This window comes from Sarcophilus harrisii, chromosome 2 (assembly GCF_902635505.1).
Source record: "Sarcophilus harrisii chromosome 2, mSarHar1.11, whole genome shotgun sequence".
Classification (NCBI taxonomy): Eukaryota; Metazoa; Chordata; class Mammalia; order Dasyuromorphia; family Dasyuridae; genus Sarcophilus; species Sarcophilus harrisii.
The window spans coordinates 504,654,703-504,798,881 of NC_045427.1; positions in this window are offsets into that span (position 1 = coordinate 504,654,703).

A 144,179-nucleotide genomic window follows, 5' to 3' on the forward strand; every position below is an offset into this window, starting at 1 on the left:
TTTTCATTACTTCCCGAGTCAACATTTTTGGATAGACTTAATCATTAGAAGGTGATTAGGTATTTTTACATGTGAGTTATCTTTGTCCTTGTGTCTTCACTCTCCACCACTTAAATAATTCATTCAGCAAATAGAAGATATTCCACCATCCACTCATGAAAATCAGTCTCATTAATTTAAATCCAGACCTATTTTAGTTTCCCAATTAAATTATAAAATCTCTGAAGGGAGGGACATTTTATTAACTAATGAAGGAAGAACAGTTTATTATCTTTATTTCAAGAAGATATAACCATTCAAACTGAACAGTGTGATGGCATTAAAAAATCCAGTTTTTTCCCCCCTACATTGGAAGACTCAGATTTTTACTGAGCCCTTTAAAGGTGTAAAAAATTCTGAATTTATATAAAATACAGATATTAGTTAAATGGAGTTCCAGTACAGTATTGGGCTGTGTGTGTGTGTGTGTGTGTGTGTGTGTATGTGTGTGTGTGTGTGTGTGTGTGTGTGTGTGTGTGTAACAGAGTTTGGAGATTTGTTTGCAAGTGATGAAGGGTAAAGACAAAATTAGATATTTTTTCATTGGGAGACCCCAAATGCCAATATAGGATTACAAGATGATATATTTAAGAGTTGGAAGAACTTCAGAGGCCATCTTGACCAACTTCTTTATTTTTAGATGAGGAAACCATTGCCCAAGGTCATATGGGTAACAAGTGACAAAGTGAAGATGGAGGACCTCTTTATCTAAATCTAGTATTATTTCTACTATATCACTTGGCTGGTTTATATAGAAAATAATTAATCTTAGTATCATGAATAATAGTCACTTTCTTCCCTTCTTTTACCATAAATTTTAAGGAGATTTGATCTGCTAGCTTCTTTAAGTTGATCATCTGTTCGAAACATTTTTTAGAGTCCTCTATGAGGATGGGCCGTTGTCATGGTTCCAGTTTAGAGATTTGGGGAACAGCCAAATTGTGACAATGACTATGAGTGAGGGTTGGTAAAAATGCAATGGATTGAATTCAATTTTGGTAGGTCTAATGGTTTTGGAATAGGACTGGATCTGGATATTACTAGTATAGAGAACCCATTAAGTGAGAAAATGCCTTCTCCCAATATTCATTTCTTGCAATTCAAAGTTTTAGAGAGCTATCTACAGAACCAACAGATTAAGTGAGTTGCACAGCTATGTCAGAAATGGGACTCAAACCAGTATCTTCCTAATTTTGAGGCTGGCTCTATATTCACTTTAGTGCTTTAGCTGTTGCTATCTGGATGAAGGCCTAATAATGCTATTTAAAGACTGAGCTAAAGCTCCTTTCTGTCTCTCATCTGTTTCATAAGAGGATGGTGAAATCTTTGAAGATCCTGATGGCAAGTTATTACAGTAATCCAAAGTATGTCATGCAAAAGACATAAGAAACCAGCCTTATTTCACACTGTTCCTACAAGGGCATAGTTTTTCATTGTGAAAGCTGAACCAGAAGGAGCTTGCTCAATTCTCTTGAGAGAATTAATGGGAAAGGAGGATGTTGGCCAGGGGCCAAGTACCATGGCTATACCCAAGTGATTGAAGATTAGGGCAATGTTTGTATTGGGATTCAGAGTCAGTCTTTCTCAGTTTGTGTACAAATATGCAAACAAGAGCCATGACCACGTCTAATCAATGGTTAATGCTAAGTGCAGGAATATGTATGGGAGAAAGAAATCCACTCTATGACAGAGAGGGAGGGGGTGAGAATTGATAGCATCATTAAATTATTGATGAGATTGACACTCTATCTAATTTAATATGATCACAAATGATTGGGTATTATGCATACAGTAAATGTGGGGGTTTTTCTTTTGTAATTTAACAGTGTGTGTAAACTATGGATAGGACATCTCAAAAAGTCTACTCAGATAGATTTTTCTGGAATATTTATAGTTTACTGTAAAGAGAAAAAATTATCTAGCATTGTTAAACGTCGAAAGCATAGCATCATTTCTCCCCTTAGATAATCATAGCATTAATAAGGGTGTGTGTGTAAGCAATTCAGTTCAGTTTAACAAATCTTTATTAAGTGTCTGTTATGTGTTAGTCCTATGTGCCCTATGAAGTAGGTAGGTGGAGGGGGTACTATGCTGAGTTCAAGTTGATTTAGGTTCAACTCTCAGCTTAAAAAAACCCACTACTTCTGTATTCCTCAAGCACCTTCCTTGGACCTATCTACTAAGTTATAGATGGAATGCAAACTGCAGTAGTGGAGAGAGTTTCCATACTGAAATACAGGTAAAATTATTTCTGTGTTGGTGAAATCACAAATCAAGCTTAGATTTGAGCATTTATGAAGCATTGTGCTAAATCTCTGGCATATAGAGACAATCAAATCTAGCCCTCAGGGAGTTTATAATGTTTGCTAAATAGAAGACTACAAATCCTCTTCACAAAGAGCAACTAACTAACCATCCAATGAAATAATCAACCAAACAATAACATAACATTGGGTACATAGGCTGAGGCTTTTTTCCACTAAAGGTGATTAAAACATCCCCAGGTAAGGCACTGTTACAAATTCTCAGGCAAAGATTTTTTCCCTTCAACTTTATCCTCAGAGCTAATAGCTCTTGCTTTGGACATCATTTCCCATTTCCCATGCCTCTCCAAAACGTTATAAAATATATTATGGAGGGAAAGAGCAAGGAGACAACCTTATGAACACTTTTCAGAAACAAGTATTTCAGAAATATTTTCTAAGTGATAATTGTATCTTCCAAGGAAAGGTAATGTAGTAGAAAAACACTATTAGGACTAGGATGTAGGAGAATTGAGTTAAAGACCTAACTCAGTTACTGACTAATTTTGTGAAACTGGTTATCACTTAATGAAGTGTCATAGTAAGTAGAGTGCTTGTCTAGGAATCAAGAATTGTTTGAATCTTGCATCATATACTTATCAGTTGTGTGGTCCTGGGCAAGTACTTAACCTTTCAATGCTTCAGTTTCCTTATCTGTAAAATGGGAATAATAATAGTATTTGTCTCATGGAGTTGTTATGAGGATAAAATGAGATAGATACAAGCAAAAGTTATTTTTAAACCTTAAAATGTTGTATAAATGCTAACAACTTTTTTTTAGTATTATTTATAATAATCTTTCAGGACCTTAATTTTATCATCTCTAAAATGAGATAGTTTAACTTAGTCATCTATAAGGTCCCTTTTCAGTTCCTAACCCTACTGTTATATGAAAAGATGATGCCAGATGACATATGTACTTGTATAGATGTTGTATAATGAAGAACGAAAGATTTGGAGCCAGGAGAGACCTAGGTTCAAATCCTGTTTCTGACAGTAGCTATAGGACCATAGGAAAAGATACATAGCCAGTCTGAATCTCAGTTCCTTCATCTGTTAAAAGGGCATAGTAACACCTGTTAGCATCTATGGGGGGAAGATTGTGAGGACCAAATGGTATAATAATACCTCACATAGTGTCTTGTGATTTGCAAAGCAATTTAAAAACATTATCTTACTTTATGCTCATAAGAACTTCAGGTAGACCAAAATAGGGGTCATTTATACATTCATTTTACAAAAGATGAAAACTGAGAATGAAACGGTAAGTTAAGAGCTTGCCCTGTGTAATAATTGTCTGAGATAGGATTTGAACCTAGTTTTTGTACCCTGTCATGTATTTAAAGAACTTTGCAAATCTTGAAGCACTTTATCATAATCATTCCCATTGATCCAGAGGATGGAATGTCCTTCCTCATTGGCACTTTCATTTGATTTGGAGCTTTGCTAAAGCTAATAGAACCTGGATTGGGATGACAAGTGAGCTGATAAAAGACTTTTCTTACCTGAAAATTCTCTAAATCAGTGACTTTCTTAGGAGATTCTTTATCTATTGCCAGTGAATCATTGTTTCAAGTTCTGTTCTAACATAAGATATTTCCACTGCAGACTATCCTTGTATGTTTTATCAGGCCTTACAACCTTTAAACGATGCATGTGGAAGGGAAAAAAATCACAAGAGGGACAAGAAGTCAAGAAATTGAGACCTTTATGAGTTGGTTGTTAGAACCCTTCCATTAGAACGTTTTACATGAGGAAAGCAGGAATAATGAAGTTCCAGAAATTGTATCCTAAGAGCATTGAGACAGAAAACTTGTCCATAACAATTTTTTAAATGTTCAGTTGATACAGCTTTGCCCTCCTTGTGCAGAATAATCATTGGTCCCATGAATGATTAATACAATATTAGAACCAGAGGGGTTCTACTTTAGAGGGAAACTTGATGAGATAACAGATTAATAAATTTAGAGTTGGAAAGGACCAGAGTGCATAATTTAGTTAGTGTCTGAGACTGGATTTGAATTCATGGTCTTCATGACTCCAGGCTCTGTCCACTGTGTTGCCTAACTGCCTCCTAGACAGATATCATCCAAGTTGTAGGAAGTACCCCTGGCTCACCAGGAGCTTCTTCTTGCATTCACATAGACTGAGGATCAGTCCTGGCTGAGATCTGACTCCAAATAAAGGACATTGGACTTCATTCACACTTTGGCCCATTCTGTCTCTGTCAGGGGTTATTCCCAGAAAGCCTCATTAAACGAGGTGGTTTGTTTCTTGTCTAAAGTCTCTCCCAAAAGATTTAAAACAGATATCTCACTTGGAAAAGTTACTCAGTATACAAAATAATAGAAATCTATTATAAGGATCTATTTATTTTTTCTAACAAATGCCTAAAATACAGAAGACTCATGGATACCCAATGACAAATACTTATATCACTCATATTATTCATATTATTCTCTCCCAGGAGGTAAGAAAAATTCCCGGGAGAATTGTGGGACTGCTGGACAGATTTCATTTTCGCCTCAGTCATCACTTACTTACAGCAGCTTACACAAGTTTTATATCTTCTGGCCAGCCATAAAAATCTCTTGGTGGTGGTCATTTCTTCTGAAAAAGATGGTGTTATGGGAAGCACTTCATTCTGAGCATTCAGCTCCTGGATCTTACAATGACTTCAAATTTCTTGAACTCAGGGGGTAAACCTGAAGAAAACCATTTCTCAGGATCCCTATTTGGTCATCCATGCTCAGGGAAAGAAACACAAAACAGAAGAAACAGGAATTTGAGATCCAGTTTTAGAATCACCTAGACATACACTTATTGCCATGTATGTACAGCCTTCAGAACTGTTGCTGGGGATTGGTGTGGAGGGATAAATACCCTTGTCACTCACTAGAAGTCTAAGGGAGAGTTAGCAGAGTTTTGAATCTTCAAAAGAGTGGGAGAGTCACAGTAATTTTCTTTCTCCTTTTAAGCTTACCAGTGGGTGACTTTTCTTGATTCAACTGGCAATCCACTTTGGGATGGGGATCATGGGGATAAATAATGGATTGCTGTATCATCTCAAACATAAATCCTTCAATGCTTAACTAGAATTGCTTAACCAGAACATTTGTCTCTTCTCACAGAGCCAGAGTGTGCATACCCAGCTCCATAGGAGGTGTCCCATTCCAGTAGATCAGGGACTTCGTCAACTTTTTCCTTAGTTACATATTTGCAGTCCCCAGAAAATCATCTGCCACGTTTGACCAGATATTTGGTTTTGGAAAATTCTATGGGGACTTCAGGAAGCTCAAGTTTTTTCCTCTCAAGTTCCTTCTTGCAATGCCTTGCACCAGAGTCCCAACAAAGCTTATTTGTCAGAGTTCTTAATTTTCTCATATATAGATAAAAGGTAGTAACAGTTAGTATCTGAACTCAAGTCCTCTGTCTCCAAATTTAGCTGTGTTACCATACTTCACAGGCAGAAACCCCTCTGAAGCTCCTTTCCCTGCCAGGGAGTCTATGATTTTATTTACTATCTACTTTATACCCTTCATTTACAGATGAGAAAACTGAGACCCAAGGGGTAAAGACCTCGCCAAAGTCATACAGCTGGTTAGTAGCAGAATCAGAGCTAGAACATAATCTCCCAGCCATCTAGTCTGTGATCCCTCTACTATATAACCCAGAGGATCAAATAAAATCATGTTTGTAAAGTGCTTAGCATAGTTTCTGGTACATAGCAATTGCTTAGTAAATTCTTGTTCCCCTCTTCTTTCTCTTATTGGGAAGCAAAGTGATACAGTGGAAATCATGTTGGATTTGGAGTCAAGGGACTTGGGTTTGAACATAACCTTGGGTATGACTTCATCTCTTTGGGCATTGGTTTGGTTTTTTGTAAAATGAGGGAGTTGTTTCAGATGGTCTTCAAGGTCTCTTCCAGTTCTGAGTCTATGCGCTTCCACCCTACCTCCAGTATCACTGCACTTACCCTTCTTTACATGGGAAAGGAGGGAGGAAACTCATGATGGCTTTAGGGTTGGCCAATACTTTTGGTTTGAGTGAGAATCTCTTGTAATGTATTGCTTTTTCTTGCTCTAGGGGAAAAAAGTAGGTGGAGGCTAAGACATTGGCAACACTTTTTCTGGAATCTGGAGTATTGACTATAAGAGATGTTTTACCATAAGAGTTAATAGGCCTCAACTAAGAGAACAAATATGAAAGCTCTTTGAAAATTATATTATTACATGTAGATGATTTAGTTGGAGTTTAGTATTTTTTGTTTGGGGGGATTGTGGGCTCACCCCCATTTTGTGCTTGGCACATAGTAAGCACTTAATAAATGTTTATTGACTGATCAAGAGGAGGGATTGAATAGACAAGGCAGAATGAATCTCTAATCCTTTGTGCTCTTGCTCTTCCTACATTTTCTTTTCCAACCTCATCTCTGACCCATTGTGTTGTACTTCTGTTTACTTTCAGAGGGTCTTTGGTAATTTCCCTCTGAGGCTTCTATGCCTAGGATTTAGCCTATTAGGGGTTGATAGTACCCCTTCCTTCCAACTTCTTTATGTTTTTTAAAATATATTTTAAGTTAGCTACAAACTGTTTCATGTTTGCCAGTGTATCTGCAGCATCATGTACAGTATCTGGAATACAGTAGATGCTTAATAAATGCTGGTTGATTGAAAATAACTTAGAATGTGGGGGCAGCTGGGTGGCAAAGTGGATAGAGGGACAAGTCTGGAATAACAAAGACTTTTTGAAATCTGGAAATGGTCTGAGACACTTACTGGCTATATGATCAAGTCACAATTGTTTCTGTCAGTTTTCTTATATGTAAAATGAGCCAGAGAAGAAAATGGCAAACTGTTCTAGTATTTTTGCCAAGAAAACTCCAAAAAGGGCACAAAGAATCAGACACAATGACAGAATGACAATAAATTACACTACAAACCCTTAAGGGTAGGAATTCTTTCTTTTCTTTTTTGCATTAAAATTATTTTATTTTTAATTTATAGAATAAAGCTAACATTTCTATAAAATAGTACAATAAAAATGATTGCACATGAAAGTGCAAACTTGTTACACACAACTTGAATATACAACAAAATTATCATATAAATTTCATTTTTCCTTTTTTTCTTTCTTCCCACCCCAGAGATGGCTACCACTAGACACCAACATATATATATATATATATATATATATGTACATATGTAAAATTCTTCTGTACATACTTGTATTTATTGGTTCTTTTTCTGGATCTAGATAGTGTTTTTAATTTTTGTTTTTGTTCCACTGTATTTAACATAGTGCCTGGCACATGGTAAGTGCTTAATAAATACTTGTTATTTGATTGGTTGATTTATTGATATTCCAGCTTTGCCTTAAGAGGGGCATATTTCATCAGCATCCAGAATATAGGAACCTATGGCAGATAGGAGAAATATGATACTAGAAGCTCTGTTCTCTCTTTCTCTCTCTGTCTTTGCCTCTCTCTGTCTCTCTGTCTTTTTCTGTCTTCATGTCTCTGTCTCCCTATTGTTGTTTGTCTCTGTCTCTCTGTCTGTTTGTCTGTTTCTCTGTCTCTGTCTCTATCTTGGTCATCTATGCTCTCTTCCTCTCTCTGTCTCTCTCTGTCTCTCTCTGACTGTCCCTCTTCCTTCTTCCCTTCTTCCCTCCTTTTCTCCCTCTCTCTGTCCCTCTCCCTTCCTTGCTCTCTCTCTCCCTCTGCTCTTTGTCTCTCTGTCTCTGTCTGTCTGTCTGTCTGTCTCTGTCTCTTTGTCTCTCTCTCTTTGTCTCTATGTGTCTGTCTCTGTCTGTCTGTCTGTCTCTGTCTCTCTGTCTCTGTCTCTTTCTCTTTCTGTCTCTGTCTCTCTCTCTCTCTTTCTCTGTCTGTCTGTCTGTCTCTATGTGTCTGTCTCTGTCTGTCTCTGTCTCTCTCTCTCTGTCTCTGTCTCTTGTCTCTCTCTCTGTCTCTGTCTCTCTGTCTCTTTCTCTCTGTCTCTTTCTCTCCTTCCCTTTCTTCCTCTCTGTCTGTCTTTGTTCACATGTGTCTCATTTGATCCTAACTTGCCTGTTTCTTTATGGAACCTCCCCCTGTGAAGTCTATCTTGCCCTTCCAGTTGTGGTGTTCACATATAATGATTCCCTTCCCCCTGTTAAAGAGTGACCGAGGAAGCTCCCAGTGTCCTTGGACGCCCTTCCCACAGCCTCCTTCCCCACACAGGGCGGGAGGGGAGCAGCAGAGGGAGGACGAGGAGGGGATTGGGTTCGCTGTCTGTGCCAACGCAGCCGGGTGAGTCCGGGACACCGTGAAATCCTCCTTCCTGAGTGAAAGTGGTGGTTTTGCCGAGGACCAGGGCCGGGAGAGCACTTCCGTCAGGCCACTACCGTTCCCCAGTGCACTTAGGAGCTTCTAATATGGCCAGCCTGAACCTTTCGCATCAATCAAGTCTTTTAAAATCCATGTGGAGGTAAAAACCCACCTTCCTTACCCCCGCCATTTGTTTTCTGGGTAATGAAGCCATCAGCCACTTAACTGAAGCCACTCGAGGAAAGTTTCAGAGGACTCGCGTCTTTACTCCTTCCCTCTGCCCCTGACCTTCTGGGATCTCTCTGTTCGGCAAACCTGAGCCCCCAGCCCTGGCTCCAACAAAGAAACGTAGCCCTGCGCGGCTGGTGTCACCTTGCGAGCCGAATCGCGGAATGACAATGGCTCCGAGAGTCAACACTAATCGCCGACACCAAATTAAACTGCTAGACTTTGTGTGATGTAGTTCTGTCACCCCTTGACACCTCTGATGTGAACACAGCGGCTTCTGCAGGAAATTCATCAGCAGCAGTTCATGACGCATCATCTTTACATATCTGTCCATCTACATTTGTCAGCAACAGGCGGTCCCCAAATGACTTCAGTGATTGGTTTATAGATTGCTCTACACCAGACCTACTAAACAAAGCGATTTAACTCTTGGAGTCTCAAGTCTCCTGCTCACTGACGGTGACTGTTGCTTCTCTGGACTGCTGTTTTTCTTTGTCTCGGATCATGGAGACTGATCAACAAAGGCCCGTTATGGGGCTCAATGCCCTTCCCAACTCAAGAGGGTCCCAAGCACTTTGATTTTTCCTAAACTAGTCCTGTGGGAGCAAAAAGTCTCTGACACTCGACTCTAGGACTTCTATCAGAACTGGAAAAGGGGTCTAAGGAGCTATATAAGGGCCAACTATTCTCCTTTCCACCCCTAGTCTCATATAGTTCTCTAGCCATTATAATTTTTCAGTATTACATTGTACATTTCTTAAGCACATCATCCTACAGCACAGCTCTGGTGACAAAGGAGACAGTGTGTTTTATGGCTTTTATATGTAGGAAGTATATTGGATGGATAGTTGGGAGACTTTAGTTCTTCTTTTTCTATTCTCTGAGCAACTCACTTTACTTCTTGGCTCTCAGTTTCTTTGTCAAATAAAAGGATGGAACTACATTACAAAACTATAAATTTAAAACTGGAACATCCTTCAAAGATTATCCAGTCAATTTCCCCCATTTTTTAGCTGAGACCAGAGAAACACTGACTTGTTCAAAGTAGCAGACGATCTTCAAGATCTCTTCTATCTTTGACTTTTCTTTGAGCCCATTTTCCTAGAATTTGTCTTGATCTTTCCTTTTCCCCCAACACAATTTTATCTCATCTCACAGTTAGTTATACACATATTAATATTTCACATATAAGACTATAAGTTCTTTGAGGGTATGGTAATTTTTATCATATCTCTGGTGCCTTGCAGAAAGCAGATTATTTTTGTATGTCAGTGGGGGAGTGGGAAGTAGAGTTGGACTCATGATTTCCCTGGGATAGAGAACCGCCAGCAAGAAAATAATTTTTGTCCCATAATAAGTGGGATTTCACAATAAATATATATCAGAGGCAATATTTGGATTCAAGTCTTTCAAACTACAAGTCCAGTTCTATTGACTATACCATGCACTTACATCTGTGAATTGAATCAAAATGAAGTTTTTCCTACAAGGAATGGTTTCTGTACTTGTCACATTTTTATTATAACAAATGTGACAGTCATTTGTGTAATTCTATATTTTTGAGACTAGAAAGATATAGCCCAATATATGCAAATTCTAGATGATATAGCCTGGGCCAAGCATGAGTCCATGAGGTGCTGTAAATAACATTCATGTAAGAATTATCTAATTATTGCCTAAATGAAAGAAGCCAGGACTTTATTTTTTTGTCTTATTTCCAGTCTCACAGTCAGAGCATGAATGAAGAAGTAATTAGCAAGCTCTAGCAATATGAAGAGCACTATGCTAAACATTTTGGATTCAAATAGAAAAGAAAGTCAGCCCCTGTTTAGCACAGTGCCTGGTACATTGTAGACACTGATGGATTTATTTCTTTCAATTACTTCTCATTCATTTGGGGGAGATAATATATATTAGAGGTTTTAGCTGCAAGTCAGATGGAAAAGGTATCATAGTCCTTAGGGTGTAATGACGAACCAATTGATAGTATATCTACTTTAATATAATTTCCATGAATAAAATCATACATAGATTCTGAACCATTTGACAATACCAAGGACTTTGGTGATAGTGATGATGCCAAATGATGGTCTCAAGTCAATGCTAGTAATTATATAGTTTTAAAAAAATCTATTCTCAAAGCTTCTAATACAGTGCTTTATAATAAAGATTCTCAACAAATGTTGACTGTCTAGTGACAAGGAAGTCAATTTACTGTACAGTAGAAATTAGTATTATTTTTTTATGTTAATTAATAAGGGGCCCAGATGCATGATATGCTAGCATCTCTCAACCTATAGCCAAACTCTTTCATTTGATAGTGGAGAACTCTCATATTCTATCATGTGGTACATATATTGCACTGGAAAGCGGCTGGAATTTGAGGGCTCCCAGTAGACACCAATGTTGCATAGGTCAGATTAGGATTTTATTTGTCTGGAGACCCAGTTTCAAGGATGTTTCATGAGTTCAAACTTCTTGAGGGAGGACTTTTTTCAATAATATTTTACTTTTTCCAAATGTGTGCAAAAATAGTTTTCAACATTCACCTCTGCAAAACCTTGTGTTCCAAATTTTTCTCCCTCTCTAGTCCTTTCCCTTTTCCCCAAGACAGCAAGCAATCCAATATGGCTTAAACATGTGCAACTCGACAAAAAGTTGAAAATCCTATGCTTTGATCCACATTTAGTCTCCATAGTTCTCTCTCTGGATGTGGTTGTCTCTTTCTATCCCAAGTCTGTTGGAATTGACTTGAATCACCTCATTGTTGAAAAGAGTCAAGTCCATTACAGTTGATCATCACATAATCCTGTTGTCACTGCATACAGTGTTCTTCTTGGTTCTGCTCACTTCATTCAGCATCAGTTCATGTAAGTCTTTCCAGGTTTTTCTAAAACCAGCCTGCTCATCATTTCTTATAGAACAATAATATTCCCTTATATTTGCATACTATAACTTATTCAGCCATTTCCTAATGGGTATCTACTGAATTTCCAGTTCCTTGCCATTACAAAAAGAGCTGCTACCAACATTTTTGCATATGTGAGCCATTTTCCTTTTTTTATGATCTCTTTGGGATACAGACCCACTCAAACACTACTGGATGAAAAAGTATATACAGCTTTATAGCCCTTTGGGCAGAGTTCCAAATTGCTTTCTAGAATGGTTGGATTATTTCACAGCTCTACCAACAATGCATCAGTGTCTCACTTTTCCCATATCCCATCCAACATTTGTCATTATTTTTTTCTGTCATCTCAGCCAATCTGAGAGGTGTGAAGTGGTATTGAGGGAGAATTTTTGACCAGGGATTCTTAACCTAAGGTCTATGATCTTTTTTTTTCTGGGCATTTCAACAACTATATTATTTTATGGTCAATTTCCCTTCTAATCTTGTGCATTTTTGCTTTATGCGTTTAAAAACATTCACCAAAGGGCTCTATGACAAAAAAATGATACCAGACTCAGTTTTAAGTTTAATTTGCATTATTAACATTTCCTCCATTACTTTCTTAAGTCCAAATGATCAGCAAAACAATACATAGAAGCTCTGATTTGTAGCATTTGCTGATTTCCAAAGTGTAAATGCTAATATTGGAAAATTAAGTATTGGTTCTCAAGATTAGATTTGAGCTGGCTCCAGAAGCCCCTGATCCTAATGATATAGAATTCACATGCACTATTATCTTTAATAAGACCATTTTAATCCCCAAAGCAAAAAATGAAATGTAAAGCTTTATGAGTCCATACGAGATTTACCAGTCAAATTCTATGGCCCTGACTCAAAAATGACTTCTTGAATTAAAGTCCCCTAGTAAAAAGCCCCCATAGATTGAGCACATAGGATATAATCTTCAGAAGACAGAATGCTCAGAGATTCCTGTACAATTCTGCAAAAATGAGGAACACATGCTTAGCTTTTTCAGGCTTATTGTGCAGTTGTCAAGGTTCAGTTCCCATAAGTAAGCACGTGGCAGCTTCCAAAGCAGGGATGCAATGCGTACTAGCTAATTTGCAAGTGTAGCTTTGAATCCGTTGCAAGAGAAGTGTTTGGAGAGAGCATTTATTTAAAATGATGGGTCACCGGAGGTGAAATAGCCTTGCTTTTCTCTTTGAATGGCGGTGGCTCAGCTTTAGGTCTAAGCTCAAGCAAAATCATGTGAAATGTTGAGCCTTCCATTTTTCTTCTGCCCCTGAATGGAAATTGTCGGAATCAGTGAGGGAAGAGGGAGAGAATAAATTGAGATGGGCAACTTGCAGGCTAAGTTTCAGCCTGATGTGACTTGAAGTGGCTGAGATAAACACTTATCCTACACAACTGGGGATTATAAATGGGTGTGCTGACAGCCCGTACTAATTAGGATGCTCTCAGGCAGCTCTATAATTGCTGTGGGGAAGCGGCTGTCAGTAAATAGTATTATATTTTGGGGGTCATCTTATTCAGGAGTTCTCTGTGCTGAGAATCTCCTTGCTCTGAGTATGTCATCTTGCTCCAGGCTCTACCTCTCTCACACCAAAGGACTGCAATGGACCAGTACAAGACACAGAAAGAATCCTTAGTCCACTCTCCATTTCTCAAATGTTTTCCACCAGCAGTGGGAAGAAAGATGACACTGGGCAATGCACAACTAATTATAAGCTCTTTAATTCCTGTGGGCAAATCCCTGTACCTCTAGCCTTAGCCCCTCACCGCATTTGTTTCTTCTTTGAGTCTAAGGAACAGATTATTTCTGGAAGTGGGCCCTCCCTCTTGTATTTGGCCCAACATCCTGTGATAATTAACAATCTGAGCCTTAGAAGTACATTTTATGGTGCTCTTGGTCAGGTAAATTCTAAATTAGATCAGTTAAAATGGGCCATAAGACACAAAGCAGCCATTCCTATTAGCCTCTGGAGATCTGCCAACATGCCACACTATTTCTGGGTCTGGGATGCTGGCAAAGGGAATCATTACCTAGAGATTATGTCCCTGTGAAGCAAGGCAGAAGATACCCAGTAATGGCCATCCCCATTCCCCACTGACTGGCCTCTGAAGTCTTGAAGTGAAAAATGGGAGGTTTAGACATGATTAAAGATTTGGAGGAGGGTGTCGGGAGTGGGTTAAGAGACCAGGCGGAAATCAGGGAGCTAGTTATCTTGGGAGTGGGCCAGCACTCAATTTCCTGGTGTATAACATATTAGGAGCATGTCACATGTGTATGGAATATTATTTTGGGGGAATGACAAGTCCTAAAGTAGATTTTGAGTGGTGTTATCATTGGGGGTGTGGGTGAGTGGATAGGGAGGTTCTGGTTTCCAGGAGGTCTTCACACATTCTAAGGAACTCTGAAAAGGTCTATACTGAATTGTCTTTCTGACCACCTTCCCTAAATAGCTTGAAACTCTTGAAAGATCTGGACTGTCCTAGTCTGTGCTAGCCTGGGCAGGAAGGAGATCCTTAGATTAGGCAATAAATGTTCTGGAAATTGATCCTTGCAGATATGACTTTTTGGAGCCTGTCCTTTCTTACCTCTTATGCAGGCCCCAAACTAAAGATTCCTTTGTTCAGTGCTAGGATCACAGATTTAAAGTTTTAAATGACTTTAGAGGTCATTAAGTTGAACTCTCATTTTACAGATGAGGAAACTGAGGCACAGAGTAATTATATAAGTCACTCAGCACCACACAACTAGTAAGTATCTGAGGTAGATTAGGGTGGGAGCTAGTGCCATATTGCAAAGGATGTCCAGCCAATGATCATCATAAGGAATAATGTTTGGTGTCTGGGTACTCTCTTGTAGTCATAGTCATTGACTTAGAATTCTAAGGATGCATTTTTTTTAGTGTTCTTAATGATGTAGGTTTGACATTTTCAGATCAATGTGTGAGAGTAAAAATTTCAGTGTATAATGACCCACTGTACTCTGGATGCAAAAGGAAAGGCTATCTAATGTCTTCTACTTGAGAATAATTGCTTGACTATGAGCTTGGATGGGTTAGTTCTCTGGGGGCATAATTTGAAAAGCAGTGTGGTATATTGAAGCACAAGTAGTGATCCTAGTATTAGAAGACATGGTTTTGAATCTTTCTTCAGAGCAAATGAAGGCCCCTGAGGTTGTCCTTTGAAGGCACATAGAACTGGGGCAATCCTATAGGCCCTGAGCTTGGAAGACCCTTGGCTTTCATTTGTAAAACAGGAATAGTAACATCAATTTATACAGCAATTTATATAATTGGAAAGAAATGGGAAAACTCGGTTAGCTCAGGCAAATGAAGCTTTTTTTTAAGATCAGCTGTTGATTTCATCTTTTTTTTTTTTTTTTTTTAGTTGCTTCTTCTCTGATGCAGACTTGTTAGACAAGACATCTCTTCACATAGAGGGGGATGATAAGCTGGCTGAATATCCATAAACCCCTGATTCTAAAAAAGGCAATCTAGGGCCAGCATATAAATAATAGGTTAAATTAAGCTGAACATAAAGGTTTATAGAACTTTGATTTGATTTGAATCTGCATCTGTGTGTGTCTGACTCTATTTTATCCAAGCTGAAAGTGTTGAAGCTTCCTAGAACCAAACTGATCAGCACAAAAACTTTAACTTGTTTTTTTTTTCAACTAGGCCGGTTCTTTTCTTAGTCAGCCCTCCTTGGGTGGGTCATCATATTGTTGTCAGAAATAAAGTATAGATATTTGATTAATTTTAGGTCCCTTGAAACTCAGAAACCTGACATCAAGAGATCCATCAGCCTCAGCCTTCCTAGCGACAGGGACTATAAAGATCTTGGTGGCAGTATCAAATATTCATGTGAGAACTTGGAAGACAAATATAGATATGTTCCATATGAACTAGGAAGTTAATTGAATTTGAATCTTTGGTTCTAGCCTTTTATCAACACTGCCAATGTATGGAACCAAGTGATTTCCTGGCTGATGGCTCAAGAATCTATATCTATACACACATTTACATATGTCGGTGTATATATCTATATCTCTATCTATCTATCTATCTATTTCTTATTGATTGAATTTGACCAATTTTACTAAATGATTCTTTTATTCTATTTGTATTTGGTTACTTAGGAAACCAATTGAAAGCTTCATGTTATTTTTTTCTTAAAGCTATCTTCTCTTTGTATTTCTTTTGATTTTGTTTTTGCTATTTATCCAGACTTGATTCTTTAATATTCTGAGACAAAACATATTTTTATTGTTTTTTATTTTTGGGGACGTTTCTAGACCCTAGTTGTATGATCACTGAACTTCTAGTAGGGGCTTATTAAATTCTTGTTGAATCTGATTGAGTTGGCTTTGAAATGGGCATTTCAGTGGTAGTGTTTTGATTTAGAAAACTCTAAAAGTTGGATTGGGATTTCTCTTCTTAGTTGTGTGATTATAATAACTCATTTGACCTTATTGATGTGTTTCCTTACCATTCAGATAAAAAGGTTATACTAAGTGATCTGTGAGGTCTCTTGATCTTTAAGTCTGAGAAACCTAAAGGGACAAAAAGAACTTGAGTGGGTGTGCTTAAACTGAATGAAAATGGAAATAACCTGGGCTTCCTATAGGAAGAGAAAAGAAAAAAATTAGTTTGGGAAGCCTGGGTTAGGATTGCAAAGCTTATTTTGAAACACATATTAAATTTAATGGATAGTCTAGATCATTAAAGATGGAGGTGTGATATAGAATTTTTAAAATGGCAACTTTGGCTGCTTTGAAATGTGTCAAAGGGAAAGCTATTTAAGGTGATCTAGTAAAAAGGAGGAGATAACATTAATTCTTGTGGGAGATGACTATATATGAAATATTCAGAAACCTTGGAGCTGCTCCTGTGGCCAAAATAATTCAATCCCTGGTGATTGACCTTCTAGTGATAAACCTTTCTGTATTTAGCTAGGCTGGTTGTCTGATAGGACTTAGAGTTCATCAGTAGGTTATGTCCAAAGTCCTTTCCATCTCATTTCTTGTTTTTGTAATTGTTTACCTCCTTAAAATGCATTCATAAAGCAGATTATTTACCTTAGGAGAAGTCTCTGCCTTGTCCTCCCATTGGTGAATTATTTCTTAGAACCTCCTTTTGAGGAAATGCCCAAGTCACTCACTCTCACTTCTTTCTCAGCTCCCTTTTCTGACTCTCTAGATTTCTCTGCTTTAACCCTGCATGGGAACTCTCCCCCCCTATTCCAACTTTTCAGGTCTTTTTAATGTGTTGGTTTCCCCTATTTGAATATAAGTTCCTTGTAGTCAGGGACTGTCTTTGCTTTTATTTCTATTTGTAATCGCAGTGTTTAGAACAGTGTTCTGTTCATAGAAAGTGGTTACTAAATTCTGTTTCTCCCTCCCCCCTCTCTCCTTCTTTTCTCTCTCTCCCTCTTTCCCTCCTTCCCTCCTTTCCTTCCTCTCTGTCCTCATTCCCTTCTTTCCTCCCTCCTTCCCTCTTTATCTCTGTCGCTGTTTCCTTCCCTCCTTACATCCTTTCCTCCTCCTCCCTCTCTCTTCTTCCCTCTCTTCTCTGTTTCTGTCTGTCTCCCTTCTTTCCTCTTCCTTTCTCTCTCCCTCCCTTTACCCCTTCTGCATCACTACTTTACCATTATGACTTATTGCTAGTGGACTTCAGATAGGGCAAATATAGAAACATCATTCTTCTTGTTGTCAAGTCATTTCTGACCCTATTTGGGGTTTTCTTGGCAAAGACACTGGAGTGGTTTGCTATTTCCTTTTCCAGCTTATTTTACACAAGGAGAAACTAAGGCAAACTGGATTAAGTGGTTTGCCAGGGTCACATAGCTGTTAAGTGTCTAAGATAACATTTGAACTGAGGTCTTTCTGTTTCCAGTCCCAGTACTCTATTCATTGTGCCATTTAACTTCTCGTTAATATAGAAACATAGGAAATGCTTACCAACTTAAAAAAAAGTACTGACTTTTAAAATTTTTTTGCTGACCTAAGTCATTTGTTGATTTAGCAACATAAAAATGTGTCATGCATAATTTGTTTGTTTACAAAATGGTCATTTTTGGCATATTTAATTTTAAAATATAAAGCTTTCTTCAGACAGGAAATGTACATATTTACTAACTATAATTTTCATTGTGCTCTTTTTTGTAAATATTCATCATAAGCACTGCAGTATGAAATTAACAAATGTCCCATGAAATGATATTCTTAGTGCCTTTGTGTGAATAATAAAATCAACTGCAAAATCCTTTATTTGCTTCTCCAAGGAGAACCTGTGAAATATCCTTCAATTTAACTACAACTTCCTTGTAATTTGTTTTTAAGTGTTTTTAATTTTTGTTTCTAATGAAGCTATAAGTTTCCGAACTATTAAGAATCTCACATCTAGCTTATTTCCATTTTATGAGAATCAAGGTAAAACTGTAAGGTAAAAAGAATTATCAACATTACAAGGGACTAGAGAAGTTTTGGGATAAAATGTGTGTGTGTGTGTGTGTGTGTGTGTGTGTGTGTGTGTGTGTGTAGCTGTGATATTCAAGAGGTTAGAGTAAGCTCTCATTTTTAGATAAAATATTCTAGATGAAAATTTAATTAAGCAGAGATACCCAAGCAAAGAAAGCCCTGAATCCTTTCTTCTCCAAGAATGTGGATGTATTTTTCTCCATCTTGCTTTTTCTTTTAAGAGTTGCTTCATACTTTTTTTCATTCTCAGCATATAGGATCTGATCCTGCAGATTGTTTGCCATAAAATATTTTTTCAGCTGCATAGGAGACAAAATATGAAAACTCTGTCTTAAAGATCATATTTATAAGTCGAAAAAAAGTTTTGTAACTTTGTTCAAAAAGGCACCTTAGAAAAGGTCCTGAGAAAGAAAAAATTATTCACTCAAATTTTTCTTTCTCTTCTCTTTTTTGCATGTCTTTGCATCTCTAGAAATGAACATTCTGTGAGGGTAGGGATAAAAGGAAAGGAGGGAAGATGAATTCAAAATATTCAGATTCCATGGCAAGGATGCTGGAGAGAAGATGGAGCTGCTAAATGTGGTGAGCATGGAGGAGGGTCTGGGAAAACGAAAAACTCTTTTTTCTTTCTGACTTGAATTGACAATCATTCAACTAGTGATTTAGGAATAATCAACCAGATTTGTATCAGGCATTGATATAGTGTGAGCAGAGTAGAAATATATGTTTGGAACTCAAGGGGACTACTATTCTCAGGAAAGGGTTGTTTGATATTGAGATGCAAAGCAGGTGAAAGTTGTGCCTAAACTGCAACTTTAGGAATTATAATGTGAGAGCAAAATTTGCTCAAACTACAACAAAAGCCCTTCATCTATCTCAGCACTGGAGAAGGGCTTCCTGACACTGAGGCTGTAAAATACTGGAATGACTTATGTAAGGAGGTTGGGTAATCTACTTGAATGACTTGAAAAATAGGACCTGTCTGAGGTGGTTTATATGTGGTCCTTCCTGTAGGAAAGGGGATGGACTATCTGACCTCTTAAGGTCCCTTCTATGATTTTATGAAGTGATAAATACTCACATCCTTTTCTCCCCACCACCCTCTATCATCCCCAATAAACTCTTGCTTCCAAATATATGGAAGATTGTCATGTAGGGGGATGGTGGTTGCTTGTTCACTTTCTGCAGATCAAGGTGAGGTCAAATCAGGAGGAAATAGGTTTAAGGGCAGTGTGTGGGATTTAGGTTAAACATAAGAAATTGTTTTCCAACACTGAATGTTTGAACTTTAGTATATGACATTGAAAAGAAATAAACTGTGTGTATGCCCCTAGTTCTTTCATTCAATGTCAAATCAGCTTTTTCTATAAGAAATCTCATTTGTTGTTTTATTCTTTTTTAATTTTTTGGTTGTTTTTTTCATTCTTGTTTGAAAAAAACCTCCAGGAAACTTGGCCAATCTGGGTGTTCATGGATTGATTTCTAGATATCTTGTCTACTTCTGGTCTATGGGCTGGTCCATTATGAAAGGGACCTAATTCCCAGCTGAACAATGGAACTAAAGTGACCTTTAAAAGGGTCCTTGGTGCTGGGAGTATAATAGGTTGAATATAATGTGGCAGAAACAACATCTGAAGTTGATCTCTTTCCAGGATAGGATTGCCATATCTGGATCAGTTTCCATGGGGACCAGGAGCATGAGGCACATCAATTCTTCTCAATATTAGGCTTGCATCAAGCAGAGCAGGTTATTTAAGGGGACACTACATATTCTTTAAAAGGTGTCTTCTTCTTGGGAATATGTTCTGTTTCTTTTTGGGATAATTATTAGGATTATTATTAGGATGTCACAATAATTTTCACTTTACATAAATATGTGATTTTCTTCCATATAAGAACCTACCAGCATGGAAACTCCTTACCACTAGATCACATGGCTTAGGCATATTTAGGAACATAGGATCATGATTTAGATCTCTGAGGGACTTTAAAAGCATTATAGTTTAATCCTCTAATTTTAAGGACAAAAAAGTGAGATTTAGAATGGTCACACAGATAGCAAGTGGTAGGGCTACATTTCTGAGCCTTGGTTTTGTTATCTGCAAAATGGAACTAATAATAACATCTACTTCATAGGATTGTGAATATGAAATAAGACAGTGCATGCACCAGTTAAAGTCCTATGTTGAATGTGAACTGTTGAATGTGAATTAAGAATTGATGATTGAAAGGTTGATTGTCCTTGATTCAGTAAAACTGTTTTATGAGTAGCAGGACTGATATTTTTCCATCCTTGGAACCAGTGGAGTCAATTTATACCATGATAAATTAAAATTTATCTAAAATTTCCTTATTTTTTGAAAGATGATTAAGAAAGCTGAGATGATTTGATTACTTAGACTTTTATCCCGACTCTCATGAATATTGCCTGATTGACTGTTTTGTCTGATTGATATGTTGGCTACTGTGATTATTTTCTAGGGTGCATGTTTCCATTTTCACTTAAGTATGCTATTCTCTTAAGACAGTGTGGTATACGGAAAAGGATCCTAGAATTAGAGTAGGAACGCTCAGAGTTGGAATTCTTCTATCATTTACTGGCTGTGTGATCATGGACAATTTGCTGAAGTTCTCTGAAACTCACTTTCCTGATTTGTGTGTTTCAATATATCAACCAGTCCATCGTCTTATCTACTCTATTTACTTACCCTAGTAGGCAGCTAGATGCACAGTTAGGCTAAGAGCTTGAGCCTCAGAGCCAGGAACATCTGAACTTGGATCTTACTTCAGATATTAGCCATGTGACTGAGCAAACACCTAAGCTCAACTTGTTTCCTTTTATGTGTTAAAAAAAAAAGGTGGTGGTGGTGGTGGTGAGTAATAGCATCTACTTCACAGGGTTATTGTGAGAATCAAATGGGATAATATATTTACAGAGCTTTGCAGACCTTAAAATGCTATATACATATTTTCTCCTTTTTTCTTCTTTTTCTTACTTTTACTGCTATCTATCTATCTACCTACCTACCTACCCACATTTTTACTTCTTTGATTCTTGTTCATGTCTTCCCATTAGGAAGATCTACCCAATATATTTTTTGTATGTCTTTCAACAGTTTATTGATGTCAGTTGCAAATCTTGGGCTATTTATGTATTATTTATTTTTCTTTATTTTATTCACTTTTGTCATCAAACATTTCCTGATTAGTTCATAGATCCAATATATGGGGTATTTCCTTGAGTTCTCCTAACATCCCCAAGGATAATATTTGAATTGGGAGAATTCATAGATCACATCTTGCAACATAACCTTGTCTTTTTCACTTATATATTTCTTTGATGCAACCCTTTACACCTCTTGTCCTTCAAAATTTCTGGCATTACAGTCCACTTATATCCACCATGAATAAGAGTTTTTTAATCATTTACTATGTGATAGTCAGTGTGCTAAATCCTGGGGGTACAAATAGTAAAACTGAGACAATCTTTGCCCTCAAGATACTTATATTTTAATAGGGGAAGATATTGTGTATAGGGAGTAGTGACTAAGGAAAGGACTTTTGTTCTGAGGAGTCACAGATATGGTGAGTTGATTCATAGGACAGTCAATTGATAACTCTTTCTAAAAGTAAAGTGACCAGAGCAAAAGATGGATAATGGGGTGAGGGATACAGTGGAGATGTAGAGATGGTGGTGGGGAAGATGATAAATAAACTGGTTAGATGACTGGATGGAATATGTCTCATCTTGTCTAGGAACAGCATATATAATGTTATAGGCAAGGTGGTTTTTGTGATTGCCTCTCTGTTTCTTTCAGGCTTTAAGTGACAGCATCCCCTCATGGACTGATTCCACCACTGATTAACAGCTAAATGGCTCAGAGGATACAGTGCTGAACTAGAGTCTAGAAGAACTGGGCTCAGAACTAGTCTCAACTTACTTATTTGCTGTGTGACCCTGGGCAAGACATTTGATCTTCATATAAAAAAGGGGATTTGTAATGGCATTTATTCTCCCAAGGTCATTATGAAGATAAAAAAAAAGGCGATTATATTTGTAAAACATTTTGCAAGCCTTAAAGTCCCATCTATGTAAATGCTAGCTATTATTACTGATGGGCATGGAAGCTTTGACCTGCTAAGTTTTCTACTTGGGTCACTTTACTTCTTAGGCAGCCTAGGTTTACCTCTTCATTGTAGAGTCAGCTTGATTAGGAGACATTTTGTTGGAGAACTTTTTATGTGGCATTTTATGCTACCAAGTAAAATTTTTTCCAAGTCAGATAGCACAATGGTTAGAGTGAAGACCTGAGTTAAAATCTTAACTACTAAATGCCCTTTACTTAGTTCTAAAAGGCAGCTAGGAGCATAACTAGGTACAAAGCTTGACCCTCAGAGTTCAGGAACAGCTGAGTTTGAATTTTACTTCAGATATTAATCATGTGACTCTGGCCAAATTACCCATGCTCTAAGAAAGGGGCGGTGGTGATGGATGATGATACTACCCACTTCATAGGGTAGATGTGAGAATCAAATGAAACTTCATATGTACAGGGCTTTGCAGACCTTAAAACACTATATACATGTTTTCTCCTTCTAATTCTTTTTTCTCTTCCTCCTCCTTTTCCTTCTCTTTCTCCTCTTATTACTTACTACTTATTACTACTACTATTATTACTTAGCTATATACCTAATATTTACCTACCTATTCACATTTTTATTTCCTTTCTATAAAATTAGAAGAATAAGAGCATCTAGTTTTGAAGGTTGTTTTGTGGATATAATGAGATTTATAAAGTGATTTGCAAATCTTGAAGTGCTTTATAAAAACTATTGTTGTCATTATTTTAATTGTCATTAAGCAGTAATCACAGTGGAACTTGTATTTTTCACTGTTTTCATTCTATTGTGTGATAGTAAAGAATGTTATTCTGTGGTTACTTTCAGACCTGTTCCTTTCTACTATTCTCATCAAGAGTACCTTCAATACATAGATTATTCTAAAAGAAAAAAGGCATATGGGTTTGAAAAGTTGTTGATGTTCCCTCTGTTGCTTTTAAAAATAATGTCAGAATTTTTCCACAACCTTGGTATCTTCTCCTTCTTCAGATATGTTGAGGATCGATAACTTAACAATCTCAAAATTGTGTTGCCTCCAGCACAAATCTCTTCTGTGTATATTTTGTCCAGTCTAGCTGCTATTCCCATCTTTGTTCTCTTCAGTGCCATTTCCATTTCCTCTCTAAGAACATGTGGGACTTTGATGTTCATGTCCAAATGTGATGGCTTCATGGTCCTTGACGGGAAAAAGAGTTTTTTAAATAAAAATCCCTGTAGATCTTTTCCATCTTTTGTCTGTTTGTTTTCTATTTCCAGTTTCATCCTTAAGTGTCCTCAGCATGACTTTGCTTAGTTGAGTGTCTTGCCAAACTTTCTTTTAATTGTTTCTAACCTCCACTGTTTCTTATTGTTTTATGAGGCAATATAGCTCATAATCTTTAGTGTCTTTCCTGTATCCATCTATCTTTCCTGTAACTCATCTAAATTGGGGGCTGCTAGAATTTAAATTGAACAGTATGTCTTTTTCTCAGTGGTATTCTTCCTTCTAGTTTTGCAATTTTGTAATTTTGATTATTGCTTTATTAACTTGGTGATCTTATTTATACAGACACATGATTCAGGAATGACTTCTGAATCAGTAATGAATTGTTTCCTGGTAAAACATCATCGTTATTATTGATGTTTAGTACTTACTATGTCTGATATCTTTTCATTCTTTTCTTAAAGTATTTATGATTACACATGAGGCTTCTTTTTAGTCTACAAGTTTTTTTTTTTCTGATTTCTTGCCTCTGCACCATGTTCTTCCACATATTTTAAACATCTTTGCTGATGCTTGCTAGTATGCAACCCTATGCAGGTCACTTACCATGTGTTTGCCTTAATGTCTTTATTTGTAAAAGAGAGAATATAATTGCACCTATCTCCCAGGGTTGGTGGGAGGATTAAATAAGAAAGTTTTTTTTTTTTTTTTTGAGGGAATCGGGGTTAAGTAATTGGCCTAGGCTAACACAGCTAGTCAGTATCTGAGGCCAGATTTTAACTCACTCAGATCCTTCCAACTTTTTGAGTACAGAGCTGGTACTCTCTTCACGTAGCTACTCCAAATTAGATGATAATTGTAAAGCACTTAGCTTAGTGTCTGACACAGAGTAAGCTCTATGTAACTTTAATGATTACTATTCCCAACTCTGCGTAGAAGCCAAGGAGAATCAAAATATGTGTTGATTTAATTTGGAAAATCTTATCAAATTCATAGAACTTCTCTGCCTTTTTTTTCAAGAAGAGGTCTGTATAAAAACTCCAAATGATTTTCAATTTTCATTACAATATAAGATAGCCAAATTTTGCATGAAATGGTATTTCTTTTTGCTTTTGGATGCATGGTAAAGCCAAAAGGCAACTACTCTATTTGTCTCTCTGAATAGAACTTATGAGTCTTCCTTTAATTTCACTATATTTTCTGTCATTTTTTTCTAGTTTTACTTATTATTTATTATTCTAGTTTTAATATTTGCTATTCTAGTCTCATTTATTATTTATATTAATAAAAAATGTTCCTCCAATGTAGGCCCTTTTGTTGGTTGTTGAACAAAAACCTTATATTTAGAGTACCAACAGTTAATATTTATATCTGATTATGCTGGATAAAAACTGACCAGAAGAAAGATGATGAAAAGATTTAAGTTTTTTAGGAAGCAGATTAAGGTTATTTTAATATTTCTTGTTGCTTTATGGAGCCATTGGCTTCTATTTGGTCACTTTGAATTTTCAGAGAGTTTTTTTTCCTGGGCAAGATTTTTTCCCTTTTATGTTAAGGTATTAATTCTCTTGCCATTTTTTCTTCCAAAACTTCATTTCTTTTTCAATTTTTCCTCAAATATTCTCATTCCTTTTATAATAACAATTTCAACTCTTAAAAATTCATCTTGCTTCATCTCTGATGCCATATTAGCTCTTTTGTGTGGAATTCTTTTTATATTTGCTTATACTTCTAATCGACTTTCTTTCTTTCTTTCTTTTGCTGAGGCAATTGGGGTTAAGAGACTTACCCAGGGTCACACTGCTAGGAAATGTTAAGTGTCTGAGACCAGATTTGAACTCAGATCCTCCTGACTTCAGGGCTGGTGCTCTATCTACTGCACCATCTAGCTGCCCCTAATCTATTTTCTGTCTTTGAAGTTGATGTTGGAACAGGACTCTGAGGATTTCTGGAAGGATGGTCTGGGCTAGTTCTGTTTTGTTGAGGTATTGAGTGTTGCATTATTCCAGGTTCTCAGGGATAGGCTGTGGTCTTGCAAGCTTCCAGTATTCTGAAAGTGGTCTGTTCAAGGGCAAAATCTATTTACTGGTTCATCAATCATTTCCCTTCTTCTGAGTTCTACCAATTTTTGTCTTGGGTCTGAGTAAGATAGAATACTGTTGAACTCAATCCCTATCAGCCAGTTGTTGCTTCAGAGCCTCTGTTGGTTCAGAGGGGGCAGAACTGATAGGATTTCTTCCTAGTTATTCCTCTGTAGACTATGCTTGGAAATGAGACACTGCTCTGTATCCACACTGCTGCTGCTGGTACTTTCTCAACTTCCTTCTCTCTTAGTACATCTTCTAGGACCACCCAGATTAAAATGCTATCTTTGTGTCTAGAACCTCTTCTCTACTCTACATCTGTGATCTAGAAGAGGTTAGTGGTTGGCAGAGGTGCCAGTTTGAACATATCTTAGTGCCTTGATATGCATCTGATGGTGTCACAGAATAAGTCTGGACCGCTCCCTCTATTTCACACTTGGCAAACTCCTGGCCCAACCCCTTTCATGGCATCTGAAAACCTCCCAATATGTCTCATTCCGAATTAAGCTGGATGAATGACTAATTGTGACTTTTTCTGTGTTTTTCATCCAGATTTAGTTTGACACATTTTTTAGATCTGTTTAGAGGAGTTTTTTGGAGGGGAACTCATCGGACTGCTTCCCATACTCAGCCATGTTGGCTCTACCTTCCATAGTATATTCTCTTAATTTTCTCATGACCCCTTTTATTATAGATTATTTGTAGGACCAAGAAGATAGTCTGTGTGGCAAAGGCACAATTCTCCAGGAGGTACAATCACTTTTGCCACAACCTACTAATGCAATAAGTATTTATCAAGATCTATTATGTGCCAGACACCCAACATTGTTTTAGGTATTCATCAGAATTTGAGAACAGGAAGAAATAGAAGTTGGATAGAGCTTCTTTTGAGCCAGTTATATTATTCTTCTCACTCTTCTTTCCTATGGATGTAGCAACATGAAGATTTTAGTAACAAGAGATCAGGATTTAAGGATCAGTTGACTTTAGTGTGAATTCTTACTATTTTTATAACTTTGAATGATTCACTCAGTTTTCTCATCCATAACATATATATAGTAGTAATAATCACTAGCATTTATATAATGCTTGAAAATTTGCAAGGCACTTTGAAGGAATCATCTCATTGGATCTTCACAACAACCCTGGGAGATAGGTTCTATTATTATCTCCATTTTACAGCTAAGGAAATTGTGGATGGATTGGTTGGTTGGTGTCCTTCACATCATTACGTTACAGGCAAGTTACAGTGTGTCTGATTGTGATTGAGCAGACCAACACAAGTTCAGAATGGTCTGCCCCAAGCTGGGCACAAATGAATTAAATGATTTGCCTAAAGTCATGCTGCTAGTGTCTGAGGCAAGATCTGAACCCAGGTGTTAGGGATTCCAATTTAAGCCCTCTATCCACTGTGCTAATAATATTCTTTATTGCACATAGGGTCTTTATTGCATAGGGTTGTTGGTGAAAAAATCATTGTAAACCTTAAGGCATTGAGGAAGTATGTTATTATTACTCATTGCTCCATCTCAGAATCTTTCTTTTTAAAAATACTGTTCTACTCCTCTTCCACCTTCCCCTCAATTTGCAGAGATTACTCACAGGACTGTCTAAGATCACTTCCAGTCCTTAGTTCTCAGATTCTATAATTTTTTGAACTTTAACTGATTTTAGTGTTTTGCACACAAGCTTAGTTTTTTTTTTAATCCTGTTCGTCTGTCAGGATTCTTATACTTAATATCTGTGATTACATTAATTTGGAATGAGATAGAAGTCACCCATACATATGTATCTGGACACATACACACACACATTTTTTTGGTGGGGAGGAATTGATGTCCTTCTCACATTTACCATGTGCATATATATGAGGCATAATGTCCCAGTGCATAGAGGGCTTGGGTTCACAGAAATTTGAAGTTATTTCTTAGTCATTTGTTTGCTATTTAATCATTTAATCTTTGTAAATCTCAGTATTCTTAACCATAAAGTAGGGATAACAATATTGGTGATACCTCATGGGTATGGTTGTGAACCTCAAATGAGATACTGGCTGAATAAAATTCTCTTGATTTTATACATTATGTCCATTTTTTGAAGGTGAAAAAAGTGATAAAGGGATTTAAGTTTATGCAGGTTGGGGGATGATTAAAGGAATTAAAGATCTTTAACCTGGAGAAGAGAAGACTCAAGGAGGCTCATAAGATCAATCCTCAATTATATAAGAGGCTGTCATGTAGAAGAGGGATTAGTTTTGACCTATTTGTCCCCCAAAGGAAGAGCAATTGGTAGAAATTTCAGAGATGCAGATTTTAGCTCAATGTTAAGGAAAAAGTGATCAATTGTTAGAGCTGTCCAAAAGTGGTATGGGGTTCTTTAGAACGTGAAAGATTGACTATAAGACTTCAATTGAAGGATGGAGAATCACTTGCTAGAGATATTGTAGAGAGGATTTTTGTTTACATACAATTTAGATGACTTTTGAGGTCCCTTCCATCTCTGAGCTTCTGTGATTTTTGTGACTTGATAATTATTCAGCCAGATTGGGAAATATAATAGAGAGATAGAGATCAACTGACAGCTTCAAAGACTTCCAAGCTAGTTGTTCTATTGTATGTTCTATTCTGCTAAGATCCCATTTCTGAGCTCTGAGAAGATTCCTTTTGAAGGGGATGTTGGTGGTGTTTAGTTGAACTGATTCAGGCACAATTAATTGCTCCTAGTGGCTGTGGTATCTGTGTTGCTTCTGCCACATTTCACCCTCCTCATGGCCGTACCCTAGTAGAAACCTCAATTACTTCTTTACTTCTTTAGTGTCCTAGGAGAACAATATCTCTCAGATGTTTTACTGAGGGACTTTGCTTTTAATATCACTCTCACAATCTCCCCGGCACCTCATAGCATCACAAAATTTAATTGTTGGAAGTGATTTCACTGTTCCAACTCTATTCTGGTCCTATCCCTATATATTGAAAGGAATCCTCACTAAAATATAGCCAACAAGCTTCTGTATGAGGATTTCCAGGACAGGAAACCTATGAAAAACCCTAACTGTTAGTGTTCCCAGACATCAATTTTAAATTTATAGTGTCCTCTCATATCTCTAGGTTCTGCTCTTTGGGGCCAAAAGAACCAATGTAATTCCTCCTATACCTGACAGCCAGTTAAATACTTGAAGACAACTTTCACGATTCTTTTTCTCCTCACTCTCACTTCTCTTTCCCCTTTTATTCATCTGATTTTTATATGGCATCAACTCAATGTTTTTCACCATCACGGATGCCCTCTTTTGTACACTTTCTAACTCACCAATGTCCTTCTTAGATAAAAATATTTATTAAACATGTTCTATGGGCTAAGGGCTGTGTTAAGCCCTAGGAATACAAATATAACTGAAAAGAAAGACACTTCCTGTCACTAAATAGCTTATATTCTAAGGGGGGAAGATAATATATGGAAAAGAGCTGAAAAGACAAGAGAGGGAAAGTATGGTCGGAGGTCAGGTAGAGCAGTAGTTTGGGAAGTCATGGGCTGTTTGCAGTGCGCCTCTCCTGCATAGCTACTTCCTCAAATAGAAGTCTGAGGAGGAATTTGCTCATTAGAATAAGTGTTCATGGAAGGAATGGGACGGAGGGAAGCTTTGCCAGCTCAAAAAGGATTCTGGGAGCAGTGGTGGAAAGGAAGCAAGCAGTCATGGTCTGGTTTGCTCTGGGTTTGAAATGATCGTGCTTTCTCAAATAGAAGTTCCTAAACTCTGGTGTGCAGAAATAAAAATGATACTTCTATGTTAAAACCCCTAACCTTAAGCTTTTTGGTAAATGAAATAAAAGCTTGAGTTTACATAACATTTTACAGCTTACAAAGCACTATCTCTACTTGGAAACCAGTGAGGTAGGTATTACAAGTAGAGAAGGTATATAGTGTTTTGCAAATTTTAAAGTGCTTTATAAATATTTGATGTTATTGCTTCATATTATTATTATTATTATCCCCCATGTTTACAGCTAGAGAAACTAAAAGAGAAGTGAAGTGAGTGGTCTCTTTTTTCATAAAGTTAATAAATGTCAGAAGCATAATTTGAATTCAGCTCTTCTGACTCCAAGTATGTCGCTCTTTTTATTATGACCCACTGCCTGTAGCCCCTTTCAGAGGGGATTGTGGATGCCTGCTCTGGAATGGATAAAGGTCCTAAATAATTGTGCTTTGGCCTTGTCCCACCATTGTCCCTTTCTATAAACCAGTTTCCTTGCCTTGTAGCTTAGACAAATAAATCACGGGAAGAGAAAATACTGCAATGACTTCTCCAGATGGAAATCAATTCCATAGGGAAGACTCAGGTCTACTTTTCCCAATGCAGTGCCTGAGTGGACGCTGCGAGTTTATGAGTCACAGAAATCACCCTCAGAAAAGGCATGTATTTCATTAAAACAGAAGTGAAAAGCCAACAACTCGTCATCCCTTTGATAAAGCGGCTCATGTTTTTGTCACTGTGGGCTTGGAAGATAAAGTGTTGTCAGCCGTCTGTCTGCTAGAGGAGTGGAGCCTTTTGCTTTCCCATAAGGGATGTGTCAGTTTGCACAAACCACAGACTGGGGAGCCAGGAAAGAGCAACAATGATGCTAATTTGAAAATACTTCTGTGGCACTTAGCAGGGTGTGATTTTAATTCATTTTTTGTCCCTTGATAATCATAAAGTGCTTTCAGCTTGTGAATATCCATTTTTTGACGGGCTTGCTTACTCCTCATCTCTGGGATCACATTAAATGCAGAGTCCGCAGGGAAATTGTATGAGGAACACAGAGTCACTTTGTGAAACTCCTGATGTCACTGATGCTATTTCTTGTGATGATCCCATAATGAGAGTGACTTACAGTGCCAAACATCCTCCTATGTGTGTCTTTTATTTGCTCTCTTGGCTTCGTGGCCATAAGAAGCCAGGATGATTTTTAAAATTTGACAATGCAGAGGGCTGTGTGTAAAGTGACCAAAGACAAGCCGTGGAGAGGGGAGTAAAGAGTTGTGTATCCTCATTCTTGGAGTGGTTTCTGGGAGTCAAGAGGATGAAGCTGAACTTGAATATGTAGTCCCTTAACTCTCTTTGTTAAGCATTGGGATTATGGAAGGCAGTGTGGTAGGATGGTTAAGACGCTGCTGTTGGAGTCAGAAAGATCTGGATAGTAATACACTGAACTAGCTACACCCAGTGAAAGAACTTTGGGAGATGACCAAGAACCATTACATTGAATTCCCAATCCCTCTATTTTTGCCCACCTGCATTTTAAAAAATTTCCTTCATAGGCTAATTGTACAATATTTCAGAGTCCGATTCTTTTTGTACAGCAAAATAATGGTTTGGACATGTAAACTTATTTTGTATTTAATTTATACTTTAATATATTTAACGTGTATTGGTCAACCTGCCATCTAGGGGAGGGAGTGGAGGGAATGAGGGGAAAAATTGGAACAAAAGGTTTTGCAATTGTCAAAGCTGTAAAATATCTCATGCATATATCTTGTAAATAAAAAGCTATAATAAAATAGTATTGAAACAATAAAACATTTAATTATCAGAGAAACAAATATCACAAATATATATTATAATTATATAAATTATATAAGTACATATAATACCATAAATACATAAATAGAAAAAAGGTAAGTGAAGAAATACCAGAACAATAATTAAAAAAAAAAAAGATCTGGATTCATATCATGTCAATAGACAAGCAGTAGCTATGTGACTCTGGGCAAGTTACTTAGAATCTGTCTTGGACCATTTATAGTAGTGGATACTTGTAAATCCTGCTAGCTGGAGGCAGAGACTAAGGCTGGCTGATTAACCAAGCTTGAGAATTCTGAGCTAGAGCAATTTCCAAAATTAGCGGTTTCATTCTTTTCCTCTTGAAGAATAGGTTGGTACTAAAATTCTTCTAAACTTATGGTTATGGTAGGAAGGAATAAGCAAGGTCTCTCTGGTGCACAGCAAATTGTCTAGCACCTTTCCTTGGTTTTTCATCCCAAGCCTCTTTTCTCCCTTTACCCCAGCCCAGAATTGTTGAGTACACTCCTATTTTCCCAAATATATGGGAATAATATTTAGTGTCTTCGCTTTCTCTTCAGGCCTGGCCATCTTTTGGATCTTTTCTAACTCTCTCTCTTGGATCAACATTTTTCTACATGCTGGAGTTGTAACTGAAAACTCCAGTACCTTAGGGAAGTTCAATTGAACTGGAGGGTGGTCATGTTACGAGTGAAGGGGAACAGAATATCAGGAAGCCCCGAAGCCAGTAGCCAGTGTGTGTCACCATCCCAGGAATTCCTTGTAGTTCTGGTCCCCAAATGATTGCCTGTATTGATTGTTGTCACCATATTGGGGGGATATTATGGTGACTTTGTTGGGGTGGTGGGAGTATATATGTATAATGCTTTAATTCTAGCATCCTGATTTCTAAGGGGATACATATATTTCCCCCACAATAGGTCTCCATACTTTGTGCCCTTCTAGGCCATCATCCTCTGTTGTGGTGGCTAGCAGGGGGAGAGCATGCCCTATTCTCCTAATAAAGATCCTATCAGATCTTTATTAGGAGTAAATACTTTCTATTCTTCCCTTTATCCCCCTCTCATTTTACATTGAGATCCAGAGAAGCTTGATAATTTGCCAAGCCTAATTCTTGGAATTGGAATGGAAGTGGAAGAGATGGAATTAGAACCAGGTCTCTTTGACTGCAGCATCAGAGAGCTTTCTAATTCATCACACATAAGCAAATAGTTTGGACTCCTTTGATATTCTACTTTGGTACATTGCATTACAACACAATGAATATTTATTGAGCACCTACTATGTGCCAGGCACTGTGCTAAATCCTGGGGATACAAATAAGAAAAAGAAAGCTAGTTCTTGCCCTAAAGGAATTTACCATCTATTGAGTGAAGACAACAAACAAAAGGAAGCTGAAAAGGCAGGTCTCAGAGGGTACCCAGATCAGGGGTGTGATGATGAAGGCAAACCAAGTAGCTCAAACTGACGACATCTCATCAGGATCTGTCCTGCTCTAAACCCATAATATCCTCTGGCCATATTTCTCTTTTCCCTGGAAGCTGAAAGAACTTGAACTATCAAATAAGATCTGTCTCATTACCCTTTCCCTACTTCTGCTTGGGTCCCACAGCAGTTGCATTTTTTTAAAAAAAATCAGTCCCTGTTACTCTGGCAAATCCTTGAATTTAATCCAATAAACATTGGTTAAATGCCTACTGTATGTAAAGCTCTGTAAATCTAAAACTTCAATGGGATTCAACATTCTGAGGGATGTAAATTTATTTTCTGCTTTAGAGGCAGTTAGGTGGTCCAAGGGATAGAGCACTGGATTTGGAGCTGGGAAGACCGAAATCTGTCCTCAGACATTTCCTTGCTGTGGAACTGTGCAAGTTACTTCAATTCTGTCTAGTTTCCTCATCTGTAAAATTGGGATAACAACAGTACCTACTTCTCAGGGTTGTTAAGAGGATCAGATGAGAAGATTTGTGAAACACGTTGCAAATCTTAAAATGCTATTCCATAGAAACCTTCTGGAGGTACAATATCTTGGCTCAAAAAGCTAGGAACTATAATAGGGGAATTGTAATGCCATGATAGGCTGGTGGAATTTTTGGTAGCACTTGAATCACATGAGAAGGCCAAGTGTTTGAAAGGTAGAAAATTCTCTCTCCCTAGGAGAATTGCACTAGCATCACAGAAGCATACTCTTTTTTCATTTAGTATTTTATTTTTTTCCCCAATTATATGTAAAACACATAATTTAACAAGAATGGACAAATATAATTTTCATGTATGCACAGCACTTTAGGATAGAGTTTAGCATTGGAAGGAACCTCAGAAGGCTTCTAGTTAAAAGCCTCTTTCACAGATGAGTCATTGTGGCCCATTTGACCAAGGTCACACAGATAAGCAGTAAGCAGTAGAGTCAGTATCCAAACCCATTACCCCATACACTTTCTTTATGCTTTGCCCATAATAGTTCATTCCGCTCATGGATTATGTGTCTAGAAGGAATGAAATGCATTCATTTGGTGCAGAAAAGGATAATCTTGGAATGCGAATAGTGTAATCATTTGGTTTTCTCAGGGACAGCACACAGTAGGCTAATCTGTCATTAAGTCCTTTCTCTCAGAGACGGTGGATGCAGGGGGGCTTGCCAAATGAGTTCAACTAAGACATTATATATAGTGACAACTTTATTGCTTGAGGGATTTGATCTCTTCTGAATAAAGTTCAGCTCTAGAATTCTGACAATAATCAAATGGAAATAAGCAAACATAATTTTGAGGAAAAACTCTAAAGGGGGGAAAGGGTCATAATGAGAGTCTCTGAAAGGTGGACTAAAGGTATGGAAGAGGCTGATGCATTAAACAATGCATCCTAGTAAAAAGAAGTGATGAAATTTTATACAGACTTTCATGCAGGAGGGCTTGGACTCAGCAATGTGTATTATTAAAAAAGAGTCAATCAAATGTTATTATAGACCCTAATGAAAATTATAGACTCTGATGAAAATTAAATAATTTTTTCCTTCCTTTTTGCTTTCCTTTTTCTATCCCTCTTCTCCTATTCCTCTCAAATTTCTCTCTAATGATCACAGTAGCTTGTGACATCTCTGGGGAGAAGTGTGGAAGTAGCATCTCCAGCTGCCAAATTCACCCTTTGAGTCATTTATTACTTCAGAAGGTACCTTGCTATTAAAGCACAAAGCTTGTGCTTTCCTTTTCCTGAAGGAACAAATTCCATCATAGTCAAGGTCACACGATTAATTGCAAGAGAACAAAGAGAAAATTCTGATGAGAGGAGTTCTCATTTAGTGGAAATTTTGAATATGCCAGAGTTGTTTTTTAGAGTGGCAGTCAGAACATTAGCTTTGGGGTTTTGAATTGTTTTAAAAAAATGGAATGAAATTTCTTCTATTTGTCAAAGAAAATTTTTTTTTAAAGAAGACATAAAGAGTTGAGTTCCTTTTTGCCATTGTTTGGGACCTGACCTTTAATTTTATGGCTATAGGGAAGGAATACTAGATGTGGAATAAGAGAAATTGAATTCAAATCTTGGCTCTGCCACTTACTATCTGGGTGACCTTGTATAAGGCCTTCTCTCTCTTAGCCTCAGGTTTCTTATCTACTAAATAAAAAGGTTGATTAAAAATTTAGGAGAGAACCAGATCAGATATTCTCACCAGTATGGTAAAAGTTCTTAGTTAAAAAAAAAGGGATAGAAGTGCTCATAAAAATTTATAGAAAATTTTGATTAAGTGAAGTTCTAAAGTTTTTGCATGAACAAAATCAATGCAACTTGACTAAGAAGTGAATAAAAAGTGAAGCTGTCATGGCAAAGAACAACCCCTCCACCCCCCAAAAAGCAACATTTAGACTTATTAGTCAGTCAACAAGCATTTATAAAATACTATTATCAGGTGCTGAGCTAAACTGTGGAAACATAAGAAAGGCATAGAGAGTTCCTTGCTCACATGGACCTCACTATCTAATGGGGGACACAATATACAATAACTATGCACAAAGAAGATATATGCAGGTTATAGTGGAGACAATTTTAGAGGGAAGACACAAAGATCAAAGAGGATAGGAAACAGCTTCCTGCAGAAGGTGGGAGTTTTAGCTGAGGAATCCAGGGAAGTTAGAAAGTAGAGATGAGGAATGGAGGACAGTCTGTGAAAATACCAAGAGTTAGGATATGGGGCATTTTGTTCAAGAAACAGAAAGGAGACCAACAAGGAGGAGGGGTGGCAATGAGTTATGTGTAAGGAGAATGGAAAAGTAGGAAAGGGCTGGGTTATGGATGGCTTTAAAAGAAAGGATTTTGTTTTTTTCCTCAAATTGTTAGGGAGCCACTGGAGCTTAGAAAAATTTTACTATTTTTCATTTTAGTGACTTTTGGTGGCTCAATTCTGCTTTGCAAAGGGGCACTGATGTCTTTGAAGGCACTTGCCTTAGAGTAGTAGTCAGAACACCAGTTTTCGGGGCTTGATTTGTTTAAAACAAATGACAATATCTAACATTATTTCCCTCTCTCTATTTGTTCCATACAATTGCCCACTGACTAACCATCCGTCTGAATAAATCAATTGATGGCTAATATGTTTTTAGGGTTCTATAATTTCTGGGTATCCCAGAAATTCAGAGTCATAGCAGCCTTAAGGTCAGTGGGAGCTGGCTACCAATTGTATCATCAACACCCTAACTTTGAGCACTCCTGTATTCAAAAGACCTTGGACTTTTTTGCACCTATCTCTTGATTAATAAGTGAAGGGTTTATAAAGCTGAATTCTGTCCTTACCGATGTGACAAGCCATAATTCGTAATCACTGAGCTACCTTTTTCAATTGTCTCAGGCGGAAGTGGAGAGTCCCCTGCAGTGATTGATTGCCCCACTGCCAAGTCATTGATAAGTGGACACCAAACCATCCCTCATTACTCACAGCATCTTCAATTTCTTCAAACCATATCCTCTCCAAGTCCTGCTAAGACCATTTTTGTTCTGAGGGAAATGAATCGGGAATCTTTTCTCCATACTATTTCAGCATAAAAAATATCATAAATGAGAGAGAGGAGAAAATCTTGTTTGCTAAAGGGCTGCCGGATGAACTGCCTCTTGGCCTTTTGATAGCATCTTTGAAATGGAAATGGCCACAGCTGCCTGACCTTCTGTTCAGTGACCCTTTTTGTACAAAGTCAAATAGCAGTGGCTTTTCAGCAGCAATTCACCTATGGACACAAACAGGATTTTCATTTACTTTTTTAAACCTACATTTTCCCCCCTCTTGGGTGCATTTATTGGCCATGTACATTTTTACTGGTCAGATAAAATGCATTAGGATTAAAAAAAGAAATCCTAATATAAAGAATTATGACTCATAATTATTTAAAAATATCCAGGCAGGTGTCTGTTAATATATTGTAAAACCGTAGCAAAGCTTTATGTGAATCTTTCAATTAAGAAAAGAATTTGTAACCTGGTAGTCTGGTGAAATCTATGGCCCTCTTCTCAGAATGAGGTTTTTAAGTGCATAAAATAAAATACATGATTACAAAGAAAACCAATGATACTGAAATATAATTTTGAAGAAATTTATAAAAAAATTTTATAAAACAATTACAAAGAAAATTCATGGGCCCTAAGCTAAGAACCATTGATTTATAAGAATCGTAAGTTTAATTGAAACACACTTTGGAGGTATGTATGCTCTTTTTTTCCTTCAGATTTAAGAGGGAGAAATGATAATCTTAACCACATTAAAAAACAATTACACACAAAAGAAGTCAGGAAGGATAAACTATATATATATATATATATATATATATATATATATATATGTATGTATATATATGTGATTCATAATAAGCCAAAGAAATGTCTTTGTGTTCTAATGAAAGAAGGGAAATAGAATGATTTTGAATCACAATTATTAGCTAAATCTTTTTAAAGAGGAGCTGGAATTTATATTTTTCTTCCTTTCTAAAATCATGGTACAATTTGGCATAGGAGTGTGTCTAAAATTTTTTTTCCATGATATCTCACTTTACTTCTTTGCCCTGCCTCACCTCATTCTTTCCTCTCATTCCTTTAAGTTTCCATTTCAGACCCCATTCTCTGCTTTAACCAGGCTTTGAATGAACAAACATTTATTAAATTCTTACTGGATACAAATAGAAAAGTAAAATAGTCCTTGGGAACTCCCATTCTAATGGAGAACCATCCATATGGGGCTACTAGGAAGCACATGTTTAATTTGGAAAATTGTCAGAACTGATTCGGAGAGGAAACTGATGGGAGAATGGATAATCCCCTCCTTACTGCCAAGTCCTGAGTCATATCCCCAGGAATTGGGGAAACCTGCTTCCTACCTTGTATAAAGCCACTGGAGGCTTATTCAAAAATATACATAAGCCTGCTACTTGTCAAGAGGGATAGTAAACCAAAATGCTTCTCAACTAATAAAGGAAACTGAAAAGATGGAAACAGGTTTTAAGCAACTTGTATTTTAGGCTTTGTTTAATAGATGACTGATAATTAGGGAATCCACATCCACAAAACTTTTAGTTCCCCTTTATAGAATGAATGGGAAGAAGAAATGATGAGATTTATGGTAATGAATGGATATTTCTTGCCCAATTGCTTTCATATGTTGATGATAATCTCAGAAGAGAGATATTACTCCATTTTCTTACTGAGCCATGACCTCTTGGTGCATGGATGGTTTGAGACATTTCTGTTGCATGTGAAACCTGGGTAGCTAGGTGGCTTAGTGAATAGAGCACTGGATTGGAAATCAGGAAGACTGGGAATCTTCCTGAATTTACTAGCTGCATGTAACACTGGTCAAAATCCTTAACTCTGTTTGCCACAGTTTCCTCATCTATGAATTGAGCTGGAGAAGGAAATGGCAAACTAGTATTTTTGCCAAGAAAACCCCCAAAAGGATAATGAAACTGAAACCACTGAATAACAACATTCAATCTTTATGTCAGAGGCTTTTTAACATAAGAAGGGTCCAGGTTCTTAGCATGATAGATTTAAAGCTGGAAGGAACTCTAGAAGTAATCAAGTCCAACTCCTACATTTTACAGATGAGGAAACTTAAGTCTTAAAAGAGGTTGCCTGGGGTAGCACAGCTAGTAATTCTCTGGTGGTATTCAAACTAAAGTCTTCCTCACTGACTCCAAATCCACTTCTCTATTCACTACAACACTCTTTCCTGAGGGAATGTCGCATCATTCTGGTTTGTTGCTCCCACTCCCCAAATGTGGGAAGGTCATAACTCGACAATCCATTGTTAGGATGTGCTGATGACAACTTCCCTGGGAAGTGCACTGTTCACAAACAAAAGTTTTGTTCTTGTTTTTTGAAAGACTGAAGATGATTAAAGTTAAACCAAAAGAGCTTCTGATATATAAAGAGTAATGTAGCTGTACAGCTATTTCCCCAAGTTATAAGTCTCAGTTACTGTCACAACCAGGAGAGGCTCTCAGATCTTTTTCCTGAAGTTCTTTTAGTGATCCACTAGTGACATCAAATACCATTTCTTTAAACTGCCTTCTCTTGCACATATTCAAAGCTCTTACCCACTGACATCAAGGCATTGTCTTTTGCTGTTTGGAGGTCTTCAGTAAGCAATATCAAACATTACCCTTCAGGTTGGGTAAGCTGGGCATCCTTCCTGTATCTTACAGAGGGAATGCCCTTGGGGTCATGGGCTTAGAGCTAGAAGAGACCCCAGATGCTATCCAGTCTAATTCCCTTTTTTTTTCTTAGATCAAGAAACTGAGTGCAGAGAGATTGAGTGACTTGTCCAAAGTTACTCAGATAATGTACAACCACAGTTCTCTCTATAACAATAGATCTAGTAATATGATACCAGTCTTGGGATCATTTCTACTTTTTTTTTAAAGGCTCAGCCAGAATTCTGACTCCTACTCTCCTTTAGAACCTTCTCCTTCGCTATAAAACTTTCTGCATTTGACATCACAGAAGATTATGAGGAATTATTGCCATGTTCTATCCAAAAAAAGATTCCCTAGTAACCAAAGCTGGGTTCAGACATGATAGAACAAATCTCAAAGTTTTTCTTTTATCAAACATCAAGAAAGAGTATATCTCTGTTAGAATGAGTATTTCTCACTTGTTCAGTATCAGAAAAAGCACTTTCATTTTTCTTGGGACACCTAGGAGAAATCCCTCCTATTTCAAATTAACCTAAACTATCCCCAGGGTGGAGGGTCGGGGAGAGAACAAATACTTTCTGGAAAACAACTCCATAGGTAGCTAACACTGTACATAATGCAACCAACTACAGATAGTCATTTCAGTGTTTTATACCTAGCAAGTGCTTGAAAATTGTTATCAAATCATATTGAATCAAATAGTGTATAGGATGTCTATACTCCAGTGTTCTATGTGGTGGAGATTAGAGCTTAGAATAATAAGAAAAGGTGATACTTTTTCTAGCTTAGGATGCTATGACAAGTTTAAAGTTTGGAAAGACTGGTTTAGGGTTTTTTAAAAATCTTTTTCATAAATATTCTTCTGGATAACTACAGGCAGAATAACAAGAAAAAAAACTTTACTGGGCACAGCTAATCAACAGGATATAGCTCTGTTTTCTGTCTGATAACCAGTTATCAAAGAGGTTCAAATACACTTGGAGATTCTCTGATAAACATCTGCACTTTATGAAGCTTCCCTGACCTAAATCCAGGACCCTTTTGAGACTAGTCCATTGTTGCTTATAGGATACAGTCTTTTGGATGCCATATGAGGAAGCATGTTTCTTTCAGAAAGATCATGAGTATTAGGACTTTGGTGCACCTTTACCTTTTGTAAAAATTATAAAACATGTGATTACTTGAGCTTCTTTGGCTGTGCCTCTGTGACTAAGATTTCTGCTTAAAATGTGAAAAAATTTAGCTTTTCATGGTTTCCCCTTTGAAGTTCCATATATGAAAATCTAGAAGATCAAAAACTAGACCCATGATTTCATTGGTATAAGCAATTCCAAGGTGTGGAAACTCCTCTTACCATGATAATTTGGCACTTTTAAATACTTAAGTGGATCTATGAAATTATTTGTAAGCTAGGGTTAAATCATGAATAATTTTGTTTTAGACTCTGCTTTTTGATGGAGAAGATAAGAATTTGAAGATATGTGCCCGCATAAGAAGCAGAGTTAATGCAAGAACTTTGGACAAAAGAGATTTTCTTCTCACTTCCTGCTTTGAGAAAGGACACATGTGAATGGAGGCCTTCTATAAGAAGATCTATAGAGAAAGAGAAGAGACAATGGGAAAACAGACATGTAGAGGAACTGACATTTCAATATGCTTCTGATTTCCAGCTTGTGTCTCTAGAGAATTCCCTTCTAGGGAATTTTCCCTTGGATGAGATTAAGGGATTCTCAATTAAGCTGAGCCTGCTTCCAGTGGAAGAATTTATTCACTCTGAGTATTGCATATTCTAATCTGTATAATTTCTCTAATTTCTGTTTTCTATCTGTGGATAAATGGGCTTATTTATTTTTCACTATTTGTGATAGTCTTTTGTGTAACTAATACAAATTGTGTAATTTGTATAACTAGTATTTGTTGGGAAGGGGTAAGGTGAGTCTTCAGATATAAATTACAGTCCTTCCTCTTTAAGAGATTACAACCAGAAAAGCATCTTGAATTTAAGGAAGAAATAATTTCCCATAGACTAACAATATTAAAGGAAGTGGGATTAGACAGATATAATTTTAATTCAGTACCCTTTTCTCTGAGAATAGAGTGGTCAATCTAGTGACTTATCCCTTCTAAGCTGGAATAAAACTTCCTTGGAGAAGTATGGATGAGATTTCAGAGACATCTATTTACATCCTATAACCTATATTTAAGATAACCCATGTAGATATAGATAATTTACATAAATAACACACACACACTTTACACATTGATGGATATGCACTTTTTAAAGATGCAAATCACAAGCCATTCATACTTGGCCATCCTATGCTACATCTAAGATGTCACTGAAGTGGATGCACTTTTTAAAGATACAGAACCCAGTCCAGCCATGTTTGCTTGTCCTGTGCTATACTTGCTTATATCCATTTAAAGTTCATCACAAGTAGTCTACCCAACCCAAGGGGAGTTATTCTTACTTTATCTTTAAATCTCAAAATCCTATGTAGCCCATGATCCATCCATTGATTAACCCTCACATTGGTCATATGGTCAGTCATCTTTTTTTTTTTGATTGTACATTTCTTTTTAAGCCATTTCTTCTGGTTCTTTGCTTCTCTTCTTTATTTGTAATGTTTTATAGCTTGTTTATGTGCCTCTCTTTTGCTTCTCCAATTAATATCTATATGATACTAATTTTTAGTTTTTTAATATTTCAAGATTTTCAACCATATAAAAAACACTAGTAGAAGACTGATATAAAAAAGGTGGGCCTTTTTTTTCATTGAGAAGTATGGGATCATTAAAGGACCTTTGAATTTTTACAAAAGAACTCTAGCCCATTTTCTTCTTTTTAAATTTTTTAAATTTTGAGCCCAACTTATCCATTTCTAGTATGTCCAAGATGTATATATTTACATTTAAATCTATATAATCGATATCATCTAAACTATTTGTTTATACTCTGAGGACAAGCTTTATAAGTTATTTATCTAACTGCATTTAATAATCTGGATGAGGCACTTGCATTCACTTGGTTTTTCCTTTGTAGATGGTTAGGTAAAATGCTTGCTCATGAATATGTTCTAGAAAACTCTCAAATGTTCCATAAAACATTACCTGAAATTTTATCTCTAGGCAGATCCACCCAGTTTTTGATACTCAAGAGCTTCACAACTCTCTCAGTTGACTCTTCTCTCTGATTGGAGGGTAAGCAACAGATGCCTCCAAAATTCTTCCTTTAGAAAGATCTCAGAATTTTTCTGGTACCTCTCCATTTTTATTAAGGGCTCTGCTTAGTTTCAACTTGAAAGACCCTCATTTTCTGGGTGTTCTCCATTCCCTCATTAGATTACAAGCTCCTCGAGAGCATGGACTGTCTTTCTTTTTGTTATTTGTATTCCCACTGCCTGGCAAATAGCATATGCCTTAAAAACAAGCAGAGGAGATTATCATTGATGTTAGAGACAATTGTGAGCCCTTGGAATTTATTGAATAGGGGAGTGACATGGTCAGATCTGTACTTAAGAGAAATTGCTATGGCAACTGTGTAGGGAATAGATTGCAGAGAGAAGAGATTAAATGCAGAAGGAGGTAGACATGGCAAGATTTGGTCACTGATTGGATATGAAGATAATAGAGAGTGAGGAGATGAAGTTAATTCAGGGATTATGAGTCTGGCAAACTGGCAGCATGGTCCTGCTTTCAACAGAAATTGAGAGGTTTAAAAGAGTAGCAAGTTTTGGGGAAAAGCTCATGATTTCTGTTTTGGGTATATTGAGTTTGAGATGTCTCTATAGCTTTTTCTACAACAATCCTGTGAGGGGACTAGTGCAAATGTGATTGTCTTCTTTTTTCAGTTGGAAACACTCTTCCAGAAACAACAGATGCTCACTCAGAGAAGTTAAGAATTTAAGCTAAGAATTTAAGAACTTAGTTAAGTGACACAGCTAATCACTTCATGCTCTAAAACTCAGGTGCCTCCAAACATCTTTCTGTGGAACCACTACACGTGTGTAATTATACATACATGAAATTACAAATGCACAATTCTAAGGAAGCCTCTGAGAAACATTGAACCAATGTCATACAGACTTCATACAAAAGGGCCAGGGTACTCAAAAGTAAAGGAAAGATTATTGTGAGTCTGGGAGAACTTTGTGGGAGAAATGAGCCTTGGGTGAAAGCCAAGTTTAATTTGAATTTGATCTAAAAGTCCATAGTCATTGTACATTCTTACCCTCAGGGGAATGAATACTGGAAGCAATATTTTAAGGGAAACTACTGCTTGTATGGGCATGGGTTAACTTATTCTCTCTCTAGGCTTCATTTGTAAAATGAAGGAGTTGGGCTAGATGTGTTCACTAAGGTTCATTTCTGCTCTAAACCCAAAGATGCATGCACTCTTTAATCTGCCAGAAGAGATGGTGTAGAGATGAAAAAGGGTGGCAGGAAAGGAAGGGAGAATTGGAAGAGAAGAGATTGGCAGTTAGGTCAATTAGGATCATTTAAGTGGAATCTGACATAGTCCATAGGATCACAGATTTAAAGCTGGGGAAGAGGTCCCTAGAAGTCACATTATCCAATTCATTTATTTCTCAGATGAGGAAATTGAGGTCCAGAGGCCTGCCTGAGATCCTACAGTATTATGGAGCAGTTAGGATTCAATCCTAAGCCCCCTAACTCTTTCTACTGTACCACACATATAATTAAAGACTTCTGTTAATAAAACACCTAGTCCCTTGTAAAAGCTAACAAACCATTTGAAATGTGATAATTATTTGGCTGCTATAGTGAGTAGTTTTAAGATTATAGGCTGAGGGTCAGTTTAATTTGAATTGGGGGACTCACAGTCATGCATCCCACTGTGTGGCGAAAAAAATTATCTGATGTTTGATTTAGGATCAGAACACAGTGGTTTAATGTAGTTTAGTGTGTGTCTGGTTGTTGAAAGAAATGTTGGAAGGGCAGTTTGGCAGAAACATCAGGTTTTTCAATAGGGCCTTCAAAGGCTATGGATTTTGCCCAGTGGCAGGTGCCCTCGTCTTAGAAAAAAACACCAAGCAGTTCATAATTACTACATAATTCAATCTGAAGTTTTTGCTTTATTATAACTCCCCTGTGAAATTAGTATTCTCTTCACTTGTCTCTCTGATTCCTGACAGTGAGAAGTCCAGCATTAAAGGGCCTGATTGAATCATACCACCTGGGCTTGGTTTTGTTTACACTTCATTAAAACTTTTCATAAATCAAGAATCTGACAGGCCACTGGTGTGGAATTTTCAAATCACATAATTGTATTTTCTTTTTCCCCCCCTCTGATTTTCCCCTTTGCCTTATCATTTTTCTTTCATGCTTAATTTTAATAGCTAGGAAAGCCTTCTGGACAACTGTAGGCATAGGAAAAGGCAACACAACTTCTGTGGTTATCAACTATATATTTCTAGAGTCCCAATCCCCTTAAATTTACTTTACTTGACTTATTTTAATTGGGTCAGAATTTATTTAACATTCATATTTACAAGAGAGAAATGGAATGGCAAGTATGGGAACACTGAGTGGTCAAGTTTGGCTGAAGTACAGAAGGGGAAGGGGAGTCATGAGAACCTCATGCAAAAGTAGGCTCAAGTCAAATCATAAAGGACTAATAAATGTCAGGCTGAGGAGTTTGTATCTAGATAAAAAAAAAGTGGCTTGGAAGACTAGAATTTGAATTCTGATTTGGACACTTACCAGCTGTTGATTCTGGGTAAAACATTTTTATTCTCTGTCTCATATATAAAATGAGGTTTATTTATTTCTTTATTTTTATTAAAGCTTTTTATGTAAAAAACATATGCATGGGTAATTTTTCAACACTGAACCTTGCAAAACCTAAGGAGGGACAAACTGGCTCAGGTTGGAAACAAAGAAGATTAAAGCCTCTATATTGATTAATAGTGGGATCAGTCCTACGAGTAGTTGCTGCATTTCAAATCTTAGTGAGATGGGGAGAATGAATCTCAAAAAAAAATAAGCAAAAGATATGTAGAATAAAAATTGACAAGACTTTTTCAGCTGATTGGATATGGGAAGAGAGGGAAAAGAAAGCGTTGAGGATGACTTCAAGATTGTAAATCTGGAGGAATGAACAACAACATTTTTATTTTCTTTATGTAGCAAGGCCAAATGAAGTGAGAATATTGGAATAATAACCAATGAAATTTTTATCCTGAGTCTTGGATCAGAATCAGAGATTTATCAGCGTCCCAGATAATCCATCCTCAAAACAATTAGAGATTGTAGTCTAGTACTCTATTTACTAATTTTGATACTTTAAAAAATACTATAAAATATACTTTAAAAGATCTCTAATTTCAGTAGTGAAGGCAGTCCCTCCACTTGTGTACAATTCAACCTTTCTGCAGTCTCTTGAGTTCTGTGGTCAAAATAATTTGTCCTGTGATGATCAGACTTTTCAAGAAGATCATCTCTGTATTTATCTAGGCTTATTCTTGGGAGACATATAGAATTTGTTTTTAGACTTATATAGAACACCTTCCATAGCTTGGTAAGGACTACCATAAGTCATACTCTGTAAGGACATAGTCTTTGGCACTATTGTCTATGTGCTCCTCTTGGATATGCTTTTCTCTTTTGGATTCCATGATATTGCTTTTTCCTGACTCTCCTCTGACTTTTCTAACTTCTCTTCTCAGTTTCTTTTGGCAATTCATTCCCATTATCTGACCTTTGAGTATTGGTTTCCCCCAAGATTCTTTCTTAGGCCCTCTAGTCTTTTTCTTTTTCTTGGTCACCTTTTCTTCTCCCATGGGTTAAATCATCATCTCTATGTGAATGACTCTCAATTCTTTTCCCTAAAGTATAGTCCGACATCTCTTATTTACTATGAACTCACTAGGAACTCAAATTCAATATTTCCTAAACTGAACTCATTGTCTTCTTCCCTCCTCTCAATTTTCCTGTCTGCTGAGATGGAACTTTGCTTCTAGGTTCCCAGGATCAAAACTTCTGAATTATCTTTGGTTTTTTTCTCTTTCCCTTCTCCCCCAAATCCAATTCATGACTGAATTCTGTCACTTCATCCTCTCCTCTTCATTGATAGTGACACCACTGTAGTTTACCTTTCACTTGGAACACTTTCATAGCTGGCTAAATGGTTGCTCTGCCATTTTTTCCTTTCATCTCCAAACCTTTTTTCACAGGCACTGAAATTCTCTTCCTAAGAAACATGTCTCGGAGTTTTACTTCCTAGTTGAAAAACCTTTAGTTGATTTCTTGTTTTTAAGAAAAAATACAAATATATTGGTATGGAACAAAAGGAATCTACATTCTATCTCCAACCTATTTATTGAGGCAACATACTGTCCAAACACTACAGGAGCAAAGGTTACCTGCCAACAACTTCCTATATAACTCTGGGAAAGATATTTCAACTTTTTGTGACTTAGTTTCCTTCTCTGTGACATGAGGACATAGTATTAAATGATCTCCTAGGTCCATTCCAACTCTAACCCTTTATGTGTAGGAAGAGAATGAGGTTTTATACTGGTCAGAATTGTATTGTTATCTAAACTTTCATGTGTTTAGGATGGATTGCTTCTGAAGACATTCATTTTATTCTCTTTTTCAATAGCTCACATAGAATCTAGCTTATAGAATTAGAGAGTTTTTGAGCTTGAAGGGATGAGTTGACTTTATAAATGATGATTCTGAGGTCTAGAGAGATTAAATGATTTTTTAAAGCTCTCATGGATTCACTTGTTAACTTGAAAGGAGGTCTCCAGTGGGGTGCCCAGGGATTTGTATATTGATTGCTGGTTAGTAGTTTCAGGCATGAACAACTCTTCATGACTTCATTAGGAGTTTTTTTGGGAAAGATATTCAGATAATTTGTCATTGACATCATTTTATGAATGAAAAATTGAGGCAAACAGGGTGAGTGACTTGTCCAAGGTCATACAGCTAATAAGTGTCTGAGGCCCAATTTAAATTTAGGAAGATGTGTCTTCCTAATTTCAGGCCTGGCACTCTAAACCACTGTGTCACTTAGTTGCCCTTAGTACTGGGTTATTTGGAATTTTTATTTTTAATCAGTTCTTTACATGCTATAAAACTGGAAAAGATACTAATATATTGGATGATAGAGTCACTATCTAAAAAGATCTTGACAAGTTAGAAAGTTGGGCTTAATCAATTCAAGAAATCGACTTTATAATTACAAGATAGGGGAATCATTAGTAGATAGCAGTGTATTTGAAAAAGATCTGGAGATTTTAGTGTATTGTAAACTCAATGTGAATCAACAATGTGACTTGGGGAGCCACAAAAAATAAAGTGATCTTGGATTCCATTAGGAGGTATAGCTTTCAGCAATCAGGAAGCATTAGTTTTAATCTATGCCCTGGTAAGACTACATCCAGAATGTTGTGTTTATTTCTGGGAAGGTATTTTATGAAGGAAATTTATTAGCTGGAGACCCATCCTGAAGAAGGCAACCAGAATGTTGAAGGACTTTATTAAAACCATACCATATGAGAATCAGTTGAAGAAGCGGGGAGCATTTATTATGAAGTTGAATCATAAAAGTAACTCTATAGCCAAATATTTGAAGGGTTGTCCTTTGGGAGAGGAATTAAACTTACTTTATTTGGCCTCAGAGGAAAACTGAATGAAAGCTAAAAAGAAGAAAACTTAAGCTTAACATTACCTAAGGAAAAACATCCTAGCAATTAGAAATATCTGAAAGTGGAACGGGCTGCTTCAGGAGGTAGTGGTTTCTTTCTCACTGGAGATCTCAAGCAAAGGTTGGCCAACTAATTTTTGAATATCTTACAGTGAGTTTTCTTTTAGGATTGTGGGTTACAATAGATGATCACTGAGAAAACTCTGAACTCTGGAATTCTATGATTCCACAAATGAACATTTGTGTGAAAATAAATTTCCAAATATAGACATCCAGTCATAATCTCTCTCCTGAGAGACAGTCCTGGAGTATTGCATACCTCCAATAATCCATACCTCCTATGGATTTCTCATAGGCATTCATATTTAACATAAACAAAAGAGAACTTTTTAAAAAATTAAATCCACTTGTTCTCTAAACTTCCACATTTCTGTTAAGGATGTTACTCTTCTTCCTATCTCCCAGGTTCATAATATAAAAATTATCCCAACTTGTCATTCTCCTTTGCTTCCTCTGTTGTTAGTCAATTGAAACTCTACAAGAAATTTTCCATCTATCTCCTTGCACATTCACTAGCTTAAGCTTTCATTGGGTCATCATCAGTTCTTAACCAAACTTTGACAATATATTTCTAGTCTCCTTGCTTTCATTACTTCTTCTCTCATTTTTCTTCTCATTTCTACCTACTAGCTTCCCTGAATTTTTAAATTTCTCCACTAAAATCCCATCTTCCAAAAGAAGAGGAAAGGCTTAATTGCATAATTTTTCTTAATTCAAATGTTAATTATTTTCTATTTATTCTATATATAAAACTAAATCATATTACATATACATATACACACATACATATATATTTGTCTGCTTGTTGTTTGCCTTATGTGAAATCCTTGAGAGCAGGGACTCTGTTTTGGCTCTTTTTGTATCCTCAGTGTTTTGGCACTTAATAAGTGATTTTTGACTGACTGACTCTCCAATCCATTCCCATATTACTTTGATGATGTTGAGATTTTATGACTTTATGGGAGTTCTTTCAAGTGATACAGATCAGATTGAAACCTATCTAATTATCCTATGTTTTCTTTTTGTTCAAGACTTCCCATAAATTCTTCACAATGGCTTTCTCCAATGTTCTCAGGGATTTTCTTTAGATCACCTGACATTTCATGGACACAAACGAAGCATGTGGAATGCCTATTACTCATCTCCTGTTCTTGCTATCTTGTGGACCCATTTTTTCCCCTCTCCTCACTCAAACACTTTTCAGATGATATGATTCATGTGTTTGTCTAGTGTAGTATTTACATTGTAATATCTTGTAGTCTGTTCACATGCATCATTTGTCTCCCCTTTACCCTTTCAGTGACTTTCAATTTTAATTCTTGGAACTGGCATTTTCTGATTCACAGCCATGTAGTATCTTCTGGAGCATCATCTTAGAGAATATTGTGGTTGGGAAGATGTGCCATACTGTTGTCAATATAATGTCTTAAAGCATAAACTTAACCATGGCACTCAACATTTTTCGCAAGAATCTTCAGTTGCTATTTGGAAAAATAGGGGAAGAAGGAGTCCTACCAAATTCCTTTTATGTCACAGATATGGGACTGATACCTAAACTAGGGAGGGCCACAAGAGAGAAAGAAAATAATAGACTAACATCCCTAGTGCATACTGATGCAAAAATCTTAAATAAAATATCAGTGAAGAGATTTAGCAACTTATCTCCAGGATAATACACTATGACCAAGTAGGATTTAGACCAAGTAGTATAAATCCTATGGATGTAGGGCTGGTTCAATACCAGGAAACTATCAGCATAATTGACCATATTAATAATCAAACTAACAGAAATCACATGATTATCTCAATTGATGCAGAAAAAGCATTTGACAAAATACAACACCTATTACTATTAAAAACACTAGAGAGCAGAGGAATAAAAAGAGTTTTTTCTTTTTTTTTTTTTTTTTCTTTTTTATTTATTTATTTTAAATTTAATAGCCTTTTATTTACAGGATATATACATGGGTAACTTTACAGCATTAACAATTGCCAAACTTCTTGTTCCAATTTTTCACCTCTTACCCCCCCACCCCCTCCCCTAAATGGCAGGATGACCAGTAGATGTTAAATATATTAAAATATAACTTAGATACACAATAAGTATACATGACCAAAACATTATTTTGCTGTACAAAAAGAATCAGACTCTGAATTATTGTAAAATTAGCTTGTGAAGGAAATCAAAAATGCAGGTGTGCATAAATATAGGGATTGGGAATTCAATGTAATGGTTTTTAGTCATCTCCCAGAGTTCTTTTTCTGGGTATAGCTAGTTCAGTTCATTACTGCTCCATTAGAAATGATTTGGTTGATCTCGTTGCTGAGGATGGCCTGATCCATCAGGACTGGTCATCATCTAGTATTGTTGTTGAAGTATATAATGATCTCCTGGTCCTGCTCATTTCACTCAGCATCAGTTCGTGTAAGTCTCTCCAGGCCTTTCTGAAATCATCCTGTTGGTCATTTCTTACAGAACAGTAATATTCCATAATTTTCATATACCACAATTTATTCAGCCATTCTCCAACTGATGGACATCCATTCAGTTTCCAGTTTCTAGCCACTACAAAAAGGGCTGCCACAAACATTCGTGCACATACAGGTCCCTTTCCCTTCTTTATAATCTCTTTGGGATATAATCCCAGTAGTAACACTGCTGGATCAAAGGGTATGCACAGTTTGATAACTTTTTGAGCATAGTTCCAAACTACTCTCCAAAATGGTTGGATTCGTTCACAACTCCACCAACAATGAATCAATGTCCCAGTTTTCCCACATCCCCTCCAACAATCATCATTATTTTTTCCTGTCATCTTAGCCAATCTGACAGGTGTGTAGTGGTATCTTAGAGTTGTCTTAATTTGCATTTCTCTGATTAATAATGACTTGGAGCATCTTTTCATATGACTAGAAATAGTTTCAATTTCTTCATCTGAGAATTGTCTGTTCATATCCTTTGACCATTTTTCAATTGGAGAATGGCTTGATTTTTTATAAATTAGAGTTAATTCTCTATATATTTTGGAAATGAGGCCTTTATCAGAACCTTTGACTGTAAAAATATTTTCCCAGTTTATTGCTTCCCTTCTAATCTTGTCTGCATTAGTTTTGTTTGTACAAAAACTTTTCAGTTTGGTATAATCGAAATTTTCTATTTTGTGATCAGTAATGATCTCTAGTTCTGCTTTGGTCATAAAGACCTTCCCCTTCCACAGGTCTGAGAGGTAAACTATCCTATGTTCCTCTAATTTATTAATAATTTCATTCTTTATGCCTAGGTCATGAACCCATTTTGACCTTATCTTGGTGTACGGCGTTAAGTATGGATCAATGCCTAGTTTCTGCCATATTAGTTTCCAATTTTCCCAGCAATTTTTATCAAACAGTAAGTTCTTATCCCAAAAGCTGGGATCTTTGGGTTTGTCAAAGACTAGGTTGCTATATTTGTTGACTGTTTTATCCCTTGAACCTAATCTATTCCACTGATCAACATCTATTCCTTAGCCAATACCAAATAGTTTTGGTAACTGCTGCTCTATAATATAATTTTAGATCTGGTACAGCTAAGCCACCATCATTTGATTTTTTTTTCATTAATTCCCTTGAAATTCTTGACCTTTTGTTTTTCCATATGAACTTTGTTGTTATTTTTTCTAGGTCATTAAAATAGTTTTTTGGGAGTCTGATTGGTATAGCGCTAAATAAATAGATTAGTTTAGGTAATATTGTCATCTTTATTATATTTGCTCGCCCTATCCAAGAGCATTTAATATTTTTCCAATTGGTTAGATCAGACTTAATTTGTGTGAAAAGTGGTCTGTAATTTTGCTCATAAAGTTTCTGATTTTCCCTTGGCAGATAGATTCCTAAATATTTTATATTATCAGTAGTTACTTTAAATGGAATTTCTAAAAAGAGTTTTTTCTAAAATGATAAGTAAGCATCTAACTAAAACCACCAGTAAGCATTATATGTAACAGGAATAAACTGGAAGTATTCCCAATAAGTTCAGAGGTGAAACAAGGTTGCTCATTATCATCACTATTATTCAATATTCTTCTAGAAATGTTAACTTTAGCAATAAGAGAAGAAAAAGAAATTGAAGGAATTAGAGTAGGTAATGAGGAAACAAAATTGTTTCTCTTCGCAGATTATATGATAGTATACTTAGAGAATCTTAGAGAATCAGGTAAAAAAAAAAACTACTTGAAACAATGAACAATGTTAGCAAATTTGCTGAATATAAAATAAACCCACATAAATCACTGGCATTTCTATATGTTATTAATGAAGTCCAACAGCAAGAGATTGAAAGAGAAATCCCATTTAAAATAATTGTAGAATACTTGGGAGTCTACCTGCCAAGATAAAGCTAGGAACTATATGAACACAAGTACAAAACGCTTTTCATACAAATAAAGTTAGAACTAAACAGTTGAAAGAATATCAAGTGCTCATGGGTAAGCTGAGCTAATATAATAAAAATATTAATTCTACCTAAATTAACCTACTTATTTAGTGCCATACCAACCAACTGCCAACAAATTATGGTCAGGAAAAATAATAACAAATCTTATCTGAAACAATAAAAGGTCAAGAATTTCAAGGGAATTAATGGAAAAAAATGCAAAGGAAGGTGGCCTAGCTGTACCAGACCTAAAATTATATAATAAAATGGTAGTCTTCAAAACCATTTGGTACTAAGAAATAAAGTAGTGGATCAGTGGAATAGGTTAGGTTCACAACAAACAATACTCAATGACTATTGTGATCTGGTGTTTCATAAACCCAAAGACTCCAGCTTCTGTAATAAGAACTGACTACTTGACAAAAATTGCTGGGAAAACAGAAAAATAGTATGGTAAAAATTAGGTATTAACTAACATCTAACACCCCATATCAAGATAATTTTGAAATGGCTTAATGATTTAGACACATAAAGTGGTACTATAAGCAAATTAGGAGAACAAGGAATAGTCTGCATATCATATCTGTAAAGAAGGAAGGAATTTATGGCCAAAGAAGAATTACAGAACATTATAAAATGCAAAATAAATAGTTTTGATTGCATTAAGTTAAAAAGTTTTTGCACACAAAACCAATGAGATTAGAAAGGAAACAGAAAGCTGGGGAAAATGTTTGCATCCAGTATTTTTTGATAAAATCATCATTTCTAAAATTTATAGAGAAATGATTCAAATTTATAAGAATGCAATTCTGATCTACTTGTTCTTTGTACTTAATCTTCCTTTTCCACTCTTTGCCTTGCACATATAATGTGGTATCCATATAATGTGAACCCCTCATCACTCAACTTCCCAAGACTGCTAATTTCCTTCATGGTTCAGTTCAAATGCTAAATCTTTCTTGATTCCTTAGAATCCAGTGGCCCATCTTCCCAACCATTTTCACCTCCTCCCTTTACTCCTCAACTAATCTCTCTCTCTCTCTCTCTCTCTCTCTCTCTCTCTCTCTGTCTGTCTCTGATTCTCTGTCTTTGTCCCTATCCCTGTCTCTGTGTCTCCGTCTTTGTCTCTGTCTCCCTGTCTCTGTCTGTCTCTCTCATAGCTATTCAAGGTTTGTACAATATGGTAACAATTCCCTGAAGAAAAGAATTGCTTTTTGTTTAGTCCTTACATTTTTAGCACCTTGCACAGCATCTTGCACATAGTGGGCACTTCATCAGTGTCTCTTGCTTTTTTCCCCAAGGCTGCATATATTCTAAGAGGCAGAATTAACTAAATCTAGAAAAGTCTCTTGTTTACGTATTCCTATTCACTTTCCACTATAACACTCTGATTCTCTTTACTTATCTGCTTATGCAATTGGATGTTCCATAGACATTTTATGTGGAACATATATGAAATAACCAATTTATGTCACTTAGTAAACTGTTAAAATGAAATATACCTGAAATATATCTGATTTATTAGGGTTCTTTCATGTTATTTGATAAACTGAAAGACCTTGAATAAGAATATTAGGCTGTGAATTCCAAGACTAGCTCCAGCTGTTACTATCAAAATAATTTGCTACTGGGTTAGAAATAAAGATGTTTTTCAGTAGAAAAGATTAGGTATACAATATATAGAAACAAATGAATAAACAGCAAGTTAGTATTTCATAAACCCAAAGATATTGGAGCAAGAACTCAATGTTTAATAAAAACTATTAGGAAAGTGAGAATATAAAAGAAATTATGCATAGACCAACATCTCACATTTATACTATGATAAGCTCAAAATGGATGGATGAATGTTGGTTATTTTCTCTATCTCAGTGCATTAGTTTTCTTAGCTCAACAGTGTTAACTGTTATAAGCAAAATCCCATCAAAATAACTGGGAAGGGCCTTCCCATGCTTGCCTCAAAGCACATAATTTCTTATCTTCTCTCAGTTGCAAAGGAAGAGCATAATTTGGCATAAGGCCTCTTGAAACACTGAATAATGAGACTAAACATCGTTGAAGAAAACTTAGCCCTATTTCAAAGCAAATAAACTTTTTTTCTTAGACTATAGCAAAGCTCTCTGTAAAGGAATTATTATGTTATAATCTTTAAATGTGTGTTTCATACATAATTTGGCACATCAAAATAAAGAAGGAAAAGGGATATATATTTTTTAAAAAAATTATCTTCTTTGGTCAACATTGTTATCCACTATAAGAGATGGAAGATTAACTTTAGCTACCTCTTGTGATAATTTATAAGAAGTTTTCAATTGAAGTTTCAGCCCTGTCATAAAAAAGTAGTTGAGAACTGGACCTCACTATGCAGTTTATCTCCATAATGAGCACTTCAGAGAATATTAGCCCAATCCTAGGGTTGGGGAGATGGAAGGGACTTACAGAAATCAGTGTGAGAACATGCAAATCGCACAGTGCCAATTTTCTTCTTATAATCCCTACTGGTTTTCTTTGGGCTAGATTCCATGTCAGATTCTTTGTTATAGCATCAAAAACTAATACCAATACTAGTAATAAATGCATTTTTTTAAACTGGGAAGTTCTCCTATATGCTGCCTGAGCCTGAGTCTGGCTTTGGAAGGAAAAAAAGCTATGTGGCTGTTTTAAAATGAAATGGTAAATCAGAATCAGAGATAACTATCTAGTGAAAAGAAGAAATGAGGGAGACTTAGTTGGGATTATTTGATGTTTAGAAACTATTTCTTTTGATTTCCTACCCCACAATCTTTCTGTGTTTTAAAAAATGAAAACCTTTCTTTGCCAATTGTTTTCTTCATCCAGCCACATTTTTCCTATATCTGGCAAATAGAAGGGACTGTTTTTCTTTTGAAGGTTTTCTCCTCCTAGATTTATTAAAAAACATTTTTTGACTAGGTGAAAGAGGAGATTCTTTGCCTCATTTGCTACCTAGCCTTAATCACTTAATGGGTGTAGCCTCAGTCAGATTGAAACCTATTAAAGACTTCAGTTTAAAAATTCCAGGTTCTTCCACTGCATACAGGGTCATCCCCATTTGTCCAGATCTATATCTGGCCACTGGACCCAAATGACTGGAGGGGAAAGTGCGGTAGGTGACCTCCCTCACTTAAATCCAGTTCATTCCTCCCTGATGTCATGGGTCTAGAACAAAGGACAAACAAGAACAAAAAAAAAATGGAAGGAGAGGGGAATTGAAGAAAGGAAGATTCGAGAATGAGTATGGGGAAGCCGCAGGAGAAGCAGTTAGATAGATACCCTGGAGACTTCAAGGAGCCTAGGTCCATTCAGTCCCACTGACTGCTCTTTCAGGATTCTCCTCCAGTTGGGGATATATCTACACAGCTCTAGGGAAGGATCACTCAGGCAGGCAAGTAGGTGGAATGGATTCACGCAAAATTAATACTTACAGCAGTATCTGGGACAAGTTATCTTCTTCCTTGTTGTATTTCTGTCTCTCAGGGACTTTAGAAGGAATCTTAGTGTTCACCTCATTTTACAGGGGAAAAAATCTGAGGGTCATTGGTTGTGACTGGTCCATGGTCATCCAGCTAGTTATGGTAGAACTCTTTCTGGAAGCAGGATCCTTTTTTTCTTCACATTCTTCTTCACATTTATATTGTACCGTCCTGCCTCCCTTTACCTATTTATAGTAGGTAAACTGAGAAAACTGATTTATCAGAATTCTCCACTGTCACCTTAGAAAATTTAATCAGCAATGGAATAGAAATACTAGGCTGTGCATTCCAAGCCTTGCTCTGAGATCACTCCTTTGTGTGATACTGACCCAGTTATTTAACATCTTCAGGGCATTAATTTCCTCGGCTCAATAGCCTCCCCTGACTCTTAGTGCTGCATCCTTCCCAAACTACCCAGCCTTCCATTTAATACCTGCTCCTCACCAGGTATTAAGAGGAATAAAAGAAAAGTGAGAGTGATTAAAAAGCTGACCTTGAGTCAGACAGCCTGAGGTCAAATCAGTCATAAGTAAGGATGATAATTCATTTATTAAGCACCTACTGTGCACCAGGCAGTGTACTTTGTACTGAGGATACAAAGGAAAAAACTAATAGTTTCTGCCCTCAAGCAGTATTCATTTTATTTGGGAGAAACAACATATATAAAGATAAATAAATACAAAACATATGCAAAATAATTTTTTTGGACAAAAAATTTCAGTGGTCATGGGGAGTAGGGTACAGATAGCCTTCCTGTAGGATGTAATATCTGAACCTTGAAGAAAGTTAGGGATTCTATGAGGTAAAAGTAAAGGAGTCCATTCCAAGACCCAGGGAATGGCCTGTGGAGATGTCACACATGGTGGTTCAGCTGGAATTCAGAGTATACAAAAATGCAAAGAGGGGATTTTGTATTTTATATCAGAGATAAAAGGGAGCCATTGGAACTTATGAGTCACTGAAGCAGCTGGTGGCATATTGGATACAAGTCTGAACTTGGACACAGGAAGCCCTGAACACAACTTGGACCTCAGATACTAACTTGGCAGTCCCAAATGGAGGTTAAGTTCCCTTTCTTTGAATAGTTCCTCAACTGTAAAGTGAAAATAATTGCCTCTCTACTAAGGCTACTGTGAGAATCAAATGAGATAATATCTGTAAAGTGCTTAGCACAGTGCCTGGATAGTAATAAGCATGACCTAAATGCTAATTCCCTTCTCTTTTTCCTTTCTTGAGCAGGGGAGCATCATGATCAGTAACAGGCTTTGGGACTAAAAGTTTGGCAGTTATTTGGAGGAAGGAGAAACTTGAGACAGCAATCAGTTAGGAAACTAATGCAATAATCCAAGGGAGATGTGTAGAAAGTGGTGGAAAGATGGTGTATATGTGAGTGGAGAGATGGGATAGATAGAATAGATATTGTAGAGATAGAATCAGAAAGACTTGGTAACTGATTCCATATGTGGTGAGAGGGAAAAGGAAGAGTGAAAGATAATTCTGAGATTTTCAAATCTACAATATAAAGATAATAGTGACTTTAACAGAAAAAGGGAAGTTAAGAAGAAAACAAAGTTTGCAGGGAAAGATGGTCCATGCACTTAGGTGATAGAACATGGATGATGATTTTGCAAAAGAAGGGGCAGGCAGCTAGGAGGGAAACAAGGGGAATATAAAGACATAAAAGCTCAGGGAGATCAGTCTCAGATAAAAATATGGCCAACAATGGGGAATACTACTAAGAGGTCAAAGAGGAAGATTGAGAAAGGGTCACCACACTGGACCTTTAAAGGTTTATTGGTGGCTGTGTAGAAGTTTCTGAAACTGTTTTCACTCATGACCCTGTTTTGCCTAAGAGATTTTTATGTGACCTTAAGTGTATAAGTATATAAAATAAGTATATAAATCAAACATTTACTGATAATAAACCATAATTTCATGACCCTACATTCAGTTAAATGACCTCATACAGGGTGGTGAAACAGTTTAGGGAAGCTGAGGTGTAGAGAATAGTTTCATTTGAATAATGAAATCAGAGGTTGAGAAGTAAATGGGAGGTAAGAAAGGAAAGTTGACAAGTATAGCCAATTATTTAAGTTTTTGGCTATGAAAGGGAGAGACACAGAAGATGATAATGAAGGGCAGGTAGGAACAAGTGAAAATTTTTCTCCATTCTATTACTCTAATCTTCACTGTAGGAAAAAAAAGAAAAAAGGAAACTCCTGTAACAAATAAGTACAATCAAATAAATAAAAATTTCATATCAGCAATTTGCTAAATTTGCATCTCATTGTACATGTAGTCTATCATTTCTCTGTTAGAATATGGATAGCATGCTTCATTATTCATCCTCTGGATTCATGATTGATCATTGAGTTAATGAGAATTCTTAATACTTTCAAAGATGTTTGTCTTTATAAAGTTGTTGTTAATGTATAAATTGTTCTCTTGGTTCTGTTAGTTCACTCTGCATCAGTTTATGTAAATCTTGACTTGTTTCTTTGAAACTGTTCTCTTTGTTGTTTCTTATATCATGAAAATATTCCATATTATAATTTATTCATCCATTCCCCAATTGATGAGGACCGCTTTAGTTTCCAGTTCTTTGCTAAGCACAAAAGAACTGTTATAAATATTTTTGTACATATAAGTACTTTTCCTTTTTCTTTGACCTTTTTTTTGGATAAAGACAGTATTTTTGTAACACTGGGTTAAAGGGTATGCATAATTTAGTAACCTTTGGGCCATCATTTCAAATTGTTTTCCACAGTGTCTTAACCAATTATGTCTTCATGAACAGTGAATCAATATGTCTTTTTTTTGCCCTACAACCTCTTCAAATTTTCAATTTTCATTTTGGTCAACTTTGTGAATCTGATGGACATGAGGCAGAATCGCAGGATTGCTTTAATTTGTAGTTCTCTTATTAGTGATTTGGAGTATTTCTTCCACATGGCTATCAAACAGATTTTCTTTCCACAGCATAACACTATATTTTACGTTCTGCATCATAGGATTATGAGATGGTTTCAATCATCACCAATAATGATTGATTCTCAGGGCTGGATTAAATGCACTTTCACACACACACTCAGGGAAAACAGAGGAGTAGTAGGTGACTAGGACAATAATGAATGTCTCTTTACTATGTTCAGATTTCTTCTAGAGCCAGTTATCTTTCTTACTGCAAAAGGTTGTGAGTTTCTTACTATGTAGATATTTCTTTCCACTCCAATATATTGGTAATATTTATTAAGTACTCACTATATGTCACACACTGTGCTAAGTGTTCCAAATATATATACAGGCAGAATGTCTCTGCCTTTAAGGAGTTTATATTCTAATAGTGAAGCTGAATGAGAGAAGACAGAAGTAACTAACATTCAGGGCATGATGATTCAGATTGAAGATTGTTGAGAAAGGAAGATATTGGCTGTCCTGCGTGTTTCTCTTAAATGGAGAGTCTGGGAAGAATCTTCCAATCAGAGGGATGGGCATCAGGGGCAAAGAGTACTTCCAAGATATAAACTACAGGGCTAAAGTGAACTTTCAGGATGAAGGGTTCTGAGGCTAGATAGAATAGCTTGGACTAGTAATGGAAGAAAGGAAATTAAGGAGAGTGTAAATCTTTGAGTTTTTGTTAAAGTAGTTTGATTAAAATGTGTTTTGACTCTCTGATAAGCTATCAAAAAAGAGAAATGAGGTTAGTGTGGCAGGATTTGTTCTTAGTGAACCTGTGCTGCATTCTAGTGATAACCTGACTCATTGTAGCTTCTCTTCTTTCGATTTTCTTGACATTGCCTTGGAGGGGATGCCTTCTGTGGTCATTGTTGTTACACATGCACAAAACCAAATATTTATATATGTGTATACATACATACACATATAAATTTACTTGTGCAAGATGGCACTGTCAACAGAGTATGGGGTCTGGAGTAAGGAAAACCTGAATTTACATATGGCTTCAAACACTTGCTAGCTTTATGATCTTGGACAAGTCACATAATCTTTGCCTCAAACTTCTCATATAAATGGGGACAATAATAATACCCACCATCTAAGGCTGTTGGAAAGATAGAATTCCTTATTGTAGGATGCTTAGCCCATAGTAGCCACTTAGTAAATTAAATGCTTATTTCTTCTTCTTCTTTTCCTCCTCTTCCTCAGCTGCTTCAAATCATGTACCTATATCAAGTTTACATGATGCCAGATAAAAAATTAAGGACATTTTATAATAAAATTAAATTGATTATAATATATTGCATATGAGATAATCTAAGAGAGATAACATAGTTTAATGGAAAGAGTGTCAGAGATTGAAGTTAGGTGCCCTGTACTTGAATACTACTACCAATAATGCCTTACATTTAAATAGTGCTTTCATGTTTTGCAAATATTATTTCATTTGATCCTTAAAACAACCATGCAGAAGTAGGTGTTATTATTATCTTAATTTTATAGATGAGGAGCCTGAGGATGAAGAAGAAGAAATTATTTGCCCAGATCACAGAGTTAGTAAAGGGTCATTATTTGAACTCATTTTCCTGACTACAAGTGCAGCACTCTATCCATGGAACTACTTATTTGCTTGTTTATAATACTGACTTTGTCAGTACATGTTACGCCTTGAAAAAGTCATATGAATGCTTTGTTTTTCAATTTCTCATTTGTAAAACAATGTGATTAAGTTGAATGACCTTGAAGATCCTTTTCAATCTTCTTTTTATGATTTTATAAATAAGATAATAATGAAAGCAGTAAGTTAAACTGGTAAACCAGATCGCTTTCTGAACAGAAAAAATATAGCCCTCTTTTTCCTCATCTTCCAAATTCTGGGTAAAATGATTATATTTTTTGTTAAAATTCTTCTTTTCCTGCACTTTATAACTTATAAGATTTTATTTCATGTATGGGGAGATCTTGCCACTTTGACAAAATCATTATATAACTAAACAATGGCGATCCATATTGCTGCAAATATGGAGGGTTGATTTCATGAAAGGCCCAACAATCTTCATTGCTTTGTTGCATTTGCAGGGATTTTCAAGGTGATTTAGTGTGGATTGATTTGCCGTTTATTCTGCAGTCATTGTTTGTAATGTGCTTTGCTAGCTTATGTACCCTGAACCTTAATTGTTCTAAATTAAACTATGGGGACCAGACAACACATATTTCAATCACAATGACAAAATATTGCACCAAATTCCATGGGGATATATCATCTCATGCTATCTTTGCCTTAGCTGTTTGTATGCATAAGGGGAGAAGGAAAAGGATTACATGGGAAGAAATTCTGCCATAATTTAATTTGCTCTTTTTCATTTATTGACAAAATAAGACCAAGTTTACTTATACTGAGTTTCCCATACTTACAAATCTGACTGATTAATGAGCACTATGATTACTTAAAGTATATTAAATATAAACTGGCTGTATCTTTAGGCATATATGGATAAACAAATATAACCAACCCTGACCTGATTCATACTCGGTAAGTTTACAATATTTGGTTTTCTAAAAGAAGACAGAATCAGGCAGCCGACCCTAGGAAGAAAGGCTTGTGTATTACCCTGGCCTTATTCCCTAAGAACGTAAATCAACTAGCAGTATACTACTGGCCATCCAACACTCAAAGCCCAGATTCTTCTTCCAAATTCTTATCTTTTACATTTCTTTTCTAAGAGATCTGAAAGAGAAGATGGATAGCCACATCATAGGGTTGTTGCAGAGTAAATTCACACACACACACACACACACACACACACATATATATATATCAGTGAGTAGATTAGACTAATAGTGCCAAACTCAAATTAAAAATAGAAGTCACTAACTGATGCATAAGGATCCCTGTGGCTGCATATTGCCCCAACTTAAAAATGGTCATGTTATTTATGTTCGATTATATTTTTATTAATTTTGTTAAATATTTTCCAGTTACAAATTAATTTTGTTCTGGCCATACTGGGGAGTACTGTAGGCTGCATGTGGTTTTAGTATGAATTAGATTGTCTCTTGGGTTCTTCTCCTAACTCCAAAATTCTATAGGTTAACAAGAACAACCTTTGGTAAGAGATCTTCTCTAAATCAAGCTTCTTAAGCTGTGGGTTGTGACCACATATGGGTCACATAACTGAATGTGAGGTTTGCAAAATTATGATTTATTATCATTTTGATTTATTTATCTATTTATAAACCTATGTTCTTAGGATCACATAAAAATTTCTTGAGTAAAAAGGGGTTGCAAATGGAAACAATTTAAGAAGTGCTGCTGTATTTTATTCATCCTCAACAACAATAATTTATATCTGTATCATGCTTAGGGTTTCCACAGTTCTTGACTCACAGCCACTGAGTATTGTAGAGAGAACAAATTTTATTATTCTATTCTTCCAGATGAGACTCAAAAATTTGGCTGATTTGACAAATGTCATAGAGATAGTAAATGGCAATGACAGGATTGAACCCGCTTTTCCTGATGGTTTATCTGCCACACTGTGCTGTCTTTTAAAGATGCAAAGAATTTCATGGACCTGTCCAAATGTATAAATATTGCATGGTACTTCTTGGGACAGTGTTTTTGTTTTTTAAATAATTATTTTCATTTAAAAAAATTTTAATGTTGATGACTTTTGTTTTTACATCACAAAAATTTATGAATATGCCTCTTTCCCCCACTGATAACAATGTCTGAGTATTAGTTAAGCAAACCCAGCCAATGATATAACTTTCTTTGACAGTATATGAAATGTTCTGTACTCACAATTCTACACATTTCCAATGAAAGAAAGAAGATACATTTTTCTCAGTCATTCTCCAGGGTCAAGTTTGAATATTATAATTAGTGCTTAATTTTGTTTTATTCTTTTGGTTTTTGTTATAGCAGTCATTGTACATATTTATCCTCATTCTGATTACTTTACTCCAGATCAGTTCATACAAATTTTTCCATGTTACTCTTAAATGATTAATATTTGTTATTTCTTATTGTGTAGTAGTGATCAATTTTGTTTTATTGTTTTGGTTTCTGTTGTAGTAGTCATTGTACATATTTATTCTCATTTACTCCAGATCAGTTTATTCAAATTTTGATTAATATTTGTTATTTCTTATTGTGTAGTAGTACTGAATTTTGTTTTATTCTTTTGGTTTCTGTTATTGTAGTCATTATATGTGTTTACCCCAGTTCTGCTTACTTTATTCCAGATCAGTTTATACAACTTTTTCCATGTTATTCTTAAATGATTAATATTTGTTATTTTTTTTATTGTAAAGTAAAACTCCATTTTCTCTTATTCTTTGACTTGCTGATTCTTACTCTGGAAGTAGAAAACTTAGGTTCAAATTCTGCTTCATGTTTGTCACATCACTTAAACTACTGGATCTCAGTTTCTTTATTTACAAAATGGAAAAGTTGGACTATTTGACATTTGAATTCCCTTTAAACTCTGGATCGTTGATACTGTGACCTAACAATTATTTTAACTAGTCCCCATTTTCTGGGTACCTACTTTGTTTCTAGTTCTTTATTACCACAAAAGTCATTTTAAGAAAATTCTTTGAATGTGAAAACTTTTTATCCTTGACCCACTAGGGCAGCATGGTTTTAGGGATATAAAATTAGGGATGATAAATGTAAATTTTACTTCCTGTTGGGCCTGTTGGCCCTTTCACCTTTCTAGGTGGTCTGAGGAAATGGGAGTTATGACTTGTCTATGATAGCTTCATATATTAGGTTTATAAGTTAAGAACTTCAGGGGCTGCTTATTTTCTCCTTTAATCTTTTTTTCTGAAGTTATTATATAATGCCATTGTCAAAGAATCACAGAATCTAAAAGTTGGACTGAATTTTATCAATAATAGTATGAGATTGTCAATCATATTCTAATTGAAGCTATCATGTGAGAATCTGCTACTTCCCAAGGCAGTCTATTCTGCTTTTGGGCAACTTTAGTTATTAGAAAGTTTATTCCCACCCCCATTTTTGTTTTTGTCTTGAAAATATTTTTTTATAAATTTAGTAGTTTATTTTTTCCTACTTCCCAAAAAATAAAATAATTTTTAATATTCATTTTTAAAAAACGTTGAGTTCCAAATTCTCTCCCTTTCTCCTCCCCCAGTTCTCTTATTGAGAAGGCAAGCAATTTGATGTAGTTTATATATGTAAAGTCATGCAAAATACATTTCCATATTAGTAATGATAGTGAAAGAAAACACCCCTCAAAAATGCTCAAGAAAAGTAAAGTAAAAATTATTTTTCAATCTGCATTTAGATATCATCAGTTCTTTCTCTGGGGATGAAAAGCATTCTTCATGACAAGTCTTTCAGAGTTGTCTTGGATCATTCTATTGCTGAGAAGAGCTATCATGCACAGCTGATTGTTTTACAATATTGCTGCTACTTTATACACAGTATATTTGACTTTACATCAATTTCCTGTAAGTCTGAGTTTTTCTGAGAGCATCCTGCTTATCATGACTTTGATCATAATAGTATTTTATCACAACCACATACTACTGTTTGTTCAGCCATTCCCCAATTGATGGGCATCTCTTTAGGTTCCAGTTCTTTGCCACCAGAAAAGAGCTACTAAAAATATGTTTTTGTTAATGTAGATCATTTTCATTTTAAAAAATCTCTTTTGGGATACAGACCTAGTAGGTCAAAGAGAATGCATGGTTTTTTAATCAATTGAAGAATGACTCTTATTTTTATAAATTTGATTCATTTCCTCTATATATATTTGAGAAACTTTATCAGAAAAATTTGCTTCAAAATTTTTTCCCAGTTATCATTGCTAATTGTATGTTTCTTCATCCTAGCCTCCCTTACTTATTCTATTCTTTCCTTTCACCCTGTCCTTTTTCAAAAGTGTTTCACTTCTGACGATTACTTTCCCCATTTACCCTCCCTTATATCACCCTTTCTTGTCTCTTATCCTCTTCCCCTCCTATTTTCCTGTAATGTAGGTAAGATATATTTTTATACTCAATTGAAAGTGTATGTTATTGCATCTTTGAGACAATTCTGATGAGAATAAAGTTCATTCACTCTCCACTATCTCGCGTATCTCTCCCCTCCACTGTATAAGTTTTTTCTTGCCTCTGTTATGTGAGATTCCACATCTCCCTTTACCTTTCATCTAGTACATTCCTTTTTCTCACCACTTACTTTATTTTTTTAGATATCATCTCTTGGTATTCAGCTGTCTATATATATTCCTAACTGTCCTAATAATGAGAAAGATTTTATGAACCACAAATATCATCTTTTCAAGTAGTAATGTCAACTGTTTAACTTTATTAAGTCCCTTATGAGTTCCCTTTTCTGCTTACTTTTTCTGCTTCTCTTGGGCCTTTTATTTGAAAGTACAATTTTCTATTCAGCTCTGGTCTTTTCATCAATAATGCCTGAAAGTCCTCTATTTCATTGAACATCATTTCCCCCCCTAAAGTGTTATACTCAGTTTTGCTGGGTGGGTGACTCTTGGTTGTAATTCTAGATCCTTGATCTCTGGAAGATGACATACCAAGCCATTAAAGAAACAACTTGGCATCTTCATCATTATTCCCTGACTTTGTCATTCTTACTCCTCTCATTAGTTTACTTATGTTTTCCATTCTCTCCTGGACATGCTTAATGTGTCAATGTCTTTCCTAGAGTTTAGTATCTAGAACTGAACACAATACAATACACAATGAGATCTGACCAGAGCAGAATACAATGAAATTCCTATCTTTTTCATTACAAACATTTGATGTTTGCCATGTCACTTAAACTACTTTTATTTTAATGCAAAGGTTGCATTTTAATATTTATCAAATCACAGTGTTATCTAATATTGAATTTGCAGAGCATGAAATCCTCAAATCTTTTTTTTCCTGAATTATTGTGCAGCAACACCTTTCCATTCTGTACTTGTATAATTGACTTTTTGAGTCTAAGTGTAAGACGTTATACTTGTTCCAATTAAGTACTATTTTCTTAGATTTATCTCAGTACTCTAGATAAGTAGTATAAAACTTAAGAAAATGTGGGTTGTATGTTGAATTAGAATTATATGAAATATTTAACATGTATTGGACTACCTGCCATCTAGGGGAGATGGTGGTGGGGAAGGAAGAGAAAAGTTGGAACAGAAGGTTTTGCAAAGGTCAATGTTGAAAAATTATCCATGCATATGTTTTATAAATAAAAAACTATAAAAATAATTATAAAAATTAATATTATCTATGTTGTATTTTTTCAAAAAGCCACATAAGAGGGTGGACAACAAATCTGACACTTCTGTGCTCAGCTGTTGGATCTATACTCTGTAATACAATGTATTAGCTACCCCTTCCAGCTTTTTAGTATTTGAAAATTTGACAAGCATGGCATGTAAGCCTTTCTCCAAGTTATTAATAAAAATGTTAAGAGCACAGATTGCAGTATAGATCCCTGGGACATTCCCATAGAGACCTCATATCAAATTCACATTAATTTTTAAATAATTATTTGTTGATTTAACTAATTTAATTGATTTTAAATTTACATAACTATTGACATTTAAACCACATGTAGTAGTCTCAGTTGGTGCCTTTATGACCAAATGGTTCAACTCACGCTTATACCATCACATGGTTATCTGATGTGGTGATTGGTTTGTTTTACCACTCGATTTCTTTTTAAATGTTAAAAACCCTCAAAAGAACTAATAGCATTAATATTAAATAACATGACTTAAAAATCATAAATCTTTTATTTTTCAAAATACATGCAAGGATAGTTTTCAGCATTTACTCTTGCAAAATCTTGAAAACATAATTTTAAAAAGAAACATATTTTAAGGCTTAGTATACTCACAATTGAACAAAACTTAAAAAATATAAATGTATTGAGTATAGTTTGGTACCTTTATCATGAATCCTTGATTTTCTGATATTCACCCTTCCAATTATTTTGTTTCTCTTGTTTTCCAATCATATCTTATCTTTTGAGACAGATTGTTTCTATGTTTAACTTTAAAATTATTCATTACAGCCTCTTATACTTAATGGCTATGTGATCCTGGGCAAGTCAGTTATTCTAGATTGCCACAAAAAAGCTTTTTATTCACCGTGTGTTTATGATGTCTGTCACAGTGAGAATTCCTTTGGACACTTTTGTTTTTCTACCAAAATACAGTCATTTGATTATCATCCCTCTTTTTTTTCCCCCCATGCCTTTGCTCACACTTTCCTCTTTGCCTGTATTGTTATTATTATTATTATCTCTAGCTATTAAAATATCTCTTTGCCCTCTAGACCCAGTTCAATTACCTGTAGTTGAGTATTAATCTCTTCCTCCTCAAATTTTTCATAATACTACTTGGATTTTCTTTGCTTTTTTTTTTCTGAGGCAATTGGGGTTAAGTGACCTGCCCAGAGTCACACAGCCAGGAAAGTGTTAAGTGTCTGAGACCAAATTTGAACTCAGGTCCTCCTGACTTCAGGGCTGGTGCTCTATTCACTTCGCCACCTACCTGCTCCATTTTCTTTGTATTTTTGTGTGTACACATCTTTCCCCCTTTTTAAATTCCTTGAGAGTAGGATCTGTTTGATGCTTAATATGTGTGTGGCCCTGGCCAAGGCCCTTATCCTATTTGGACCTCAGTTTCCTCAACTGTAAAATGAGAGAGTTGGACTAGATGGTCCCGGCTGTCCCTTTTTGTCCAGGGCATAGGACCCAGTATCTGAGTGGCCCCCAGTGCATAGCTGGTTTGTACATACTAAATATTTGCTGTTGAATTGAACCCTCAAGCCTTTTTCTGTAGTTTACATAATCATTTGTCTTTCCAAAGCCAGAAACCTTGGTTTTTTTCTCTTACCTATTTAATTTACTTTAGAAACCCCACTGGGTTTTCACTTAGCTCCATTGTTCCCTGTCCTTCTCCTGAGGCTTCTCTTGTGGCTGTAATATTGTTTCCTTTCTCATTTCCCCTTGGACAGGGAATGGGGAAGATTGGCAAAACAGTTAAGTAGCATATGCTTTAGATAGTATACCAAACAACTCACACAAATATCTAAGCTAGATTATACTCTTCTTGGCGTCCCTCTTTCATAACTGCTCTATGTGTAAACAATCCCTTATCCCCACCTTCTAAAAACAAAGATTGGCCACCAGAAGAAAATATTTTAGAGAATTAAAAGACATAATATTTATAAGAAATTAAAATGGTTTCATAATGGAGGGTCACTGCTATTTCCCTTGATACTCAACCTATTTTTCCTCTCAAGTCTATGAATTTCATTCAATGTGTTGGGCTAATGTAAGGGATTTGAGATCATTGTGGCAAATTTAAGATAATTCTGTGCTGACTGGACCCAAAGAGTGCTGGGAATTGAATGAAGGCCTTTTGTGTGAATTCTGTTAAAGCCCCAGTCCCAGATGGCTTTTTCTCTGGCTTCTTATCTGCTTTGCCTCAGAGGACTGGCAAACAAAAGGCCATGGATTTAAGCCTCATTTTGAGAGTCTGGTTAGACTTAAGGAAGAACTTGGGGGCTATAAGGCTTCTGAGGGCTATTGAAAGATATTATGGAATCTCCATCCCTGTGTAGATCTTTAAAAATAAGAGTGTTGAGCCATTATCCTTTTCTGTTATGTTTCAGATATCCATTTATTTGTTGTTAGTTTTTTCATTTAAATGTGGCCTACTGCACAATTTGCTTTACTTTTCTCATCTGTGGAATGGTGGTGGTGATAAGATAGGATGTGGAGGAAGAAGAGAAGTTTCTGGGGTACCTTCTATCTTAAAAATGATGTCATTTTAATTGAGATTGTAATATTTTATAAAGCATAAACCATCTCTTTTGTTTCGTATCTATTTCATATAGTGCCATTGACCTACACATCCTTAATAAATACTCTTGTATAAATTTCCAGCTAAGCATTGTGGACCATGCCTCTGTTCCTTAATACTAGGGGAGGCTGAGGCTGGTGGGTCACTTGAATTCAGAAATTTTGAGATGCAGTGGTGCTAATCTGGTGTCTACACTGTTAGGTATAGCTATATGTTATATATGTTAGTGAACATTTAGGAACAGGGGCAAGGAGAGGAGGTGCCCTAGGGTGTCTCAGGATGGACAGAATGGCCCATGTTGAAAGTGGAGAAGATCAAAGCTGCTGTGCTGACTAGCAGTGGGCATTGCTTGTCTAGTCAAAGCTGGACCAGGAGATATAGCCTCAAAAAATTGTAAACTTGCAAGTTTTAATACTATAAATATTCAAAATGACTATTGTGAACTCGACCTTGGGAAAAATAAATAGTTTGGGTAAGATTTGGTTCCTGCCATTATGGGTCTTATAAACACAGAGTATGTACATATGTATGTATACAGATATTATACACACATATGTGTACACACATATCCAAACCTCTAATTTAATTGGCCTAGAGTTTGCAGAGAAGAAATTCCATCTGGAAATGCAGCAAGGTAGATTACTATAATGCACAACAATACATAGAAGAACCATCTGGGATGTTTATCTTAAATAAAATTTATTTCTGCAAGATTTTCTCTCATAAGAATGCAATGAACTATTTTTGTCCATATTTCTTTGTTCAAACTAGTAAGTCAATGATACCTGAGTAAGTTTTGAATCTCAATAAGAGTATAGCTTCTCTCTCTTGAATTTACCATAATGACAAGATGTATAATGTATGTTTTCATGTTTATTGACCCTAGCAAATAGTACCTCAGCTGCTGGAATAAATCCTTCACTGACATGACTATTTGTTTGAATTAGTAAATTAGGGATTACTAGAACTAACATAGATTTATCCAGATGACATTTTGAATAAGCTTGGACACTGTTGTGCTTTTCTCAGTTAACTTGACAGTAAATAGGGTTTTTGTTAATGAAAATTTTATATATTGTTATAATTGTAATGGAAGTTGAAATAAAAAACTCCCTCCACTCTAAGCAAAGAGAAATTATATTCTCATCATGAGAATGGTATCCCGGATAAAAAAGTTAAGAGGGTTTATAAGGAACACTTTTTTTATTCACCTAGTTAATATCATCTGACCCACATACAGTCTATTAGATGACAAGTAGGTTCTTCCTTATGAGCATATATTTTAACATATTGCTATACTGCAGTATGGAAGAATGAAGTATTTCTTGAAAGAATAGAAATATTTAAATGAGAAAGCAGAACAAGAATCTAGAGAGACTATGTTAGGATGTTGAAGAATGGAAAATGTAGAACAAAGAAAGAAGGGGAAAAGGATCACAGAAATATTAGAGCTTTGTTATAGATATGAGTTCTTCCTATAATAAGACAGAAAAAAATCCTCTGGGAGAAGAAGCATCTTTTCATGATACAAGGAAAAGAGATGAAGATCTTTAGGTGTTTCCATGAGAGAAGTCATCAAATATTGGTCAAAGAAAAAAAGGGATGAATCATGGTGATTAGTGCCTTACTACTGAAGAGTACTAAGATTTTGGCCCCATATATATTCATACCCAAACAGTGGGAAGATCTATTGTCTTTATTGGGAAATTAGAGGAAAACTCTTACTTCTGAAATATGATGACCACTGTAACTACTTGTGAATTATGTGGGGACTAATGAGAGAGTCAGAAGAAAATTAGAAAGATTTACAATCATGAACACGAGATTGAAATCCTTGGGACAGTGTGTGCTGGTAAATGTTTAACAACAGGCTTTTCTGAAAAAATGTCCCTCTGACACACTGTTAAATTTAATCTGCATTATTAACATTCTATTCATTAAGTTTTAAAAATCTGGAAAATCAAAAAAACAATAACTTAAACCCATATTTATAATGATTGCTAATTTCTGAAGTGCAAATCCATTGAAAATGTAACAATTGGCTCTCCTGGAGTGGATATAAGCTAGTTTGAGAACAGTCCTGCTTTTGGGACACAAGAGATATTTTTTAAAATCATGCATACCAAGTAAATGGAAAGAATTTAGAAAGGCAGATGTAGTTCTTAGGGGAAATTTTATATTTCTAAATAGCTACATGAATAAAATAGAGAAAGAGGAGATCAATGAATTGGGTATGCAATTAAAAAAGCTAGAAAAAGAACAAATTAAGAAAATCCAATTACATAAAATTAGAAATTCTGAAACTTAAAGAGGAGGTATATAAAATTGAAACTAAGAAAACTATTGAACTTATAAATAAAACTATGAGTTTGTTTTCTGGAAAAAAAAACCCTGACAAAATAGATAAACGTTTGGTTACTTTGATTAAAAAGATAGAAAGAAAAAAAACAAATCACGAGCATCAAAAATAAAAAGGATGAACTTACCATCAATGAAAAGAAATTAAATCAATAATTAGGAGATATTTTGCTCAAGTATATGGCAGCAAATCTGACAATCTAACCAAAATAGATGAATATTTACAAAAATATAAATTGTCCAGTTAATAGAAGGGAAAATAAAATACTTTAATAGTCACATTTTAGAAAAAGAAATTGAACAAGCATTAATGAACTCCCTAAAAAAAATTTCCAGGGCCAGATGTATTCATAAGTGAATTCTATCAAATATTTAAACAATTAATTCCAATACTATGTAAACTATTTTGAAAATAGAAAAATGAGTCCTGCCAAATTCCTCTATGACACAAATATGTTACTGATATCTAAACTAGTAAGAGCCAAAACAGAGAAAAAAAATTACAGACCTATCACCCTAATGAATATTGCTGCAAAAATTTATTTATTTTTATTAAAGCTTTTTATTTACAAGACATATACATGGGTAATTTTTCCAACATTGACCCTTGCAAAACCTTTTGTTCCAGATTTTTCACTTCTTCCCCCCACTCCCTCCCCTAACTGGTAGGCAGTCCAATACATGTTAAAGATGTTAAAATCCATGTTAAATCCAATATATGTATACATATTTATACAATTATCTTGCTGCACAAGAAAAATCATATCAAGATTATATACTTTAACAACAATACTATATGAGGATCAATTCTGATGGAAGTGGCTGTCTGACAATGAGAAGATCCAATTCAGTTCCAATTAATCAATGATGAACAGAACCAGCTACACCCAGTGAAAGAACACTGGGAAATGATTGTGGACTGCTGGTATTTTTGTTTTTCTTCCCAGGTTATTTTTACCTTTTTAAATCTGATTTTTCTAGTACAACAAGAGAACTGTATAAATATGTACACATATATTGTATTTAAGATATACTTTAACATGTTTAACCTGTTGCCCTGTATAGTGATCTTCTAGTCCTGCTCATTTCACTTAATATCAGTTCATGTAGGTCTCTCCAAGCCTTTCTGAGATCATCCTGCTAGTCGTTTCTTACAGAACAATAATATTCCACAACATTCATATATCACAATTTCTTCAGCCGCTCTCCAGTTTCTTGCCACTACAAAGAGGGCTGCCACAAACATTTTTGCACATGTGGGTTCCTTTCCCCCTTTTAAGATCTCTTGGGGATATAATCCCAGTAGAAATCCTGCTTGATCAAAGGGTATGCACAGTTTGATAAATTTTTCCAAATGGCAGAATGGCTGGATCCATTCACAGGTCCGCCAACAATGTATCAGTGTTCCAGTTTTTCCACATCCCCTCCAACATTGGTCATTTTCATTTCCTGCCATCTGAGCCAATCTGACAGGTGTGTAATGGTATCTCAGAATTGTCTTAATTTGTGATGCAAAAATTTAAAATAAAATATTAGCAAAGATATTACATCAACTTATCAGTAAGATAATACAATATGACCAAATGGGATTTATATCAGGAATACAGGACTGATTCAATATCAGGAATACTATTGCCATAATCAATCATATCAATAATAAAATCCACAGAAATTATAATCTCAATAGATGCATAAAAAGCTTTTGACAAAACACAGCACCCATTCCTATTAAAAATAGTAGAAAGCACAGGGATAGAGGTAGCTTTCATTAAAATAATAAGCAGTATTATCTAAAACCAATATCAAGCATTATTTATATGGAGAGAAGCTGGACGCATTACCAATAACAACAGGGGTGTAACAAGATGCTATTATCACCACTGTTACTCAGTATTGTACTAAAAATGTTGCTTTAGCAATAAAAAAAAGAAAAAGAAATTAAAGAAATTAGAGTGGGCAATGCAGAAATAAAACTGTCACTTTTTGCATATGATACGATGAAATACTTAGAAATCCTAGAAAATCATCCAAAAATCTACTTGAAACAACTCACAGCTTTAGCAAAGTTGCAGGATATAAAGTAAACTCACACAAGTCATCAGCATTTTTATATATTACAGATAAAACTCATCAGCAAGAGGTAGAAAGAGGAAATTTCATTTAAAATAATTGTAGACAAAATAAAATATTTGGGGTTCTACCTGCCAAAATAAACCCAAGAATTATATGAACACAATTACAAAACACTTTTCACACAAATAAAGTCAGATCTAAACAACTGGAAAAATATCAATTGCTCATGGGTAGGCTGAGCTAATATAATAAAAATGACAATTCTGCCTAACTTGGTCTACTTGTTCAGTGCCATACCAATCAAACTGCCAAAAAATTATTTTATATAACTAGAAAAAATAATAACAAAATTCATCTGGAAGAACAAAAGGTCAAGGATATCAAGTGAATTAATGAAAAAGAATATAAAGCATGGTAGCCTAGCAGTACCAAACCTAAAACTATATTTTATAAAGCAACAGTCATCAAAATCATTTGGTACTGGCTAAAAAAGAGAATGGTAGATCAGTGGAATAGATTAGTTATACATGACACAATAATCAAGGATTATAGTAATCTAGTATTTAATAAACCCCCAACCTCTTCTGGAATAAGCTTCTGGAATAAGAACTCACTATTTGACAAAAATTGCTGGGAAAACTGGAAAATACTGGCAGAAACTCAGCATAGACATCCATCTCACATCTCATACCAAAAATAAGGTCAAAATGGGTACATGATTTAGGCATAAAGGATGATGCCATTAACAAATTAGGAGTGAGAGGGATAATTTACATATCAGATCTTTGGGGAAGGGAGGAATTGTTGACTGAAGAAGAACTAGAGAACATTATGAAAGACAAAGTAAACAACTTTGTTACATTAAATTAAAAAGGTTTTGCACAAACAAAACCAACAGAAACAACATTAAAAGGGAAGTACAAAGATGGGAAAAATATTTATAATCAGTTTTTCTGATAAAGGTCTCATTTCTAAAATATATAAAGAACTTTGTCAAATTTATAAAAATACAAGTAATTTCTTAATTGACAATTGGTCAAAACACAATTTTCAGATGATGAAATTAAAGCCATCTATAATCATATGAAAAAATTGCTCTAAACCACTATTGATTAGAGAAATGTAAATTAAAACAACTTTGAGATACCACTTCATACCTCTCAGATTGACTAAGATGACAGGAAAAGATAATGATAAATATTGGTGGGAGTGGGGGAAAACATGGACACCAATGCGTTGTTGGTGGAGTTATGAAATGATCCAATTATTCTGGAGAGAAATTTAGAACTATAACCAAAAGATTATCAAACTGTGTATACCCTTTGACCCAGTGATGCCATTATTGGATCTGTATGCCAAAGAAATTATAAAGAAGGGAAAAAGACTCACATGTGCAAAAATGTTCATAGCAGTGTCTTTTTGTAGTAGCAAAGAATTGGAAAATGAGTACATACCCTTTAATTGGGGAATAATTGAATAAATTGTGGTATATAAAAATAATAAATATTATTTTTCTATAAAAATGATAAACAAGCTGATTTTAGAAAGGCCATGAAAGGTTTACAGGAACTGATGCTGAGCAAAATAAGCAGAACCAGGAATACATTATACACAATAACAGTAAGAATGTGGATGATCAACTATGAATAACTTGGTTCTTCTCAGTGGTTCAGTGATCTAAAGCAATTCCAATAGACTTTGGACAGAAAATGCCATCTGCATCCAGAAAAAGAACTATGTTCACTTCTTTTTTCTGTTTTTTTTTTTTTTCTCTCCCATGGTTTTTCCTTTTACTCAGATTTTTCTCTCCCCAATATGATTCATGAAGTAATGTGAATTAAAATAAATAGATTAAAAAAAAAAAGAAAGACAGATGTAGGAAGGCAACACTTGGATAAGAAGATTGTATTTGAGAAGGTTATTTTAATTTATGATTTTTTTTGGGGGGGGGGAGAAAGTAAGATATAATATACCTAATGAGAACAGGTAAAATAGAATTCCCCAGAATCATGTAAACCTGTCCTTTAAAGTGAAAATGATAGGGGAGGGCGAAAACTGAATACATGGATTTGTAGACTTTTCCTTTAATCAAGATAATATACTTGTGGAGTCTGAGAGGCATGACATAAAAGAAACAGGCCATGGCTTAAAAGAAAGATCAAGAAATGTCTGAATAATTCTTAGGAAACAATATTTGATAAGTGGTTCTATAAGATCGTGATCTCAGCTCTAAACACAAATTTCATATCAGTAACAAGCAGTGTGAACTACTATTTGAACTTAAAGTAATTGTTGAGATTCTTGGTTTTAATTCATACCTGGAAAATTATGATGCAGGGATATGGCTAAGTGAAAAACAACAGAACACATTAAAAAAATGAAACAGTAGTAGTGTATAGCAACAACTATTATTGTCAGAATCTGCAAATTAGAGAAAATAAGCATTGAGAAGACATCCAGGAAAGGATCGATATAGGGAAAAAGAGAAGTGATACTGTGGTGGGTGTATACTAAAGACTACACTGTCAGAAGGAAGAGATGGATGATGAGTTTAGGAGAAAAGATCATACAGCTGATATAGAGATATAATGTTATATCTTAGTGGACTTCAGTATCTGGAAATTTTGTTCAAACCCTTTATGATAAAATCAGAATATATGATGAATTCTTGACTTGATGATAAATGTAATTTTTTGTTTTTTAAGATAGAGATAGTAATGAGGTCTATTTTTGGGGGACTGATTCTGACTAAAAAGGATGGATAGATTGCTGAAGTAGAAATGATGGAAATCTTGAGGTAAAGCAACCATATCTTCTAATTCATGATTTTTTAAAAAAGTAAAAGATTGAATGACATAATATTTACTCTAGATTTTGGCAGAATTGATTTCAAAGAGTTTAGAGAAAAAACAGTTGCAATCAAACGGCCACAAAATTGAATGGGCAATGTCGTTCTAAGAAGGATATGACATTTTCAAAAATGGAATTCTAGTAATACTAATACAGATGATTCCAAACAGTAAGAAAAGGGATACTTACCTAGAGAGATATATGTATTTATAGTGAACTCAATGACTAAATTAAATGAAAAAAGAATGTATAGGAGATAAAAGGAAGGGTAGTTATCTGAGGAGAAATACAAACTAGTTACACAGTCTTTTAAAATGTTTATTATTACCTTTTGTCTTTACATACATTGACTTCCAATTGAGCCTCCTTTTCCTCAGGGCAAAGGAAAACAATTAAGCAAGAATATCTGATATTATGGTGATAATGGTTAATGTACACATCAGTTTTAGTCTGTCAAGAGAGAGATAGATAATAGATATTCCTCTCTCACTTCTTAATTTCATCATTTAAAAAAAAAGATATTATCCCTTCATATTCAATTCACACCTGTGACTTCTGTCTGTCTGTCTGTCTGTCTCTCTCTATATTCCTTCTAACTGCTATATTAAAGAAAAAGTTCTAATGTTACAAGTATCATCCTCCCATGTAGGAATGTAAACAGATAAACCTTATTAAGTTCTTTATAATATCACTTTTCTGATTACCTTCTTATGTTTCTCCAGAATCTTGTATTTGAAAATCCCTTTAGCTTTGATCTTTTTCTAGTTCTAGAATATCAGGACAGTTTTTCTTGATAATTTCTTGAAAGATGATGTCCAGCTTCTTTTTTTGATCATGACTTTCAGGTAGACCAATAATTTAAAAATTATTTCTCCTGAATTCATTTTCCTGGTCAGTTGTTTTTCCAATGAGATATTTTTTCTATTTTTCCATTTTTTTTTTGGTTTTGCTTTATTGTATCTGGATTTCTCATAAAATCATTAGCTTCCATTCATTCAATTCTATTTCTTAAGGAATTATTCTCCTCAGTGAGCTTTTGTATCCCTTTTCCAATTGGTCAATTTTGCTTTTTAAGGGATTCTTTTCCTCATTAGCTTTTTGCATTTCCTTTTGCACAATTCTCAAGTCTTTACCTAAAATTTCTTCTATCTCTCTTACTTGATTTTCAAAATCCCTTTTGAGCTTTTCCATGGCCTGAGCTCAATCCTTATTTTTCTTGGAGGCTTTGGATATAAGAGCTTTGAGTTTGTGTGTTTTGATCTTCCTTTTCACCATAATAACTTTCAATGGTTGGAAACTTTTTTTGTTGTTTGCTCATTTCCTAGCCAATTACTTGGCTTTTAACTCTTTGTTAAAGTAGGTCTCTGTTTCCAGGGTGGAAGATGCACTGCCCCAAGCTTCAGAGGTTTTGTGCAGCTGTTTTCAGAAATGGTTTTAGGAATCTTACCACAAGCACTTTTTTCTGTCCTGGAGCTGTAAAATATAGAGTGCTAAAGCAACAGAGTTCTGCATTGCTAATGGTGGGGCCGTGGGGTTGGGCCAGGGTTGTACTGGCATGGGCTGTGCTGTAATTGCCCACTGGGTTCCCACCCAGTTGCCACAGACCCTCTCTGCTGACCTTCCAACTCCTCCCTCGAGTTCCTGGGCTAGAAGCCTTCAGCACTACTGTGATCCGAGGTCTTGTCTCACACTGGGGTCCGAACTGGGGAACTGGGCTGCACTGGCATGGCTGACCTTCCACTCTGGTGTCACAGATCCTTTCTGTTGATCTTCCAAATCCTCTTTGGTGTCTCTAAGCTGAGAGGTCTGAAAGTCACAAGTACTGCTACCGATTCAGAGGTCAGGCTGGGTCCTGGTCCAGGTCAATGGCTGGGATTGGGCCCTGAGCTTAACTGGCATGGCTGGACTCCCACTCTGGTGTCACAGACCCTTTCTGCTAACCTTCTAAGTTGCCTTCAGCTGGAAAATGCTCTACTCCATCTTTTTTGAGTGTTCTGATGCACTAAAATGTGTTTAGAATCATTAATTAAAGGAATTTGGAGCTTTTTGGGAAGAGGTTGGGAGAGTTCCTGCCTACCATCTTGGCTCTGCATCCAATTATTTTCTATGAACTATTATTCTATAGATATGAAGATAAAGAATTATAGGTCTTAAATGAAACACCAGTCACATTGGAGAAAATTTGGAAATAAAGGATCAAGAAGTAATTGCAAATAAAAATTTGTTATAAATGATTGTTTAGGGTACTGAGGCAGATCAATTGCCAAGAAGAAATGATTTGAAGTATTTGGGAAATGATAAGTTTGGATTTCTATATGATGAGTTTTAGGTGTTGACAAAACAGCAAAATATATATTGGGACAGATGGAACTTTACTTGAGTTAAAAGATTTGGACTAGAGAGGAATTGCTATTTAAAGTAATGAAGGAGAAGGAACTCTTCTAGGGATGATGTGTATGGTGCAAGAATGCTTGGAAGGAGGAGAGAGACAGGTTATGAAGAATTTTAAAATGGAAACAGGATTTTATATTTGATCTTGAAAATAATAGGGAATCATTGGAGTTAACTAAATAGGGAAGTAATAAGGGCAGACCTTTATTTTAGGAAGATCAATTTGACAGTTGAGTGGAAGATTGACTATGAAGAGACTTGCTAAAATTAAGTTTCCAAAGAACCTTTAAATTTTGATTCCTCCAAAATCTTGAGCAGATAAGTTCCTATAGAATGTTATAAGTCTCAAGGTAGTGTAAGATAATAAATATCTCTGACAAATGAACTTTCAGAAGAAAAGACTCACTTTTGATAACTTTTGATTAACTTTTGATAATGACATCTAGGCTAGAAGCTAGTCTAAACTGACCAGGTTCAAGGACCAGGAAAATAATTAACTTTATTGTGCTTGCTTAATAAGCATTGTGCATATAAACTGACATACCCTGCATGGAATTAAAACCTCATTAATAGAACATGGAATGTATGATGAGGAAGGGGAAACATGTTTAAGAGTAATGGGATGTAACCCTAAGGGAACTAACCAATCCATTCTTTGCGGGGAGGGAATGCTTGTTTGCTTCTGTACCTAGTGTTCCCTCTTCCTATTAGATGGGCAGAGCTTCTGGCCAGAAATGTCCAAGACTTTCTTAATAAAATTTCTTTGTTATCTGACTTTTGGAGTCAGCTTGTTTCTATCAGACTGAAGTGGAGAGAGACTTGAGGCAGGGAGATCAAACAGCAGGCTATTTTATTAGTCCAGGAGTGAGGTGATGAGAGTCTGGACCAAGCTGAGGGAGGGTCAGAGGGGAGAATAGGATGTGTGCAAAAATCTCAATCTGACTGACATTCCCTGATCTGGATTGAACCTCTTGCTGACTCTCCCTGAGGAGTAAAAGAATCAGAAAGTTAGTGTGCTCATTGCAAATCTGCTAACTCCCATTGAGTAAGAGAGATGTTGTCAGTCAATTATAGCAGTAAACATGGGCTAGAAGCTAGACTGCTACCTAGGCTCTTACAGTACCTACCATACAGGTAAGTCTTACCATACAGTGTAAGTATGTACAAAAGTGTATGACCTACACTTTTTTTTTGCTTTTGTATTGTTCTCTCATAGGCTTGTTTGGACAGGAAACTCACTCAACATGTGGTGTTGCTTACAATGAAATCCAGGTTACGCCTCCTTGACACTGCAGTTGTGGGAGGGTCTACTCATTGCTTTCTCTAAGCTCTTGGGAAAAAATACAGTGGCAGCATACCTTCTGTCCTTCTCCTTCTCTCTCTCTCTCTCTCTCTCTTTTTTTTTTATCTCTGTCTCTGTTTCTCTCTGTCTCTCATCTCCAATTTTCTCTTCACATAATCTCCCCTTCCTCTCTTTAAATTTCTTCAATCTTCACCTTGAAAATCTTTGAGATTACTAACATTCTTCCATCTCTTAGATATTCATTGGAAGTCATTTTCAAGTGTAATGTCTTGTTTGTCCCAAAGCCTTTTGGGAGATATGTTCAATGAAGGAAAATACACACATAATCATGGACAGAGTAGTTACAGGTAATTCTGTTCTTAACCATGGCTAGGTGAAGGTTTCTACCCTTTGTCTTAACTTGACATCCCACCTTCTTCTGGGAAAGATGCAGTCTATAGAGCCCGACAAACTCAATATTGATGAGGAAAATGGTATTCCACAATGGAAATGCCCAAGAGGAACAAGACACAACTATGCATTTGGTCAGGTTAGCTCTTGTATGTGTGATTGATAGAACTATTTGTTAAAGTCAAGATCATGGACTCGAGAATGTGTGTTACAGGTTATATATAGAAGACATTTTGATGATTTGCTTTCTATGATATAATAAATGAACTTTTTGGGGTTTTCACTCATTTACTAGATCATAAAATGCTAAATCCAGAACTGAAATGGATCTCATAGGTAATTTAGCCCAATTCTTTTATTTTAAAAGAAAATGAGGAAACTGAGACTCTAAGAGGCTAAGTAACTTTGCCCTAGTACACACATATTTTGATTAAAGAAAAAAAAAACTGGACAGAAAGGCACTAATATCCATTTGCAAGATTTAGCAATTTAAAAACTGTTAATGGCTTTCGAATATCTCCTAAGGAAACATTAACTAAGAACAGGGAACATAAAACTTTTTTTTATAACTGTAACAAATAATAAAAAATATACCTTAGTGCTATGTTATGGGCAATTAAGTGAAAATATTTCTAAATTAATACTATCATATAATTTTTTTTGAGCAAGAAAAGGTCTCTACTGGTCAAGATTAAGCAAATTGCAGTACAGAGACCAAAAAAGGTAGGCAGGCTGAGCCACTAATCACCTGTGCAGAAGATAGTCTTGTAATGGCTAACATTTATGTAGCCTTTACAAGTACTTTACATACATTATCTTTTTTCTTCCTGATAGCACATTTTCAAGATTGGTTGGGCAAATATTCTCTCCATTTTGTGCTTGAAAAAACTGAGTCTTAAATTAAGAATTTGTTCAAAGTTGTATAGAACTTTTTTTGTATAGAACATTGTATATACAATGGACCTTTGTATCATAAAGTATGCAACACTCTCTCTTAGTGCTGACTCAAGGTATAGAGAAATTGTAGGATACAAAGTTTCATCCATTTAAGAATCTTTCTTGCTAATCTGCTCCTATATTCTGCAATTCTCATGACTGTAGACCACCTGTGTGGCTTTAGACAGATCACAACACTTTTCTGAGCCTCACATTACTCATTTGGAAAATGAAGTGGATGGATTAGATGATTTCCAAAGTAGCTTCTAGTTCTAAATTCTGTAAGAAGCAAAAATTCTAAGAATTACTACTTTGGATAAAGATATTTCTCCAGGAGGATTGTAGGATAATAGACTTAGATCTGGGAGGGACTTCAGAAGTCAGTTAGTCCACCATCTTCATTTTATAGATAAGAGGAGGTTAAGTGATAGGAGCTATTAAAATGTATGTTACCTATTCGAAGTATCCTAGTAGTGATTCTGAAATCTGGTGCAATGGATCACTCCTCAGAGCTCAAGGGTTCTGGGAAAACAATTACTTTAATGTAAACATACTTAATGACCCTTAGATAAGTAGCCTGCAAGAAGTTCTATGGCAGGTCACAGCAACTCTGCCCTGGAAGCACAGAGTAGTGTTTATATTGTTTTTGTTCATTTTTTGTAATCAAGGACCAGTGACATGAGAAAGATGCTATCTTGATATGCAAATGATTTGGATTTAAATAAGGCAGAGCTGCACAAAGTCATCAGCCTCATTCTGTCCTATATCCCAGCAAGATATAGATCAGAATGACTGGTACAAAATAGTCTAGTTTTCCTTCACAAAAGAATCCAGTCCTTATACACTCCTTGCCCAAAGTTCTATAGTTGTGTTTCAAGTATATTCATATAGGGTCAAAGTGAATTCAGGCTGTTCCATATTGTTTTTTTAGTTCACAATAGCCCTAGTTGTTGGGAATAAAATAAAGTTGCCCCAGGTCTACAAGTGTCCTGGTCCACAGCAAATGGCCTGAAGCATGAATTTAGTAAACAGGAATATTTTCACACATCTAATTATCTCTCATTCTGGTCTTACATGAAAAAAGTGACTCTTCTCTTGGCTGTAGCAAACCACTTTATATACCCCATTGGTCTCATACGCTTTCCCCTTCTCTAAGAGCATATTGTCCTCATTCCTGTCTTCAATATCTTTATCTGCTGGCTTCTTTCTTCCTGCCTATAAACATGTCCATGTCTCCCCCATCTTTTAAACTTGCACATCATCACCCTTACTACCATCCTCACTAGTTATCATTCTCTATTACTCTTTCCATTTTCAGCTAAACCTCTGGAGAAAGTTATCTACTAGATATCTCTACTTCCTTTTCTTTCACCCTCTTCCAAATGCTCTTCAGTTTTGCCCCATCACTCATCTGAAACTGGTCTTTCTACAGTTACCATGATATCTCTCTGTCTGTCTGTGCCTGTGTCTGTCAGTTTCTCTGTCTATGTTTTTCTCTGTCTTCTCTCTGTCTATCTTTTTGTCTGTCTTCTCTCTCTTTTTTTTCCCCCTCTGTCTCTGTCTCTCTGTTTCTGTCTCTGTCTCTCTGTTTGTCTTTCTTTTTCTTTCTCTCACTCATGCCCTCTTTCTCCTCTCTCTTTCTGAGGGAGTTGGATTTAAGTTACTTGCCTAGGATTATGTAGCTAAAGAGTAAGTATCTAAGACCAAATTTGAACTCAGGTCCTCCTGACTCCAGGCCAGTAATCTATCCTAACTGTCCCACAATGATCACTTGTCAAATCTAATAGCTTTTTTTTTTTTTTCAGTCTTTATCCCTCTTAACCACTCTGTACCTTTTGGTATTATTACCTTTTTCCTTTGAATGACCTCTCTTCATTAGAATGTGAACTCCTTGAAGGCAGGGGCTGCTTTTTGTCTTTGTATCTTCATCACTTAGCACCCTGCCAGACAAGGTGCTAATAAATGATGACTGACTAATTGACTAATTCTTGTGAATAAACAAACTTGGATCTTTACATTCACTAATATTGTGAGTTATGTAGATTGTAGGGTTAAAAAAAGATCTGCCCTCTCAATGTCCACTCTTTTCTTGGGTGTTTGTGGGAGGTTAAGAAACTTTGAGTGCTTATATTATTCAAGCAGGATTGTGTAATCTGGAGCAGTGTGTAGGATCTTTGGAGATAGAGGACTACTGGAAAGGAAAGGAGAATTATGTTGATTGTTTATAGATTTAGGTATGAGTCTTTTGTATTTTCTGTCAGAATAAATAAAATATAGATCTTTGTAGAGATGTAGACACAAATCAAATTCTGATATACCCAAGGGAAATCCTATTTGGGAGCATGAATCAAAGTGTTTGATTAGTGAGAACTCCTGAAAATTGAAATTGGTCCATTGATTTGGAGTTATTGGTTAAACAAAATAGTATCAATGGAAGAATTTAGTACTTCGAAGGAAAATTTGAAAAATGAAAATGTTGCTGAAGATAAAAAAGAAAAATACACGAAAATCTTAATTCTGAAGTATAATTTTAAAAATGGGAAAGTTTTTTTACCCAAAGAAATGTCCATAGAAATCACTACCCTTTGCACACTTTTAATCTGTTCATAAGATTTAGGTGTACTCCTAATAGACAGCTAGGGAATAATTTAGATGATGTCTCTATATTTTTCTAATCCCCACAAAGACAGATTTGTGAGGATCATGAATCAGTGAGATATTTACATAACCATCCAGATGATTTTTAAGACTGCCCTTGTTAGCCACAAATTGGCCTAATTTGTGCCAAAATGTGAAACTTTTGTCAAGTTGCATTCTCCCTGTGTAACAAAGTTTACGGTTGAAACATTGAGTTTAAATTAGGCTTTAAGAAGTAGATGCCACTTCATTCAACTCCTGGACATAATTATGCTCTAGATGGCTCATAATGTGGTTTAACAAAAGTGTTACTGGTTTTAAGACATTTGCAATTATACAATTTAATTAGAGTACTTGAAAAACCAAAACTGTTCTAAGTTAATTAATGTTGATGGTGGAAGAGCACACAAGAAAATGAATAGCTCTGGCATTCAGTTAAATGCTGAAGTGATTCAGTGGGGAAGAAATGAAAGCTATTTACTTAGACTACAGATTTAACAATAAAGGAAATTCTGTCTTCTTGAATGGTGTCATTTTGTTTTCATATCTTCAGGTGTTTTAAATAATTGCTTCTTCCTGTCCCGATCCAAGAGGCCATATGATATAATAGAAAAGACAGCTGGCTTCGGCAGAGGATCTGTGTTCAAGTTTACTTATTACCTATGTGAGACCCTGAGCGAATTAACTAGTTTCTTTGACCTCATTTTTCCCTGTCTGTAAATTGAAAGAGTTTAATGACAGCTCAAATCTTTCTTCTTCTGATGGCCCTCCCCTCTAAACTTTGTGCTGGTTCTGCCTTTCATATCTTGTATATTTATTAGTTATTTGCATTAATTCCCCATTAGAATGTAACCTCTTTGAAGATAGGTACTGATTTTATATTTCCTTATAGTCTTAGAATTTAGCACAGTGTCTGAGACATAGTGAGCACTTTTACAATGTTTCTCAAGTTGACTGACCTCTGTAGTCCTTGCAGTTACAAAACTTTAAAGAATAGATATCCCTATCAAGTAATAATAACTAACATTTAGATAAGCCCTTATAGTGACTGGAACAAGTATGACCATCCTCATTGTAGATGAGAATGGACAAGCTATAGTGGAAGATGATCCAATGGGCAGTTGAAAATAACATGGTAGGTGTGAGTAGGCTATAACTCATTATCCATAAATTATTGTGCAAGAGAAGAGTTATCATTGGGGAAATATACAGTTGAAAAAGAAATCGGTTTTAGTGAGAGCAAGGGATAATTCATGTATTGATCACATGTTCAGTTCATCTTTACCCAATGTCAAGCATTCCAGAAGAAGATCCCTAGACTGTAGATAGACTCCTTGGGATGATTTGTGGGTTTTGCAAGTTGATTATGGTATTTCAATTTAATTGAAATCTCCTTTTTTTTGTTTATCTGGTTCTTACAACTTTGATATATGTTTACATTGCAAATTCAGCACTTATTTTGTAATACAACTGGATGATTAATGGTAATCAATTTTCAAGGGAAAATAAAATAAATTAAAAAAATTTTTTTTCAGGGGGAGGAGGAATTTAAGGTCGAATCATGCAGGATGAAGTTTATATGGCTAATATCTACACCATTAAAGGGAGATGGTTAGATCACAGGTTCCCTTAATGTGTGTCTGAGGGAGGATTTCAATATAGATCTTTTGACTTTGTGATCTAGAACTTTTCTACTATACCATACTGATCTCAAGTTAGCTAGGATGTACTAACAGATTATGAAGATTTATCTGGAGTCTTCGGATTATTTCCAGATCATGTTGCCTGTACTCTGAGAATTCTTCTCATCCTTCTCATCTTACTCTTACCAGAATGTAAGACTCTGCTCCTGGAACTACCCTAAACTCTGACAAGTGGGCTTTTGTTTTATCTCATTCAGAACCCTGTCTCTTTGTCACTTCGCTGACATTTTTAAGCCAAGCCACATTTGCTATTTGGCTAGGTCCCCAAATATTCCAATGAAATTTCTCTTTCCAAGGTAACTAAACAATTCTAGTTTCTAATTATAATAAACTTTCCCAGTACCTCAACCATTTTGATCTTAGTATAGGTTCTGATACTTAACCTCCAGGATCAAATATTGTGAAGATCGTGTATTTTTAAATCGACAGGAGACAGGAATTCAGGTTAGGGGAAAATAGTCAGTCTTTATTCTCAGTGAAGAAAGATCGGAGGTGGAAGAGAATCGGTGGTAGCAATGTGTGCAGCTGAGTCAAGAAGCTAGCTTGACCAGCAGCCACACAACCAGCAGCTCGGAGTCTCGAACCCAGGCCCAATCTCTCCCAGCTTCTCTTCCTGTCTCTCTCTCTGCCTCCACTCACCAAAATCGTCATTTCCTATACAACAAATCAGGACTTGCACGGAGAGTGGGCAGGGACCATTCTTTATCCAATCATGTATATTAATAGAGTATAGCCCAATTACTAGTTAGCCTCACGTACTTGGGACCTCAGTGCATCAACTCAAGCCTCAGCCCATTACATCTCCCGCTTTCTTTTATTTTAGAACACAGGTGGTCATGCCATCCCTGACTCCTCAGGAGGTCAGAGCCCCAAGGGAGGTGATCACAGCCTTCCTAACTTCTCAGAGAAGGAGGTGAAAGCACCGAAAAGGAGGTGATCACAGCCTCCCTGACTTCTCAGAAAAGACAGTGAAAGCACTAAAAAGGAGATGATCACGCCCTACCTGACATCTCAGGAAGGGAGATGAAAAGCACCAAAGGGAAATGGGGTTGCTAGCGGGTTTCTGGGCTGAAGGGTCTTATTATGCACAAACCCATCAGCATGGGAGGTATTACACAAGCACATAGCAATAACGCAGAGGCTATTAGGGATGACCCTCCCCTTAGTCAGTGCAGGCTCGATGTGGTGTAACAAACATGAATTGTACACGCAAGTAGCGGAATAGCAAACAATAAAAATCAACATGGTGTTGGAAAAGATCACCAGAAGTCCTAGAAGGAGGGTATGTAAACAACAGTCACACATACACCTTCTTCAGCAGCCAAGAGATAGTCCAAAACCAATCTATTGTCCATTGCTTCACATGTCAGGGAATCCAATGATTCCCTGAGTTTTTGAAGTCCAGCAAAAAGTCTTTTTATGTGTTAGGGAATCCAATGATTCCAGCAGATTTTGAAGTGTTGTAACAGTCTTATCATTTCTCAGAGAATCCAATGATTCCTGAGAGTTTTCAAGTCCTATGTCTCAGAGAATCCAATGATTCCTGAGGGTTTTCGAGTCCTATGGCTCAGAGAATCCTGAGGGTTTTGAAGTCCAACAGTCTTTGATGTCCATGAGTCAAACGCCATAACTGCCACGCTCTTTCAATGGTGAGCACAATCAGCAACAGCACCACCAGATATTTCTTGGGTCTTCTCTTTGGTTTCAAAGGTCTGCTCCGTCTCTCTGCGATGGACAAGGCGAATATGGCTTGTTGGCACCCATCTGATTCCTTCTCCACCTGTAGAGATACAAGCAAACCCTCTCCCCAAAGCAGTTAGCCTATCTGGTCCTTTCCATTCACCACTTTCTGGGTCTCTCCACATCACCTGGCGATTATCTAAAGATAGCGGAGCTGCTGGCACTGGACACTGACCTTCCGGTGGGTTATAAAACCTGTCTGCCGGAGCCAGTGCATCTTTGTCAAAAATCAAGAAGTTAATAGTATAAAGAGCTAGATTTAGAAGTTCTCTAGGGTTACCTGTGGCTCCCTTTCTTTTGTTGTGGAGGAGCGTCTTAATATCTCTGTTTCTCCTCTCCACTATTGCCTGTCTTGAGGATTAAAAGGTATGCCCGTGGTGTGTAAAATCTTATACTGTGCACAAAAGTGTGCAAAATGTTTTGAAGTATAAGCAGGACCATTGTCTGTTTTATTGCTTGTGGCACACCATAATGGCAAATGCTTGTGTGAGGAATTCAGTGACCACTCGGGCTGTCTCTTTTGCTGCTGGCATTGCAAAAGTGAATCCCGAAAAGGTGTCTACCACAACATGGATGAAAGACAGACGACCAAAAGATTTATAATGGGTCACATCCATTTGCCAGATTTCATTGGGTCTCAAACCACGAGGGTTCTTCCCTGGAGGCAGTGTAGGAGCGTGGAAAGGAAGGCAAGCTGTACAGGCTTTTACTATGCTCCTAGCTTCCTCTCTTGTTATTCCAAATTGTAAACGTAAAGCTCGAGCAGCCTGATGATATTTAGAATGAGATGCCTGAGCTTCTTGGAACAAAGGGGAATTGACCAACAGAGTTAGAAGGCTATCTGCCTTTGAATTGCCATCAAATATGGGACCTGGAAGTCCACTATGAGAATGGACATGTAATATATAGATCTTACCTGGATGCTTTCTCACTTGCTCTTGAAGTTTCTTAAAGAGCTGATATATATTAGAGGCTGCAAATTTTATTTGGGCTGTGGCAATTCTTTGTACCACACCTACTGAATAGGCCGAATCAGATATTATATTTATGTCTCCTGGATAATAAGTAAGAGCTAGAATGATTGCGTACAATTCATTCTGCTGAGTGGACTGAAAAGGAGTTCTGACTACTCTCTTTATAGTTAGATCATGAGAGTACACAGCACAAATATTATGTTTGGATGCATCCGTGAAGACCAAGTTATAAGTAACCCATGTATTTCTGTCAGCTTAATCATACTTTCTATAGCACCACTCTTGGGTGGGGTTGGGGCGGGGATGGAGAGTCTTTAGCTAGCATTTGTCCCATTTTAGCCAAAAAAAAAAAAGATTACTGGTTTAGTTTTTAAGAAAATAAGTTCCTTATTTGTCTATTAACAATACTCACCCAAGTTCCTGGTCACCGGAGACTTCTTCAGTCCTTGGTTCCCACCGTTGGGCGCCAAATGTGAAGATCGTGTATTTTTAAATCGACAGGAGACAGGAATTCAGGTTAGGGGAAAATCGTCAGTCTTTATTCTCAGTGAAGAAAGATCGGAGGTGGAAGAGAATCGGTGGTAGCAATATGTGCAGCTGAGTCAAGAAGCTAGCTTGACCAGCAGCCACACAACCAGCAGCTCGGAGTCTCGAACCCAGGCCCAATCTCTCCCAGCTTTTCTTCCTGTCTCTCTCTCTGCCTCCACCCACCAAAATCGTCATTTCCTATACAACACATCAGGACTTGCATGGAGAGTGGGCAGGGACCATTCTTTATCCAATCATGTATATTAATAGAATATAGCCCAATTACTAGTTAGCCTCACGTACTTGGGACCTCAGTGCATCAACTCAAGCCTCAGCCCATTACAAAATATAAAGTCTTTTGACATTTCAAACTCTTCTCAATCTGGACCCTTTCTACCTTTTCCTAATTTCCTTATATTTTATTCCTCTCCCTGCATCCTACAATCCAGTTAAACTGGCTTGTTTGCTGTTCCTCCAACATGACATGCAGGGGATCTTCTTTCTTCTTTCCTTAGCTTCTCATAATTCCTGTCTTTCTTCAAGATTCAGCTCAAATGCCACTTTCTTTAAAAGGTCTTTCCCAGTTCTCCAGCTATAAAAACTTTTCTTTCTAATGTTTTTGTAGATTAAGGCAAATAGAAGTTAAGTAACTTGCTCAGGATCACAGATGGAGGAAGTGTCTGAGAGTTTGAAATCATGTCTTCCTGGCTATAGGCTCTGTTCATTGAGCCATCTAGCTGTCTCCTTTAAGGTTATTTTCTGGAGTGTAATTAAGTATTTACATGGAATCTCCTTTATTAGATTGTACTAGGATATGTTTTTCTATATTTTTTGTATCCTCAGTGCTTAATATGTAAAACAGTAATAGGAATGTTTTTCTATTTTTTTGTATCAGTGCTTAATATGTAAAACAGGAAATGCTTAATAAGTGATTATTGATGAACTCAATAATCAAAAAGGCAAAGCAGTTATGGCCAGTAATAACATGCCAATAGTGCTATTGAAAACATGAATCTCTTTCCTAGTCTGAGATGACTTGCAAATAGCATACAAAAACAAGAAGAAACCAGACTTGTGGACATTTTTTTTTCCTAAACTGTCCTTGATGATTTCAGAAAAGCTTGGAAAGACTTACATGAACTGATGCTTAGTGAAGTGAGCAGAACTAAGAGAACATTGTACACAGTAACAAAAAGATTATGTGATGATCAACAGTGATGGACATGGCTCTTTTCAACAGTGAAGTGATTCAAGGAGATTATAATGGACTTGTGATGGAGAGAGCCATCTGCATTTAGAGGGAGAACTATGGACACTGAAGGTGGGTCAAAATATAGTATTTTCACCTTTTTTGCTTGTTGTTTTGTTGTTATTTTCCTTTTGATTTGATTTTTCTTATGCAACATGACAAATATGGAAATATGTTTATAGAAGAAGTGAACATTTTAAGTTTTTTATACTATATTTCTTGCTCTCTTGGGGAGGGGAAAGTAGTGGAGAGAGGGAGAAAAATTTGGAACATAGTTTTGCAAAGGTGAATGTTTAATAGTATCTTTGAATGTATTTGGAAAAATAAAATTTATTAATACTGCAACAATAGAATTGATTATGTCAGAATGAAGGCCAACAAGAGAACCAAATGAAACTTCATTATGGGTAAAGAAATATAATTCTGGAGAGTCTGGTTACTTTCCTCTGTATGTCAGTGCTTGTATTCTCCTGTGTTGTAGGTGATGCTAGGGAAAGTATTGTACACTGGGTATGCTGGAGCCAGCTCCTATTGACTCTTGGTTGTTAAGTTTCCAGCATGAGAATTTTTTTTTTTGAAACTAGGAAATACTATAAATCAGGGCTTGATTGATTGTTTTCTTGATTATGTAGGATTGAAATGATAGAGAAAATCTCAATAATGCAGAATAAATTTGAAAGTAGTGTCATGGAGGTATATGTATATATGTATGTATATTTTCAGAGAGCTGAGTGTTAAACATATATCAATAAATCCCTGACTATACTAGTAAACTGCTTGCTCTCATCGCTTTCTTCATTGTTTTGCTTCTTCAGCACTTCATATATGAAACACAGTAAATGCTTAATAGATGATTTTGATGAACACAATAAATAATTAGAGGCAAGACAATAGTGATGAGTCTGTGACAAAGTACATAATTTTGTATCTTTGATTTTGAATCCTTTCCTTATTTTCTTGGATCATGGGGCCCAGGTGGTTAGAGGTGACAGGACTCTGAAAGCAATCCTTTATATACCACAAAGTCAATTCCCATCCCTTTCATGCCCTACCCCCATTTTTTAACATTGGTAACCCAGTAGGCTCAGTTTTTGGCATTTCAGTACTTCTGGTGTAGTAGTAGAATTCTGTGGCTAGGGTGACTCCACTACTGCTTTTGATGTTACTTGAGTGTTACTCACATTCCAAGTATAATAGAAACTACAGTGAGAATATTGGTGTTGGAATCTGATGATTTGAATTTGCATTCTAGCTTCAACATATAGTGATTGTGTGGCCCTCAACAAGCCATTTACTCTTCCTCAAACTTTTGAAATGGATCTTATTTAAGGTAGCCTATATTTTTGAAGAACTATGAGGTTAGGAATGGCATCCTGGATTGAATACTTCCTTTCATGGAGCTGAGAAATCTTTTTCTGGAGGACTACAATGGCTTTAAAGAGAAACTCCTTGTAATTTGGAAACTCATAAGAAATAGCAGATTGTTGTATCTAAGGTTGAGTAGGAAATACTCCAGTTTGGAGTGCTATACATGTGAGAACCAAATCACAATAGCCATATTTAGTTCTTTTGAATAGCTTTCACTGCAGAAGTTGGCAGGCTAGCAACAGTAGAGATGGAGGGGAGGAATTAGGTTTTGTTTTATCTTTTTTTGAGGGGGGGCAATACAATTGGGGGGCAAGTAACTTGCCCACGGTCACACACTTAGGAAATGTTAAGTATCTGAATCGGGATTTGAACTCAGGTCTTCCTAATTCCAGGTCTGGAATTAGGTCCATTGTTTCATCTTTTTGAACCCACTAGCTAGCTTAGTTCCTTGAATAAAATATATGTTTAATAAATATTTGTTGATATGAATTAAACTGGATCTTAGAAGGTCTTCCAATCTGAAAATATAAATATTTAGCACACAAATTCTTCAAATAAAATCAATCCAACAATCCTTTATTAATTGCCTACCATATTCCAGATGCTGTGCTGGAGGAAGTCCTCTTAGTTGAGTTTCCTACCACATCTCTTACTGATCCATATACCAGAATGCTTGCTAAGAACCATTCTCAAAGCCTAATCCAGGATGGAGTTATTGAGGCGGGGTGGGTAGAGCATATCATGTCACACTATCATTCATTTATTTAGGAAGCATTTACTCAGAGTCCACCACATGTAAAGTGCCTCTCTAAGTTATTTCAATTTGACTGCACTGGAACCTTTCATCTAGAGGAGTTAGAATGACTAATGAATCCATGACTGTAGCCTCTAACATCAAAGCAATTCTACAAACTTCTGAGTACATACTTACGATAGCTTATGATTAGTTTATTCAAAAAGTATCTGAAGATTTGATCTTCTATTTTGGGTATACTTGAAAATATATGTAACATCATTTGGTCTGCTGACTACAAAACAATATGAGCTGTAACTTCTATTAACTAATGATATCTAGAAGATAGTCCTAATTTGTAATTGTAGACTGGATTGGCTTTTCTAGAACTACCATGTATGCTGCTTTGTTTCTCAGGGACAAGAACAGATAGCTGAAAAACTAGGCACATGGTGCCCTTTATACAGGTAGATACCACTATTGTCTTCATGCTCTTATATAATCCCAAACTTGAGTAGTTTTGGTACTGTGTTTTTGTTCTTTGATGGCTAGAACTGAAATAATTTTAACTGACTCTTTGATAAGGGAATTCCCTCTACTACTACTAGTCATTATTTTCTCTGCACATTATAGAAGTTTAGTGACTGACCCAGAGTTTTGCATCCTGCCTCTGGTTCTTCAATGAAAATTTTCCTTTTCTATACATAATATAACCTACAATAATATGTAATTGCTTCAGGAATCTTGAAAACCAGGGACATAACCAGAGTAGCATAATGATTTCATCCAACTCAAAAAGGCTGTAACTTATACAAATAGCAATTATTCTTCTTGACAATCATTAGTATGAATTTCCTTGATATGTGCACGGCAGTACATTAACTAAAATGTATTTTAAAAAAAAAGTCAGATGGGTATTAAAACTAGGCAAAATGAATATCCATTTATTTGGATCTGTCTTTTAAGAGAAGTTTATTCAGGGGCAGAGGAATGGACTATATGACTTTTTGAGGAATTTATACTTTTATGTTTTTATGGCTCAGATCCAAGCTCATCTAATGTAGAAGTTATAAGCAATCAACATTAATTATAAATTTAATTCTGCCTAGAGGAGTCATTATCATCATTATTTCTAACAAATTTTGAATTTTTTTTCAGGTAATAAGATGGCTGCAAGTCATAGAAGACCATACTCTCTGAAGAAATAAAGTTATAAGTTACCCAAAGGGCAGTGGTAAGGAACATGGTGAATGTGAGAAGGCTGCAAGATTTTATCACTGATGATTTCACTATCTTGTCATTGCCCAAGAGAAGAGATGCTATGGATCAGAAAGAGGTATGATCAGAAATGAAGGTAGACTATCTATCACAGGGCAAGAGTGAGGTATCAATACAAAGAGTATACTGTATAGACTTTAAAGCTTTAAAAACTTAAAATGGCACTAAGATCTTTGAAAAACCTTGTACATGTTCTATTATCATATTCTTATTGAGATATCTAAAGAAAGGTCTCTAGTATGTTTGATGGATCTCTTGTGGAGTATTTATGAGAAGACACATACAAGAGTTGCATAGGATGAAATGGAATTAATGAGGGATGGCCTGCACTTTAAGAAGAAATAATCTCATTGAAAAAATCACAGATATATGGAGGTTGTCTGGTACAGTGGAGAGAACACAGACTTTGGAGTGAGAGAACCTGCATTAAAAACCCTACTGAGATACTTCCTACAACCTATGAACTCCCGGCAAATCACTTTAATCTGAGGGTTGACTTTGATGGCCGCACAGGTTTCTTCCCATTTTAGACTATGATTCTATGAGATATTCAAATATCAGGTAGATGCTTTTAATGTATGAGCAACAGATGATGAAGACTTCATATTGAATAGTGTTGTAATAAAATAAACAAACAAGAAACCCACAACAGAGTTAACCTGGCATATAATTAATGTGTCTAAACTCAGGCTCTTTCTACCACATCATAATAAAATCACTGTTACTTTACACAGCTATTCCATTACAAAAATATTGTCTCATCTTCTTATGGTTATAATTCACACCAACAGTCTCATCAACTTTAACCCCTCAACAATGCATTATACATTTTAATCTCACACTTATACTTATTAAAAATATGATCTGGATTTTTAGCATCTGAGATTCCTTGTGTTTCTATATGTTTAGTTATTCCCTGGTTTCTGCCCTTCCCCATTAGTTCAAGCAAAGAGAAACTCTGGTGTAGGACTTGAAATTGTAGTTCTTAAGTATTAAATAGGTAGATTTGGAAATGAATTTTTACTAATACAAAAATAACTAACTGCTGATTGATTTTTTTGATATGATAGAGCAAGATTTTTAATTTGGGATATGTGAATTTAAAAAAGATATTTCATTATATTTCAATACAATTGACTTCCTTTGTAACTTACACATTATATTTTATGCATTTAAAAACATTATTCTGAGAAAACCACAGATTTTACCAGACTGCCACAGCAATTCATCTCTTTTTCCCTTTCTCTGCCTCTGTCTCTCTTTCATACACACACACACATACACAAAAACACACACACACACACGCGCACATGCACATGCACATATGCACACTCACAAAGTTAAGAATCTATCTAATAGTTGTATAACCCATATCATATTTCCTGCCTTCTCAATAAGGGCGAATAGGAAGAAGAGAGAGAGAAATTGGAATTCAAAATTTAAAAAACCCCAAATATTAAAATTTTTACATGTTATTGGAAAATATATAAAATATTAAAAAAGAGAATCTATGTGATAGAGCAAAGGACAAACAACAGAAAATAGTGTAAAGTAGAGAGGGAGCAGGAGAGTATCCTAAGTAACATAAAGATGAGTAACAAAAGTAAAAACTTTCTTTCCAGCTCTATTCTAGTGCTTGATCTTCCTAGTTCTCTTTCCTTTTTCATTCCATCATTTCCTTTATGTTGTTCCTATTCTATTTAGATATTCCTTTCCTTCCAAAGGTTGGAAATATGAAGTTAGGAGAAAAATACTTCTCATAGACTTTTCTAAATGGGAGATGGACAGAATCCACAATCAAATCAATGTTTTTCATACACCATTCACTCATTCTTTCAAAAAATTTATTAAATGAGGATACAAATTGGAAAAAATCTGCAGCCCTTAATGAGTTTATACTTTTACTAAGAGGAAACATGGATATATAAACATACATAGACTCAGAAGTATACAAAATACACAAAAAAAATACTAAGTATTTGAGTGGGGTGGGAGGTAAGACAGAGACAATACTCTAAAGTTTTTATAAATAATTTAAGTGATCTATATATACATACATCTTTTGAAGGTTCAAAATTTCTCAGTTATTTTAATATGTAATCATTTATTTAGCTATTTCCCAAAAGATAGACATCTATTTTGTTTCCAATTCTTTATTAATATAAAAAGTGTTAGGATTGGGTTAAAATTTGGGCCATTAAAGAAAGAGCTTTCTTGTCTTATAGAAGGATAAGCAAGAGGATTGAAATTGAGTTCTTTGAAGGTTTATCATTATTAATACCCTCATTATAATCATTATTATGACAATAATAATGATAAATTGACTTAGACCAAAAGCCTCTTTTGATGCTTTGTCATGAAATGCAGGTGTTACTGAGTTCTTGAAGGTTTGCCAGGAGAGTGCATGTTCTTGTGGGTTGTATCAAGCCAGAAAAGTTCCAAGCATGGATCTGGTGATGAAACATGTATTTTTTTTGATTATTCTTGCCAAGTTTGAGGAGGCTCATCAATATATTGGTTATGAAAGTTCTCATCAATAGGTCATGATCTATGTCTATGCAGAAGTGCTCACAACAATGAAATCTTAAGGGGCTGTTGAAATATTGAAAAAAAAAACACACCAAATTCATTGTTTAAAAAATCTAGAAAAATGGATTTAGACTCTTACTGGATTTGGAATTTGTACTTTTTCCATATGATAATGAAAGCCATTATATTAGGAAGCTGTGGTGCTCGTCATTTTTTTGTTTGGGTTGGCCTTCAGGAAGGTACCCACAATGAATGAGTAGAACTACCATTCTCCTGAATTTCACTTTCCATAAATTGTACTTCTCCTATTTTTATCCAATCTAGGTAGATCTTGAATATGTTTAATCTTGTGAAAAGGCTAGTGATTTTACTTGGGATTTAAGATTATAAGATCATGGACTGAAAATAGGAAAGGACCTTTGAAGCCATTGAATCCAACTCATTTTTATAAATGAGGATCAGAGAGGTGAGATAATTTTGCTCACAGTCACATAGCTAATAAGTATCTAAAGAAGAAGTTGAAGCCAGGTCTTCCTGACTCCAAGTTCAGTGTTCTAGACACTATACTACTTTGTCTTTCTTACCCAGAAATACTTGGGCATTCAGTTCTTGCCCATCTCTAGTGATACATGCTTTCCACATGAACTGCCAAGGAATTGAATTAAACCCTTTCTCTTGGCCCTCATTCTTAATAGCATTTGTCCAGCCCTCTCTTCCAGTCCCCTCCACCAAATAACAAAAATATTGACAAAAATAATAGAAAAGATGGCAATTACACAGCCTCTAACCCCTCCCTACCTCAGGTTGTCACTGTAACAGATAAAAACCTATTTTATGGGAGACCAACCAGCTGCTACAATTCCTAAAGTAAAGTTTATTTGCACAGAAAAATAAAAGCAACTTTTTATGTGTCACCCTGCTGTGAAGAAATATGATTCCTGTCTTCTTGCTTCATATTACCCTTCCTTCTCACTGGACATTTATATTCTGTTTTGTCTGATCGCCTTATAGAGAGGATTTCTGATCTTGACCTCACCTTCTGCTCCTATAACATCCCAATTTTCAAATGGTCACTCACCATTTGCTGTTTTTTTTGGGGGTGGGGAACTTGCCTAAAGCTTAAGAATACAAGGGCCTAGTCTCTTTTTCCACTTCCCTACCCCCATCCAGGCCTCCCTTGCTGCGTAGCTGGTCTCCCATGTGATAGCGTCTCCTCGGGAAAGCTATTCTTTCATGCGGCCACAGAAACCAGCATTGATCAGTGGAAAAGTTCAAGGTAGCAACTCATCAAGCACAGCTTCAATACCAGATTCCAGACAAGGTCTGCAATAAATAAGACCAGTAACAAAGCATCATATTTCCTTCTCACACAGAAAATCAGCAGTGACAGAGTTTGCAATTTCAGTATTCAGGCATAGTATCTTCTCAGTGTCTGAGCCAGTTGAAAGCTGGGAGCCTTGCTCCTCAGAGAAGTTAAATTTTTTAAAATGAATTTTAGAAAGCTTTGTTTTGGAAACGGACAAAAATGTAATTTGGAATATGATGTTGGGAAGAGATTTGTCAGTGTGTTCACTGACTAGGGTTTGAATCATCCCAATATACTCAGGATTGTAATGGTATTAAGAATTCACAGTTAGAATATATTATTTTCTCCCCAAATTCAAGGGACATATCTATCTCCTGCTAGCCCCACTCCCAATAATAGCTGCAGGATATCTTTGTGAGGCTACAAAAAAGGACATACTATTGCTGTAAGTAGATAGGGAGAAATTTTTTTTTCAAATGGCAGTGTGATAAAAAATATACACCCTATGAGTCCCTCACAGATTATTGCTATTGATTTCTTTCCTTGAGACGTGGAAATGTTACCAGATGGGGTGTTAGGTGGTAGGTGTGCAGGTGCAAATGCAGTTTATTGCTTGCTGTCTAAAAATCAGTGAAAACCTTTATAGTTTTGTGAGACTGTACCTTTTGCAAAAGCAAATCTGGGCCCTAATCCAGTATTTATGCAAAACTAAATAGCATACCACAGGCAATGGATTGATAGTTAACTTATCTTTAAAGGAAGTAAACATTAGAACAAACCCAAGAAATCAAAGAGCATTACAAAGATTTTCAAGCATTTGTTCAGCCCCATCTTATTGAAATGCGATCTCTGTCTTAAGTTAATTTGATCAATTAAATCAATGTATGGCAATCAAATTTTTGTTTTGTTTCTCTTCCCCAGCACTCTCTGCCCACCTCTCCTTTGGGCTTCTCCAGTGACTGATGCTAGTGGAAGTGTTAATCAAATAGCTGCTGGGTTTCTGGAAGTCAGGTGCCTGAGTGTACAATGCACAACAACTGTGCTGGGCCCCCTCTGGGACGCACCCATTAGGAAAAAAAAAGACTGACCTTCTGTCACTTTCCTTCTCCTCCCTTTTAATGATTCCTTCTATATCCTTTTGAGAAGATCTTTACAGCCCTTTGACCCCTGTTAGAAGAGGAAGGCTTAAACAGCTAAAAGTACCCTCTGCATCGGTGCTTGCCAATGAAAGCTCAAGAGGCCTTTTAGGAAATGCCAAAAGATAGTCGTCTGTGTTTTCAGTGCATTCAGAAGACTGGTCCAAACTCAACACAATTTTCCTTCTCATTTGTTTGGTCGCAGCATCTATTTTGTGCCGAGGGACTCCCTTCTCCAACCCCCACTTGTCAGTGCCACCAGAATCGACATTCTTGGAGACTGGCCTACTTTTAATGATAACCCTTGGACTGTGCTCAAGCTATTGTGTTCTTTGAAAAAGAGCGATGGGAAAGGATAGCTGAGGTAGGTCATTAGTTCTAATTCTTTCTAGGCTGTATTCTCCAGACCTGAGTCTCTTTTCATGGACCTTTAACCATTGCTATACTGAGTTATCATCAGCATGAAAAGCTGAAGGGAAGCAATTAGTTTCAACACATTTATGCAGGGTCACCTACTACTTTATATCTCTGTCCTTGGTGCTGAAGTGAAGCTGGCTTTTGCTTAGTGGATAAATGTGGATATTCTAAGTTGTGTCAAGTAGTCACATTTTCTGACAAATTTTGATGCAATGGGCAGAGTCTGGCCTTTATATCAAAGCATGTCAGAGCCCCCTCTTATTACCAGTTTTATCAACAGTATGCCCATCTTTTAGAAGGGTACCTGTGTGGAATGGCTAGAACTAGGGAGAATGATTAGAAATATGGTGGTGCTTTTAATGCTTCTGAGGAAGGTCTGAAAACCCCTCCTTTTGAATATAAATAAATTATTTCTTACTGTATTGTAATTTTTCCCACTGAATTATACTTATCCCAGGAAGAAATGAATTGTAGGTTTTCTTCCTGCTACATTTTTTTTTTCACATAAAACAGAATTTATGATGTCTGGATTTATGAATTCATGGTAGTAGACTTAAGTAGACAGGAATGAAGAGATTCAGTTGATATAAAATTATAAAATATTTAACAAGATTTGGATTAAAAGAAGAGGAGAATAAAAACCCCACAGGATTGTAAACATTTAGAGCTGGAAGGCAACTTAGAATTAATAAAAAAAAATAGTTCACAGAAATAGTACCTTAAGGTTTGTTTGCAAAGCAATATGTATAGATTATCACATTTTATTCTTACAACCTTGTGATGTATCTGCTTTTATTAGTTTGAGTTTATAGATGAAGAAATTCAAAGACTCAGAGATGCTAATTTATTTTTCTAAGGTCACACAACTAATAAATGTCTAAAGCTGGAATTGAACCCAGATGTCCTTGAGTGAAAGTCTAATGCTCTATCTATTATGAATGTTTCCTTTTCATCAGTTTAACAGCTGAGGAAACTGATCCTCTGAGAGATGAAGTGATTTGCTTAAGATCATGAAAATAGTAAGTAGCAGAGTCCTTCTTAGTTTGACAAAGGAACATTTATCAATCATTTATTAGATTTTACTGTGCTAGTTGTAGGGGATACAAAGTTGAAAAAGGATGTAATTTCTACCTTTGAGCAGCTTACTTTCTATTGAGGGAATACAACTTACACATATGTAAATAAATGCAAGATAATTTAAGGAGAGAAAGAAAATCAACAATAGAGGGAATCAGCGAGGACTTCATTGAAGAGGTGACACCTCAGTTCAGTTGAATCTTAAAGAAAGTTAATAACTGAAAAGTAGAGATAGGGTGGTGGCTTATGCTAACTTTCAGAGCAGAAAATAGAACACTGAGTTCAGAAAAGTTAGTGTGGTTCATTGGGACTGTAGTAGAGGATATGTGAGAGGAAGTAATGAGAAATAAAACAGTAAAGGCAGGTTAATGGTTTTATGTGACTAGTCAAATATCAGACATGCAAAGTTGGTATCGTATTCTAGACATTAGAGAAAACCATGATTTTTTTTTTTTAGAGAGCTGACATGTATGACGTGTGCTTGAAAAAGAGTATCTTAGAAGTTGTATGAAAGATAAATTAGAGAGGGGATTAGGCAGGGAGACCAATTAGGATGATATTGCAATAATCCAGAAGGATTGAAGGACTAATTAAGAAGGTAAACCCATGAGTAGAGAGAATGGGATAGATGTGAGGGATGACATGGAAGTAGAATTGATAGAACCTGGAAAATGATTATACATAGTGTAGCAGGAGAGATGAAAAAGTTATAAGCCTGTTTGAATGGAAGGATGACAGTATTCTCAACAGAAAGAGGGAGTTTGGTAGAGGGGAATGTTTATAGGGAAGATGATGAATTATGTTTTGGACATGTTGAGATTCACATGTAAATAGGGCTTAGACAATTTTGGACATGAGACTGGAGTTTTAGAGCACCATTAAGGCTCAGTACATAAATTTGGAAGTCATATGTTTGGAGATGGTGACTGGTGAGATCACCAAGGGAGAATAAGTAGAGAAAGAAGAGAATAGGGCTTAGGAAAGAACTTTGAGAAACACTTATGTCTATGGTATATGAAATAAATGATGATACAGCAATGGAGAGTGAGCAATAGTGCAAAAAGGGAAGATTAAAACCAGGAAATAACTATCATAGAAGGCAAGAAAAGAGACTATGAAGCAGGAGAATAGTCATTGGCTACAGAGAGGTCATGGAAAATGAGGACTGAGAAAAGGACACTTAGTAATTAAGAAATTGAAGAGCTGTTTCTATAAAGAGGTTAGTCTGGATCTCAGCCTCTCTGTCTTCCTACCTATCATATCTTCCCCAGATTTAAGCAAACAAAAACATATTTGAGATCTTAAGTGAGATGTTAATGAAATACTCTAAATCAGCCTTCAGGGGATGATAATAGAGCAGCTCTTTAAGAGCTGGAGTGGCTAGGATCTTCAGGTCTAATGTAGGTTTTTGAAAAATTTCATTTCTTCACATTTTTGTTAGTATACAGTTTGCCTCTGACTTGCTACCTACCTACCCTTTTTACATCAGCCTGCTTTGATTCCACACTGTTGCCTGTGCATTGGTCTTTCTGTCCTGTCTGCTGCCTCTGGTCTTATTAAATCAATACTCCATCTGCTTGCTGTGGTCTTGGATTCTCTCCTGCTTTTACCTCAGACACTTTTCTGTACTCCATTGTCTTTGTCGGATCAGTAATACCATTACTTCCTCCCTGTCTTTGGCTGATTCTCTAATAATACTTGATCTGAATTTCCAAGCACTCTCTTTTTTAAATCTCAACACAGGTAATAGTAGTTATTTCATTATTTCCTCCTCTTGAATTCTTTGCTTCACTTTACATGTACCCATGAAAATGAAGATCCTTACTTCTCAGCTTAGCTTCTATTAATCCTCTCAGTTTCTCAATAATATTTAGAAATAAAGGTCATTTTAGAGAAGTCTTTTCACTAAGTCTTATTTCAATTCAATTTTCATTAATTCAGAGTTTCATTATCACAAAGAGGTGATACGGATTCCAGAGGATGTGCTAGACAAGGAAAAGACAGATTTTGCCATCCTAAAAAGACTCCGGTATGGTTCCAATGAAAGACTGAATTTACTATCTGAGGAAGGATCTCATTAAGTACAAAGAAGCTTGTTGCTAATAGGTTAGTCATTAGTTGATTCGTTCTTTGTAGCAATCTCTGAAATAAATTAAAAAAAACCTAAAAATAAATTTAAAAATTAAAATGGCACTTGATTTGGTGTGTCTTCTTTTTATTTCTATAGTGACAAGAGAGAAGTTGTAAAAATGGGGACAGAATGACAAAAATATTGTTTTTAAATAATCCATAAACTTTTCATAATATATACCATACTATAAATATTCTGAATATAAGTTCCTTTCCTAATGCCCATTGAACCAATATACTTTTGTAAAAACTGAACCATGATAATAGTGATATTTTAAAAACAAATGAAATAAGAATACAAATGGAAATTGCAGCTAAATAAAAGAATGGCTGAATAGTGTGCCAGGATGACCACAATGTCAGAAGAAAGAGAGGGCATATAGGAAAAGATGATATGAAAGTGGAAATAACCTGACTTGGCAACAAATTGGATGTGGAAAGGGAGAATGAAGAGTCAAGTATGACACCTAGATTGCAAGACTGAATGACTGGGATGATAGTGATGCCCTGTATAGTAATAGGGAAGTTCAGGAGGTTTTTTGGGGAAAGATAATGAGCTCAGTAGGGAACAAGTTAAGCTTAAAAAGACTATGGAAAGTTAATTTTTAAAATAATTAACAAACAATTGAACATGTGAGTCTGGAGATTAAAAGAGAGGTTAGGACTGGATATATAGATCTTATAATTGTTAACATAGTGATTGCAATTGAATTCATGGGAACTGATAAGATTCCCAATTTAAATGGAAGAAGAAGGTCCAGAACAAGATTTAGGGGGATATCTGGGGTTGGTGGGTGTAATCTGGATGTAGTTCCAATAAAGGAACCTGAGAAAGAACAATATAGGTAGAAGGAGAACTAGGATGGTATAATGTTACTGAAACCAAAAGAGAAAAGGGTATCAAAGAGAAAAAAAGATGATTAACAGAGTTAAGGACTACAGAGAGATCAAGAAAGATAAAAATTTTTAAAAGCTTATTATATTCGACACTTGGGAGATCATTGATATCTTAGGAAAAAGAGAAAGAAATTTGTTTGAATTATAAATTTCAAACCAAGATTAGAGAATTTTGAAGAGATTGAAAGGAAAAGAAGTAGAAGCAATGATAATAGATGACCTCAAAGAACAGTGAAAGAGAAGTGATATGGGAAGATAGGCAGTGGAAATAGATTGAACAAACAAGAATTTTTTGAGGGTGAGGGAATCATGAGGATGTTTGTAGGCAAAAAGGAAGCATCCAGTAGTCAAGGAAAGATTGAGGATATGTGAAAGTGTTGATGACAAAGGAAGAAATCTGCTGGGGAAGAGGAGATGAAATGACATCATTTATTCACGTAGAGGGATTTTCCTTGGCAAAGATAAGGGCAAGAAGGAAAAAAAGAAAAAAACAAGAGCATGGGGTGGTATTCTGGAGAGGAAAGCATAGGTGAAACTCCAAAGTTATAGTTCCTAGACAATCCCCATGATAATCAAGCAGGAACACTAGGGTACAGTGAAATTCACTAAAGTTCAATTTTACCTACTTTCCAATTCTTCCTACATTTTCTCTCCATGTCTTCTGCCTCCATCTCTTGTTGCCTATGCTTCATTCCTGTTCTAATTAGTCTAATGAGAAAACAATTTCAGTATAGAGGATTACTACTAGTTTAATTATAGAGCTAACAACTTTTGAAATGGAAATGAAGCCATGCCCAATTCAGATCAGATATTAAAACATCATCTTAAACTTCGTACCTTTTTCTTATGAGATAAGAGTAATGAAGAAAGAATTAGTAAGATCTTTAAAATTAAACTCACCAAATTAGTCAACAACCATTTATTAAGTGCTTATTTTATACTAGGCACTATACTAAATTCTGGGGATACCAAAGTAAACAAAAAGAAATACAGTTCTTTACATGCTAATGAGGAAGAAAAAAAATGGAGCTGAAAAAGATGGAAGAGGAGATATCCATATAGAGCCATGGTGACTTAACTCCATAGAATTAAAGATAGATGGGCTGGCCCCTTCCCAAACATGAAGATTCAAAGAAGAACTCACCAGTGGAAGAAGTAACCCCCAGCAGGTCAAATATCTATTTTGAATTTATCATGAAATATGGCAAAAATATGGTTCTATGTCAAATTTCTGCCAGACTGCTTTCCAGTTTTCCCTTATAGTTCTTATTAAATAGGAAAGATGATAAATTTAAACATAGTAAACCAGAAGTTAATCTAATTATAAAATTGTGGAGTTGAGGGGCAGTAATTTGTGTAAGTTGGAGATGTTTGCCATACTTATCAACCTACCCCCAAAAGATTGTCAGGATCAAATGAGATAACTATGCAAAAGTGCTATGGCAACAAAATATTATTATTATTCGTTTTAGTATTATTACTGTTTTCTATTTCTTTGCTAATTCCAATTCTTATTTTTGGGACCCATAGATGCTTTATTTAGTATCTGTAATTCTCTATTTGAGTTCCTTATACTTCTACCATACTATCTCCCTACCAGCTTGATGCTTGCTTTTTTCCCATGATGCTTTGATGCTTCTCCTTATTTTGTTAAAAGATAATTTGACTTAAAAGATGGGAGAACTAATTTGGATTTTTCCTTAGGCACCACGGCTTAGCATAGTGCTTGGCATATAGTAGGTGCTTAATAAATGTTTATTGTATGATTGATCAGACATTTACTAGATTGTGGAGAAATCATTGACCTCTCTAAACCTTAGATTCTTCATCTGTATAAAGAGATAATAGTGCTTTTACTATTTACCTCAGTGTGGCTATAAGGATCTGAGTATTAAGTGAAACAATGTATACAAAAAACTTTTTAAATCTTGAAAAGTCAGTTTTTATTATTAATTATTATCGCATGGATATTGGAGGAAAGAAATTCAATTCTGAAGAATTACTTGTCACATTTCTAGATGATCCTTGTTAGATCTGATATTTCTGCTTTCATAGGTGAGGAATCCTTGTGCAGTCTTTCATTTACTGGATAGCTGATGGACATTTTATTTAGTTTTGACTTTGAGAAAGATTAAGTATATAGTGGGAAGAGAAAACTTAGGTTTGAACCCTGACTTGGTCTCTGGCTATTTGTGTGATTATATAGAAATCCTTTAACATTCCCAAGCCTCTGATTCCAGTCCATTAGAACATCTATGTTTGTTATGCATTATTTTCCCTAGAAAATGTGTTAATTAGTATCATAATCTCTCCCCACTCCCAATTCTTTGCAATGGTGGGAGAATTACTTCCTCTTCTTGCATCTGGTCTTCTCTTCCTATATGTTCCTGATAGAGCTGCAAGATTGATATTCATAAAGCACAGGTCTCATTGTATCACTCCCCTCAAAAACTTCAGTGGCTGCTTTCTACCTATAGTGGAAAGAATGGACTATTCTATTTAGCACTGAAAGTTCTTCGCAATCTGATTCCAAACTGCCTTTCAGGATTGATTTCACACAACTTTCTATGTTCTAGTGAAGCTAGGTTTGGGCTGTCTCCCATATTTGAAATGACTTCTTCTATCTTTGCCTTTTAGCATTGCTAGCTTCCTATAAGACTAAGTTTTTTCTGATCTCCATCAGTAGCTTGTGTGATTTCCATATTTTCCCCAAATTACAACATATGTTTATTTGTGTATAAATTCCTTTCTTCCAGTAAAATGAAACCTCCTTGAGGATACATACTGTTTTATTTTTGTCTTTATATTTCTAGAGCTTAGTACAGTGCACGTCACATTGCAGATGGCTGATAAATATTTATTGAATTGAATTGTTTGGCTTTTAAAGCCCTTCAGAATATGGTGTTTGCCTACCTTTCCAAGTTCATTGAATATTTCTCTTCTTTACATACTTTATGTAGTTCAAGTCAAATGAATCTGTTTATTCTTTCCTTCTGATCTAGGTATTTCATTTCTCATTTATGGACCTTTTCACAGACTGCCTTTTAGGCTAGTAAAGCATTCCCCTTTCTGCTTTGTGAAAACTCTAGCTACTTCCAAAATTCAATTCAAATGCTTCTACATGAGACTTACATTTATCTCCTCAATTGTTAGTTCATTCCTCTAGGAAAATACTTAGAATAAATTTTGTATCTACTTTGATGTGTACATTTATTCCCCTCCCTTCGGCTTCATTAGAACATAAGCTCCTTGAGAGCAGGGGCTAATTAATTGTTTTCACATTTTATTTCTAGCACAAGCATAGTAACCCAATACATGTTTATTAAATAAATGAATAAATTACTCCAAAGTATATTTACATTTATTGGGCAGAGTGGGCCATCAGAATCCTGATTTCCCAAAAGTCTCCTTTAGAAGTTTTGTGTGAAATTCTTGCCCACTGACCTAATAACTTGAAAATTTCCTAGTTCTCATGAAGAATGTTATTGGATCCATTTTGAGTAATTGATCTATCTCTTTTCTTAAAATGTATTTAAACACACTAGTATGTGCTGGTGTTTTTAGCATACTGCTGAGTGAAGAAACTATGCATGGAAAATTGTTATCTTGACACCATTATATTCTCTCCTACATGGTTTGATGGTGTCATCTTTAGGGCAGCTGTTCTGTAAATGTGATGAAACTACCCAATTTGGCTAAGTTTCCAATGACAATGGTAAAATCAACTGACTAAGAGGAAAAAATGTTAAATGAGTAATCACATAGATACATGGAGGCTATTAACCTAGTGAAAATGTGATTGCTATGATAGTTTGGGACTAATGGCCATCTAAATGAATTTAATATTTGCAAAATTTCAGGGATCTTTTATCTGAAAGTAATGTGGAGTCTCTTGGACCTCGAAATTTGGGGTTGTCTTCTCTGTGCTGATCTAAGGATTCTTTTTCCTTACAGAAGAACCACTCTTCTTTAAGCATAATGAAGAGAGATATAGTTAATGTTTTCAAATGGTTTTGACTAGGGGCAGATAATTTTTTAAAGTTAACTTTAATTTTCAAGTGCTCTTATTGTCATTGTTTTAGTCCAGACTTGTGATTTCATTGGTATATGGAATATAGAGTGAGGAAATTCCCTTGACCAATACAGAGTAGTAACTATTCTGCAATTTATACTCTTAGAGCAGGGATTCTTAACCTTTTTCATGTCATGGATACCTTTGGCAATCTGGTGAAGCCTATGGACCTCTTCTCAGAATAATATTTTAAAATAAATAGAATAAAGGGTTAAAAAGGAAAGCAAATCCTATTGAAATTCAGTTATCAGAATATTATAAAAACAAACAAACCATGTTCATAAATTCCAGGTTAATAACTCTTGCCTTAGAATATTGCCTGGGGATGGCAAGAAGCTAAATGACTTGCCCAGAAACACTCAGTCATTGTGGGTCAGAGACTAGACTTGAATAATATTCATCCTTCAAGATGGTTTCTCTATTCACTATATCATGTTGGATCTCATTGGTGAACAGTATAAACTTGGAAATGCTTTTTGAAGGATGGCTATTTGGGATCTCAACTTAGAAAAATTCAGTACTTTTTTTTTTGGTCTAGGTACCTTTAAACAACACTATGAATATATTTATCATTTAAAGGCTGGACTCTGAGGTCCTCTATTGAGCTGAATTGCCAAGCATTCAAAATCTACTGCAGAGAATACAATTCTGATGTGCTAGCCATAATGCCTGAATGCTAAACTCAAGCTTACCTAAAATACTATTTTATGGAAAACTTGAAAAAGGCAAGAGCTCACAGGATGACAAAAGAAATAGTACAGGGATACTCTAAAGGTCTTTTTGAAGAACTTTAGTATTGTGAGAAATGGCAGATGCTGGCAGAAATTTGCCCAACATGGTGTACCTGCAACAAAGAAGTTGTACTCCATGATCAAAGAAGAATTGCAGTAGCAAAAAGGAAAAATGAGCTGCAAAAATCTAGAGTTATCTCCAACCCAGATGTTTTAATAGACTACTTGTGCCTGACCCATTATGGTATAGCCTTCCAAGCTCATATCATCACTTCATCATCAGCTTCAACATTATGTTGTCATTGGTCCTTTGAAAATGAAAAATGAACAATTTGTTCTTTAAATCAATTTGTGTTCAAAGATTATGATCACAGATTTAGAGCTGAAAGAAATTTATTTAGTTAAGTTCCTTAATTTTACAGATGAAGAAGCTGAGTCACAGAAGGCTTAAATGACTTGCTCAAGATCAAACAAATAATAAGTGTCAGAGGCAGGCACTTGCATTTCTGACTCTATATACATCCCATAGTCCCACAGTGCTGTCATGCCATGAAACAGATAGAATGAAGTAATCATAAACCATTAGATAGATCAAAGAATTGAGACAGGCAATAGAAAAAGGGGTTAGTGAGAGTTCATGAATGAATAGCAATTAGATTTATTTAATATATCTGTATGCCAAAATTCAACAGAATAAAAATATTCCTGCAGTGTTCCTCTTACTAAATTAGTCAGTTAGTCAAATGGGGAAAAAATTTCCCCATGCCTTTGACATAAGCTCTGATTTATGTAGATTTTGCTCTTAGCAAAGAGGGAATCTACTGAGCTGGCTCCCTGAATTCGAAAGCAATGATTATTGAGATCCATTGGTTGATGGGGTCCATTTAGAATTCTGCAGAAGCCAATGAAAATTGCATGCAAACATTATAGTCATTTGTCATCATGATAAAATGTGATAATGTCGTTGCCGACTTACAAAGATGATGACCTGAAAGGCCATGACATTATGACATTACATTTTATCAATAATGAAAAATTGCTTATTTTGCATGGTTGTGGGGAAGCTCTGGATCCCAAAGATCAGTGATGGTTTATACCTTTTTTTTTTCTTTTTCTCTCAAGAAATTTCAGGCTAGAAACCAAAACCAAACCCAGCAGTACAGAAACTCATAGTTACTTTAAAAATAATTCAGATGTTTTCTTAGCCTCACTGTCTGGGAAGTAAGAAGACTTCATTGACCAGAATATGCATCAAATTCAGATGTTTATTTTGCAGATTCGTGAATGACTTCAGGCAAGCTCTTTATTTCAAGTTTTTTTTTTTTTTTTTGGAAGCTATAAATCAGCTGTGAAGCAGTGATGAGTGAGCATCATCAGAGTAAAAGAATTCAGATTTTTGGGAAAGATGTTGGAATCTAGTAGATTGATTTTTAAATCATATATTAAGAAAATTTTGCTTTAGGTGAGAACTTGGAAACAGTTTCAAAATTGGTGGGAAGTCTTATTATTTAACATAAGGGTCAGCAATTTAACTGCCTCTAATCTATCACCTGTTTTTGTGTGATCCTTGGACTAATTGTAGTTTTTATATTTTAAAATGAAGTTTCATTGTGTTTCAAAATGTAAAATCATTTATAACTCATGGGTGTACAAAAAAATAGGGATAGAATCATTTTGGTCCTCAGGCTGACTCCTGGCATAGTAGATAACAAAAAGACAAGGCAAAAAAAAAAAAAAAAAGAAAAAAAGGGCAAATTTGATAATTCAAAACTTCAAATAGAAGGATTATTCTTTTATTAGGAATGACTAGTGGAGCTTTGATTTGGGAGTGATCAGTGTGTATGGTTGGGGATGTCAGGAATCTGTTAGAAGGTAGAGTGATCAAGAAACAATTCCAGTCCAGTATTGTCACAGCTGTAACATTTATAATGGACATAGTCTCCAATGGCTTCTTAGTAAATCATAGGCATTTGAGGGTTTTGTGAGACTTAGAAAAAAATAATTTCACAAAATGTAAGAAGGGGGTAATGTGGACCTATCCTGTTCTTTTCTTCTACATTTATTCTATCAGAAAGCCATAAACAATGTGCTGCCCATATAAACTACCTAGTATAGGTCCTAATATAAAAACTTGAAAGCAATGTAAAATCTTTAGATTTGAGGTGTAAAATAGATTTTCTTTTCTTTTCTCTTTTATGCAGGTGTTTCATGGCAGGAACATAAAATACCCATTTATTTGTGGTAAGTTTTTTTTTTCCAGTACCTGATTCTGCTCAGTTTTGGGTGAGTTCATATCAACATCAATTCTTTTGAAGGGCAATAAACCCAAGCACCCTTGGACTATGTCTGTCCTAAGGAATCATTTCCAACCATTTCTTTCATTTTGCCTAATTTCTTTTCTTCATATATGTTTAAATCATATAGTCCTCATAGCTCATTGAGCAAAACAATGTTTCATGGGTTCCCATGGAAGAACTAATAATACAGAAATAATGGCTGATATGTAGCATAGAACTTGAAAGTATATGAAACACTTTACATACTAAACGAGGACTGCTACTTTATTCAGGAACTTACTCTCAGAGTCCTGACGTCTAAATGTGATGACAGCTGAAATAGCTCAATTATTCACACCATTGTCTGTATCTTCACTGTGGTTTTCCTAATGAAGCAGCTTCATGCCCTCTTAATAGCTGTGAGATGAATAGTTTTCTCATATACAAATATGGGCCACTCAGGGATTGCCTAAACAGTGACCAAACAGTGAGGAGTTGGGGACTCCCTTAGCTTTTCTTCTCTGGCCCAGGAATAAATGGAGGATATTTCAGCCTATTAATTTCTATTATGATTTCTAAGTATTATAGAATTGGATGGGTGTTCTCCAACTGACCAAAATGTAGAAGATCTTTGCCAACTTAGATTATGGAGAAAATGATGGCATGAAAAAACAACTAGATTTTCAGTAAAACATTAATTCTTGAAAACTCAGTTTTTTATTCTATCTAAATTGTGATTAACAAGGTCAGGCTTCCTCCACAGTTTGCTCTTTCTGTTTTTTTTTTTTTTTTTTTGCCATTTTCATATCTCCTTGGTGCATATAGTTACTTGTAGGGTTGCATAGATAGGAAAGCCTCTTTCCAAGTTCCTGTGCTATTTAGGAAAGGGGTATTAATTTCATTTCATTGAGGTTTATAATTTCCCTCATTTTGTTTCCTTATATCTTATTATGTCTTGGGTTTCTCTTAGTAAATAGGGAGGGAGGGACTCATCAATTAAGGAAGAAGGTGCTTTTCTCTACATTGCCACATTTATGTAGTCTTGTACTTTTTGCTGTTGTTTCATGTATATTAGTCTGATTTCTTCAATTCTACTATGAGCATCATGACATATACATCTCTCTCAGATGTCCCCTTTTCTATTCATATTGTGACCACCTTAGTTTAGGTCTTTATAACCTCTCATCTTAGTGGCTTCTCAACTGTTTTACTTGCTTTATCTTTTCATGCTTCAATCTATTCTCTATAGATCATTGAGATTTTATTAAAGAACAGGATTGGGGCAGCTAGGTGGTGCAGTGGATAGAGCACCAGGGGACCTGAGTTCAAATCTGGCCTCAGACATTTACCACTTCCTAGCTGGGTGATTCTGGACAAGTCATTTAACCCCAATTGTCTCAGGAAAAAAAAAAGAACAGGATTGTTCATTTTGCCTCATGACTCAGTAAACTTCTTTAGTTCCCTATTGCTTGTAGGAGTAAACATAAACTCTTTTATTTAGTATTTGAGCTTTTCTATACTAGACTTCATCCTATTTTAGAAGTTACTCATCTTCACAAACTATTTCTTATTGTTTCTTATATATAATATGCTAACACCTGACTTTCACTTTTCTACATGTGTCACCCATGCCCAGAATGTTCTCTCTCTTCATTTTGTCTCTTGTAATCTCTGGTTTCATATAAGATTCAATTCAAGCATCATTTGAATTAGACTTTTCTCCTTAGTTACTAGGAGAGTTTTCCCTTTCAACATTTCCTTGCATCTGCCTTTTATGAGTTCTGTGTATATCTATGTATGTCAGAATGTTTCCCTTATTAAAAATATAAAGTTCTTGGGGTGAAAACTGTTTTTCTTTTGTCTTTATATCCCCACTTCCTATATGCTCTTCCGGCATATAGTAAGCACTTGATAAATGCATACTTCTGTATCTCTCATACAGAATCACATGGTGGCTACTCAAAAAATCTTATTAAACATCTTATTTTTGGTGGAAAACACCCTGAAAATGGTTAAATACAATGATTTCAGGAAATGACAAAGGCTATTGTAAATAATTTAGTTTGTAAAATACTTTGCTGTAAACCACCTATAAGTGATTTTGTTTTTTCCTTGTCACCATGTCATTTATGTAGAAATCCTAAAAAAATTTCCACATCATTTTTATTATTTGACATTTGTATAGTACATTAAGGTTTACAAAGTACTTTACAAATTTTAAGGGGCTTAGGCTAGATTACCTCTAAGTTCTTTTTCTGCTTTAAATGCTTTTAAACTTTCATTAAAAATTTTGATTTCTAAATTTTCTGTCTCTTTTTCACTCCTCCCTTCTTCTTGAGAAGGCAAGCAATTTGATATTGATTATAACACATGTAGTCATGCAAAACATTTCTGTATTAGACATGTTACAAAAACCTCCCAATACAATGCAATACAAAAGAAAACAAACAATAAAAACCAAGAAAAAAATAAAAATATATATTTCAATGTAGATTCAGAGTTTATCATCAATTCTCTGGAGATGAAAAGCATTTTTTACTACAGGTCCTTTGGAATTGTCTTGATCAGTATAGCTAGATTTATCACAGTTGACTATTGTTACATTTTTACGGTTACTATGTATAGTGTTCTGCTTGTTCTGTTCATTTTATTTTGCATGAGTTCATATAAGTCTTCCTAGGTTTTTCTGAAACCACCCTGCTCATCAGTTCTTATATCACATTAATAATCCATCACATTAATAATCCATCTTCCTATTTCAACAAAGAGGATATGTATAAATAGTAATTAGGTATGTGTATGTGTATATATACAGTTGTGTAGTCAAATATATGGGTGTGTACATGTACATTTGTGTAGTCAAGGAAGAAGTGAATGCTGGTTAGAGTGTCCAGCTTGAGAAAGTTCAGGATTCTACATGTGTATATGAGGATTATATTGGTTGCTTTTCATTCCCAGAGTCCTTTAAATAATACATATGGATACTTGCTTTTGCTGGGATAGATTTCTTTCTCCCCTCCACTACTACTCCCTGCTCCCCTCTCTAGTCCTTTATGCCATGATGTATTCCTAATGTTTTCCTCTATCTCAAAAATTTGGTAAGCAAAAGCAGTTACCCTCAGTAAGTTTAGGTAGCCAGGACCAAACACCTCTGTGAATAAATTTGAGATCTTTCATTTCCTCTTAATTTTTGGCATTTTGGGTTGCAATATTAAATTCTCCTTACTATCAGTTTTGGGGAATTTAGATGGAAAGATCAAACTTTTCTTTTATATTTATACTATTACCAGGTTGTTAGAAGAAGAATAAAACAAGGTAACTGCCAGTGATATTTTCTATTCACAGTTTTAAAACCTCAACATTATAAACCTGGATCATCATTTGTCTGTAACTTTTTTCTTTAATATTCCTTTTTTTTTGAGAGACAATTGTGTTTCAATGACTTGTTCAGCATCACACAGCTAGTAAGTGGTAAGTATCTGAAGTAGAATTTGAACTCAGGTCCTCCTGGCTTTAGGACTAGTGCTCTATCCTCTGTGCCATCTAGGTACCCTGCCTATAACTTTTACTGGAGATTCTAGATGACTTTCTAGTATTGCTAGTTTTATGTATGTTACATTTCAAGAATGATAAACACAGTAGGACTCCAGTACAATAAGGGCTTGAATGTAACTTGAAATAAGTTTTTGCTTGTAGTAATTCACACTTCTGTTCTATTTTGAAGTTTGCAAAGTCTCTTGTAAAAGTTTTTTTTATTTGGACCTCACAACAGTCTTGTGAAGTAAGTGCTGGAAGAACTATTGACCCCATTTTGTTGATGAAGAAGATGAATTTCATAGAGATAATTAGACTTATCCATGGATCTAAAAGTACTAAATGTCAGGAGCATGATTTGGACCCATGTCCAGATTTGGGCCCTGACTCCAAGTCTAACACATTATATATGATGCTTCCTTGCCCCTTTAAAATTATTTTTAAAATTCTAAACTTAGTAACCATGAACAAAAAATTCAAGTGAATACAATAAAATAGTATATAAAGCCACAATATATGGTCAATTTAAGATGCTAAATTGACAAACTAATAAAAACATCCTATTTCAGTGTGCTCTTTTTTCTCCTCCCTTTTATTTCCTCATCTATCTCTTGGTTTGGTCTCAATGTCTCTTCCAAGCTCCAATCTCACATTACCAACTACTTATTGGAAATTTTGAATTGCATGTCCCACAGGCATTACAAACTCAACATGCCCCAAATGGAGCTTGTTATCTTTCAGCCTAAACCTACCCTTCTTCCAAACTCTCCTGTTTCTGTTGAAGTACCACCATCTTGGGGTTAAGTAACTTGCTCAGAGTCACACAGCTAGGAAGTGTTAAGTGTCTGAGGTCAGATTTGAACTCAGTTCCTCCTAAATTCAGGGCTGGTGCTCTATCCACTGTGCTACCTAACTGACCCCTAATTCACCATTCACCTGGATTATTTCCTCTTCAATTATTTCCTGTCTCAAGTTTGCTCCCCATTTGAGTTCAACCTTTATACAGTTACCAAAATGATTTTCCTAAAGTGCTTGTCTGACTGTGCTATCCTCCTACTCAATAAAGGCTTGCAGTTTCCTATTAACTGAAAGAGCAAATATAAACTCTGTTTGGCATTTATAGTCCTTCACAATTTGGTCCAGTGCTACCTTTCCAGTCTCATTATGAATAGCTATTCTCTACGCACTCTACAAAACAGACAAACTGGACTTCTTGCTATTCCTTGAACTTGATGCTCCATCTCCTGTTTTTATGTTTTAAAATCCAGCTGTTTCCTCTTCCATATCTGGAAGGTATCCCTTGCTTACTTCTACTTTTTGGAATCTTTTCCTTTAAGGCTCAGCTCAAGCATTATCCTCTGTAAGAAGCCTTTCCTGATCCCTTGGTTACAGGTGACTGGCCCAACCTCCCATACCAGTTATCTAGTATTGTGCACATTATGTTCCATGTTAGAAAATAAGCTTCCTGATGATGAGTTCTTTTTGTTGTTGTATCTTCAGAGCCCAGAATAATTCCTGATGCATAGCAGATGTTTTATTGATATTTATTGATTCATAATTGGTTAAATTTTTATTGCTGCTCTGGTTAAAATTATTCATGTAATAATTATCAATAGGTCTTACTATTCTCTCAAGTAATCATCTTATATCTCCCTTCCCTTTCATGGCTAGAATCCTAGAAAAAAATTATTTTCACGCATTGTTGATTCTACTCTTCTCATTCATTTCTTAACTCTTGGCAATCTGGCTGCAGATTACATTGTTCATTTAAAACTGTTCTCTTGAAAGTTAGCAATGATCTTTTTATTGTTAAATCTAGTGGCCTTTTCTCAATTCTTAAATTTCTTGACTTTTTTTGCAGTAATTAATACTGTTAATCACTCTCTTCTCCTGAAGGTCATTGCCTTCCTAAGTTTTCATGTTACTTTCTCACTTGTTTATTTTCTCTACTGTGCTGTCTAACTGTGGGTACAACTCAGAATTCTCTTTTGGGTCCTCTTCTATATTTCCTCCCTTGGTGACCTCATCAGCTCCCATGATTTCAACTATTATCTTTATGATGATGATTCCCACATCTACATAGTCAGCACTCTCCCGAGATCTTGTCTTGAATTTCTAATGATCTTCTAAGTATTTCAAACTGCATGGCTCATAGTATTTTAAAATCAACTTATCCAGAAATGAATTCATTGCCTTTCTGCTCAATATCACTCTACTTTCAAGAGTCACAATTTTGTTGAGGTCACCATTATTTTTCAACTCATCCAAATATGCAAACTTATTGTTTGCCTTGGGTTTCTCATTTTGAATTTGTATATTCCAATAATTTATCAAATCTTGTGGTTTCTGTTTTTAAAATTTCTTGCATTTCTCTCTTCTCTCTGCTTACAAAACTACCATCCAGGTCTTGTCATTTCTCACCTGGACTACTGAAGTAGACTTATAATTAATGTCTTTTTCTCAGGTCTCATTCCTCTTCAATATAAACTCTACTTAGCTGTGAAAATGATCTGTTTAAAATGCAAGTGTGACTGTGTCACTTCCCTACTCAATAACCTTCAGTGGTTTCCCATTGCTAGGGATCAGATGTAAACTCTTTAGTATAATTTATAACCTGACTCCAACCCACCTTTCCAAATTTAAACATTTCTTCTTTTCTTTCACTTTATAGTCCAGCCAATGAGACCTTTATGTAGTTTATTGAATATGACACTTTCTTCCATTTCCATTCTTTTGCTTTGACGATTCCCCTCCCCTGGAAACTTATTCCAAATTTATTTACATATCTTAGAAGTCTTTGTTTCCTTCAAAATTCTGCCAAAGTGACACCTCCTACATGAAGTTTTCCTGATTTCTCCACTTAATAGTGCCTCCCAAATTTACCTTGCATTTATTTTGTATATATTTATTTATGAAACATATTTTTGTCTCTCCAGATAGAATGTAAACTTTTTGAAGACAGGGGATATTTTATTTTTGTCTTTGTATCACTAGCACCTTTAAGAGTGACTGGCTGAAGGTCTATTGAGACAGTGTACTGAGCTCATCATTGTGTATCTGTGGAATTTATACAGTCTACCAATGCCATGCTAGAAAACTGAACCTCTTTTGCTTAACTTGTCTTAGAAGATTACCTGGCAAGATAGGGCACGGCACTTTGAAGTTCTCTCTTCAGCTGAACTTCCAGGCATTCAAACTGCTGCAGAGAATGTAGTTCCACAGCCTAAATGCCAAATGCACGTTTACCTAAAGGAATATGCTCTAGAGAACTCACACAAGCTAAATGCTCATACATTGATCAGAAAAAGCAACACAAGGACCCTCTCATGGTATCTCTGAAGAACTTTAATATCAATTGTGAAACATGGGAGATGCTGGCACAGGACCACCTAAGCATGGTGTGCCTTGCTGTACTCCATGAGCAAAGCAGAATCAAAGTAGCACAAATAAAACTTGGGCTGCAAAAATCCAGAGCCATCTCCATCCCAAACATTTTAATGTACTACTTGTGCCTGAACTGTTGTAGAGCTTTCTGAACTCGTATTGGATTGATTAGCCATAGCTGGACACACTGTAACCTGACCCCAATATAGTGATGTCACTGATCCTATTAGAAAATGAAGGATGAACACAAGATGATTGATTGTTTAATTGACAGGATTCTTTTTCTTTATTTGGCTTCACTTTTTATGTCTTTTTATTTTTTTATGTTATTCATGCTTACCATTTCTTATGATACAAAAGAATCCTATTATGTTCTTATACAATGTTAGTTTTATTTTCATTATGAATAAGATTTCAGTGAATACTTGTGTAGAAAAGTCTTTCCCCTCCCCCATTTCACTAATAACCTTAGGATATGATCCTGATAGGAGGGTCATGGAGTAAAAAGTAGCAATAGTGCTATAGCTTTTTTGTATTGTCATATCACTTTCTAGAAGACTGTATTAATTCAAACTGCTTCATCAGTAGTCTTATGTAGCTATAACATACTGCAAACATTGAATTTTTATTATTTTGGGCAATATTTTCTGTTCAATATGTATAAGGTGGTAGGTACCTTTGACTTCTTTTGATGAACCTTTCTATTTTTAAAATGGTTGAATAATTTTCATGTAGTTATTGACTCTTTCCATATCTCTTTCCATTTGAGAACTGCCTGTTCCTATTTGTTCACTGAGAAATGTAATGCACTCATAAATTTGTGTTAATTTCAAGTTTTTTTGATGTTTTTATTAGGTATATTTGTAGTATGTATCTCCCCATCTATCTCATTCCTTTTGATTTATATGCATTGTTTCTGTGTGTAGAAATCTCTTCTTTTTATATAATAAAAAAGTTGTGTCTTGAAAGTGATGACCTCATTGTATGCCTGTGAAATCTGTACAGTCTACCAGTGCCATGCTAGAAAACTGAACCTTTTCCATTTAAATTGTCTTAGAAAGATTCTGAATATTATCTGGCAAGACAGGTATGGCACACTGAGGTTCTCTCTTGAGCTGAAACTCTGCAGTCCTTGCTCTATCATTTTATTTCTGGCTTGTACTTTCACAATTTCAGGGGCAATGTGATATAGTGTTTACAAATCAGGAGTACCAGAGTTCAAACTCTCCCCTTGATGTATCCTGATTACACAAACATGGGCAAATTATTTAGGTTCTTAGTGTTCCAGGTAATTCTTTAATATTATAAGTTGCTTATCTGAATTTGAAAGCAGAGCTCTCTCACCAGGAATGGCTTATGTCAATAAAGTCACTAGTTTATATGGAGGAGAATCCTCCTCCAAGCATTTATGTAACAATAAGAACACTATTAGAGATAGGTTACCTTGGCTCTTCTTACACAGAAATATTAGTATCTTTTAGGGGTAGCAGTGTATTTTTTTCCTGGGTAACTTTGTAGACATATCTTCCATCTTAATGACCTTTCTGACAACAGATGGGTAGGTGGAGAAAAATGGTTACAGAAAGCCATTTTCCTTTCAGGCAGTCTAATAATTACTTGAGGTATGTGACAACGATGGAGTAGTTAGAGATGCCTTAAGACCTGTGCTGGAAGACTTCTTGTTCTCATGTTTTTGTTTGCTTGCTGCTAATATATTTGTAAAGACAAAAGTTTTCTTTAGAAAAAGCAACTTATCAAAAGAATAAAATTAGAGATAGTTATGGGAATGGCATGAGCTTTTTTTTAATTTAATTTTTTTATTATGATAATTTTTTATTGACAGAACCCATGCCAGGATAATTTTTTACAACATTATCCCTTGCACTCACTTCTGTTACGATTTTTCCCCTCTCTCCCTCCACCCCCTCCCCTAGATGGCAAGCAGTCCTATATATGTTAAATATGGCATGAGCTTTTTTGTGTTGCTCTGTTAATCTCTCTGCATATAACTTCTTAGCTGTTTCTTTTTCATTGCCAAGCATTTTATTTTTCTAAGCAAAGCTGGCAACTAATCTATCTGCCTGGGATGCCAAGCATGAAACTTTCTCTTTCAGGAAAGACCTGAGCATTGCCATAATCATATTGTTTCTGTAAATATGTGTGACATTGTATTGCCAAGAAAAAAGGTGAGGCAAAATGGGATATTTGTCCATACCATAATAGTATGGATGGTAGCAAGGGTTTGGTTAGAACAATGAGAATGCACATGAATTTGAAGATCAAATAGAAATCATTTTGACTTTAGATCTTAGACAATACTATTAACATTCACAGCCTGTCTTCTGTTATAAGGTATCTGTAGATAAGAAATTTAGTTTCTTTACACAAGCACATTTCAAAACTGTGGATCTCATTATCTTTTCTCCTAAATGTACTCCCTCCAAACTTCTTATTTAAATTGAGGACACCATTTTGCTTTTTATTGGAAGACAAATAGAAATAAAGTGGTGGAGGGTAGGGAATGATAAAATGCCATTAAAAATTGGCAGATTTTTGATTTCTAGATCTTAGTATGGTTATATTAAAGTAAAGTTATGTTAACTCTATGTGTTATATAGACATAAATAAATATATATAAAACACATGATATATAATATATATTATACATAATATATAACACATAACACATAATAATAGGTGTTGTCTATAACATTTGGAAAAAATGGGATTTTTCTCTTATGCAAAGTGTGCTAGTGACTGTTTAATGATCAGCTCTCCAAAACAAAAAATGTAAACAGTACAAAGGATATGTATAGTTTAGTGATTTTTTTTTTTGAAATTCTTTTTCAAAATGGCTGGACTAATTCATAGCTCCACTAATGATGCATTAGTGTGTCAATTCTTCTTCAGCTCCTCTAACATTTTAAATTTTCTTTTTGTTCACTGTAGCTAATCTGATAATTGTGAGATAGAATCTCAATAATTGGTTTTATGATGTCATTAGTGTTTTAAAATTTTTATATAGATATTTATATTTTGTATTCCTTCTTTTGATAATTGCCAGTTCATAATCACTCTTGTTTGTATTTTTTTTTTTGCGAACAAGTTAAGCTTCAGCTGTTATAATTCTCTCTTGTCAGAGAGATTGAGTGCTTGCTTGCTGACATGTTTTCTATGCCTTGTTAGCTTCTTTATTGTAGTCACAGTTTTACTTTGATGAGATGTCTCCTCTTTGAAAAACTTGTGGAAGAACAGGGATGAGCCACAGAAAATGGATAGGCACGGACAGAATACCATCAACATTTTTGGAAGGTACTTTTTAATCAATAAGATCATAAATCTCATTTGAGTAGTTGAGTAGATTGAAAAGTGGTAATAATAGTGCTATCCCACTTACTTTTGTCCATTTCCCAAGGTAGGGTATTCAGAACTTGTTTAAAAAGGTTGGGATGATGGTATCATTTTTGTACTTAGTGTCTTCTTCTCACCTTTATCCTTTCTTCTAATTTAGGGTTGATTTCAACTTTTGCTCTATTCAGTTGATGAAGTGATTCCCCACAAATTGCTGCTTCTAAAATGACTTCATGAGCAATAATTATTTCCTATCTATTAAAATATAACCAATTTCATTTTAGATTATATTCTTTGACATTTGTCCTTCTAGGTCTTTTCATTCTGTTCTTGAAGAAAGTACCCATAATATGCAGGTATAAAGCTGTTAATCAGTCTATAAAGCAATGAGCTTTTTCATTTCTTAATTCTAAATACTATATTATAAAATATTTTTCATTTTTCTTCCCCAAACCATTTTTTTCATTGTAATAATATCAAGGTAGCTGCTGTTTTAGTTTGTATAATCTTGTCAGCTTCTTATAATTTCTCTACTTCATCCTCTTTGTAGTGAAAGCTGGAACACAAATTACAATTATCTTTAAGGTGGTTTTTTATACTTGTTCAACATGAACATTCTAAGAGAAAATGGTCAAGTACCTCATGAAACAAAATTTCAGGTAGTCACTGGGTACATGATTAAACCAACTTAAAAAAATGCCTTCCTAAGGAAAACCTTTGAATCATCTTTCCTTATGTACCACAGACTAGACAAATTCTCAAAGTGCTTGGTCAGTAAGAGGAATTTCCAGTAATTAATCATCATCATCATCATAATAGACATTAAGTACTTTAATGCATACAAAGGACTTCATATAGATGATCTCATTTGTTCCTCACAACAGTCATGTAGGAATTAGCACTGTATATGTTATAATCTTTATTTTACAGATGAAAAATTGAGTGTAAGAGAGGCAAAGTATTTTTCTCAAGAACATTAATCTCATCAGGGTTTAAAGTGAAATCTGAATCTGATTCCAAGTCTAGTTCTCTTTTCATCACTCCATGATTCCTCTCTAAATATCTCTTCCAATCTATTAGCTATGGTTTTCAAGTATCATTTATATACAAGCTTATAGGACAATCTTACTCTGATGACAATGTAGAATATGAGAACTGTACATAGACATAAAGGATGATAAAATTGATTAATAACAGCTCTTGGGTGATTTTGCTTTCATAAGGGAGGAAATAGTTTTGAACAAGATATTTAATTTAGAGTTTAAAAGTAGAAGGCTACTGCTCTCCTGAAATTCTACAAATGTGGAGTACTAATCTTAGTAGAAGTCAACAAGCATTTGTTAAATACTTGTTATGGTCTAAGCACTAGTTATGCAAAGAAAAGCAAAAAACAGTCTTTGGTCTCACAATTTAATGAAGGAGAGAATATATAAACATCTACTTGCAAACAAGATATACATAAGATAATGGAGGTAATTTTAGAAAGAAGGAACTAATATTATGGGGGACTTGAAAAGGTTTATTACAGATAATTGAAGGAAAACAAAAAAGTCAAAAGATGGAGATGAGGAAGGCATAAATTGGGAGGAACATCTTGTGTGAGGAACAGCAAGGAAGTCAGTGTCATAGGAACCCAAAGTTTGTAGAGAGGAGTAAAGTATAAGGAAGATTGAAAAATAGATCAAGATCACATTACAAAGATTTTAAAATACAGAGAACTTTATAGTTGATTCTTTAAAAAAGGGTAGATTGGAGTTTATTGAACTGGGGAAGATGACATGATCAAACATATGCTTTAGGAAGATTATTTCCATACCTGAGTGGAGGATATTCTGGAATGGGGAGAGAATGGAGGCAGAAGGACCGGCTGGCAGGATTTTGCAACAATCTGGGAGTGAAGAGATGAAAACTGCACCAGAATGGCAGACATGTCAGGGAAGAAAAGGGAGCACATGTAAGAAGTGTTGTAAAGGTAGAACTAACAGGAACTGACAAAATATTGCCAACATGGAGTGATGAGAGTAAGTAAGGAGTCAAGCATAAATCTGGATGATTGGAAATATTACAAATCTATGGACAGTGATAGGAAAATTAGAGAAAGTAGAGGGTTTTGAAGAAAAGATAATGATTTCAGCTTTGGACTTATTAAGTTTAAAATTTCTGCAGGACATCTAATTCCAGATATCTTGACATAGTTTATGATGATAATGGGTTTCCTGGGTCTTAATACTTTTGCATGAATTTCTTTAACTTGCTAAGGGTTTACTTGATCTAGATGGGAAAAGGTAGGTTCATCCTGTATACATATATTCCATTGAGGGAACGGACCCAGAATTCCATGAGTCATGTCTATCTAGGTTTGTAGAAAAGGCAGAGAATGGGCATTCTTTTCACTTGAGAAAGTGACAGTGATGAAAAAAATGGCCCACCAACTTCAGTGATTGCCAAATACCTTATATAGCTATACCTTTTCTTAACGATAGGTAAAAATGGTGAAAGAGGAGTCTGGCTTCTGATATCAATAGCCAGATATCATTTTATATTATCAGTGTAGGGAAGAAGGCAGTTACTGCTATAATTTCTTCCTAACTAATGTAGAAAATTTCTGGGCATATGACAGGCCATGAAATACCTTCTGCATTATCTCTGGAGAAGTCCAATGGTGGGTTCTGTGGAATCCCAGAAGCACCTCATTGAATTGCAGTTACTTAAGAGCCTTTAGGAATTAAAAAAAAGGAAATCAAATTAGAATAATTGTCTGGAGATAAGTAGATACTTGCCTTTTCTATTTCTCTTTCTTTTCTCAAATAAACTTTTTTTATTGGCTGAGTAAATGTCAAAGGGTCATTTTTTTTCAGAAAAACTAACTGAGTAATATCTTCTTCAGCACCCTTTTGTAGCTTGAAATAGCTGATATTCTATAGCATGAATCCAGAGGAAAAAAATGCAGTTATTTTAGGCTGATCTTGAAGCCAGACAAACCCAGTCATAAAGGGCATCACCAATTGATTTAAACAAACTATAGTTATTCTTTTTTTATCTGATATGCAGATAAATCATGCCATGAAGAATATGCTCCACACAACAAAATGCTGGGTCTCCCTTTTAATCAGGCACCTGGGATTCATGAATGCAAGATAATTTATTAGAAAATATTTGTATCCTTTCATCACCAATTTCCCAATTTGCCTTCCCACTTCATATTAAAGAAAAAAAAAGAGAGAAGAGATCATCTCAGGAAAGCTAAATAATCTATCAGCTGAGTTGGTAGACATAAGAAGAATACCATACTCATAGTTTCTTACCTCTGCAACAAAAGCAGAGAGATTCTTCTTTGGAACCAAGTCTGATTATTATCAGGAGGAAGGAAAGAGGGCAACAAGTATTATTAAATGCTTATTGTATTCTAGACACTATATTCTTGCTCTAAAGGAACTTGCATGTAAAAGGGGGAAGACAATACAGAAAGAGGAGCTGTAAAAGTTGGGATTGGGGAGATGAATGTATGGGTTGGGGGAAAGATTATGAAATATAAAAACCAGGAAGAGAACTGGATGAACAATGAAGTTTAACTTGGGTTCTGCTACAAAATGGAGGCCTCAGGAGGAACTTGCAAATGGAGAAAGGATTGGTTTTACAAAGGAATATCTCAGGTTGAGAAGGTCACAGAGATGGTTGGATGTTCCAGGTCAAGGAGGCTTAAGACATTGAGAGATGTTCCAGGATGAGACAGCGACAGAGACATAGTTCTGAAGCCCAAAAGACAGGATAAGGGCCTGGAGTAACATTTGGTTTTGATTTCTCTTTATATTTACATTGTTGAAGTAATTATATTTACTTTTTATGGTTCTGCATATTTCTCTTTGCATCAATTCATATCTTTCCACACTTCTCCATATTTTTCATAGTCATCATTTTCTACAGAATAGTATTATTCATGCATCACAATTTCTTTAACCATTTCCTAAGCAAAGAGCATTTACTTTGTTTGCAATCCTTGGCTGTTGCTGCTGCAAAAAAATGCTGCTATAATATTCTGAGATATATACAACCTTTTTTTCAATCTCTGATTTCTTTGGAGTAGCAAAAGAATTTTTGGATCAAATGTTAGCAAGATAATTTTGAAACTCTAAACCAAATATAACTAAAGGGACAAATCTATTGAAATGAAACTATAGTTTTCAAACTGAATAAATGATTTGTAGAGTATTTAATATGTAGGTTAACCTTTATGAAGGTAAAGGTTCCTTCTCTGCATAGCACTCTAAACACTTGTATAACTTTGAATTAATTTTATTAAGGAAGAACAAGAGATGATGAAGAAAAATAAGGCTCTTATGAAGATGGAGCATATTATTCTTTGGATTGAGTTCACTGTTCAACTAATTTGAGGTTGTAATTCCCCCCAAATAAAGTGGAGTGTCAGAATAGGCTCATTCCACACACACTGGTCATAACAGGTATAAAAGATGGATGTTTTAAATTCCTTCTTTTATTGTGAATGTTTTTGTACAATTTTTTCCCCATTCAGGTAGAAAATGTCAAGTAGCAAATGCCATTCTTGACAGTTTCATTTACCTCTACTGAACACCGAGCTGGGTCATTGATGGAGCGGAGTTGACGCTACTAAAATGGCTTGGGGGAGTAGTAAAACATACGAAAAAGCTGACATGCCTGTTTCCAAAGAGAAGAAGTCACTCTGTCTCTCTACTATTAGTGACTGGCAAAGCCACAAATGGGAGAAGACCTTCACTTCATCAAAACCTTCCCTCCTGGCTTTCCCAGCTTCATCTTGAGCTGAGCTTAGATTTAAACTCAAACTGAACCCTTCAGATGCTAATGAGCAGTGTTCACAGGTACTGAATAATTTCAGTTATGAAATGGCTTAAAAACTATTTAATAAAAACAATGGCAATTGCTTAGATTTCTTTAATTTTTTGTAAAAAAAAATCACTTGAACATGCATTATCTCATTGAATCCAAACAACAGCCCTTAAGTCAAGTCATTCAAATTTTCTTTTCATTATGAAGTTTTTATACAAATCAATCTCTATAAAATCATTCCCTTTAGACCCTGTTACTGTATATATCCACAATGAAATAGATACAGCTTAAGATAAAGTCTAAACACCTCTATTTACAGCATTGGTGGAACTATGAATTGGCTCAATCATTGTGGAAAACAATTTGGAATTTTGCTAGGGAAATGACTGAAACTTGACCTTTGACCTAGATACCCTATGGCTACTAATATATATTTTGGAAGTTAAAGATAGAGTAGAAGCTCTCATATATACCAACATATTTATAATAGTCTCCCTTTTAGCATGGCAGCAAAAATACTCTAAAAACTGGATAGATATTCATTGATTGGGGATGACAAATCAAACTTTGTTACTTAAATGTTATATCTACTGAAAGAAATTATGAATATGAAGAGTGGAGAGAAACATAGATAGACTTATGAAAGTGATAGAAGCAAGAAAATGATACCTACAGTGGCTAGATGTAAGTATAAGTCTAAGAACAACAGTAATAACATCATCTAAAATGAATCATATGTAATTATTTTGATAACTGGTTATCAATTATTGGTTAGGAAGAAGAGGCATGTTAATATACTTCTTTCCCTTCTTTGTTGAGAGGGGTTCTGAGAAAGGAGCATTGTATATATTATTCAAGTTAGATGATGTGATGTCTAGTTTTGTTAAATTGCTATTTCCCCCCCCTCCCCTTTCTTTTTTTAGTCTATGTTGAAAAAGGATGACTCACTGTTTGGGGAAGGGGAAGGAGATATGTTAGAAAATAAAGGTAATGTAAAAATAGAAGATATCAATAATAATCACTAAATAATGAGGAATGTCTAACCCTGAACTCAGGCATTTATATGTGGGAGATCATGCAATTTTACAGATAGGTGGAGATTGATTTTTGAGATATTTCTGAGAGGGAAAGATTTTAAAAGAATACAAAAATTATGACTGCCGCAATTGTCGGAAAAGGTAATCAGGAAAACATTAGAAGCTACATATTCCTGTTCCTGCTTGTTTAGTTCTATAATACCTTTATGAGAATGACCCATGCCTATACTAAGAACATTCTTGATGAAAACATGAAGAGTATAAACAAGTTTTTCAGAGGGATTTCTGCAATAGACAACTACATTCCCATTTTACAGATAAGGAAATCAAGGAAGACAAGGTTAAATGTTTTGCTTAGAGTCACACAGGAAATATCTAAGGACAGTTTTGAATTCAGGACTTCTTCATCCCAAATCCAAGGCTCTCTCTACTGTATCACCTAACTACTTTATACATCTGACTATCTAGTGACATTCTAAAACATAATTGGGTGGTAGATCATATAAAATTTTTTTTTCATATTTGAAGATGACCCTTTGGCAGAGTTGCTTCCTGTGCACATGAAAGATAAAAAGACAAATGTGTGGTTAGAGGCTATTGCCAACCTCTTGTTAAAAGTTCTTTTTGTTAATGGAGTTTCAGGTAGACCATTGTCTTCCTCAACATTTCTTAAAAGCTACTTAAAAGTGAAATGTAATTAAGTATTGTAAATATTGAACACAACAGGGCTCTTTGTGATGAGTCCATTTAAGACTCAGATGCATATTTATCACCCCTATTAAGCAATGTTATTTTTTTCTTCCTCTTGTGATGATCCATTGAGGTGTATTAACTGTGCCCTTCAAACCCATCTTCAAAGTTATTCTGGAATCTTTCCTCTTTGAGTGCTCTTTCTAACCCTTTCATGCTTTTCTGTGGGCTTCTATAATTAGATCAGTCATATCACTAAGACCTGTTGTCTTTTTTTTTTTCTTCCAAAATGCTAAGTACACAAACACACAAAGAAATATACCAGCACTGATCAATAAAACAGCATATGGTAGCGATACCTTATAATAGATACAAAGAAAAGTCTTTCAAGACTATATTAGTCAAGACAATAAATATAAAATTTTGAGTGTTGTAAATACTTAAGAAATATCCACTTTCTTGATTTTCTTTTTCTTTTTTAAATCCCTTCCTTCCTTCCTTCCTTCCTTCCTTCCTTCCTTCCTTCCTTCCTTCCTTCCTTCCTTCCTTCCTTCCTTCCTTCCTTCCTTCCTTCCTTTCTTCTGATGAGGGGAGCCCTGAAACGCTTTCTCTTTCTCTCTCTCTGCTTTGGGAGTGAGCCATGAGGTAAAGCACTTGAGAAACTTCTTGAAGAAGAGATTCTCCTTGAATCCTGCCTCTGAAGAAAGATCTGCCCCAGGGAATCAAGATAAAGTGGTTTCATTCTGTTATCTAGGTGGGACCTGTTGAGTACAGGACCACTCCTACTTAGCCAGAGTTGGATATTCTAACTCTATTGAGTTGGAAATTAGCCCAGAGACACTCATTCAATTCCAAGATTTTCTGTTCTGATTCCAGGTCAAACTGCTCCCAGTCCCAACCAAGAGCTACCCCCAGCTTCTAGCCAAGATTTCAATTATAAAAAGAGGCAACTTAGGGCTCACTCTTTGCAGAGGACCTAATATGCCATGTCAAAGAACCTCACTTTCTCTTTGGCATAAGCTGCAATCCTCTGCCCGCTGAAATGATATTCTCTTCAGAGTTACTCCCTCTTTATTATTTTCTCTCTATTTCCCTAACAGGACTATGCCCTCTTTACCTTCCTGTTGGGATTTCTTTACTAGAGGATTTCTCTGTTAGAAACTCTCTCTCTGCCAGGACTCCTCCACTAGAAACTTTATATCCCTCTGTTGGGACCTTGCCACCAAGGAATTCAGTCTTTCTAGTAAAAGATGACTTCCCAATGCCAATAATAAACTTCTTTTTGCCAGTCTAGTTTTTCAGGTTTGTAAATTCCTTTATGAAGGACCTCTGCACTGACCAAATGGGTTCCTACAACTCTCTGCTCTTTGCTGAACCTCATCATTTGGGGACATAACCCCAAACGTCTTCATTTGGTTCCCTAACCATTTGGAATCGAGGGGAACCTCACCTCTTAATTTGATTCCCTGACTGGGAATCAAGGGGAGCCAAATTGCTTTTCTTCCTTCCTTCTTTCCTTCCTTCCTTCCTTCCTTCCTTCCTTCCTTCCTTCCTTCCTTCCTTCCTTCCCTTCTTTCTTGCCTAATTTTTTCATATCTTCCTTTCTCCTCCCTCAGAATTTAAGTTTCTCAGTGGCAAAGACCATTTCATTTTTGACTTAGTATCCCCAGTTGCCTAGCACTGGACTTCTGCATTTCTTTTATAATTCTTGATCTTTGATTTCATCCCATTGCAAGGAGAATTCAAGTGTGAAAGACCTAGGACCTGTCATCTGTAACCTGCAGACTTAAAGAGTTACCTGGGGCACTGACCTATCCAGTCACCTAAGTCTCTTAAGTAGGTGCTTCATAAATGCTTGTTGAATTGAATTTCTCTGCCACACTATTATAAAAGAATTTTTATAAGGGCTTGGTGGAAGTGATTCATGAGGCTAATCTGCAGGTAAAGGATTAAGCTCTTAAAATCACTATCTCCATGATTAAAAATACATATTAAATGTCCATTTGTATATACTTACCACCTTATATCCTGTATGGTGTAGATGAATGATCTGGCTGTTCTCTAAAATCCTCTGGAGATCCTTCCCTAACTATTGGGAAAAGATGGCTTTTATCTAAACATGCAATTCCCCTCATTTGGCCCACCAGAAAATGTACTCATCTTTCCCACTGTCGCATAATCTCAGTGTGCCATTTCTTTCTTTACTTATTTATTTAATATACTTGCTCAGTATTTCTTTGGCTCTTTCACTTTCTCTTTAATATCTGCCTTAGACTAGAACCTTCCCTGGGGTAACTTTTCCTAGGGCATTTGTGGCCTGGCTGTAGCATCTTCATTTGGCTTGATGTAGCTGGTATTTTATGAGATTTCAGGACTTGTTTGGATTCAATGACTAAGACGTCAGGAAAGATTTTATGTCTGACAATTAGAACTTTACACCATGACATTTGCCCTATGACTTCTTTCCCCTCTTGTCTTTAATCTTAATCTTAATTAATTTTAAATTTGTCAGGTTACTGGTAGAGAGTGGGGAGTATGCCCTACATTTGGTACACAGAGTGCAGATGGTTCTCTGCAAATATGAAACTGTGAGCAATAGTAGTGATTGGATTCTTGCCTAATTTTTATAAGCAAAGTCTCAGTGCATGTCCCCTATCTTCCTGGAAGCTGTGTGTTAGTGATAACAATGTCATAAACTCTAATTTTCTAATATACCATCTTTGCCAGAAGTATTGAATTTACATTACCCATTTTATCTCTCTAACCCCATGAAATAAAACCCATGCTTTTTGTCATTATAAAGTATTAATATAGCACTCATACTTGTTAAAGTACTTTATTACAATGTTTATTCAGCCCTAATATTCCTTTTGAGGCCAAGAATACTATCTACTATCAACCCTCCAGGAAACTGGTGCTTTCACACAAGTTAGCCTGGAACACACACAAGAATCATTGAATCATTAGATTTTAGAGCTGGAAGTCTCCCCAGAGATGATCTAGTCCAAATGCTTATTTTCCAAGTGAAAAAACTGAGGTCTAAATAGGTTAAATGTCTTACTCAATTGCCTACCATGTGCAAGCCTGGGGAGACTAGACAAAAATCAAATAGTTCATGCCTTTGAGGCATACTAGACATAGATATGGATATAGATAAAGATATAGATGTAAATAGATATAGATATAGATCTTGAACGGACACCATAGAGAGATAATAATGTGGGCCTAGAGTTGCATTGGAAGAAAAGAGTGGGTTACAATATATCTGGGAAATTGTACAGTATTTTCAACAACTGCTTTCTAATTGCAAAGCTCATCTTTTCAACAACAGTATTCTCCAGATATTGATATGGAATTATAAATTGTGGAGCACTATGATTTTAGAAAAATCAAGATCAAAGGTAACCAAAAGCTTATTTTAAAAAAAATCAAGGTGAATCTAATAAAAACACTACCAACAATGTCATGTGTATAAGAAGCAGAATAAGAGATATAATTAAGGGTATACTTATGGTAGACTTATTATCTATTTATAAGAGTCATTCTCTCTTTTTCAATTGGAAATGGTGCCAGACCAATAATGTAGCCAAAATGAGGAATCTCAAAGATTTCACATTTTGCATGGATATCCACAAAAGTAAGACATTTTATACATTGGTTAGATCTTTTTATGGAAGATTTATGGGAAGATATGAACGATAATTACATATGATAAGAAAGTATGGATGAATTTCAATCAAAGCATGAAGGATGTACTTATTATGATGAAGTCATTTGTCCCTAAAGTTTTAATAGTATTAAGTCTTACATATTGAAATAAAGACTCAAAGTCAGTGAACAGTAATGCATAGAAGTAGAATTTCTAAATGTGAGTTTGTATACATATGTAATATTCAAAACCAGCATTAGACACATAAATATGCTATTTTGGATTCTAATCCTAGTGTATTAATAAAAAGTAGTGCATTTTGAGGCAAATCACTTAACTACTGCTTCATTGGACTAAGTGATTTCAAAATTCCTTTTCATGTTCTGTAATTCTATTAATTAAAATCACATATTAAAGATAACAATAATACTAAACTAGATATTAGTTAATTGGAAAATGACTAAACAAATGTTGGCATAATAATGTGATGGAGTATTGCTGTACTATAAGAAACAATGAATATGAAAATGTCCAGAGTAGTTTAGGAAGATAAAAACTGATGCAAAATGAAGAGAAAAGGAAGGCAAGATATATAATGAATACAACAATTTAAAATGAAGGACAACAATAACAAATCAAAACAAATTCTATAAAAATAATGAGATTAAATTTGTCCCTCTTACCCCTCTCCCCAATTTATTTTCCTTTCTTCTTTGCAAAACTAGAAAGCGAGGGATATGAAGTAGTTCATATACTATTGAATCTGGTTAATATATTGGTTAGTTTTGATCAACAGTTTCTCTCCCTCTCTTTTATTCTCATTTATAAGGGATATCTCTCTCAGATGGGCATTTTGGAAAACAAAGGTGCTATAAAACCAAATAAAATAGTAAAATTTTAAAAAGTTATTTTCCCTTACCTAAATTTAATATTTCTACTGTCTTGATTAATGGCTTGATGAATTCAAAGGTTCTAATATTATTTAGTAAAGAAAAGCATTCAGTATTTTGAAGATGACCTGATTTTTTAGTGAGCCAGTTTGGGAAAGTTTGCTCTATTTTGCTTAATGATTTATTTTTTGTTTTGAGATATATGATGCCACCATTCATAAATAAGCAGTTGGCTCTCATTCCAAATGGTTATTTTTTTGTCCTACAGCTACATGACAGAAGATAGATGAATCAGCTTGAAGAAAAAAAAAGATTACATGGGTAACAACATTGAATAACTCAAATTAGTTGAATCACTGAGAAATCAGTAGTGCAACTTTTTTTAGACAATGCTGTTAACTTCTTCACTTAGCTGACTCTATCTTCACTAATAACATGGTAGCCAAGTCCATCATTTGCAGAGTCTAGGTCCACCCTAGGGTTTTAGAAGTAGTTTTTTCCACTTGAAAATATCCCAATGCCTCAGGATATTCTTCTTTGAAATCTGTCTTAAATGCTATTTGAGGGGTTTTTGTTTTTTGTTTTTTTGTCTTTGAAAGCACTCAGAAAGCACTTATCTTTTTTTTTTCTTTTTGAAATTAGTATAAAATTACCTCAGGGCTATGGGGCAGATAAATGCTGTCATGACAATTTAAAGAGAAAGTTCCCCAAATAAAAAAGATCAAACTTGATCCATGGGAAGTGTCTGAAATAGAGTGACGTCAAATGTGGACAATGACCATAGGTCTTTCCAAAGCAACCTAATACTTCTTAAGGGACAAATATCACACAGACTCTTAGAAAGTTCAACTAATTTCAAATTCTTACCCACCAATCATGTGGGCATAATGGGTCATAATAACTGAGAAGATCTATTCCAAATAGCAGAAGGAACAAGATACAATAGACAATTCTTCAAAGAACCAGAGCCCTTACCAGTTTATGAAATTCAGAGAGTGCTGGAACAAGCTGAAACTGGCTCACAAGAACCAATTATTAAAATTTTGAAGTGAGCACTTGCACTTTGTAAATTTTCAGATACTACAAATCAGGGCTTGATTAAGTATTTTGTTGATTATCTAGAGTTAAGAATGTTATGGCAAAATGTTAGTAATGCAGATTAAACTTAAAAGCATGTTTTATGCAGTACATAAAAGTGCAGTCCAATCCATTGACCTTAGAAAGATTTTAGCCCTGATGAAATCTCTCTAAGGTCAATGGATTGGACTATACTCTACCCTCCTCCTTTAAAAAACAAAACAAAACAATTTGTTTGTCATTATTTAGTTGGGGCTTCTGGTTAATAATCTTATTCAGCTGACCTACTGAATAGCAATAACTTCTGTTATGTCATTGTGCACTATGGTCACTGGGATGTAAGAATATTTGGTTGCCAAGTAGCATGGCTATCTGAGACTGAACCAAGCTGACTGAGGTCAACACTTGACAAAAATGGATATTTATTTATTGTAGTAGTTTGAGCCTTAATTTATACCCTAACTGATTATTATTTCAATGCTATCTATGAAAATACACTTGGCATACTGATGGAAAATTTTAGTCTGAGATTAATGTTAAAAGCCAGCCACATGTCTATTTGTAGCGGTTAGAAATGTAGAATTCCTATTTTTTCCAGTGGACAAATTCAGGTGCAAAGAGACAAAATAAGCCTGCTCATCTTGGATGTTTAGAACACTGAAGTAGGTTATTGTGAGGATGTATTGACATGGGTACCAAAACATAGTGAGAAACATTGTCACTGGATGTCAAAACATCTTACCTAGATATCTGAGAACAGTAGTATTTTAATCATGTCTTAATTTTCATTGCAGTTACTGGCATCATAAGCAATATCTTAGTCTTCTTTGATTGCTTGTCCATTTCCTCTATATTTCCAGAGATAGGCTGGAATAGTAAGAAACTCAAAGACCCATGTGCAAAGAAAGCTAATCCACTAATGCTGTGGTGGAAGCTACAATTCTTCAGTTTTGTTAAAAAATCATTTGAACCAGGGGTGAATTACTATTTAGCCAAAATAATTATGTGGTTGATGAAATTTATAATTTTCAACTGGCCATTGTGAAATATTGTGGATTTCACCTTCTTGGCTATTCTAGGACATTCTTCTATGTTCTGTGTAAGAGAATGTGTGGTATCCAGGCAGAATATCATTACAAATAATCTCTATCTTGCCAAGTATCAGGCCAATTCCCTGTCTTGACTTTTTCTTAATTCTTCTCCCCTTCTTTTTTGGGCAGGGACAGGATGTACTAGTCTGGCAGTTTAGAGTTAATTAAATTGACCACGTGTTTATAAAACACCAACTACATTCAATATACAGCGCTAGGCATTGTCTGAAAGAGAATATAAATAGTGCCTGCCCTCAAGGGACTTATACTTGATGGAACTGTTTGGTTGAAGCTTTTGTTGATTATTTTATTATTTTTATATATCTTTTAATATTTAAGGTTTTCTTTTTTGATGACTTTTTTATTTTTAAGAGGTATCAAATTCTCATTGTAATTCTCTTACACAAAATATAATTCTAAAGCACACAAATACAAAAACATTAAATCTGAGATACCAGCAAGATCTTTTATTTAAAGCTTTTTTTTAAAGACAATCTACAATTTTTGTTGTATAAGTTTTTTTTTCCCTAATAAACAATGCTATCGCTTATCAGGTAAATCCTTTTTGATATACACAAGTTCTGGCAAAAACAAAAATGGGAAGTTCATACCCTAGTTTTTAGAAAGGGTCCTAGACTGCATGAATGCTTTGTCATCAGATATATCACTGTCATTGGAAATACAAACGTGCACATACATACACACCACACCAACATTCCAAACATGTACTCTGTTGAGAGACATACAGTGGGGTCATTTTTGCATATGGATGGTACGTGGAATGGATTCACTGGAAGGGGATCCCATGTAGAGTTGAAATGGAAGCTATTAAAACAGGGTATAGTAATGAAAGAAGATTCTAATTGCTGCATGAGAGATCTCAAACACTGCAATAGACAAAAATACTATTCTGCAGCTTTAGTAAAGAATTCACAGGGTTAATGACTAAAGAATGGAGTTCTTGTAATCAATATAGTCCTCTGGCTTTATTGATTAGAATCACCTGCTTATTTTGCAGCTAAGATTTTTTTTTTATCCCATTCAAAACAAAGACACCCTAGGGGACCATTAAGTAAATAGGCATTTAAGACTTTTTCGTTGCAAAGAAAGTAGTTAATTATTATTAGTGCCTAAAAGTCTCAATTTAAACAGAACACCTGAATGACCAGGCTGTCTAAGTACTTGCAATATGTTTTCTATGAATGGAATTTGATTTTCAATTTAATCTAAAAAAAAAGCCTTATCCTCTCTTAGTATTTGATATTTAAAGGGCAGAAGCATAGATAATACATGCAAAAATGGAGATGGTCTGTGTTCCCATTGGAAACTATTGAACTGAATTTCTTTTTCCAAGCTATGTTTCTGGAAACTGATGATGTCACTGGTGGAGTTTTCTCAAACTAATGGGTTGTTGGCACAGAATCCCTCAAAGATACCAAGTTGATTTTGTTTTAATTCAAGCATGCATTAATTGTTGTGTTTGCAGGAATGCATTTCCTCTTGGTTTTGAAAAGAAAAAATGTGATTATCAATACTTATTTGAGATTCTCCCAAAGCTCATTTGAGATTCTCAGTATTTATTGTTAGTTTTTGTTCAAACCATTTAATGTTTTCCTGAAATGAAGGTTTTTAAATTTTTTTTAAAATGAAGTTTTTAAAATTACTAATTTGTAGAATACAATCTATTTAAACTTGATAGTTTATATTATTCCCTCAAAAGTTTTTATTAAGAATAATTTTATATATGGTGTTAGATGCTTGATCTTTCCAATGAGATTTATTTCAGAGGAAATTCTGAGATAACCCTAATAAATCTACATAGACCTAATAGATCATACCTAAATCAATCCTAATCAGAACTTTGGGTGACTTGTAAATGGTTAGAATGGATACTTCTGGCTTACCTTAATTTTTTGTTAATTTTTTTTGTTTTTACATTATAACTCTTTCCTTAAAATCTAAATTTCCTTCATCCTCAATGAAGTTTTTCTTAAAACAGGAAAAACAACAAAGCAAAACAACTAATATAGCAAAGCCACCTGATATTTTACTTGACAGTCTGTACCTGCCTCTCTAGGGGGGTAGCTAGTTATCTACGTAAAACATTTATGAAGTGCTTTCTGCGTGTTGAGTATTGTGCAAAGAATTGAAGTCTTGAGCAAAGAAGATAGACCTTATCTTCAAGGACCTTAAATTCTAATGAAGGAAGAAATTTTAATTAATTGAATCTTTTTTATTGTGTTATGTAGAAATGCATTTTTATTCTACAAATTAAAAATAAAATAAATTCAATTATAAATAAAATAAATAAATAAAAATAAAATAAATTTTAGTACAATGCCATGCAGAGTAGGCACTTAATGATTTTTAATTTTTGAAATTTTAAATTGACAGTGTAGAAACTGGAAAGGATCTTGGAGATCATGTAGTTACAAGTCCTTGATTTTATAGATGAAAAAAATGATTTCCAGAGTAGGGGAATGATAGATTATGGATAATAAATGGTGGAACTAGGGCAAGACCCAGGAAGTTATAATTTTTTCCATTGATAAGTCATTGAAAGTTCCCATTCATTTTTAGCATTAACCCAGTAATCATTTGTTAAGCTCCATGAATATAGAACTTATTTGCTAGATAGTGCAGGAGATAGAGCGCTAGACTTAGAGTCATGAAGAATCATTTTTCTGAGTTCAAATATGGCCTTAGACACTTACTGAGTGACCCTGGACAAGTCACTTAGCCCCTTTTACTTCTGTTTCCTCATTGGTAAAATTAACTGGAGATGGAAATGACAAATTGTTCCGTTTCCTTGCCAAATAAATCCCACATGGGGCCACAAAGAGTCAGATGAGGCTGAAACTGCTGATCTATAAGAAAAACAACAACAAATAGAACCTGTGTTTTCCCCTTTTAATGGTCCATTTTCCCAAGGGTTAATATAGATATGACCTTGAAAAATTGGTTTAGAGCAACACACATCTTACTTCTGTCCCTTTTCTTGCATTGATTTGATTTACATACATTCTTCCTTTAGATGGGAAATTACAGTTTAGAATTCAGAGGGATTTCATGACTGCAACATAATTTGGAGAAAATTGAAAAATTTAGTCAATTATTTTATTTCTCTTTTACTTCTTCCCTGGCCAGGTATTCATGGTGCCCTCAAATAACTTTATTTTTTACTGAAAGTGCAAGTTGCTCCTAAATTCACTAATTTCATATAGAGAGAAAGATAAGGAAGAATATATTGAAGAAGTTACCTATCTCTTCAAACAGTTGATATTCCTGTAAATCAGAATTGATTTGAATTAAGGTGAATGATAAACATGTAGTGTCTGACTACCTCCTAAGAGTAGGCTGGGGAAATTTTCAGGGCAAATTTTATCAGTTCTTATAGTCTCAGGTTGACTTCAGCTTTGTCCTTCTTTCCCTCAACACCCTCCCCCTTGACCCTCAGCTCACAGCAACCCTTCCCTTTCTCTCTAGGTTGAGGATGCACACTTATGTGACATTCTTGATTTTTACATTGCCTAAGTTTAATATGCAGTAATCACTGTAGTTCCCCTCTGCCCTTAGCCACCTCATCAGACTACCAAAGTCCCAGGTGTCTGCTGAGACAGTTTCTAATCCTACAAACAAACCACATGAAGAAATAAACCACAAAACTGCTGCTCTAACCTATGGATTAGACAATGAACTTGTATAAACCTTCCGAGAGGAACTCTTTTTATATAGGTTTTTGTTATAGAAGGCTGGCGAGAAAGACTGACTCTCCAGTAGTCAGTCATCAAACATGAATAAAGTGATTATCCTGTATAGAACTATATAAGGATACAAAGAAAAGGAGAGGCACTGTCCCTGTCCTTACAGAGGTTCAACTCCAATGGGGAAGACAACATATAAGTAAATAGCTACTTATAAGGTAGGGCAGCCATGAGGTGCAATGGATAGAATGCCAATCCTTAAGTCAGGAAGACCAGAATTCAAAACTGGCCTTAGGTACTTTCTAATTATGTGACCCTGGGCAAATCATTTAACCTTGTTTGCTGAAATTTCCTCATCTATAAAATGAACTGAAGAAGGAAATAACAAAACTGCTTCAGGTTCTTTGCCATGAAAACTCCAAATGAGGTTATAAAGAGTCAGATATGACTGATTAAACAACAACCTATAAGATACATATAGAGTTTATGGATAGTAATCTAATAAGAGAGGTACTAGCATTTTAGGATAGGGGAAGTGGAAGGTATCCTGAAGAAGGGCATATAATAGCATTGTACGTATGTCTACTTTGCTTCCACTTAAAAAAATACATGCTCATTGTTATTCTCCTGGGAAGTTAGCAATGTTCCCTATGTATTTGCTGTAACTTTTTCTTAAACATTGATTTCATATTGCTTAAAGATTTGCAAAGTACTTATTCTTTCTTATTGTGGTTCTTTATTTTCTTTTCCTCCTCCTGTTTCTTCTCTTCCTCCTCATTCCTTTTTTTTTCTTCTCTTTCTCTCTCCATTTTTGGTTAAGCATGTATAATACTTTAAAACATATTCCATATTTGTCTTATTGTACAAGAAAAGTCAGACCAAAAGGGAAAAAACACAAGAAAGAAAAAGAAAAACAAAAGAAAGAAAATACTATGCTTCAATCCATATTCGGATGGCATTTTCCATCCCAAGTCTGCTGAAATTATCTTGAATCACAACATTGCCGAGAAGATCCAAGTCCATCACAGTTGATCATCACATAATCTTGTTGTTCAGTATACTATGTTCTCTTGGTTCTTCTCACTTCTTTCAGGCTTTTCTGAAATCAGTCTGCTCATCATTTCTTATAGAACAACAATATTCTATTACATTCATATACCATAATTTATTTACCCATTTCCCAACTGATAGGCATCCACTCAATTTCCAATTTTTTCCCACTACAAAAAGAACTGCTACAAACATTTTTGTACATGTGGGTCCTTTCCTATCTTTTATGATCTCTTTGGGATACAGACCCAGTAGTGACACTGCTGGATCAAAGCATATGCACAATTTGATAGCCTTTTGGTCATAGTTCCAAATTGTTCTCCAGAATGATTGGATCATTTCATATTTCCACTAACAATACATTAATGTCCCAGTTTTCCACGATCCCCTCAACATTAATCATTATGTTTTTCTGTCATCTTGACCAGTCTGAAAGGTGTGAAGTGGTACCTTAGAGTTGTCTTAATTTGCATTTCTCTACTCAACAGCAACTGAAAACATTTTTTCTCAAGTATAAATGGCTTTAATTTCTTCATCTGAAAATTGTCTATTTATGTACTTTGACCATTTCTTAATTGGAGAATAAGTTGTATTCTTATAAATACGACACAGTTCTTTTTGTGTTAGAAATGAGGTCTTTATCAGAAGTACTTTCTATAAAAATTGTTTCCCAGCTTTCTGCTTTCTTCTCAATCTTGGCTGCATTGTTTTGTTTGTATAAACCTTTTTTAATTTAATGTAATCAAAATTATCTATTTTGCATTTAATAATGTTCTCTAATACTTCTTTGGCTATAACTTCCTCCCTTCTCCTTAACTCTGACAGGTAGATTATTTTTCTCACTAGTTTGCTTAATATGACTCTTTTTTTTTGGGCCAAAAGATAGGCTTATTTAGGAGAAGGGGTTACAGACAAAAATAAGGGATAAAATAGGCACTAGGAGTGTCAAATATGAAATAGAGTTGGGAGAGCAATAGGTTTAGCATTATCGAGGAAAGGATATTGGAAGAATCCATTAAAGGAAAATGCCATTGGATATGCCATTAATTGGTAGGTTAGATTCATAGAGGAGTTTACCAGAGTAACCAGATATAGCTATATAATAGGAGAAAGACACCATTAAAGGGAAGGAACTATGAGGGAGAGAAAGAGAGAGTCCCTTACAAAGGGCTTAGTGCTGGAAAGGACATAGTTTATAGTATTGTTTTTTTATGTTGAAATCATCTTGGTTCTTCATTTTCAAAGAGGATCAATGACCTCACAGAGTGATGTCTTGACTCGTGTAGAAATTGGATTTAAGTGGGCAGAGCTTCACAAAGCATCACTAGAGTTGATGAAATCTAGTGGCAGGAAAAAAGGCAAGATAACTGGTGATGGACTGCATCAATGGGATTCAATGTCTTTGCTATCCGATCAAGTTCTAGGCATCCAACAGCACTCTCTTCAACCATCTTCATGGCCATTGGAACAAATTCTTCTCATCCACCTGTTCACATGCTTGGGTTGAGGTCTTTGTTGGTTGCCTAGTCACTTGACTTAGCCCATCTGCTGAGAAGATTTTCACTGGGGTATGACCACTATGCATGCCACAAATGCATGCCACAAAGTGATTTCTTTGAGTCACAAATGAGAGTTGGGTGGCAAGTGAACACTAAAAGAAGGTAAGTAGTAGTGAAAAGGGCTCAGCAGGTCCTCACACTAGATGCGCTAGTCCTGCATGAACACTACCTACATTCTTCATTATAATAAAATTTATAGGTAGGCAATGGTGTCATATATCATGGTAGACTGGCCAACACATAGAATATGGGAGGTAAATGGAAGAGACTTTTCTTGGCGTGCTTAGAGAATGCAGGTTCCACAATATAGAGGGAAGAAGTGAGCAAGATATTTTTTGTATTACAATGGACAGTGCTGGACCTGGAATCAAAAGATTGAGTTCAAATTTAGTTCAGACATTTATTTACTTGTTCTGTGACTTTGAGCAAGTCACTTAATGTTTGTTTGACTCAGTTTCTTCATCTAAAATGGGATAAAATATCTGCCTGGATTATTGTAAGAATAAGATGAGATATTATTTGTAGACTTAGGAAACCTTAAAATGTTACATAAACACTAGCTATTATTATTTCCATTTAGATGAATATGTAAAAATGACAATTTAGGTAAATGCAAAAATTGGTGTGTAGATTTTGTGTGAGTAATATTCTTTTATTGACTGCTAGATTGCTTTCTATAATATGGCAGAAGTAGAACCAAATTCTTTGAAAACTATAAAAACTATGTATTATTCAAATATTTTACATGTATGAGACTTATGGATTAATCCTTTAGGTTCTGAATTTACAATGACCAGGTTCAATTTTGGGGGGAGCGGGACTCTTAATTTGATGCATGTTATTCTTATACAGAAATGCCTCTGAAAAATCTCATACTTTATTTAAAATATATTTTCCCCCTAAGTATTTGTAGTTATTGGCAAATAGCTGTAAAGTAAAGTAAAGTGTAAGTAAAAGGCTACTCACACAGCTCCTGATTAAGTATCAAAGTAATAAAACATATTTAAGACACAAAAATGCAAAACCAAATGAAACCAAAATAAATAATATATAGGACTCTTGGTAGACCAGACTTCATTGTAGTATTCTCTTCCCTCTCTAGAAATTAACTACAAAGTTATCAAATTTGATACTATTATTATGAAGATTTAGATTGTTTTTGAGAAGGGGGAAAACAACTGGGGATTGCTAGATAAATAATCACCATACTATTCTGGTCAATCCCTCTTCAAACCCAGCAAACCATTCAGACATCCAACCTTATATTACTACCCTGAAGACTTAGAATTTCCTTGTAAGGGAAACACATTAGAATTGTAAAATAGGCAACCTTCTTCCCATCTACCCTGCACCATGGTAATAGAAGAAAAGAAAAGTGTATTTTTTCCCTCCTTTATGAGGTTTTTGGGCCACCTTTGAGATTCTTTTCTTCCCAAGAGTTAAGGAACTCCAGGAATCTTTCCAGAAGTTTAGGTGTTGTTAACAATGCAATGTCAAAACTTCTATTACCCAGGAATCTTCCCTTCTCTGACTAAAAGCTGGATTTTGGAATTACATGCATATTTTTCTGTCTAGAAAGTTGGAGTTCAGGGGCTCAGGAATTACTTATACTTAGACCATGTGATTTTCCTATTCACATTTGTCATCTCTTGGGATGAAAGAGATCTTATTATCTCTCCAAGTCCAGAACTATAAAATTGGTTTCCAGGAACTTTCCTATCAGCTCATGTTTTTCAAAGCACTTATAATTGCCATGTACTTCTCCCTCAAGATAGTCATTAGCAATTTCTCATTAGCGAAATCCCCCCAGGATAGAGTATTTCCCCCTTTACCAAAACTTAGGTTTTTTGTTCTCTTGGGATTTGTTGGAAATGTGGGGGGAAAGGCATAAGATTTAACTCTGAAACAGACTTTCTTTTCTTTTTTTTATAATAATAATAATAATATATAATTTTATAATAATAATTTTTATAATACAAAAATAGTTTCCAACATCCACCCTTGCAAAAACCTTGTGTTTCATATCTTTCTCTCTCCCTTCTTCCCACCCCTCCCTTAGACAGCAAGCTATCCAATATAGGTTAAAGATGTGCAATTCTTCTAATTTATCATAGTGCACAAGAAAAATCAGCTCAAAAAGGAAAAAAATAAATGAGAATCAAACAAGCAAGCAAATAACAACAAAAAAAGATGAAAATACTTTGTTGTGACCCACATTCAATCCTGATGAGTGATTTTTTTTAATAAGGCCAACATAAAGGGGTGAGTTCTCAATCCTCATAATACGCTGAGTTTTGAAATCCACTCCACTTGATTCCTATTATATCTGACTAGGTCAAATTTTGTCCACACCCTTTATAGCCTATTTTGATCAACATTGATTAGAAAAGTATTTCTCTGCAAATTCATCAAGTTGATCAGGGAATTTCCTTGATTAATTCTCTCTATTATTTCTCTAGTAAAAAAATTTTAGTTCTTACAAATCAAATTAGGATGCATTTTGGTCTATACTCCAATTCTGGATAGCTTTTTAGGAGTCTGGAAGGATATATAGTGACTCATTTAATCCAGCAATGGCCCTCTTTTCTGAAAGCCTTTCTAGTGCCTTACCAACTCCTCAAGAAGTCTATAGCAATATTCAGGATCCAGTTCTCAAATGAGAAATATTTTATAAAAGCCAAGATCTCTGATAAGTGAATTGGCCTGATAATTGCATTTACTCTCAGATCATTTATATAGTTGCTGTAGCCTCATACATGCCTCAGTATTTGCAAGTCTCTTCCAGTCTTTATTTCCTAATCCTTCTCCATAGGGAATAAAGTTAAAAATAAAACAAGAAAAGAAAAAAAGTACTAAAAAAGCTACCTTCCAAAAGGCAATAAAGTACTAGAGTTTTTAACTATCACCTTCTTTTCAGTATAGGGATTAAGAGAACTTCATGAATTTATATACATAAGATGATCCATTTATAGAAACTAATTCATTTTCAGATAGGCATATGTGCAATCATAAGGACCAATAGCTTTAACCAGGTATCACAAATGATAAAGACCAATAAAAACCATGTAAGATGTCAATATACTTTGAGAGACAGTTATTAGATGTCTATTCTTTGGTCAGTTAGTCAACAAGTTATTTATTTTATTGTGTGCCAGGCATTGTGTTAAACACCAATGATATGCAGAAAGGGAGGAATTTTGTTTTTGTAGTTCCAAATGTTTCCTGAATTCACATTTCCCATGGAAAACAATTTAGAGTCTATGGAGCTTTTCATCTATCTCTGTACTGTAAGAACTCTGAACTTTTTAATATATTGTTTAATACTATGAATGACTGTGAATTATAATCAGCTTGATTTTAAATATGATTGTAAAGATTTTTTATTTTTCCTTTTTGTCTATCAGGGATTTGGAACTTGGTATCTGGAGACTTGCTTTTTTTTTTTTTTAATATTCTGATCATTGTGTTTTAGCATAATTGGTTTTATTTTCAATCCTCTGTATTTTGTGTGGAGTTTGAATCCAGACTGAAGCATACTTTTTTTTTAAACTTTTTTTTCTGAGTCTTCTTGTATAAAATGAACAATATGGAAATGTTTTTTATTATTGTACATATATAATCGATTTGGGATAACAACACCTCAGGAAGGGAGGAGGGGGGAAAAGAGGAAAGGAGAATTTAGAACTCAAAACTTTTAAAAATGTTAAAATTTGTTTTAACAAGTAATTGGGGAGCATATTATTTAAAAAAATAGATTAACATCTTTAGAAAAAAACCAAAACCAAAACCAAACAACCAATCAAAAATATTTCCCTTTTCTTCCCTTCTTTCATGGGGCACTTAAGTGGGAGGGAGCATAAATAAGTGCTCATTAATTGAAAAAAAATTGGGAAAAATTTTAAAATTAGTTAATCTTTAGCTAAGAAATTAAAACAAATGAGAAACAAAACACAGTTGGGTATTTTTTTTTTTTTTGAGACAAGTTGTTTCTAGGCATGTACATCTGATATACTCTGTGTACACACTTGAGGCTATCTACACTTTTTAAATATCTTGCAATATAGAGTCTTAGAAAATTGCCTGGTGGTGGTGAGGGATGACTGATGGCTTGTATGACCTTGTCTAGAGTCACATAGCCAGTCACATAGCCAGTACTTAGTAGAAATATGACCTGAACCCTTGTCTTAACACTTTAGGTCAGTTCTCTAGTACTTTAATATTTATATGATGCCTTATAGCTATTTACACTTTTATAATCTCATCTGATCCTCACAATAACCTCATGAAGATAGTGAAAATGCATTATTTCCCATTTTCCAGATGAGGAAAACAAGGTCAAAGTAGTCATTTAACTTGTTCAACATTATAGCTAAGAAGTAACATAGCTGAGGTTTAGAACTGAAATCTTCTGACCTTAGATACAATATTTTTTTTTGTTCTTTCACTACATACTCAGCTGCTTAAGTTATGTTTAAATTAGGTTTTCCTATGCTAAAAGATATAACTTTATTTAATGTCCAGGAGCAAGGAACCAAATAAACTCATTGAAGTAATATTTGCATTACTATTGTCAACTAAAATTGCTTCTATGCTTACTTTATTATTATCACAGCTGCCTGTCAGTCATAGGTAAGGTGCTTGAGTTTCATAGATCTGAATTTAGTTTTTCTTAGTTGAGTCAAATCATCAGTCAATATTTTTATAAAATAATGCTTCTCCAGAAGCCATGGGGTCTTACTTAAGTTAATAAAAAGGCTGTTCTTCAAAACAGAGCTACAAACAGGACCCTAATTAATGAATTTGGTAATAGCTGCTTCATGTTTACTCTTCTAAGTTAGGCCCATAGCCAGAACATCTATATCCTCTGTGATTTACTAATCCAAAGGAAAGC